The following is a 144,179-nucleotide window of genomic DNA, read 5'->3' on the forward strand; positions in this document are numbered from 1 at the left end:
GAAATCAGTATGGAGATTCCTCAGGAAAGTGGGAATCAGTCTACCACTAGATTCAGCAATTCCACTCTTAGGCATATACCCAAAAGAAGAACATTCATACAATGAGGACATTTGTTCAACTATGTTCCTAGCAGCATTATTTGTAATAGCCAGAACCTAGAAGTAACACAGATGCCCCTCATCTGAAGAATAAATCAAGAAAATGTGGTATATTTATACAATGGAGTATTACACAGCTGTTAAAAACATTGACATCATGAAATTTGCTGACAAATTGATGGAGTAAGAAAAGATCATTCCAAGTGAGGTAATCCAGACCCAGAAAGACAAACATGGTATGTACTCCCTTAGAAGTTCTAAAGCAAAGGATAACCATGCTACAGTCCACAGACTCAGAGAAGCTAAGTAAAAAGGAGGGCTCAAAGGGGGAACCTGAATCTCACTATGAAGGGAAAATAGAATAGACATCACTGGTGGGTGGTGGGAGTGGTCTGGATTTGAAGTTAGGATGGGAACAGGAGGGATCAAGTGAGGCAGGATGGATGAAGAGTGAGACAACTGCAATCAGGGGACCTTTCGGAGATGATCTAGAAACCTTGAGAAAGGGATAACATAGCTAAGACTCCCAGAAATGAGGAAATACAGAGCCTGATTCAGCCATTTCCTATAATCAGACAAGATTTCCAGTGGAGGGACTGGGACACCAAACCAGCCAGAAAACCATCGACCTACAATTTTTTTCTGCCTACAAGATTCACTGGGATAAAGGCAGTGGGAGTGACCTACCAATGACTGGTCCAGGTTAAGACCTATACCATGATAGGGAGCTTACTTTGACACTGACTGGAGGTCTAAGACCTATGGATGGGACCTAGGTTAGAAGGGGACTATCAAAAAAAAGTCAGTGAAGTGATTCCCAATTATATTCTACTCTGGTCATGGATTTGGTATCTGGATCAATCATCATTAGAGAGGCTTTATCCAGAAATTGATAGAAACAGATGCATAGACCTACAACAAAACATTAGGCAAGCTTGGGCAATCCTGCCTAAGAGGAGGAGGAAGGCTTATAGCATCAAGAGGGTGAAGGACACAAGAAAAAACACAGAATCACCTGTCCTGGGCTCATAGTGGCTCACAGAGACTTATTTGACCACCAGAGAGCCTGTATGGGATTGATGTATGCCCTTTACACATATGTCACAGTTTTGTAGCTTTGTCTTCTTGTGGGACTCCTAACTGTGTTAACAGTGGCTATCTCTAACTCAGTTGGCTGCGTTTGCCAACTTTTTCTCCTACATGAATGTCTGGTGCTGCCTTAAAAGGAGAGGAGGTGCCTAGTTTTATTGCAACCTGGTATGCCATGGCTGGCTAATCTACATGGGAGGCCTGATCTTATCTGAGAAGAAAAAAGGATGAATGGATGTGGGAGAAGAAGGGAAATTGAGGGGAGAATGTCAGGAGAAGAGGAGGGGAACCTGCATTGGGGATGTAAAAACAAAACAAACAAACAAGAAAAGGAGTACATAAAGTTGGAAGGGGGATGTTTTGGGTTGTGCTGAGGGACTTATAATGGGGGTGAGTATGAATAAAATACCATATAAAAATATGAGAAATTTGGGGATTTAAAGAAAAGTAAAAATTTTTAAAATGCATATAATATGAAACAAAGTCATATTATCTCTTAAGTAAAAATCTGCATATATTCTAGACTCTCTCTCTCTCTCTCTCTCTCTCTCTCTCTCTCTCTCTCTCTGTGTGTGTGTGTGTGTGTGTGTGTGTGTGTGTGTGTGTAGCCAGTGGTACATATGGGTATAGTATAACATATAGAAAAGAGATCAAGAAAGGTTAAATATTAGGTTATAACGATGGACACATTCATGTTACAGACACATAATTCATGCAAGAGAATAGAACACTAATTGGTTTTCTACCTTTAAGGCTGTCATGGACTTTTCTTTTTTTTAGTAGATAAATACCTGAGAATATAATTGTTAGTGAAAATGTAAAGTCTAATTTGAAGTTCCACAGAATCAGGACGCCTACTCTGACTGTAGAAATTCTATGAGATGAATAGAAGTTTAATCTGATAATATCATTGTGTGACTTTTTTTCAAGTTTTTCACAATAAACTTTTAATTATTAAAAAGCACTTTGGGGAAATGTTGGTCATAATTACTCACTGTAAGACATATTAATATAGTTTTCTGCAAAAGTATTCAGAGAGCAGTGAGTGCTTTATATTATAACTAGATTTTTAAATCTACTTTTCTTTTCTTTGTCTTTTCCAATGAAGTATTATATATTTATCCAAAGAAGTCATCAAATATTCTAAATATGGTTGTGTTCTTTCCAGACAAATTTGTGCACTGTATTGTAAAAGTAGATTTTCTTTTATTTTTATTATAATAAACTTGTTTATTATAATAAACAAATCAAATTTGATCAGTGTTACCAGAATACAGTTTTCTTCAAAGGGTACCAAATACTCTTTGATCAAATGAAAAATGATCAAAGTCCAAGCCCTTTCTAAATACCATGAAAATACTGGATAAAGTGCTTTTCTTATCCTTTCTTCGTGAGTTGTTTCTTTGATGATCTTGCTATCCATTTTTATTAAAAAGAAAAATGAAGGAAACAGAAACAATGTAGAGGAGAGGCAAGAAACACCATACAGTGATTCACATTGCCGACCTTATTGAGACTAAAAACTCAACATTTGTTTTTACATAAAAGGCATCACCAATCTTAAGGTCTATATTTCCTTCTCTTCAGATGCACAGTTCTTTTTTTTCCATTTAAAAAGTGTTATTTATTTTTTTCTTATAGCCGAATGTCCTGTGTTTTGGTCCTTCCTTGAGCTGAGATCATCTTAAATGGAAATGAATTTTTGAACTTATAAATGCTAATGCTCAGAAAAAGTTCAGTTTTTGCCCAGGTGTATTATAAAATTATCATGCCAGAGTGCAAACCCCAGCTCTCAGAAACCCGCACCCCATCTCAGCATTCTCCCTCATGTGATCCTGAATGTCTTTGCTATTATACCATGTTTTCATCAAGCTAAATTTGGTTAGAAAAGTTCACTAAGACTCTCTTACAAAGCTAGTTCATGTTAGATTTAAGAAATACTTCATCTAGTACATAGTTTTCTACCTATCAAAAAATCACTTCATTCTCTTGCCTAAAGAGACATGTGAATCTTCAATGGGACAGTTTATATTAAAAAGTGATGAGCAATCATCCTGACTATGATTGATAGAAGAGGACTGTTTGTACCATTTTAAAAGATGCATGTCCAAATATAGATGCTGAACCTGACTTACATTCTTCTAAATGATAAAGGCCCTGTATTTGGATTAGTGTTTGGAGAATGAGATAAAAATCTTACATGTCCAGTTTCTATAACTAATGGGAAAGTTTTAATTACTTATGAGGTGTATACTTCTATGAAATACTGGTGTCTTCTGACCTCCTGCTTGCCCTTTTCTTCTTCTTTTGTACCCTATAACATAATATAGTGTCCTCATAATTCAAATGAACCTGAACAATGTTGATTCCAGGAGTTTTTTCCTCTCCCAGAATTTGGACATTTTCCAACTCATTTTGTGATTCAAAAGTAGTGTCTGGACAGTTAGAACATTCTTTATTGTGTGTTGTCAAGACAAATTGTTTCATGAAACATGGGAATGAACTTATGGGAGCCCAGCCAGATATTTCAGTTCACATACAGGCTAACAGCAAGCCCCACATGCTTACTTCACATACAGTTAACTGTGAGTCTCATATGTACACTTCCTACACAGGCTAAAAGTAAGCACCCATGTAGGGGAAACTGTAGCCACGCCTCCTTAAGGGCTGGCTACAGGTTTGCCTGACCATGCCTGTGAGGGCGTGGTCAGGGTGATGTAGAGTGAGAGGGTCAGGGCTGCCTTTCACTTTCGTTTTCCCCTTTTGGCTTGTGTACAGACTGCTGTCACGCTGGCTGGCTAGGTTGCTCTGTAAGTAAGGCTTTTCCCTATTAAATACCCTTATATTTCTACTTGGCTCCGTATTGGTAATTTCCCACTTTACACCCATGTGATCATTTCTTACACATCATTAAGGTGATGTAATTCTTGCATGTAATTAAGATGCATGTTTAATTTCTAAAACAAACTTCAAAAATTATTTGAATATTTAAATTTACTGGATATTTTCAAACTTCCAACTAAGTATTCTCATGTATACCACATTTGGATTTCCCTGGTATAAACATGGTACATTTTTTAGCTACCATTCTCTTGCTGTGAAAATATGCTATGCGCCACCACTGCCCAGCGATCATGAAAACTCTTATAAAGGGTGTTTGTTTACAGTTTCAGATGCTTAGTCCATTATCAGCATGGTAGGGAATATTGTGGCAGGCATACTAGCATTGTGTTAGTAATAAATAAGAGCTACATCCTGATCCACAGGAACAGAGACAGAGACTGGGTGTGGCATGGGCTTTTGAATCTTAAAAGCCCATGTGAGTCACTTCCTCAGTGAGTCTCTTCCTTCAACAAGGCTATACCTCCTAATCATTCTAAGCGTTTCAAACAATTCTTCTCCATGGTGACCATGCAGTCGAATATATGAGCTTTTGGCAGTTGTTCTTATGCAAACCACTAAACTTTATTAGCCATAAATAATGAACCAATCCTGACACATTCTTATAACTAATGGCCATATTTAAATTTTGTTTCCTTGATGTCAAGTTTCTATGTAGAATGCAAAATAATTCTTAGTAGCTGTCCTTTCTGAATTGAGTCTTGATCCTTAGAGTTTATCAGACTCCCTATTTTTAATGACCTTCAAATTTTTTAGAAGTGTTTCTCAGGTATTTTGTTGAAATTAACTCTCACACGAATTTGGTAGAATTTCTTCATTCATTGTCACTTTCCCCAGAAACTCACACAAGTGCATAGAATAAAAGCCCACGGCATGCTCACACAAATAGGACATTTGTATCACACTCTATACAAGCAAGGCTCAGGGACCATTGTCCACATGCAGCAGAAAGACTGGAGGAGCCAGAGGACAGAGAGCACTGAAGCAAAATCATTCCATTCTGGATATAACAGAATCACTGCTCTCTTAAGTTCACAGCAACTATGGTAACCTGCATGAGGCCTACACCAAATCAAGTCAACAACATTTTATCGTGGAGGCAAGAGGAGCTTATGAATTCCTACTACTAACTGAGGACCAAGTGACAGCATTCTTGGGGCAAGATAGTCACTTTTCTTAAAGAATATGGCCCCTGGTAGACTGACCACATTCCAGTGTCTGACCCTACACTCAAGCAGCACATGATGAGCACATTTGTTATTTTTAAACAATGGGAAATAATTTAGGAGGGACTATGGATGTAGTGAGTGAATTGGACAAAAGCATTAGGAATGAATGTGTTCAAAATACAATAATGCATATATGAAATTCTCCAGAAAGTAATAAAATATATTAAAGAGAAATGAATCAGCTAGGAGGTGGTGGTGCATGTTTTTAATTCCAGCACCCAGGAAGCCAAGGCAGGCAGATTCCTGTGAGACTGAGGCCAGCCTGGTCTGAAGAGCAAATTTGAGGAGAGGCGCCAAAGTTACACAGAGAAATGTAGTCTCCAAAAACAAGGATAACAACAAAAAACATTAATCATTATCTAATGCATACTTTTTACATATTATTTATTTTCTAAATTTCATTTTCAAGCTTCTTAAACCAGAGCTACTCTCTAAAAGCATCATTTTAAATATTAAAAAGTAGTTTTCTGCTGAGTGTTCAGCCCTAACTATGGACATTTCTATATGTCTATCCAAGATTAGGCAAGCACCATGGGACTGGGGGTAGAAATGTAAGATCTGGATGATAGGGGGAAAGGCTGTGAAATGCTATTTTCTTGGGTGTGACACAATCATAGAATTCATGCTCTCAGAGCAGCTGTAGCTATCTACAATGGGTTTACACAAGACTGGACCAACACAATCTATCATAGATCAGGAAAGGGCTTAGGAGTCCTCTTTGTCCTCATTGAAGTCTTGACTATGGGTGTTTGCTGGATGTGGAACAGATATTGTCTGCAGTTATTTACTCAACTGACAAGTGTCCCAGGATACATCAGATAGTTCTATTCTCAAGGGTATAGAGATGACACCAGTTAAACAAAACAGAAAAACACAAGGAAGTCACAACAAAACAGAAAAACATAGGTTGTTGGGGGACAGGGGAGGAGGGAAGGGAGAGGGAACTGGGATTGACAAAAACAAGCTTGTTTCTAATTTAAATAATAAAACGCCACAAATGTTGGAAGAATTCAGATTGTGTGTTTGGAGATGCATGGAAATAATCTAAATGCATAACATACACGTTAGAAGCTGTAAAAACAATGTTATAAAAAATTTAAAAAGTCACTGAGGTGAAATGCCTCATAGTGATAGAAATTACTACCTACACATATGAGGGTTGATATACTAGCTTACTTGAAGAAGAAATAAGCTCCACTTCACCTTACTTCAGCTGTAAATTTAAGTAAAAATATCCCCATTGGCAGTATTTACACAAAGAGAGATCCTTTTTTGCAAGGAAAGCATTGATTCAAAGTATTCTAATTATCATCACAATCTATATTTGACTGTTAGATGGGTGTAACAATAGCTCTTTACTTCATCTGCCAGAGCCCTGCTGCTATATAGGCACTTTCTACCAGGCCACCCAAGTTCTGCCCACCACCACATTAAGGTCCCAAGTAACACACAAAGACTTATATTAGGTACAGATGCTGCTTGGCCAATGACTAGGATTTCTCTTCTGCTAGCTCAGTCTTAATTATCAGCCATAAAGACTTATCAGATGCCAGCTTCAGGTCTCCTCTCTTGCCAGGATCACGTGGTGACTCCAGAGCAGAAAGCAGGAGGAAGAGCAAGAAAAAAGGAATGGCTTCCTTCTTGCCCTTGCTTATATATGAAACTGCCTGCTATGTCACTTCCTGCCTGTATCACAAGACTTCCTTTTACTACATTTCCCAGAATTCTCCTCGACTCCTAGTCCCATCTAACTTGCTCCCCTATTGGCCAACTGTGCTTTATTCAACAACCAGTAAGATAAATATATACACAGAAGGACATTGCCCATCAGATGGGTTGGTTGTATCTGTGTAGACATATTGCTATGCATTTTGTATGACAATATTCCTTTTATTTTGTTTTTTGTGCATATTCTTCTAGCTTTTTCCATTGGAAGCTCTTTATCTTATTGCTGTATACCTCTAACACATCCCCATCAATTCATGTACATCTTTCCATTTACACCTTTATATACTGTCTAAATGCTTATCTTTAGTATTCTATGCTACAAATATAGTAACACGCTTCTCTGTCTCTTTGCTCTCAAGCTTGGCTAAGTACTTCTTATTTTAAGTTGTCACCGTTTACATACCTAGCAATTATTTAACACTCATCTTGGAGAATAGATTCAATTGGACTATATTTTTCCATTCATCCAGCAACATAAGCCAGCCATTGTCACATGACAGTTATAATTTCAGTGCACTTCAAGCAGTGTAGAAAACCATAGAAGATGACAGTGAATTAGAATGGAAACAGAATGACGGTGTTGTTATCAAGGAGGAAATCATGAAACTCAGAAAACAGTTGCTGTACCCAAAACATTCAGATTGTGTTGACTGACACAGTAAGACATGATTTGAGAACTGATCATGGAACTTTAAAGGAGGAAAGCAATACTACATACATCAATAGAGACAAACTCTCTCAGCCTAGACACATGGGTGAGGGTCTAGGCCCTGCTCCCAAATGATGTGACAGACTTTGATGATTACCCATGGAACACCTTACCCTTTCTATGTATCGGAAGAGGAATGGGATGAGGGTATGTGGGGGAGCATGGGAGGATGGAAGGGAGAGGGAACTGGGACTGATATATAAAATAAGAATGTTTCTAATTTAAATTTTAAAAAAGGACTATGGCCTGCCTCAATCATTAAAATCAGAGCAAGAGCTAAATAGTTGAATATTTATCATCCTGACATATTTACCAAATTTCTTCAGTATTATTTTTACTTCAATTTGTTACCAATTTTGAGAATGAATGAACCTATCCCTAGAAAACTCAAATATATTTTGGTATAGCAACTGAATGACCCACTCACCTCTATAGGATGAATATTTTTTTGGTATGAGTCCATAGCATGGCATGCTTAGAGTTGCATGATGGTAGAATGTTAATGCTTGTGTTAGTCATTTTTCTTTTGATATGATAAAATATCATGACCAAAGGCAAGCTACACAAAAAGTAACTATTTTCATAGGGCCAGAGTCCATCATGAATGGGAATGTATGGCATGGAAACAGAGGCAAGGAGCTGGCTGACCACATATTTTTTTTCATCAATACAGAAGAAACAGAGAGAGAAAGATGAATGTCCAAGAAGCAGAAGTATGATAAGGCATTAAGATCTCACAAGCCCACTTTCAGGGATGACTTCCTCCTGCAAGATTTTACCTCCTAAATGTGCCATTACCTCCCCAAACCGCATCACCCACAGGCTACTAAATGTTCATGTAGGGAGAAGGTTATTATTCAAAGCATTTCAATTTTAAATTTTCTTTTCCTTTGTCTCCAATTCCTTGAACAAAAGCATTAAATAGGACTAAGGATATAGAGATACATTGTACACTTTAAAGATGAAAAATTATAGAGTAAGAGAGGAAAGGAATGAAACAAAGAGTGAAGGGCCAGTTGATCTAAGTAAGTGGTAGATGTAATATCATCAAGGGGTCATGTTGTTAGTTGTGTCTATGTCACAATCATTTCTGGATGTATAGAAATAGTTGACTTTATTGAGCCTAAGATTATTACAAGTGATTATTGTGAAGTTAGGAATGAGGAGGGAAGTGGAAAGACAGAAAATCAGTGACATAATAAAAGATGGAGAATCTAACACAAGCAATTGGGAAATAATGATTTGCAGTGGGTAGAGGCAGACAAGTGAGAAAAGAGCAGATAAGTTAACACAGAAATGGAGTTAAAGACTTGTCAGAATTCTGGGAGTAAGTTGGAAATTTAGGCAGGAGCTATGAAATAATGGAGAAGATTAATGCAGGAATTTCCAGTTGGGAGTAGGTGAGGTAGGCTAACACAGGTCATTGGAGGGCAGACAGCAAAAGCGTTCTATATCAGAGTAACAATCATGACTTACACTGAAATTCAAATAATCACTTAAATGATATGAAAGTAGGGCTAAATAATAATACTGTGACAGCTCTTAAGATACTAAAGAACAATACTGACCTCTTTGAACTAGATGATACCAAAGAAAAGCAAAGCATGCCTTCTTATGAGGGAATTAACTCCAAAGATTTGAAATGTAATGAGAATTATCTAGATACAGAAATAAGAAAAATGGAGGTTGTGAACCAACACACAGCAAGGCTAAGAGGAAAACAGTGTTCATAAGAGGAACAGAATCCAGTCTGAAGAATGCAGTGAAAGAACAAGAAAAGGTGACTTTGTTCCTGGTGTGCTGTGACCCACATGTGCACAACTGTGTTCTAGTCTATACAGAGGTACAGAAGATGGAGTGGATTAGCAGGGTTTAAGAATGGGAATCTAAGGAATAATCAGCATCCTAGGAATCCTGGGCTGTGAAGAGTTATTGTTGAAAACAAGGCTAAGAAGCACAAGAGGGCCAGTCCTGATTACATAGGGAACTAAGTGGTGACGGAGGTAAGTAGGAGATAAACAGAGGGCTTCTCTATTCCAATTACACTTACACTTTCTAAAACCATATTAATAGAAATTGTTATGTGAAATTGTCCTTCTCATCATGCCAGCCATGATTAATGGTTCCTTTTATATCTACTCAGAAATTTGTTCACATGCACAAATATGAACTAGACCATCTGATCCAATTTGTGGGTACCGGCAAGTCTTTCTGCAGCGACACATATATTCGCCATATCATCTATAAAATTCCCTCTGTTCTTTGTATCTTTGTCTCATTTATCGTGGAATTTATTATCCAAGAGTGTATACAGATGTGCCTTGTTATTTTTGTTCCTGAATTATATACCATTGCAGATTTATTTATCCTGCATTTTACTGATGAATACCCAGTTTGCTATAGCTTTATTGGTACATACTTCATTTTACAATGTTTATGAGTGTAGCATATGGTACAAAACAACAAAAATCAAACTTATTGCACAAAATAATGCTTTCATTCTCAATGGTAAGTTGAAATTCGGAAAAAAAAAACTACAGATGCCTGTGTCCAGAATTTCTGAAAAATGCTATGAAGTCAGAATGCCAATTTTCTAAAACTTTCCCATCTTTCAACTTGAAATAAACAAATGTCTTCCTTTATTCTAAAGGTTTTCAACTGAAAATGGACATTTGAGCAAACATAAACACAAAGACACATAAAAACCCTGAGAAATGTATCTAAGCTAGTCCTGGTGTAGGTAGTTCAGGCCTATAATTCCAGATGCTCAAGAAAGCAAGGCAGGATCACAAGATCAGGGTTTGCCAGTTCTACAAACCCAGATCAAGGTCATTTTGAGCATATTAGCTAGATCCACTCTCAAAAATCAGGAATAAAAATAACAAACATTTTTCAGTAAAGTGTCAGGGGTTTATCTCAGAAATAAAATATGTGCCTTGCACATGAAGGTTTTAGACTCAGTACATAGCAACACACACACACACACACATTTTATTTTTTTAAATGAGTAAAATAAGGCCAGCTGTTTGATCCCAGGAAATTCTTGACATGCACTAAGATTCTCCAACTGAACAGTTTTCTCCATCTTTCCCCAGCATTGGCTGAGCCCTGAAGAACAGTCTCAATCCTCTGTGAAGGAAAACCACCGTTTTGCTTGATGACTATTCTGCAGATCCACACACCAATAACAGAGCAGCTGACCTGTAGGTTAATGAACATCTTGTCTCCTCCTCTCTTAGGCATGTAATGTTTTTATCAAAAAGTATTTTACATGGTGATTTTACTGGGTCCTTTAAGGAAAGATCAGCCTGGAAAACCATTCCTGACACTAAAACACTGCTCCCACTGCATCATCTTCTATGTTTGTGAGACATGTGGAAAGCCTTAACTGCATTTTAACAACATAAAGTTCCCTGATAACATATTCTAGATCTGCTTGATCATCACTTTCTGAAAACTCACAGCAGGACTCCTTTGTCACAAACACCCCCACAGTTTGCTGAATGTAGAGAAATCAAGCTGATGTCTTCAAAGACCTTTGTCCCTAAGTTCTAGTCCCTATGTTGCAAGAAGGTACTCTGCAGGCTGCTTAAAGAGAAACCAGGACACCAACCCAGCTACAAAACCCTAGGCCTACAAACTGTCCTGCTCAAAAGATGTTCTGGGACAATGGTGGCATAAAATTTGTGGGAGTGGCCAACCAATCTTGTGTTAACTTGAGGCATAAGCCAAGAGAGGGAGACCATGCACTATACTGCCTGCATGGCCAAGAACTGGAGACTAGATAGCCCAGAGACCTAGGGCATAACCAAGTATGAACAGCAAAAACCAACCAAACAAACAAACAAACAAACAAAAACCCATTGAAATGATTCCTAGTGAGATTCTGCTATACTCATAGGTTTGTACCTTGTCCAGTCTTCCTCAGAGAGACTTTCTCTGGCAGCATATGGGTACAGAGACACTCAGCCAGATGTTTTGCTGAGAGAGAGTGTGAATTGGAAGTCCCCATCTTTTTCCTCCCCTTAGATATTGGGAAACCCTGAGAATGAGGAGGCAGAAAGACTATAGGAATCAAGGGGAATGGAGGACACCAGAAGATTGTGACCCACCAAAACAACTAAGCAGGGCTCATATAGACTCACAGAGACTGGAGGTAAACGTGAGAACTACACCAGGTCCTCTGCATAATCTTATGGCTGTTAGCTCTTGGTGCTTTTGTGTGATGGTGCATGTGTATCTTGCACATGCTTGCCTGCACTTGGAACTCTTACTGTCCTTTTGTATTTCCTTATCCATCCAGGATGGGAGAGTGTTTGTCTTTTTTGTATATTATTTTTGTTTTGTTTGGCTCTGTCTCTTAGAGTCCTGCTCTTTTCTGAAGAGGAAACAGAAGAGGAGTGAATCTCAGGGAGAGGAAACCTGAGAGGAGTATAGGGAGAGGAAACTGTAGTCAGGCTGTAATGTATGGGAGAAAAATCTATTTTCAATTTAAAAAATTCTCCTCCCTGTTTTGACTTCTTTTATTATTTTTTCTCATTTATATGAGATAAGTAGTTAAAATAAAGAAGGGCTACCTAAAAGCATATTCGCTTAAGCAAGAAGAAAGTCTCCAACATTAAAAATATCATGTGGCAATCCCATATTTTAAAAGGTTCCTATCTCAGTCTAATTTTATGTAAACATAATGTTTTCCTCCACATACTTGAGGTAGAGTCAAAGATTTCACCTTGAATTATCTTGGAGTTAAGGATAGAGTAGCCAGGTGTCAGTGTCATGTTGTCCCAGGAAGCAGTGAAAGCAGGAGAGTCACTCTTGCCTTCGAACTCTCCTGTCTTTCAATTCATAATGGCTCTTGGCTGATTCACAACTGTGTTATGAATAAAATTCAACTTCAGATTCATTAGTCTATGGGAGAAACTCCTTAGAGTAAAAGGACTCAAATATGCCAACATAAAATCACAAGCATTCTTAATGATGACCTCAGACTCCAACAGCAGATTTCTGGTATAATTTCCTTGGCTTGCCCTATACGTGACTTAGTACATTTGGAAAACAAAATTAGTATGGCCAGCCTTTTTCTTTACCTCAATAATGATAATAAACAAAAACACATCAGACTGCATCTGAGGACTTTAGCAGAGGTTTCTCCACTTGGCTGTAACCTGTCTAACTGATGCATCTACCATTATTTCTGAAAGAGGTTTATTGCATTATTTGTTCTGTTACTATAACATGTTGTGAAATTGTTAGCATGCCTGAATATTGTATATGGGGCAACTGGTTTCAATGTTTTTTGGGCATGGTTATTTGTTTTGACTCCAGAATAAACTATCTCCTTTTCTGTTTGAGAGCTGTTTTCTGTGACTTGGCCATGCTGGACTTTTAGTCACTGGTGTTTTCTTTTTAACCCTTTGGATTGGCTTTAACGAATACAAGTTGAATTGATTACATAGTCTGTAACATATACCTTTCAGTTTTCTTAAAAATCTAAAATTGTCTTTTCTAGGTATTGTAAGATTTTTCAATTATTCCAAATTTTACCTCACTTTCATTATTCTTTTCCAAGAACTGACTGAATGTTAATATTCTCTCTTTCTGCAAATGACCTCTTCATCTCAAACTTGGATTTCTGTCTCTATAACTGTCTCGCTGTCTCTTTTTCTTTCTGTTACTCCCTGTCTCTTTCTTTCTCTCTTTGTCTAGCTATCATTTGTCCTCCTTATATATGTGAAACATATATTGAGTAGAATGACAACAGAACTTTCAACCTTAATATTAGAGTGTATTTGGATTTAGAGAAAGACTCAAAAACAGACAGGAAAAGAGATATGACTGGAGAAAGCAAGATACACTGAAAGACCAAAATAGGGAGAGATTAAGGGATGAAAAATATAATAGGCCGAAGAGAACACAATTCTGCAGTTTCTTTTGTTACACTTATTTGTTACAGAAAGTGAAACACTGACTTTGTATAGATGTTAACTGTATTTCCTAAGTGGTGATATTTACCTAGCTGTTTTCAATCATTCATAATAATTCATAAATACCTGTAATGCCTTAACAGACAAAGTTAATCCAAATATTTAACCAGAATGTTAAAACTAAATAGCAGTGCTTATTCAGATGAATTTTACATTCTTTCTCCTGACAGGATGCTTCTTTATTATACAACTCTGAATACTGACAGTGATATTGTTCATGTTCTAGATGAGGTGATGGCTAATCTTAAAAAGACGGTGTACACGGAGCTTTTAGTTTCAGAACTGAAGCTGTGGCAACTGCAGAAAGTAAAACTGGGCCTCCTGTGCTCAACTTAACAATTCAGGAAACAGTATCAAAATAGAGGTGATCAAGACTTATTAGATGTGGCCACATTGGAAAGGGGAATAAATAAAGAAGTCCAGTGACTCCAAGCCTTTGGGTATCTAGGATCATGACATGAACAATAAGTTTAGTGGTAGGGTGAAATAGCTGTATAACTAAGCTGTCCTGGTCAACTTGTAGTGCTGCACATCACTGATCCATCCTTGTCTCTGACAGAGTCTGTACTGCAGGATGATTCAGAAAACTGTCCCTTCCTGGGCTGGCACAAGTACGTCAGCCTTTAAGATCCTAAGCATTACATTCCTGGAGAAATTCATTTTTTAAAATTTTTTCTCCATTTTTTATTTATATTAGAAACAAGATTGTTTTATATGTCAATCCCAGTTCACTCTCCCTCTGCTCCTCCCCTGTCCCCCACTAACACCCTACCTATCCCATACCATTTCTGCTCTCCAGGGAGGGTGAGGCCTTCCATAGGGGGTCTTCAGAGTCTGTCATATCCTTTGGGATAGGGCTTGGCTCTCCCCCATGTGTCTAGGTTGAGGGAATATCCTTCTATGTGGAATGGGCTCCTAAGTCAATTCCTATGCTAGATATAAGTACTGATCAACTACAAGAGGCCTTGTCATAAATTTCTGAGACCTCTTCACTGACACTCAATTCATGGTGTCTGGATGAATTCCATCCTGGTTTCCCAGTGATCAGTCTGGGGTCCAAGAGCTCCCCCCCTTGTTCAGGTCAGCTGTTTCTGTGGGTTTCACCAGCCTGGTCTTGACTGCTTTGCTCATCACCCCTCCTTCTCTGCAACTGATTCCAGTTCAGTTCAGTGTTTAGCTGTAGGTGTCTGCTTCTACAGCCATCATCTGCTGGATGAAGGCTCTAGAATGGCATATAAGATAGTTATCAATCTCATTATCAGGGGAGAACATTTAAGGTAGCATCTCCATTGTTGCTTGGATTGTTAGTTGTAGATCTCTGGTCTCAATAGTGGAATCTAGAATGGCTGAAAGACACATAAGAAAGTGCTCAACTTCCTTAGCCGGCAGGAAAGTGAAAATCAAAACAACTCTGAGATACCACCTTACTCCTGTCAGAATGGCTAAAATAAAAAACACCAATGATAGCTTATGCTGGAGAGGATGTGGAGAAAGGGGAACACTCCTCCAATGCTGGTGGGAATGCCAACTTGTACAGCCACTTTGGAAATTAGTGTGGTGATTCCTTAAGAAAATGGGAATCAGTCTAGCACAAGATCCAGCAATTCCACTTTTAGGCATATACCCAAAAGAAGCACATTCATACAACAAAGACATCTGCTCAACTATGTTCCTAGAAGCATTATTTGTAATAACCAGAACCTGGAAGCAACCTAGATGCCCCTTAACTGAAGAATGGATAGAGAAAATGTAGAACATTTACACAATGGAGCACTATTCAGTGGTGGGGGCAGGGGGCAGGCAGTGGAATCTTGAAATTTGCAGACAAATGGATGGAACTAGAAGAAACCATTCTGAGCGAGGTAACCCAGTCACAAAAAGACAAACATGGTATGTATTCACTCATATATGGATTTGAGACATAGATTAAAGGTTTACTGGCCTACAATCCACACCTCCAGAGAAGCTTGGAAACAATGAGGACTCTAAGAGAGATATGCATGGTCCCCTGGAGAAGGGGAAAGGGACAAGATCTCCTGAGCAAATTGGGAACATGGGGGGAGGAGAGAGGGAGCTGGGAGAATGAGAAGGGGAGAAGTGGAGTGATGGGGAATGTACTTCTTTGTATGTTTATCTTATTGATTGTTGACTAAAATACTGTTTGGCCAATGGCAAACAAGGACTAGTATCAAAGAGGATTCTGGGAAATGTAGTAGAGAAGTGATGATCCAGGCAGGAAGTGACATAGCAAGGAGACTCATATTTCAAGAAGGAGAAACAGGAAGTATGCCTCTTTTCCCCTCTGCTCTTGTTCCAGCTGCACGATGTGATCCACTAGCAAGGAAGGACACCAATAAGGCATCCTATAAGATAAGTCTTATAAAATATATAGGTTTATGATAGTTAAGACCAAGCTAATAGATGAGAATCCTAGTCATTGGCCAAGCAGCATTGTACCTAATACAAGTTTCTGTGCATTCATTTGGGCCTAACTCGGGTGGGTGGCTGGCATGCTCACACGTGGCGGTGGGGCTTGGCGGCTTTTGGTGGAAAGATTTATCATAACAGTGGAGAGGTGAGGAGAATATAAGGGAGCAGGAAGTTTGTGTAGGAGGAAGAATAGAGGAGAGCAAAATAAGAGTTACCATGAGAAAGGGAGCCATTATAGGTTTGAAGAGACATCAGACACTAGGGAAATGTCCTAGAAAAATTCTAATTATTTGTAATCTGTTGTTTTAATAGCCCTATAGCTGAAGGAAGAGCATGGTGTCTCTTCTCTGCTGAGAATATGATAATAATAGTTGTTGAAAAAAGTGTATATATTAGTAATTTGTCATAGCATGCAACTACCCCCCCCACACACACACAGCATAGGAGAAAATATAATGAAAGAAGAAAAGCTCATCCAGACATGTGAGCTACAGATTTTATTATGTGTTTGTGCAGTAGAAATTAATTATACTATATCTGTATACTAGGCCAGTAGAGGTCCCGGGCCATATGATGTCTGGTGCCTTGGTATTAGTATCAGACCAAGCAGAGAGTGCCAGTAAATTTTAGAGCAATGGTACAGCTTGATGAGCAAATTTGGTACATTTTCAACAAAGACAAGGAAGGCAATCATGTAAATCTGAACCCTTTGAATTGCAAACTAAAAACTTAAGGTAGGAGAAAAGAGTGTGCTATGGTTCATCTCAGTGCACAGAGCTTGTTAAGAAAATAGCACGTAAAGTTCATGCATCTCTTGAATATGAGCTTAAAGGCTTGCAGGGAATTATAAAACAGAGGACCTAGGAAAGAGAGGGGGAAAGGAAAGGGAGGGAGGGAGAGAGAGAAAGTTGTTTAAAGTTGAAATAAAAGTACACTATTAATGAAGAGAACAAGATTTTCTTTAGTTTTTGGAAATGTGCCCTCACTCTGTTGCCCATGTTCCCCCTAACCTGGGCAGAAATGATGTCCCTGCCTCAGCTGTCTGCCAAATTGGACAGGTGCTCTACTCTACCCTGGCTATCTTTTATGTTTCTTAGGAATTTACAGGCTAAAACAACCAAAAAATTCAGTAAGATATAAGCACCAATTCCTAGAATAACATATGCTCCCAAATGACTTTTTTTAATACATTATTTAAATTCACCTTCATTTTCATTGCTTGAGTAAAGAGAAATAAGCTCTTGCTATTAATGTAAGAAGTCTGAAACTATTGCATGCTTAATGTTTTAATAATATAGTTGAGGTTAATAAGAATGCTAATAAAAACCCTTTTCTGTTAATCCTATCATCAGGGCAACAATGATTTAAAAGAATATCATCATCTTGCATTTACAAACATCATTTACTGTCATCCTTTGTAGCTTATTGGCCATGCTTTAATATATATACTCCCTTCAATAATTGGCATCTTAAAGACATTTGTAGCAGCCTTTCCCAGTTCAGCTGTTGTCTGCTATGAGTTTGTAGTCAGGATGCTTGCTGCAGCTGAAGCTGTATTAGAGCTTAAGTGGGAGTTCATTAATTTGACTATTGGCAGAAGGCCTCAATTTCTTCTGACCCTGTGGGCTGAGGGCCTCAGTCCCTCCCAGAAGGAGGGATCAGAGAGAGAACACCAAATAGGTCACAAGTTCTTAGAAGCAACAGGCCATCACTAATCAATGATACCATGCATTTCTTGATTCTTTTATAGTATCCACTGGGACAAGTTTAGAGGTTGGCTACCACAGGCTATTAGTGTTTTTAAGTGTGTTTTAAACTTGGCAGGGAAAAAAGAGGGGGCATCTAATTATATAGAGGGAGGAAAATAAGAAGTTGCTATTTCTGCTTTGTTTCAGGACAAAAGTAAATCAATACTGAGGAAGACCATCACATTCATAAGACCATGAATAAGTGTATGTCACTCATTATAGAAGGTCCCTCGACAAATTTAGAGCATTCTGTTTTTTTTTTTTCTTTATTGGTGTTTTGCCTTCATATAACTCTAAGCATTAGGAAATGTTCCTGTTGATTATAGAGAGGCAAAGAGATAGAATCCTCTGTCATTAAAGTTATAGATGGTTGTGAAGAGTCACATGGGTGATGTCAATTAGACCTAGGACCTCATGAAGAACTGCCCATGATTTTACGTGCTTACCTATCTCTCCAGTTCCCTTTTCAGAATTCTGAAATGAGATGCTGCAAAGACCAGAGACTAAAACTCTGACAACTATGTCTTGAACTCATTGCAATCATTTTCTCTAGGGGCTGTTGGTGAAGCTTGGCCAGAGATCCTAGAAGTGGCTGGAAACCAGAAATCACTGCCTTTGGTGGGGTGTAAACCAGTTGCTGAGCTCACAAGTGAAGACACAGGAAACCACTAAGAACAAGCATTCTTTTGTCTCTGCCTCTGCTCTCCCAGTTTCCTTACTGAACCCTCTATAGATATAACTAATTGGTAGAGTGCAGTGAGACTTTCTCTGTCCCACCAACCAGCTCCCAAATCACAACAAGGAGACTTATTATTAACTATGAAAGCTCAGCTGATAGCTTGGGCTTGTTTCTAACCAGCCCTTATAAGTCAAATGAACCCATTTCTATTAATTTTCATGATTCTTCATAGTTCATGGCTTGTTATCTCATCTCCTACATACCATGCTTCCTCCTCGTCTCCTCATGACTCCTTTTTCTTCCCATGATCCTCTCTGGTCCAAAAATTTTGTCTACTATTGGCAATTCAACTTTTTATTAGACCAATCCAAGTGACATATCTTCACATTGTACAAAAAGTTTATTTGATAGCAGTCAAGAAATGATACATGAAGCTTAACAGGATGTCCATACTGAGTTAGTTACATAAGCTCTATGCTTGTTGGCTTCTATTCAACAGCATAAACATTCCATATATTTACTTTTTATTCTTTCTGTAATATGGATAGTTTTAATATGTGTGCCTGAGAAATTTATGATATAGAAACTTGTTTTGCTGCATGGTTATTTGAAATAGTAACAAAGAATAGGCTGAGTGCAAGGTGATTTTAACATGAAAGTTTTCACTAGTCATTGATTAATACAGATCTTATAGTGTGAGTTGTCTTGAATGAGGTTGCTATAATGTGAATTGCATCTATGAATTGCATCCCTTTACATCATCATGCCACATCGTAGAGAGACATTGTTGTGTATCAAATAAGTGGAGGTTGGAGACCAATTTTGAACAGTTTCCAAAACTGTGAGCAAAATAGCATGCTTTCCTTCCAAAATGGATGCCCTCAGAGACTACAATAAGAAAAGTCCATTCTCCTTAACAAGGAACCACAGTGTTTCAGTATTGATGCTACTCAATTTGAAGTTAAAGTTTATTACTGTTAAATTTGAATTACAGTTTCATTGTGATTTTATTTGGTGCAATGATTAATTTATAAAGTTAACCATCAATAATAATATTTATACCAAAAATTATGGCACATAAGAAGAAAGGAAAAAGAGGATGCAGAAAGACATGACTAATAAGGGAGGCAGATTTTGTAATTTAACAATTCTCACATTATTTTATGCTCCCTAGTAATTGTAGATTTTTTTTACTTATTAGAGTGAACCAAGGTTCAGTTCCTGATAATCAGATGCCAATGTGGGGTTGACTTTGTATGTTTGTTGTAATTTGTCTTTAATAATTTTTATCAGAAAAAGTACAAAAAAGCACACAGATTCTTTTGTGTACATGAAATGCTCCATGACACAATAGGAACTTGAAAAAAAATATATATATATATATATATATATATATATATATATATATTATCTTGATGTTTTCCCAGAGAAACAATGGCAGAAAAGCAGAAAAGGCTAAAGAAGATAAACATTTCATTGACTGCTTCCCAAGACTCATGAAACAAAAAAGTCTGAGCTGTGATGTGACTGAAGAATAGAAATGCGATTTCCAACAAAAAAGCCCCAGATGAGATTCTGTAGCATGAATTCTAATTTGTCTTAATAATAAAAACCCAGACTCAGCTATTAGGGAGCGAATGCTGAAGGAACAGAGAAGTAGATCAGTGAGCCACTAGAGTTCTTACCTCTGTCAATGCTCAGACCAAAGGGGCAATCCTGTCCTCAGACTGCATCCTCAGACTGACTGCTCCTCAGACTTCTTCAAAGTGCTTCAGACTGACTGCTACTCAGATTACTGCTGTGTCTACAAATGCTCATACTGCCTTAAGCTCCAACTTCTTCCTGCCTTATTTTCCTCTTTCCACTTAGCCATATAACTCATGTCTCTACCTCCTTAGTGCTAGGATTAAAGGTATGTGATCCCAGGTCCTGGGATCACCTTTGTGTGAACTCTGTTTCTCTTTTACAAAGATTCAATCTTGTGTATCAAAGGGTGGATTTGATCTCACAGAGAGCTCTGTCTGCCTCTGTTTCCTGAGTGTTGGGATTAAAGGTGTGTGCCGCCACTATTTGGCCTCTATATTTAACTGGTTGCTTATCTCTGCACTCTGATTTTCAGGCAACCTTTATTTATTATAGCATACACAAAATATCACCACATTTCCCTTTTGTCTAAAATAAAATAATGAAGGTTATAATCAATATAAGAAAAATGGTATACATTAAGTACAATAACTGTAGGCGATATATACAGGCAAAAATATATCAACAATGCCTAGTTCATTAACAATTGACAAATTCAGAGAAAATACACCATGACTATCCTATCCTGATGAGTCCAAAGGGTTGTACCTCATTCACTTTCTATTGTAACTTGCATTACCAAAATTATCTTTTAATGTCTCTCAACCATACATACTTTATACCTCTTTAGTGAATTTCATTTATGAATCTGGTAACAAGGAAAACTATAACTATAAAGTAATTCCATCAGAAATTCTAGAAGAAATAATATAACCTGAATAAACAGGAATTGTAAGCCAGCAAGATTTAAATGTGAGAATGACAGAAATAGCTGGCTATTTGGACAGTCACCCAATTTTCCTCTGCAATGTTTGGGCATTCACTTTCACCCTAAAGGCTTAGAATGTTCTACAGACTTTTCTATGAAGCAGGATTTTTGAAGGACTGTACTACCTTGTCTTGACAAGGTGTGGCAGTCAATCCCTTTTGTGTCCTGTTTGTCCAATTAAGTCAGCATACTGTCAGCATTCAAGGCATGTGCACTTTCTTTACCAGTGGTTTATTTTTGCCACACAGAAAGTAAACTCCATGTGGAGTTTCTTTGAAGACCATTATCTTCTCCATAGTAGATTGTTGCTGCCAGTAGCAGACATGTCTCATTGTCATAAAAAATATATAACCTATGTTTAAAACATCTTAAATGACATATTCTGTAAATATCTGAAGTGTTTGAACATGACCTGTCTCTCTAAAGTATATCTCTGTTTGACCTTGAAGACATACCTAGTATGACTAAATGTTCGCCTGTAATAGGTGACTAATTAGTAACCTACATTTCTTTATTATCCTACATACTTGGTAATTCAAGTACTTGAAATTTGCATTACATAGTCAAATGAGCTGTATAGGTACAATACCTTGAACAAGAGTAGAAATGTATGTGCAGTATGTTCTAACAAATTAATCTCAAATTTGTATCAATATGCAAAATTTGCATACAATATACAAAAGTCCATCCAATGTAAAATATTAAAATCTACTTTTTAAAATTAGATTAAAAAATCTATCTTGGTATCTTATCCTCACATTTTTCTTTTCATAGTAGATTCAATAATCTATCCTTTATCTTCAAATCTGTATCCTCCATTTTTCTGTTCAAAACAAGAACCTTGAATATAATCTACCTTGTTTAGCTTTCTACCTGACCTATACCAATAACAGCTTGTAACCAATTCCCCCTAGATAATGACAAATATCTATAACCCAAGGAATAACCAAACCACTAAGTACACCTGTTGAGAAAGTGGACATCCTATTCTTAAATTAACTTCGTGCTGTCTGGGAGTGATAGCATCTTTAGGAGATCCTAATGAAAAAGATTGGGTTAATTTTCAAGTCCTGGGATCAGTAGCTGTATCATCTGTTGTTCAGTCTCTGCATAATGGGAAAGTGTAGGGCTTGTCTCATGTCTTAGCTAGAGTAGTCTGTGAGGCTGAATTATCTCCACTAGCCACCTCCAAATTGTCCTGAGCAGTTTGTAGTCCAAAGCTGATCTTTGGTTGATATTCTTCAGTTTAGAGGTGTTTTTATAGTCCTGATGGAATTGTCATTGTGAGACTCCATTATGAGTTTGTAGACTTTAAAGTTCATTCATAGCCATGGTCATGGTGAACTGAAGAAAAATGATAGAGACTCAAACCCCAAATCGTGTACAGGAAGCTAAATGTACCCTTTTTTTCTAGAATTACCTAGTACTCTATATGACCACTAATATGACAAAATTTATTTATATACATATATACATATATATTACATTTATATACATATATACATATATTAATCTTATAAGTTTTGAGATAATATTTATACCTTAAGAACACTTTAAAGAGTCATAAAAAACAAATTATTGAGATTTGTGACAATAAATAGTCCCAATTTTTTTTTTGTTTTTCTTATGTTCCATACCGGTGGCTTTTCTGACATGAGACAGAGATTTTGGATTTTTCTTTAACAAGAATTATGGTGTTGAAAGGAGAGAGTCACACTCCAACTGCCTGGCCAGACATAATTTCCAATTATATTGGGACTACAAACAATTGTATGAAATATCTGTAGAAAAAAAAAACAAACATTTGGGAAAATTTATGAATTTTTTTTCCATTCATTTATTTAGCTCATAAATAAAGTCATGCACAATTATGATACAGAATATAGTATGTTCACAATGGCATGGCTAAATTAAACCAATTAACATGTTATATCACACATATTCATCATTTTTGTTTTGAGAACACTTAGTATACTATCTCACAACTTTTAAAATATAACATATTGTTATCAACCATATTTATCATGCTCTCAGTAGACCTCAAGACTTCACAGAGCCCATGCCTCTTGTCCAACTGCAATTTTAGATCCTTAAACCAATTGTTTCCCCATTGTTAAAAGACCCACATTGAGGCCTAATAGCCATAATTCTGCTCTCTGTTCCCATAAGTTCATCATTTCTAGGTTACATATAAAATTGAAATTGTGTGACATTTGTCTTCCAGTGTGTCACTTTTTTTTGGAAAGCATATAACTTTACTACTTACTAAAGATGAAATCAAATTTGCATGCACAGGTGAGCACTCACTGAAACACCTTGGATTCATCACATATTTGAGTTTCAATTAGCATATATATATATATATATATATATATATAGAGAGAGAGAGAGAGAGAGAGAGAGCAATAATGGCAATATGTTATGCATCAATAGCAGCAACAGCTTTTCCAGGTTCTGCAGTCATTTGAACAAAATTGTAGAGACATCCAGTACACTCCATTTAAAAAAATCAAACAAAAAAACAAAAAAACAAACAAACAACAACAACAACAACAAAAAGTAAAAAACAAAATCCCAGAAAACAGCACAGTTCTGTTACTCTTGTGATACTTGGCACCATTTTTTTTAAATTAGCTTCTCAGTCATCATCTGGGAGGAAACCATTCTGAGGAACATCATTAAAAAATTAAAAACAGCTCTGATAAAGCATGGTCACTACTATGTATCATAAAGCAGGTCCACATATGAGTACATATCATGTTTGTCTTTTACGATTGGGTTACCTCGCTCAGAATGGTTTCTTCAAGTTCCATGCATTTTCCTGCAAATTTCAAGATTTCATTGTTTTTTTTCTGCTGAGTAGTACTCCATTGTGCTACATTTCTTTGCTAAAATTTATGAAATTTTATACTGTTATAGATGTTATATACTAAAGCGCAGATTTACTCTTTTTCTTGGGGCATTTGTTTTCTGGATGTTTTGTCTTGTTTTTTCACATGTCTTATTTGTCCCGTGGTCTTCAAATTCCTTAGCTAAAGGCCTTTATTCTCCAGAAAAGACAAAACCAAAACCTTTCCCCAAATTTATATTTGGGCAGTTCCTTTTTGACAAATTTATATCTGATCAAATGAAAAATATTTGTTAGTCATGTAGGTTAGTTTAAATTGGACGGTCTTGTTGATGAACTATCACATCTTCTAATTGAGATCTCTTTCTTGTTCAAATCTAATCTTTTAGTTGCTCTGGGGCAGAGTTTCTCCCACAGTGAAAAAAAAGGATTGAACTGAATTTGGCATGCTGGCCTTAAAGAGGCACTTCAAGTCATTGCCCAACAGCAAAGGGTTACCTTCAATGTCCCTTGTTGTTCTACATTCATTAGTGCAATGCCTGCCCTTGCCACACCTTCTGCATAATCCAGAAAGGAGGGGAATTTTGCTAAGTAAAGACATTGTTTGTATGAATGCTCCCTGTACAATCCCTTTTTAGGTGAACTTGTCACAATGGAAACACTTGACATTTCAATTTTTCTTCAAATCTCTGGAAATTATCTCTCCTAATTACCCTTTTGCATTGTGCAACAGCATTTTTAAAGTCAGAGACTCAATTATTATTTATCTAGCTTCTGAATTTGGTATCATTCTATTTACTGCTTTAGTCACTCTTTGAAAGAAATCCATGAAAGTTTCCTTTGGTCCCTGTATAACTTTAGTGAATGATTAAATTTTCTTTCTATTTCTCCAATTCTATTCTAAGCATTCAAAGCTAGTGGATGGCATAAAGCCAGGACTTGGTCATCATTTAGACATTGCCTTTGTACATCAGCATAATATCCCTCTCAAAGAAGTTGTTCTTTGGAAATTTCCATAGCTCTATCCTTAATTCATTGTTCCATGGTCTTAGCTTCATCATTCCAGCAGGTCCATTGCAATTGAGGACCAGACTCCAAGACAACTATAACTAAGTCTCTCCAGTTTACAAGTAACTTGAGTTTAACATTTGCTTCACAGAAGTTGAATGCAAACCATATGAGTTTATCACTTCTTTGAGTCCCCTTAAATCAAATATTTCCACAGGAGTCCAGTGAGTTCTTAAACAACCTTGGTGGTATCATTTGGAAATTCATATAAGTTGACTAGATATATTAAGTTTGGTTGTTTCAAAACCTTAGGCCATATCTCTCTCACCTTATAATGCAACACTGAAATTGGTTCTCTATTAAATTCCTCTTCTGGATCTGAATATCTCTATGATCAGTTTTATTACATTTTTCTAAAACTTGTATTTAGCACTCATATTAAACAATGTTTTAAGAGATAAACCAAGAATTATCAAAACAAAAACAATGACTCTCAAAATGACAATTAATGTTATGTCAATCCTTGTTGGTTATCTCTTCATTTAATTGTTCCTTTCTTATATCATGCATTTCATAGCTGTACAGAGACCTAACTTTATCATAATTGTGTTTCCCATTTTTAATGTGGGAAAAACTCTCTTTTAACTAATTTCTCCCATTAAGAGTTCCCATTTTCTTATTAAATCTGCCAACGATGACCATGAAGATGTGAGACTGACTGCTGCTGCTTATAACAGTAAAATTCTGAATGGATTTGAAGGTAGCTAATTAGTTTTGCAACAGCCTGAGAAGGGGGTCCAGGGTGAGAAGAATGGAAAACCTAGCCTTATGGGATGAGTCTGGACTCTTGTAGATGATGACTCTGGCCCATGCTGATGATTGCAAAGTCACAGGCAATAGCATTTTCATGAATTTGTACCCCAAGAGTTTGGCACCATATGTAGTATGAATTCTAATTGGTCTTAATCATAAAAACTCAAAGTCAGCTATCAGGGGGTGAATGATGAAGGTTCAGAGAAGCAGAACAGTCACCTACTAGAGTTCCAATTCTCAGACTGAAGGTGTAATCCTATCCCTATGAATCCTTAGACTGCATCCCAGACTGAATTCTCAGAGAGCATATGTCAATACGAATCCTCAGGCTGCCATATCTCTATGAATCCTCAGATTGCCCTGGTCTCCTGAATCTTCCTGCTTTATATGTCTCTCTCTCTCCTTAGCCATATCACTCCTGTCTCCACCTCCCTAGTGCTGGGATTAAAGGCATATGATCCCAAGTGCTGGCATCACCTTTGTATAAACTCTGTTTCTCTTTTAGACAGACTAAATCCCATTTGGCCCAGGGGGAACTTGATCTCACAGAGCTCTCTCTGTCTAGCTCTGTCTCCCCAGTGCTGGGATTAAAGGTGTGCCACCACTGCTAGGCTTCTAAGGCTAATTAATGGCTTCACTCTGGCTCTAATTTTCAGGCAAGCTTTGTTTGTTATAGCAATAACACTATATCGCCACTAGTTTGCATGTACTGGAAATGAAGTTGTTTCCTTTATGGCAACAAGGTGATTTTTAGCAGATTGTCTGGTTTAATTTAAGGACAAAATTGCAAATAAATAATTGTAAGAGATTGCACAGGTTAGATTTTTTTGAAAGCATGCATGTCTGGTGCCCATTATGAAATGTATTGCCTTGTCAGTGATGATTAAGTCTTGACCTTAATTTCACCTCTCAAGGATCATGCCATTCTGATTAACTTGGTGAAGCCATCTTAGCAGGAGAATATCATATATTCACATCCAGCCTATAGGTAACAGATGCCACAGACATATATTAGCACACAGGCTATAGTAGATATTCACTACAGACACATTCTTGTACTCTGGCCACCCCTTCACTAGTGAATTTGTCAATGTCTTGGTAGATGGATTGTCTTGTTAGCCCTATTAGGAATGCAATGGAGTGGGTTATACAGGTCACACATGATAAATACACTAATGTTTCAACCCCAACATTTCTTTCTTTGGAAATTCTATTAGTTTCTTGTAGTATTTAAATCATTTTAAAATCCAAATTTAAGTTAATTAAACAAAAACAAAAATGATATAGGTATTTCCAAGTGATTTGGTTCCCCATTACACCCAGCAGCCAAGGGAAATAAAGCTTTGTCAGGGGCAGGAAACTCAGTCCCAGAACTACTCAGATAAATTCAATCACTACAACAGATCAAGATCAGAAGACTCAAAGAACACTTACATCCTCACTCCATGAACTCTGAATCTTGCATTTAATTTTGGAAGAAAACAAAAGTCAGCTAACCAAGGAGAATTGTATCTATGAAATCATAGTATTTCATCACACACACATACACACAAAAAAGACATAAAGGACAGAATTAGAAATGAGGCAGCTTAGTTTAGTTAATGATGCACATCCCTGACATGATTTTAAAACACTGTACTATTATACACATTATTACACTGACTTTTTATGTGTTCATATTGGTATGTTAAATTGCCATAGTTTTGTGCTATAATGATTTGAAAGTTTAAAGTATCTTCCATACTAGGCATCCTATGACTGAATTTTAATGCCACCTCTTGTAACATTTTTAATTCAAAATACTCAATATCAGCCACTAAATAAATAGAGGCTTGTTATTTAGGATGTGGACAATTTTTATAGTTTTAAAAATTACAAAAGTTATTTTAAAAGCTTATGTAGAAAAAGTATATGTAGAAATTAACATTTCAGAAAATATTTCATAAATAGATGGACACTCTTAGCTCTTATGAAATTTGATCAGGCATGAAGAAAATAATATTGTTTTGAAGAATATTTGGGAGTTCCACATAAACTAAAAGACAAAAAGCTCTTAGGTGAGTCTCACCCTCACATAAGAGAAGGCTAGATTACCCTAATAAGCACTAGTCAACTTAACCTTTCAGGTTAGATTTAGTTAAGTATATATCTTAAAAATTAAAAATTAAACCAAGGTATCAGTCATAGAAACACTATGGGATTAGCAACTATTGACCAACAGAAAATTACAGAAAACGGCAGGTGTTTGGAGAAAACAGTGGCTCAATGATGGCCATAACATTCTTAAACTTGAGGACCTTTATTCAAGTAAGGCCTTAATATTCTAAAGCAAATGAAAATTCTTTATTTTTTTCTTATTCAAAGAGTTTCTTTTTTTCTTTTATTGATTTTGGGGGGATTTCATGTCATGCATTCTGATCCTACTTATCTTCCCCATCTCTTCACATCTGCCCTCTGCCCTCATAACCCCGCAAATAAAAATCAAATTTCAAGAAAAACAAAATCCCTGACAAAACAAACAAAAGCCAAATAGAAGGAGGATTAGCAGCAGCAGTAGCAGGAAGAGGGGGAGGAAGAGGAGGAGGAGGAGGAGGAGTAGGAGGAGGAGGAGGATCTTGTCATCGAAGCTGCAGTGTAGCCCATTGAGACACACTGTTCACCCATCATTTTGCCCATCTTCACCTGCAAGTGTTTATTACCATGATTCATTGGTCTGACTTGAGGCCTCTGGCTTTTGCTATGCCATCAGTATGGTTTCTTTCTGGAGCTCCTCTTGGATATCCGATTGTACTCCTATGTCATGAAGATGCTGCTGTTTTGGATCTGTGGGTACCTCCTTTTCACATGCTCCAACAGTTATTGGTGAAGTCTGGGTGGGCCAACTTGTAGCCTTGACTCTAGGACTGGGTGGTAGGTGGGTTGACTTTCATGCCAACTTTCACTAATCATCACTACCTAGGCAGGCTCTCCAGCACTGTCTTTGCTAGGTCACCCAATGCAGCCTACAGCACGGCGCAAAGCCAGTTTTCCTGCTCTCAGGTCCTCAGATCTGGGTCCACCACACTCACATCACCAGGGCCAACTCTGTTGTTCTGACTAGGCAAGGTGCATGGATCTGATTGCTGTAGGAGGCATATGGGGGTGACAGCCCAGTCACCTCTTCTGCTCTCATACTTTCACCTGCATCCTAAGACAAAATGGTCAGCTCTAGTGCGCTACCCAGGTAGGGTTCAGGGCCCCCTCTCCTGTGTGTCGCAGATGGTTTTGAAATCTTTGTTTTATTATAACGGGTTAATAAAGCCATTTGCATCCAAATCTTTAATGTACTTTGTACATATTTTGTGTATCTCAATACTGTCATTTTTCTTGTCACTCTCTTCCATTATTGTCCTTTGTTCCTCTAGACAATTTTATTTTTACTTTCATGCCATGCATTCATATAGAGTTTTGTCTAGGTATATGAAATCTAAGCCCCTAAAATTCAGAAAAGAGTCGTGCAATATTTGTCTTTCTGAGACTGATTTAATTCACTTTATATTATTATCTCTAGTCCATCCACATTCCTGAAAATGACATATCTTTATTTTCCTTTAATTACCATTGTGCATATAAACCAGATTTTCCTTATTCCTTCTCCTGTTAACAGACACCTCAGATGGTTCTACAACACAGATATTGTGGAAAATATTACAATAAATATTGATGTGGAAGAATCTCTGGAATATACTGACTTGGAGTTTTTGAAGAGGTTGTAGACCTTAAGATATGGATCTTTGCTGGAGCAAGTACATCACTTCTGACTGCTTGATTATTTCTAACCTTGCTCTGCTTCTAGTTGATCTCTACTTCTGTGTACAATTGAAATGAGGTCTCCAAGCTTCCTATGCCAGCAACTTGCCGCCATGCTTACCCTGCTCTTATGATTTTCCCTATAGGACTATAAGTCAAAATGAACTTCCTCTTACAAGCTAGCTTTGTTTGTATTTATCACAGCAATAATACTGTAAATATGCACCATTCTTATCGTTTTGTTTGGAAATCATGAATAACCAACTCCATTTGTCTCTAGATATGAAAGACCCCATGATAAATTTGCCACAAAGCATTTAGAAACCAATGTGCATTTTCCATATTTGTCTTTCAAATTTCAGATCAAGGTCATGTTCTGAAGGTTTTGTCCTTTATGTATTAGTATGATAGAAAGTGCTGAAGAAGGCTGTCAGGAGTTGATAGGCAGAAAGGATGACTGTCTGCTTAAAGTCTTTGTTGCATCTCAATGTCTTATAATTAGACAGGTGTCAGATCCTTTGTAAGGAGATCTATCAAAATATGTTATAGTTTTTTTTCTTCTCAGTTTGACAGAATTGACTGAAGGGAAAATTGAATAAAGGGACATGCTTTGTTTTGTACTTCAGCTACTACTAAAATAGGAAAGCACAGTGAAAAGTGTAGACAGACCACATGATGCATTGTATTTACCTGTAACAAACCCTGATGTGACAACAGTCTTTTCAGGTAAACATAAAGTATATTAGAGTGAGTGTTTGGGAGTTGAATTTGGTGGTTTGTTAAGACCAGTCACCTCAACTTAAGGAGTCACAAATCTTTTGTGGAACAAATGTGTATTTCTTATCACTAATGAAAATAAATATGTGAGAAGTAATCAGAGGTTTTTGTATTTTACTTTTCTCAGAATTGTTTTGAGCCATCCATCAGATTCCAACCAAGTCTAGAGTGAAGAATTGTTTGTGAATATTTGTAGTAAACTAGTTCATAGTCCATGCTTAGGAAGGGCAAATTTTATTACTGAGAAATAGTCATGAGAATAATTGTCTTTCTTAGAGCTTCTTTTATGTTTCAGTAATGTCTTCATGCAATAGAAGTAATCCCACTGATTGGAGTAACAAGTGTTAAAATGCTAGCATATTTGCATATTTTGTAGGGGAGCAATGATGCACAAACACATATGGACTCCCATGTGTAGTTTATCTGTAAAATGCAAGAGTATTTTTAGCAGGAAAAATAAAAGACCCAGACTGATATTGGGGTTGAAGCTTCAAGCTGAAGATCAGAAGAGCAAAGCAGCCAGCCATTAGCTCTCACCTTTAAGTGTGCTCAGACCAAAGTAGTGATCCTCACACTGCTCCCAACTTCAGTGCTCCTCAGATTCCCTCAGACTGCTATGTTCTCCGCAATGTGGCTAGAGACTATTTCTTAGACTGAATGTCAATACCTTTTATACCTCTCAAATCCTGGTATTAAAGGTGTGAACTCTGATTCACCTATTAGACAATTTCAATCTATTGTAGCCCTTGGTAGTCTTGAAGTAATAGTGATCTGTCTGCCACTTAATTCTGAGTCCTGGGATTAAATGTGTTCCACCACTGTATAGTTTCTATAGCTAACTATTGTGATTGACTTTGCAAAGTGACTTTATTAGGTCATAAACAATATATCACCACAGTATTTATCTTTCTTATTTTGTTCTTATTCTAGGAATAGTTCAATTCTCTTTGCTGTTAGTCCATGATCTGAAAATGAATGGAAGCCTTAATAGTCTATCTCTTCTGTATCTACCTCTTTTCCCATAGAGGTGACACTTAGATATTTTTGCTAAAAATTTCTGGCTCATCATGAGAGTCAACCAACTTACTAAACCTAGGTTGAAACCCTGTAATCTCTGACTTAATTGTCTGTTTCCTTTTCATTAAGTCAGATTCTGAGTTCTCTGAAAACATGAAAAAAGAAAAAAGAAAAAACAAGGAGGGCCTATCAAAAGCCAAGGATAACTAAAATACCTTATTCATATTCAAGGCTAAAGATATGAAAATAAGTGTAATTGTCCTAATTCTGGTGTTCCTTTGGAACATGGCATACCATCTCTAAAAGGTGAGGAGGCTGTTGTGAGTTCTTCAGAGTAGAAGAGCCTTTCTGGGCTCTTAGTGAGCTGAATGTAAGCAGCTAGGATGCTAGAAGAGCAACATTCATCAAAGCATCATGACCTTACATTGGCTTCCAAGTTTGTTATATTGTACTTGAGAAGAATAATGAATGAGAAGAGTGATTGCTGTGTTTTGCTTTGGTTTAGGCAGAATCAGAATAAGTCTCAGAGAATAGCAGGAGTTCCCATAGGGTTACCACCATACTGTTTAATTTAGGGACCTTCATGACCTTTCTGGAAAGAAATGTCTCTTAGTTAGGGTTATAAGTTGCTGTGATGAAATGCCATTACCAAAAACAAATAGAGGAGGAAAGAAGTTATTTGACTTAAAATTTCACATCAAAATCCACTATGTAAAGATGTCAGGGCAGGCACCTGGAGACAGCAGCTGTAGAAATATTAGAACAACACTGCTCCCTAACTTGATTCCCATGGCTTGCTTAGCCTGCTTTCTTATAGAAATCAAGACCACTAGCCCAGGAACAGCACTAGCCACAATAGGTCCTTCATTTCCTACAGGAAAATCTGACAAAGACAATTTCTCTGTAGAAGTTCCCTGCTCTCCCATGACTCTAGCACGTGTCAAATTAACAAAAAACTAGCCAGCACAAACGGATAGACATTGAGGGTGATCTTTGTTGGCATTAATCATTCTCGAAGCATTTGATGGGATGTAGCTGTATGTAGACCGTGTCGCTTGGCCCATTGGCCTAACCTAAAAGAACTGCTCATGTTCTAATCCAATAGTGGAGTGGTTACACAGAGTGGTCTCTTTCACCTATTCTCTCACAGCTGTTTTCAGTCATTTGGTAAGCTATTTTTTTTTCTGAATAGACTATGATCTACTGACAGGGTCTGCCATTAATGCTGGCAGCTAACTTCCTTTTCAAGCCTACACTCTGCAGCACCAGTGCTCATATTAAAACAACTGGATTTCTCCCCTTTTATGATAACAGTCATAACAGTTCATTGGACTACCCTTTCAGAACCAGAACTCAGAGAGCTATAACCCAGTCTATACCTTGAACAGGAGGATTACATAATTATATATACTTCTTGTCCTCTGCTCCAATTCTTTTTGTATTTAAAGCTATAGTGCACGTCTTGACCCTTTTATATCTTCTTCTTTCCAATATGTCACATTGAGTAATATTTTACCCTGCATTTCACCACTAATCATTTCTTTAATTGTCACATTGCTATGTTAGCAAAAGTATAATTTGTCAGGGCATTAAGAGCTAAGCCTTTGCCCTAAAAATCAATTTCTGTGAACTGAGTTGTATCACATGAGATGGTCTTGCTGGAATGATCATTTTGTTGTCCTGCAGATTACCTTGGTGAGCAGTGCAGTGGCACAGCTAAAGCTTCCACCTATCAAGTGAAGAATCTCAAGAGTAAAGTCTTATTAAGAGCAGTAATAAGATGCCTCAGTTGTGATTATCTTTGCCTTTAGCCTCAAAGGAGGATGAGATAGGCTAAGAATCTGTGCTTTTCAGCAAGACCCTCCTTGAACAATGGACATACCTGGATGCAGAGCTAAGGAGGCCATCCAACTTAAACTGCAGAATGGAGGCAGCAACTGCCACCTGTCACTCTGCTTCTGTCTACTTGTGAGCCTAAGTAAGGAGCTCATGCTCTTCTCAAGATGCAGTTTCTTAGTGTCTGTTTTGACTTGAGTGCAGCTGCAGAACAGAATTTAACACTAAGGAGGGTGAGAGTACAGCTGAACCTGCCAAAGAACAAATTACACTCCACAAATTAAAACAGAGAGTGGAAACTGTATTTAAACCAATTACAAGAGGAAAAACTCAATGCATTTTTAATTAAATTCTTTTAGAGTAAACAGTTATTATTCTTTTTACACAAGTTCATTGTGAAAGTTTACAAGGCTTCAATACTAATTACATGGTAACACTGAACAGTCATCAACCCAGAACCATGGTCATCGTCAATGTATTAAATGTGTATCGTCTCTTTGTTGTTGGTATGTTCAAAACATTGCCTTAGCTATTTTGAAATATATAATGTGTTGCTGTTGACCACACCCTTTGAAGTTTGCTGAGAACATCAGAACTTATTTGGTAACTGCCAAGATGGTTTTAGGATCTGGAGTTGGGAGGGTCATCAAACACAGTGTTGCTACTTGACCTTGCCAAAGGGAATAGCAAACTTTCTCACCATTTCTGGACAGGAGCCAATTACAAAAGTACTAAAAGGGCAGCCACAAAAGCAGCACACTGCTCTCTGTGAGGTTGGGAGACAGGGGTGCTGATTCCTATATGCTTCTATTTCAAAGAGCTGACTTCCAAGTCCTTGAAAAAGACAGTGTTGGGTTGTAAAACTGACAAGAGGCCGTGAACAAGATTTACATCTCAAAGTAGCAGAGAAAGAATTTGCAATTACAAGTTTGCTAAAATAAATGCTCCTTCAGAAATGGGATGTCAGGGACACAGGCAAGAAGAAAACTGACTATAAAGTAGATACAAGCAGAATTAGGGCAGTCAGCACTGGGGCCACCCTGAGAAAGGAGCAACCTGATTCAAGAGCTCATATCTTGAATCTTAGTTCAAAGGGCACTGACCAACATGCACATGTGTCTTAGTGTTGAGGTGCTTACAAGATGCAAGATCTGAACTATATATTGGCAGTTTATAACATTGTCATTGAAGTCAACAACACCAGCAGTATCATTTGCAGTATAAATTTATCAGTAGACTTAAAACTACATTTTAGTATACACAAGGAATTGTGTAATTGAGAAAAAAGACACAGTCTCCACTAAACAGCTTACAAGTTTCAAACAGTAACATATCTACTGACCATTCTTACTAAGTTTACTTCTGCTTAGCTAAAGTTAACCAGAAAATCAGCTTGGGGACTAAATAGCTCACAAGTATAAAGCATCAGCTAATGATTCTAAACACAAGGAGGCAGCTTTCTGACTCCAAACTATGTGATTATAGTTATTTTAACAAACTGATGTGAGTGAAAATGCATGAAGAAAAGTTTTACCTATAAAGGCTGGCTGACAGATTAAAACTGCAGTGACTACAAAGTTTGCAGTGTTGAACTTATAGAGTCTAATTACAAAATATCATGGGCTATCCTTAGCTAACTAACCAGTGCTTGCTCAGTTCAAATTCTGTGTCAGAACATCCTGACCACAGATCAAAACCATTTGGAGTGTATTTATTTAATAAATCCATAGTTCTCCACTGACCAAAATGCTAAGGGTTGTCAGAAAGCATCTACAGCCTAGACAGGAGATTCCTTCACTTTGCTATGACCACCCTTTTTACATTTCTCCCAATGTATTTTTTGTCTTTATTTTTATTATTTAAATTAGAAACAAGCTTGTTTTACTTGTCAATCCCAGTTTTCCCTCCCTCCCCTCCTCCCTTACCCCAGACTAAACTCCCTATCTCATTCCTTTTCTACTTTCCAGGGAGGGTGAGGCTGTCCATGGGGGATCTTAAGTCTGTCATATCATTTGGAGCAGGGCCTAGACCTTCACCTGTGTGTCTATGTTGAGAGAGAAACCCTCTATGTGGAGAGGGCTCCCAAAGTCCATTTGTGTACTAGGGATAAATACTGATCCACTGCCAGAGGCCCCATAGATTGCCCAGACCTCCAAACTGACATCCATGTTCAGGGCTTCTGGAACAGTCCTATGCTGGTTTCCCAGCAATCAGTCCCAGTATATTTTTAAAGAGTTTCAGTGTATGGCTTTCTTTGTTCTGTTACTATAAAATTTTCATGAAATTGCTTCCACATTGGAACATGAAATTTAGGATAACCTAAATCTATCTTTCTGTGTCATGGTCATTCAGGTTATACTCCAGAATAAACCGGTATTGCCTTGAGGTGAGGATTGTGTTTGTGCATCAACACTATAAAGTGAGGTCAATAATTTGTGTGTTTGTGTCTTTGTAGATTAGTCTGAGATGGTGGATCACAGTTTTCACGCACAAGGATCATGTCATCTCAACTTTCATGTAACCCCTGCTAAAGAAAAGGCTCAGAGGTCAAGGACTCTTTGTGGCTTGTCCTTTTCTTATTTCACCTACCTTGTCTTCTGCAAGCACTTGTAGCTCTTGCTCTTCCCTCCTTTTAAATTGACAATTTCATCTTTTCTGTTTTCCTTTTGATTCTTTGTTTCAAAAGGCCAGCCTTTGTAAATTTCTCTAGTCTTGGACATCTCACCTAAGGCCTCAGCTGAATTTTTTTTAGTACCCTATTCCAATTCCCTATTTCCAGTCACCAGGTTTCTTGCTGTGACTAGGATGTCATATTGCTATTGGTGACTTAGCCACACAATGATATGAAATATGATGATCTCATCTACTCTATGGATCAACCCTCAGCCTTTTCCTCTCCTCCAATTCCAACTGCCCACACTTAAATCTGCAAGGTGCACAGATCCCATGAGATCTCATGTCCTGTACATGTTACCATGGAGATACCCTCACCATTAGACTTTGTTCCCATTTTGGCCCCTGTTGTCACTAAGATACTGTTGATAACATGAAGCAAAACTGTGAAAATGATGCCACCAAGATGTTACCAATCAGAATACTAGTCAAAATAGCAGTGCCCACATAACTGACCAGAACTGCTGATTCTCCATAGGATTAGCATACCCCTAAAGATTGCCACACCCTTTAGTAACACACGCCAAATGTTATCTCCCATTTCTTTTTTTTTTTTTCCTTTTACTTTCCTGAATGCTTAACAGAGTCATGGAACAGGAAAATCAGACAAGACTCTAACATGGGCGCTATGACAGCTCTTTTCTACTCCTTCACAATTTGTGAGACTCCCCAGACTCTCGCCACTGCCTGAAACATCCAAATGTAAAGGAAAAGGAAAGTTTTTAAGTTGAGTATCTTCTCCTTTGCTGGAAGTAACTTACTTCTTTTGCCTTTAAAAGACTTTTGGTGCTGCCTACTTATGTTGATTTTCTCTATATGAGCAATCCCTACTGCAGACAGGGATCTGAAGTCTAGGGTTTGAAGTCCCATTATTCAAAGTTTGTAGAGTGAGATTTCACAGTACAACCAAAAAGGACCAAAACAATAGTAAAACAAGAAACCAACATCAGTAGCAAAGGCAAACACTAGAAGTTCATACTCTGTCAAGCTGAATCTACTCACCTAGCCAAAATCTAGTCAAAACATAAGGTAGTGGTGGCACATGAATTTAACCCAGCATGTGGGAGGCAGAGGCAGGCAGCTTTATGTGAATTTGAGGCCAGCCTGGTCTACAGAGTGAGTTCCAGTACATCCAGTACTGATTCACAGAGAAATTCTGTCTCAAAAACAAAAACAAACAAAAATTGGTTAATTTATCTCAATTAGAAACATTTTCTATTAAAAATAAGGCTAAGTTAGTATTAAAACCTGAAACAGAGCCTACTGGGCCCTTGCCAATCCCCAAGTAACACCTCAATCCTTCCAGCAATTAAGGCCAGGTGGTGCAAGACCTGCTTAGCTTTGCCAAAGAAGAAATAAACCTGCCACATCCTCTAATGGCTAATTTTACCTCTCTGTGTCTGGTCCCTGAAACTATTAAATAGAATGTGGTGCTATATCTAGAAGATGTGGCTTGTGATTTGTTTTTCAGTTCCTTGTACCTGACTCTTGGTATTTGCTTGTCTTCAACTGAACCTTTAAGGATTCAAGTACCACCCTTGACTTGTGACTAGCGTGTAACGTAGAGGTCTTAGGACTCAATTTTGGCAGAAGGACCGTTCTTCCATATATTGAACAAATTTTGATGTGGATCTCTACCAAGTGCAGCTCATACCAAAACAATGTGAGAATCCTAAACCATACTTGGTGTTAGCCTTTGTGTGTTTTGCCTGTGAATATGTAAGGACACTGCATGGCAGGCTTGTACCTGAGGAAGTCTGAAGATGGTGGCGGATCCTCTAGAACTGTAGTTATGGAGTGCTATAAGTCTCCTTGTGAAAACTGGAACTGATTCCAGGTCCTAAGTTAAAAAAAATTAGGTAGTGTTATCTTCTAAGACTTTCCAGAACAAGAATATTTTTATTGCCATATAATCATAGCAGAGGCACCCCAAATGATTTTTCACAATTCAGACTACTCACCTTTATCTACTGGAATGTACCCTGTAAAGCCACCTATGCACAGTGGCAATTCTTCTCCTCTGGGAATGTATAGATTACAATATTTCTGGGAACTCTTCTTTGCTGGGTGGGTGGCAGTGAGCTTAGAAAGCATTGGACCCCTTCTCTTACCTGGAAGCTTTCCATAGCTGTACCTTATAATTATATTGTGTCCAGTGTTCAACTTGTGCTGCAAGCTATCAGCACACTGGGTTTTTCCTCTGTGGAACAAGGGGCTTCTATGTCTTGCACTAGAGATGATGAGGTGGTTTGTCATTCTTGAGCTCATTTAAATATACCCATGTAAATTTTAGAGCTCCTAGGCATATTGCCAACTTGGGACCTTTCCCCAAGACATCCTTGATATACCTTCTTTACAGAAAAAAGATATTTGATTGGGGGACTAATGAACATTCCTGATTTGGGTGTAAGCAAGAGTGAAAGGAAGACACTAAACAAAACCACTCTATTGGTAGAAAAAAAGCTAATTGTGGAATCAGAACTTCCAGGCACTCTCTGTGGGTGGGGGCAGATAAATAGCATAAAGTGGGAAAAGTCGTCTGGCTCCTTTTAAGGAGACAGGTTTCAGTGAGAGCCCGCCTGGAAGTCAGGATAGCCTGGAAGTTAGGAGTAGTGGGAGGAAGCATGTAGGCCAGAGCAGCCTGGCAGATAGCTAGGGACTTTGGTCTGTTCCAGGCTTGTTGAATGGGGAACTAGATGCCACATTGCTGGAGGACATTGGTTATAGGGACAAATAAGGGAGGCAGTGGCATTCCCTAACCATCAGAAACCCATGTCACACGATTTCTGAATCGTGATGACTAACGTTACACGCTAGTCATGCTGAGTTCAGGCTTTTGGTTTTCCTTTGCTATTCCTTCTGTTTACGTGATCATAATTCAGCCTGATCCCAGACTGTCACTTAGGACATACATTGTCAGCATCCCTGATATTTTGGAGGTCTGTTTTGGACCTAAGAATTCCTAAAGGGCCAATCTCAAACCTTGGCACTTATCAGACTGAAGGGCCATTGTTATTGTTATCAAGGCACAAAAAATCCCTGTCTCACACAAATAAATATTCTGATGATCACAGGAACAGAGATGACAAAGACAGGACAGAGAAAAAGAGAGATAATATTTTGCCCAGTTTAGAGCAAGTAAGATTTTCTAACCAACCATAGTAGCAAGCTTCGACTTTGTAAAAAAAAAATAACGCTAAGCCAACAAGTAAGATTAAGGTCTGTCTCTTAGTGTATGTCTTACAGTAGGAGGGTTATACATTTATTACTCATTACACCTATGTGAGCAAGTTGCTTCTCAGTGATGCCAATTACATGAAGGTTATTCTGATAGTTAGCCCTAAGTAAAGCACATTGAACCCACTGATTTGGAGTAAAATTCCTAAATGTTCAAGACACTTCCTGGACATCAGGGACAGGGGAAGACTGAGAAGCAATGACTAATTACCAAAAACATGGCAAATTCCCACCTACAAGGTAAGTTATTAGTCCATTTTACTTTCCTTGTATATGTCAGTGAACCTATAATGAAACATGTGCTACTGTATGAAAGGGGACTTCTTTAATTTCCTATTATGAAAATAGTTTTGCCAACAAACTGATTGTTCTTAAAAAAATCCCAAAGACAATGGCACTCTGTCCAAGAAGGAAAATTCCATACTGACCATTTAGTTTCTAATTCTTTATCTGAGAAGCAAGGGCTAGGTAGGTTAATTTACTCAGACATGGATACTACTAGTTTAGGGCTAGTTCATGCCCTTCCGGTGATTCTTCTACTATTTTGGTGACTGGACCAATAGAAAAGTTTGATGACAAACTAAAGAAGCTTATACTCAGAAAAGGCAAGCAAGTCCTGTGCTTTAAACAGACTTATTCCAATCTGTGATTAACAGTGTTTTTCTTGTGAATTATTCCAGAATGCCCTGGGTTGATATATTCTATTTGCTCAGGAGTTTCTGTCAGATCAGTTTGGCTTTTGTTTTCTTCTAGTTTTGATCACTATGCTTCTCTTGCATAGCTACACTTTACGGGTTTTGTTAACATTAATGCTAGCTTGTCTAAAATCAGTAATCTATATGAATAAGCTGTGACAGGAATTTGAGTCATGAGTTTTATCATGTATTTTAATACTTGTTACTTCAGAAGTCTTGCTTAATTAATGGTATGTATTCTCAATCAAGCCAGAATGTCTGTATACTTTCATGCAATAGGAGTGGAGCATATTAAGTTAACAAGTGGGAATAAATTCTCTTCTTTATGCTTGCATGTACACATGTTTAAACGCAGATCACATGAAGTAGCTTTCTAACAAGTCCCTTATTGTTAGTCGGGGTTTTCTGAAATGTAGGTGTGTAAATGAGGAAGTCTGAATGCATGAGCATTTACCTTGTTCAGTTTCCATTTGCAATGGCCCCTGAAACTGCTGATGGAAGGCTTAGCATTACACACAGAAGATGTCTACTTTAGGAGATTTGATATCCATGCTAAAGGTAGTCAGTGACAGTTTGCCAGAACCTTGTTGTCTCTTGCTCTGAAATATGATCATATTATGTGCAATCTGTTCTGCTTGGCTTCTTTCCCAACAAACCAAAAGACAAAGCAAATACCTTGTTGAGTTACCTAGTCAATATCTCTGGCAGGTACCAGCCCTTCTTCTCCACACAGAGCCTCCAAATTACTACTCAGATCTTTCAGTTTATTACTGCTTTCTATTCTATGGAGCTTTCAGAATAGCGTTGATGGAGTTTCTCCACTGCTAAATGCTCATGTAGGAGCTGTTTTCTCAGCCCTGAGACAAAGTCCCAAGCCTCCTTTTGAATCTTGACATTCTAGACACAATAGCCTTGTGAAATGGAAAGTCTGTACACAACAAACAAAATTGTTGACTACATAGCTCTCCTCCTCATGCCTACTTTAAGAAAATTCTGGTCAAATGGTTGTCACTCACTCAGCCTTTAATTTGATGGACTCAGCTGAAATTGCAATAAACATTTAGAGTAATTGGCTCTGTGACAGGCTATCCATCACGATCAGAACCTATAGTTTCTGTATTTTTTTTTACAAGAAAGTACTTAACTTGTCTTAGTTCTTATACACTGGTTACTTTGCACTGCCCTTGAATACCTTTTAGAGCAGGTAGCTCCAGGCTAAACATAACATCAGACCTTGTCTTTAGCATGCCTTTTCTTCTTTGTCAAATTATATTTTGTAGTTAACAGAATATACATATCTCTTTTTGTTTGCTTTTCTTTCAGTATCCAGTGAATCATAAAATAATCATGGCAAAGTTCCCTATTTTAAAATTTATGTCAAATTAGTCAGTCCTATAAAATTCCAGGGGCATAACAATTTAGTGGCCTACAAAAGGAAAGTCTCTAAATCTCACAAGCATATGTGTCAATTTTCTAGCAATAAAGGAAGTTTTAACATAATATTTTCATTTCCAAATATATGTTTTTCAATACCTTAATTGAAATAGAGAATCTTGGGTTATTTTTTTCTGTTTCCCCCTTGTGGTACTTACTTTTCCTGATGCTATAATAAAATATTCTGACTAAAGCAACTTAAGGGAGAAAATGTTGATTCTGACTCACAGTCCAAGTACAGAGTATAACTTGATATGGCAGAGAAGCCAACAGTCAACGTGACACACTTGAAACAGCATGATAAATTGCTTTCACAATCTGAGAGTACAGAAAGATGAAGGCATGCTGTTGCTCATTTCTCTCTATTCATGCAGTACTGGGTCCCAGTCCCAGTCCCAGTCAAGGACTAATGCAATGCACAGTCATCATCTTAACTAATGCAGTCAGGATAATTCCCCAGAGGTATGCTCAGAGGTCTATATTCCAGGTGATTCTCAATAATGCCTACTTGACAATGCTAACTACTCTATATGTTGACTCTTTTCAGATTTCAAATAAACTTTCAAATCTTGATGACCACTTGTAGAGGAGTCACTATTGAGATTTCAGCTAAAACACATGTCTTGGTAAAAAGAAATATAAAATTCATCTTATTTCATGTGTTTATTTCTTTTCTACCCATTATGAAAATAATATTATATCCCCTCTAGTTGTGAACACAATTTCTAGTATGACTGTATTTTGTATCAGACTATATATACTATTTTTTAGTCTTAAAAGAGCATCATAATGAACATTGGCCATTTAACACTTAAGTTCTATAATTTTGTGTTATTTTGAATACAAATAATTGTATTTTCTTGCTAAAATATTCGTAGAGTATTATTTTTCTCACACATTTCTTTCACTGTGATGCACATACATTTTCTTAAGCTAATTTATGACTGCAGGTAAATATCACTCTGAAAATTACGTTACAGATCTGAGTGTACTTCTTTCTATACATCTAATCAAGTATATTGCATTTCCACTATTTGTTAACATTTATTTAGAGACTGATCATTTAGAATAAGTTGAATCTGAAAGTTGTGTTGTTTTTGCAGAACACTACTCTTCTTCTGAGGACCACATTAAATGAAATAGAGAAAAATAAGAGAAGAGACAAAATTATCCTCTTAGTAAAAAGTTCAGGAATATGAAAACACTGCAATATGTATCCATAATAAAAAGTAACTTCTCTAACTCAAATCATAGGGTGTCAGTAAAATCAAAGACAATATTATTTTACCTTATATGTTTGTATATTAGAATATCAACTCATGTGTAATATAAGAACATGTTTTGTCCTTATTCTCATTCCTGTGACAATAAAAGTATACAACAAGAATTCTGTCCTACTTGGGTGATAGCAGATAAGAGAAATGCACAGGTCTACATATGAGCTTCCTTTGGGCCATGCGGAGAGGGTTTAATCCAAGCATAAGTAGCTGTAGCATGACTTTATACAAAAGGAAAACATGAGCTAATCTATTTGGGTGAATAGACCACTGTAGAACAAGAGTGTGAGACCTGAGGCAACTAGCAAGGTGTCTTAGTCAGGCAGGTGAAAATGACTCCTGTGTGGAGTAGATAAAAGCAATAGAGATTCATAGAAATGCACAAATGTAATGTAAAAGTTATATGTATACCAAACCAAAATGTCTTTTAAGTAGGTCACATAAATAAGGTAAGTTGACTGACCTCATTGAATAAACATAGTAGAATAATGGGAGGAAAGAATGGCTTACATTCCAGATATGCAGTTCCCTGCTCTGTATTAAGTGAACACTATCTGTGCACTTTGCAGGAATTCCTGCTAGACAGAAAATCAGTATGAGAATGGCTGTCACAGATTTCCACTTCACCTTTCACATGACAGAACCCTCCTCGCTTAGAAAGGAACTAAAGCCCCAGCTAGCCCCTCTTAGAGAGAAGCTTATATTGTTTTCCCTGAGATCCTTTTCTGAACCATTCTTCAAATTTCTGAGCTAATCTTGCCCTTTCCCTGCCTGATTATATTTGGGAATCCTTTATGTTTCTTCCTCTTTTCTTGGGAGTCTTGAATCCCAAGAATCTAGTGGAACTATTTGTATTGTATGTTTTCTGTTGTTTCAAAACAGATTTGGACATGAAGAAATGATGAGTTGCATACTGGTGCAGTTACCGAATTCCGAAGGTGTAACCACACTTATCATCTAGCATTTTGATCAGCTCATTTAAAAAGTCTTCACACAGGTAGTAATTACAGTTCTCTTTGAAATGTTGCTAGTGCTATTTTTATGTAACCCCTTCTAAATTTTTGCTGAAAAGATGTTCCATCCTCCCGAAGCAGTATTTTCATAGTTTTTTATATGACTCATGTTAAGCAGAGTTTTGTAAACATTTATGATATTTTAGTTGTCTGTGTCAGGTTTGTATATCTGTGATTTTATTTTTCTACCACTGACTGCGATAAACCAGTTGATCTGTGCAGCACCTTAGGTACAAATTTCTTACTACCTCTCCAGCATCTCAAGATTACATTATATAATGAGTGATGCCACTTAGGAGGCAAGTTGTTAATATGATGAATGTTGGGTAGAAAATAAGTTGGACAATTCATTTACTGATTTAAAAAAAATTGAAGGTAATCTCTCCTAACACCATAAATTAGAAGATGATTATCCATCTCTTTGCAGATGACATTGTTTCATTATGAAATAGCCCTCAGCAATTTACTTTTGATTAATCATTGCCAGAATAATGCTTAGCAGAGGCTGAGATAAAACAAAAACCTTATTTTTTCAAATGTTTTGTAAAGTTTCACTGGTTATCATCACACAGTCTTGCAGAGAGGTCAAATTATTTACGAGTAAATCACTACTCCCTCTTCAGGGCCTGAAATGAGTTTCTATTGGGGTCAAATTGGTCAATTGGTAGCACCTCACCTTTTGTTGTTTATTAACAGATTAGAGTCCCACTATTCAGATCCGATTTCCACAGCTGCAAAGCAGATTTGCTTTTTAACATTTATTGCAGAATTATACTTTGTCTATAAAACTTGCTCATCATTTTATACATCAAAACACTACTAAAACTGACTCTGAAGTCTCAATGTACATATAAAAATCACGATATTAGTATCTCAATACATGAGTAGAGCAGAAGAGTTAGTTATATTGCAGTGGGATTATTATACCTAATAAATTTCACAATCATGTGTTCTGCCTTAAAGCATCCTCTGGTCAGTTTCTACATGCATTTTGTTTAGTCTTATTGCCTCTAAATGAGAACAGATACACATTTGTAAAATTACTATCAAGAGGAAAAAGTGACATCCCTTTATAAGGGACTAGCAGAATGGCTGACATATAATTAGGCTCCATAGGTGGTCACAAAAGTGTCCCCCACACAAATAAAGGATTTCTTTCCCACTGACTCTAGTGTTTTTAGTGACTCCCCAACATCTCATTTCTTCCTTGTGCTCCACTGTTGCCAACCACCACTTTCTAGAATTCTAACCTGCTCTCACTTGGAAGTTTTATTTGACTCTGATTATTAATGTTGACATTCTTGCCTATTGAGTGCTCCTGTTTCATGCATTTGATTTAGAGACTTTCAATGGATTTGTGCAGCAAGCTTTGTCTCTAGGAAAATGTTCTTTCGTTTGTAGAAATTCTGTTTCTGACATTTGGTGACATTTTCCTGTACTGTTGACAGGTTTTTCCCCTTCCTTCAGACAGGCAAGGAGACTGCTGTGGCGTTTCATCCCATCTGTTTTTCTTTTCTTTATCACACCAAGCCTTACAAACTTCTCTTCTCATAGTGTGTTCTCTTTCTGGCTGACATCATCACTACTTTTGCTTTACCTCCAATTATCTTCTTGTTTACTCAGATATAGGAAGTTGATGTTTTCCCCTTAGGCATCAGGAAAAAATACAGTTTGCAGCTTTTTCTGGTATGTATTAGCTATTGACATACAGAAGTCATTATATTGTATGGAGTTATTTTTCTCTGAAGTACAGTAAAATGAGTTCTCTTCACTTGTATAAAACCTAATTTTGTCAGTGCTTCACAACTTGTTGTATATTTACATTGGGCAGACATTAGTCAGTGAAAAATGTTATAGAATCTTCATTTCTCTTTGAAAATTTTCTTTTTATAGACCTTTCAGTAAACATTATTACCCAACTGCCAGAAAAAGAAACCTACATTTCCATGTTTGCTAGAAATGCATTTGTGCCATTGTTTAAATGAGCCTGATTGAAGCAAACTTCCTGGCTAGTGATGGGAATAAGTGACAGTAATTGGGAAGTCTTTAACCAGAATTGATGCTCTGCCTGGAAACTATGCAGGAAAGATGTGACAAAGCAAAGTGATGCTGAGTCCCACAGCACCAGGATCCTAAAATTCTAGATATGTAATATGATTGCAAAATCTCAAAGTTTAAAGGAATTTATTATTCTTCTCTTCTCATGCCAATAATGACCTATTGTTATCTCAAAGTTTAATTTTAGGTAGTCCTGATCTTTTAACCTATAAACTTGTACTTGACTTACTGAGACTTGCCCCTTGCTAGGTGAGTGACACCCACACCTTTAATATGTGTGAATTTTATAATAACTCAACACACACACACACATTCATGTATGCATTTTTCAGTGATTATGTTATCTTTTTTCATATAGTTAATAGCAACTTGATAAATATTAGAGTCATTTGCTTTGTTGGGATGTGAAGATAAATTCCATATAAATTCCATGTAACATACATTTCAAAGATGAACAATAAAAAGGGCTATAAACATTTTTATAGTATAGCCAATTCTCCATAGGACATAATCAAATATAAGATCAGAGATATAAAGGAAAGATTGGCTTAATTAAAGTACTACATTCACAGTTCTCTCTTTGAAGATTTTCCTCAAAGGAAAGGTCACAACATTTTATAGAAGATGAAGTCATAACACCAATATTAACTAGCTACAGGCCTCCTTAAAGAGCAGAGAGATGCTCACTCCATTCTCCTGAGGATGCTTCTAGCTGAATCCCTTCATGCATAGATAATCTTAACAAGATTATCTTTGTCTTTCTCCTGTGGTTTTGAGTTACTCTAGTTTCTAAGTCCTTTTTAAATCATTATAGTCAAAATCTATACTTAGAAAAAAAAACATAAGGAATCTTTTGGATGATCAGACTATCATCCATTATGCATTCCACTTATATAACCATTGATATTCTCTTGCTCAAGGTTAAACTCCATAATAATTCAATTTCACCTGCCCAACATATCCAGTGATGCTATAAACTGAATGTTTTTGTCTTGGCAATTCAACATGCCTGGGCCAGGCCAAGGATTCATATCATCCAGCAGGATTGCTCTAGTGGATATTTAAGCTCACTGGCCACATACATCTCTGTTTTGATCAGCAACTTCATTGTTTCTCTTATCAATTTACTCTGTCATTCCCTTCAGTCTCTACTTTACACCTTACTAATAATCCTTAAACTCAACAGGTTCACAGGGTAGATGTGACTAATCTCATGCAAGGGACCTTGACTTGGCACCATCATGTTAATAAATGCTTATATGCTTACACCTAGTCCCCCTAACTTTAATGAATACAAAGACTCCCAATTTAGCCATCTGAATCCCATTGATTCTGCTTTCATCATATCCCCTTCTTCTTAGTTCCCTGCTTGAATTTTCTCTTATGCCTGCTGTACACACAATGCTCTTTTCCATTGCAGTGCTCTTTCAATATTGTGGTTTGCTAAGTTTCTTTTAAATTTTCTGACTTTTTATATGCATCTGCTGTCTCTATTCCTTATTTCCTTTTCCTGTTGATCTCCTTTGAATACATATATAATTCCAGTGTCACTCCTCCTTATAAAGATCACCATGCCATCTCTGGGACACCTCTTCTTAAAATTCTTGCAAGCCTATCAATTAATATGTCTAATAGAACTTATATTTTTCTTTCTAATACCAGTCTGATCTCTAGAATTCCCAGAACATGCTATAATATATTCAGATTCTCATGAAAGAAAACTAAATGATATATTTTCTTCTTCTGAATTTTATACCTGACTTTTAGACAAACAATGGCCCTTCCAAGTATAGTACTCACAGGAAGCACTCTGTAAATTTTTCATATTGAAAAGAGTAACAACACTCAAGATCACATTTATTTATATAAATAATATATAAATATATATATTTGTGTGTGTGTGTGTGTCTGTGTGCACCATGAGCACTTGTTTTTATAGTCATATATATTCCTGGTATCTGTGGATGTCAGCGGAGGGTGTCAGATCCCCTTGAACTGGAGATGAGTATGGTCATGATCTACAGTTAGTTCTGGGAATGAACTTGAGTCCTCTGCAAGAGAAGTAACTGCTCTTCACTGAGGAGCCATCTCTTGAGACTCAGAGTTTACTTTTTATAAATTTAAGATAATTCCTCAGAGTCGCTGTACCAGTTTGCAATCCCACCAGCAGTGGAAGAGTGTTACCCTTTCTCCACATCCTCTCCAGCATAGACTGACTGTTAAGAACGCAGGTGTCAGTTAGGCCTGGGCAATCTATGGGACATCTGGCAGTGGATCAGTATTTATTCTTAGTATACATATGGATTTTGGGATCCCATGCCACATAGAGGGATACTCTCTCAGCCTAGACACAAAGGGGAGGGCCTAGGCCCTGCTCCAAATTATGACAGACTTTGAAGATCCCCCATGGAAGGCCTCACGCTCTCTGGGGAACAGAAAGGGGATGGGATAGGGAGTTGGTGGGGGGCAGGGGAGGAGGGGAGGAAGCAGGAACTGGGATTGACATGTAAAACAAGATTGTTTCTAATTTAAATTTAAAAAAAGATAATTCCCCAGTAAATTCAAAACAAATTCTGAGTTGTTGAACTATAGGGATACATCCATATAATCTTTCAAGTGAATTTTTGTGAGAAAGTTATCTTCATTTACACTATATTTGCTTACATAGTTCAACCTGATAGATACTCCAGATATTCCAAGCCAACCCCACTACTGAAATACAGGCACTTCTTGATCTATTTGTAGATTTTTTGAGCCCCTCCTCTCGGGAATATATTTAGGATTTACTGGAGAGCAAAACACAGACTGCCCATAAACTCAGGGAAAATTGTTGTCAAACCATTCACACCAATGGCCAGATGATGATGACAGAAGACATTTTGCAGAAGACCTTTTGAGCTTGGAGAAAAGCATGAGCTGCGCTTACAGCCAGCTGACACTGTGATGTCATGTGAGAAGACAGTGCGTCAAGGTCACTGCTGTGTAGTGTTGTTATGGAGCTGGATAGAACACTTTAACAGAGAGAACTCAAGTAGTAAACAGTAGAACACTGAGCAAGAGTCATTACAGTTGGCAGAGGCACCACCAAGTGTAAATGGAAACAAATTCTCTGGTCTCTATGCTCACCATGTGAAAAATATGCATGAGGATGTTTAAAACAAAGGGGTCAAGACCAGGCTGAAGAAACCCACAGAAACAGCTGACCTGAACATGGTGGAGCTTATGGACCCCAGACTGATAGCTGGGAAACCAGCATAGGACTGTTCCAGACCCGCTGAAAGAGGATGTCAGTATGAATGTCTGGGCAAACTATGGGGCCACTGGCAGTGGATCAGTATTTATCCCTAGTACACAAATGGACTTTGGGAGCACATAGAGGGACACTCTCTCAGCCTAGACACACAACGGAGGGCCTAGGCCATGTGGCACATGATATGACAGATTTTAAAGATCCCCCATGGAAGGTCTCACCCACCCTGGGGAGCAGAAAGGGGAAGGGATAGGGTGTTTGTGGGGGGCAGGAGAGGAGGGGAGACAGAAGTAACTCAGATTGCCATGTAAAACAAGCTTGTTTCTAATTTAAATAAAAAATAAAATAACAGACAACTACCAAAAGTAATTTAAGAGGCATTGAAACATAGCAAGAGCAGGAGAAGAAAAGTAATAAAATTACAGCTAATGTCACTTGTATATTTCACTTGGATTTATAAATTAATGAGGCAAAACAACTATAATCATCCATAGACATGTACAAATATAGTCTATAGGCTCTACATAGAAACAAGAGAAGATTTCCAAAATTTAGTATAATCAATTAAAATAGTGCTTAATTCTGTGGTACAATGCTGTCAGCTTAACTTTTAGTTACATATTATTTGCATTTGAGTACTTGGCTATAATATGAACATATATATATATATAATATATGTTTGTAGCACACAAAATGCTGTTTAAAAAGAAGATGAAAGCATATGTTCATTCAGTTTTCTCAGTTTGATCATGACAATTTGTAAAAGTTGCTTATCCTTAAGTCTGAAATATTTCTTTGATAGATTAAAAATATTAAATCCATACTCTATATTATGAATGTATTGAAAACTGGGTGTTTTAAACCATCAATGAAAATATCTATTTATCACTTATTATAGGAAGAGACCCTGATGTATTACTAGCAGTGTTTAAAAAATAAAACTGAGCATAGTGTCATTTCAACCTGAGGGAAAAACAGTAAGATCAAAACAAGGTGAGGTGTGCACTTTCTTCTCAGTCATTCCAGATTTCCTTAGACTTCTAGAGTCTATATTTCAATCTGGAACATCCATTTATGGCACCTATCAGATAGCATGTTGCAATACCAAGTGATCATGAGATTTGTACAAGCTGTCCCCCTGTGTTTGAAGATATGTCTCCTTTATGCTGAATCTAAGAAACAGTTTCTATAAAACATTTTTCCTAGAACCAAGTAATAATATACATTTAACTTCTTTAGCAAAAAGTCAAACTATTTGATGAAGTGAAAGTCTACTATATACTTCTACATTCAGAACTCACTTATGGAAATGAATTTAAAATAAAATTATTTTAACAATAATCCAAGAACATAGAATATGTAAATGCCTATTGTAGATTTCAACAGAAAAATTTCAATAAGAAAATCAGCTCATGGTTGTTGTTTGTAATTTAAACTCTTACCAGTGCTGAATTACTTGAGCTACTAAAGTGAAGATATCTTGTCTTATGAAATGCTACTAAAATTCCAGATATTCACAATAAATGCCTTCTGTGAGCATTTATGTTCCTTCATAAATGTTTCTTAGTAAGATAAATTGTAGATTGTTGGCTGGTAATCCTTTGCTCTATGCATAAAAACCATATATGAGTGAATATGTACCATGTTTATCTTTTTGTGACTGGGTTACCTCACTCAAGATTGTTTCTTTTAGTTCCATCCATTTGCTTGTGAATTTCAAGACTCCATTGTTTTTATTTTCCTTTGAATAGTACTCCAATGTGTAAATGTACCGCATTTTCTCTAACCATTCTTCAGTTTAGGGGTACCTAGGTTGCTTCCAGGTTGTCTCTAATGCAAACAATGCTGCTATGAACATAGTTGAACATTTGTCCTTATTGTATGAATGTGCATTCTTTGGGTATATGCCCAAGAGAGCAATTGCTGAAACTGATTCCCATTTTTCTGAGAAACCATCATACTGATTTCCAAAGTTTTTGTATAAGTTTGCGCTCTCACCAGCAATGGAGGAGTGTTCCTCTTTCTCCACATCCTCTCCAGCATGGACTGTCATTGGTGTTTTTGATTTTAACCATTCTGGCTTTTGTAAGATGGCATCTCAGAGTTGTTCTGAGTACCATTTTTTGATGGCTAAGTATGTTGTAGTCTTTATTAAGTGTCTTTCAGCCATTTTAGATTCCTCTGTTGAGAATTCTCTATTTAGTTCTGCACACCACTTTTTAATTGTTTGGTGATTTGGTGGCTAGCTTCATGAGTTCTTTGTATATTTTGGAAATCAGCCCTCTGTCTGATGTGGGGTTGGTGAAGATCTTTTCCCATTCTGAGGGCTGCTGTTTTGTCTTGCTGACTGTGTGCTTTGCCTTAGCAGGACTGAGGTATTAAGGAGGACAATAAAGGCGATGCCTTGATAGAGGGAATCAGTACAGGCTTATCAGTACAGGCACAGGGGAAATGTTAGAGATACACAAGGATGACCCCAACAAAGAATCTAGGCAGTGTTAGAGAGGCTGCCTTTGATACCCTTCCCCTGTAATGAGATTGATGACTACCTTGGTTACCATTCTTAGAGCCTTCATCCAATAGTAGATTGAAGCAGAAACAGGCACCCACAGCTAAATACTGAGCCATACTCCTGGAATCCAGTTGTGGAGAGGAAGGAGGGATGAGCAAAGGAGCCAAGACGGTGCTGGAGAAACCCACAGAATGGTCATAAAGCTGGGGAACCAGCATTGGACCGAACCAAGTCCTCTGAATGTGGGTGCCAAATAGGATGCCAATACAGTCTATGAGACCTCTAACAGTGGAGCCAGTGTTTATCCCTAGAGCACAAATGGACTTTGGGAGCCCATTCCCTATGGAGGGATACCAGTGAAGCCCAGATACAGGAAAGAGGGCCTGTGCTCTCCCCCAAATGATACTACAGACTTTGATGGTCCCCGTGGAGGGCCTCACCTGGAAATGATGTGGCGGGGTGGGGTTGTGGGGCGTTGGTGGGGAGCATGAGAGGATGGGAAGCTGAGGGAATGGGTTGATTGATATGTAAATATGAATGCTTCTAAAATAAAATAATTAAAAAATATAAATGGTAGAAAATTTTGCCATCTTCAAAAGAAGATTCATTGTTTGGACTACAATATAGCTTAGTGGTAGCATGCTTGTTTATTATGCAGAAATCTAGATTCAATCCTTAATACCACACACAAACACACATACACACACACAAATACACACAAAAGACCAATTTGACAAATAAATTTGAACCACATTTTCTTTAATAAAAATTACTCTTTTAAGAGATGTTATTGAAAAAATAATTAGTTTTTACAGATAAGCCTTTTTCATTTGTGTGCTGTCTTACTTAGTTACATTTATTTGGAAAGATGTACTCTCAATTAAGAAAATGCCTCCATAAGATTTGCCTGTGGGCATGCCTATATTGAATTTTCTTGATTGATGATTAATGTGGGAGGGTCCAGTTGGGAGGCACAGTGACACCTCTAGCAAGGAGTAAACAAAACTCCTTCATGGTCTATGCTTCAGCTCCTACCTCAAAATGCCTGTCCCAGCTTCCTTCAGCAATGGAGTGTGACCTGAAAGTTATAAGTTGAAATAAACTCTTTCTTCTAAAATCTGTTTATGGTCTTAGTGTTTTACCACAAAAATTGAAACCTTAATTAATAATATGCTGAAATGTTCAGGGAAATTCTTGTAACTCATATATAAGTATAATGTTTAATGTCTTTAATTAAATTTGCCTTGATTGTCAATTGGGGGATTGCATATCCAGTTTTTCAAAATGTAAAAGGTCTTGCAATTAAACTCAACTTGAAATCTTAAAACATAGCATTCTATGTTAATTGCCAAGTAATATAAAAAGAAACTTCTCTGCTGACTTTGAGAGATGAACTAATCAATGTGCATGATAAATGATAGAGTCAATTTAATACAATGCCAGGTTTGCAAAGTAATAGTAGTAATTTCTCACCAAGAACCTATAATATATTCTGTTATTGTCCCATAATAGTTCTATGTATGGAGTTGCATCTTGGGGAGAGGGCCTGATTTCCAATATAAAATGATTCTTTACTTCCATGGTGTTTGTATCACTATTGGATCAGTGGCTATTTCTTGTTACTTGAGTCATTGAAGCTCAGAATTTAATAAGCAAAAATCATAAACAGTATATTTCCATTTACTTTGTCTAGATTACAATGACAGTTGATAAACAAGAGATCAAAGAGGATAGAGCAATCTATATTTGGAGAAGTATAAGAAAACAATGGGAAATATGATTTTTTGTTTGAAGTAACAGGAACTAATTAACTTTTCCAGTCTTGCCTTTGCCCCTTACATTGGGCATAATGAGATATTTTTTCCTTGTGTACTGTCATTGAGCTTTATTTATGTAATCACTGCCTGCACTTCCATCTTAATATAATGAACTTTGTTTCTGATTTGCCATGTCTGCTTTGATGGTATTATTTGTTTAGAACCTGTGATTATAGTGACAACTGTATAAATGGTTAGCTAATGGACTTTTCTTTTTTCTTTTTTCTTTTTTGGCTTTTCAAGACAGAGTTTCTCTGTATTGCTTTGGAGGTTGTCATGCAACTCTCTCTGTAGACCACGATGGCCTCAAACTTAACGAGGTCTACCTGCCTCTTCCTCCTGAATGCTGGGATTAAAGGTGTGAGCCACCAACACCCAGCAGCTAATGCCTTTCTAAGTGTGCTTCGTTTGTGGGTTGGTCCCATTTGGAGAGGTGGTGATGGAGGTCAGCACTGAGGGCAGCTATTCCAAGTAGTTCAGTTTTTCTTACTTTCCTCTTTATGAGGAATTTTCTTCTCAGTCTAGGAACTTAGATTAAGTGTATCCCAAGAAGATGGGGCTATACTTTGTGATAGAGACTTTGCTTAGCAGGTATGAAACCTGAACTCAATTTCCTGCAAAGCAGGGAAAGTAAATAAATGAAAAATGAATGAAATGAATGCCACAAGATAAAATATTCCAACTTTGTCTTAATTTTAGTGTCTATCTCCTTACATTCTTTGATATACATTGAATGCATCTAGTATACAGATTTTAAAGTGTTTAAATCACTTAATTAATTTTTTATGAAATGCATTGGCTGTCTTAAATCCAAAGATTACACAACCTGCTTCTCAGGAAGTTTCATATAGAAACATGATAATCTGGGTAAGAGGAATGGTTCAATGTCAAAGAACCTTTCCTACTCTATCAGAGGATATGAGTTCAGTTCTCAGTACCAAACTTCCAAGGATTACAACTGCCTGGAATTCCAGCTCCAAAGGATGAAGCACATTTTTCTGGCCTTAGTGGAACCTGCCCTCATTTGTGCATACCCACACATACATACATTTGTCTATGCATACATCTAATAATATTTTTAAAAAACAAAGATAATATTCTTTTGGTTTAAATTCTTTCTGAATTTTACTATTATAAGATTTTCAATAGGAATATCTAAGGATGTAATTTAGAAGTCAAGTAAACTGATATGTTGTACTTTCAAATCTATTGTCTATTATAATAGTCAGGGTTATAAAATCTATGTATCTAAGGCAATGTGATTCTATTGTTTGTTGAGGAATCTTTCTCAGACTTTCTGATTGTCTTTTATTTTGATATGGCTTGTTAGAATAGCATGAAGTCTTCTCATCACATGCTGCTAAAGAAGGCAGAATTCATCATCTGTCTTTCTACATTGTTCATATGCATAATGGGAATTCTGATGTAAGATGACAGGTCTGTTATTCCAAATAAGCTTGTGTAACAAGCTCACAACATCTTTTCTGGTGGAGAAATTGAAATCAATGAACTTACATAATTGGATCAACATCATTTATATGCAAGTACTGGTGACATTAGCTCTGTTAAATGATGGTCAATCTCTGATCTAGGGAAAGTACTAACGAGGGAGCACTCTTCAAAGCCAACCTCAGGCTTAAAATATCCACATGAACTGAATCACAGAAAAGATTTATTTCACTGCCTTTACAATTCACATTACACAAATTAATGCTAACCACTCTTTCAAGTGTGTTTCCTATAGTTTTGTGACTTGCATAACAAATCCCTGTGTTTCTTTCTTTCTTTTTTTTTTTTTTTACCTTGCATTTACGTCAGAAAGACCTACTACCTGAGACAACTTTCTTTTACTGTTTGCTTTCTCCTCCTCTTTCTGGCAGCTGACTTTTGTGTCCTCCTCTTTTCCCAAATTACGTATTTACATAAGCTACTACTTTCTCTGCATACCAATATATACCAATACACTTACAAGTGTCTTGATTACTGCCTTTCACATATTACTAAACTTTCAGGCTGTCTGCTGTGGTCTAGCACTTCATACCAGCCATATGTAATGATTTTAGAGAAATGTGATGTGAAGGACAATGTTTCATCATAATTCTTCCTAGGTTTCCTTTTCTTCTGCAGCAGTGTTTTAGTTAGCTTTTCATCACTTTGCCCCTAATATCTGATATCACTGAGGTAAGGAAGAAATTATTTTCTTTTGCTTATTGTATGAGAGTTAGATCTGGCATAGCAGGGAGGATAAAGCAGAGAATATCTGGAAAACTCCTACCATGGCAACCGAAGGAGAGAAAGGGGGAGTACAGGACAAGATGTATTCCCAAAGACACTCCTCTAGTAAACAAGTTCCTTCAGCCAGTCCCCACCTACTAGTGCTCAGCATTCATATAATGCCATCATATGAATCCAACAAAGATAAAAGCATTCATTGGTTCACAGTCCTGATCAAATGGTCTCTGGAAACGCCATCAAAGACAGAGTATACTTCACTAATCTCCTAACCGGTTCTTAATCCCATCCAAGTGTTAAAAATATTAGTTATCAGAAGGAAACATCAACTACCCATTGGGTATCCAAAACATGTGAAACTTCCAAGGTCACCTCCTTTCTCCATATTTGATACATCAGAGCATTTGGGAGCCTGCCTTTCTCTCTCAGTACAGAAGTACTGAAGCAACGTTTTGTACTAACCATAATGGTGAGTCAAATCTCAGAACATGCTGACCTCTTAGTGCTTCCCTTAAGTGGTGTATCTTTTTTTCCCCTTTAGATTCATTGTCTACATTTTTTTTAATTTTCCAACTTTTTTATTTGAATTAGAAACAGGATTGTTTTACATGATAATCCCAGTTCCCTTCTCCCAACTGTACTCCCCTACCGCCCCCACCCCCAACTAAAACCTATCTGTCACATATCCTTTCTGCTCCCCCGTATGGTGAGGCCTTCCTTATGGTGTCATTAGTGTCTATTGTATCCTTTGGGATAGGGCCTAGGCCCATCCCCATGTGTCTTGGCTCAGGGAGTATTCCTCTATGTGGAATGGGCTCCCAAAGTCCACACCTGTGTTAGGGATAAGTACTGACTTCTACAGGAGGTCCCGTAGATTTCTGAGGTTTCCTCACAAAAACCCATGTTTCTTGATTCTGGATCAGTCCCATGCTGGTATTCCAGGTATCAGATTGGGTAGCAAGAGTTCCCTGATGTTCAGGTCAGCTGTTTCTGTGGGTTTCACTACCCTGGTCTGGACATCTGTGCTCTTCACTGGTCCTTCTCTGCATCTGGGTTCCAGTTCAGTTCGGTGATTAGTTGTGGGTGTCTGCTTCTACTTCCACCAGCTGCTGGATGAAGGCTATAGGATAGCATATTAGTCAGCCATCAATCTCATAATCAGGGGAGGGCATTTAAGGTAGCTCTCCTTCAGTGCTGAGATTGTTATCTGGTATCACCTTTGTAGATCTCCAGACATTTCCCTAGTGCCTGATTTATCTGTAAACCTAAAATGTCTCCCTCTATTATGATAGCTCCATTCATGTTATCATCTATTCTTCACCCGACTCAAACTTTCTGCTCCCTCATGTCCTCTACATCATTCTTCTTCTCTCCTTCTAATTCTCCTAGCTCCCTCTCCCCTCTTCCCATGCTTCCAATTTGCTCAGCAGATCTTGAACCTCTCTCCTTCTCCAGGGGACCATGTATGTTTCTCTTAGGGACCTGCTTGTTTATTAGCTTCTTTGGCAGTGTGGATTGTAGGCTGGTAATCCTTACTCTATGTCTAAAATCCGCATATGAGTGAGTACGTACCATGTTTGTCTTTTTGCTATTGGGTTACCTTGCTTAGAATGGTTTCTTCTAGATCCATCCATTTTTCTGCAAATTTCAAGTTTCCATTGTTCTTTTTTTTTCTGCTGAATAGTACTCCATTGTGTAAATGTACCACATTTTCTCTATCCATTCTTTGGTTGAGGGGCATCTAGGCTGCTTCCAATTTCTGGCTATTACAAATAATGCTGCTATGAACATCTTTGAACAAATGTCCTTGTTGTATGAATGTGCTTTTTGAGTATATGCCTAAGAGTAGAATTGCTGGATCTTGTGGTAGACTGATTCCCATTTTTTTGAGGAGTCCCCATACTGATTTCCAAAGTGGCTGTACAAGTTGGCACTCCCACCAGCAGTGGAGAAGTGTTCCCCTTTTTCCACATACTCTCCAATATGAACTGTCATTGGTGTTATTGATTTTGGCCATTCTGACAAGAGGAAAATGGTATCTCAGAGTTGTTTTGATTTGCATTTCCCTGATGGCTAAGGATGTTGAACACTTTCTTATGTGTCTCTCAGTCATTTTAGATTCCTCTATTGAGAATTGTCTATTTAGTTCTGTACCCCACTTTTTAATTGGGTTGTTTGGTGTTTTGGAGCCTAGCTTCTTGAGTTCTTTGTATATTTTGGAGATCAACCCTCTGTCAGATGTGGGGTTGGTGAATATATTTTCCCAGTATGTGGGCTGTCGTTTTGGCTTGCTGACTGTGTCCTTTGCCTTACAGAAGCTTCTCAGTTTTAGGAGGTCCCATTTATCAATTGTTGACCTCAGTGTCTGGGCTGCTGGTGTAATGTTCAGGAAGCAGTCTCCTGTACCAATTGATTCAAGGGTATTTCCCACTTTGTCTTATAATAGGATCAGTGTAGCTGGATTTATGTTGAGGTCTTTGATCCATTTTGACTTAAGTTTTGTGCAAGACGATAGGCTTTGGTCTAACTGCAGTCTTCTACATGTCTGCAACCAGTTATGCCAGCACCATTTGTTGAAGATGTTCTCTTTGTTCCATCGTATGATTTTGGATTTTTTTCAAAAATCAGGTGTTCATAGGTGTGAGGGTTAATATCAGGGTTTTCAATTCTAATCCATTGGTCTACCTGTCTGTTTTTGTGCCAATACAAAGCTGTTTTCAGGACTATAGCTCTGTAATAGAGCTTGAAGTCAGGGATGGTGATGCCTCCAGAAGTTCCTTTATTGTACAGGGATGTTTTGGCTATCCTGGTTCTTTTGTTTCTCCATATAAAGTTGAGAACTGTTCTTTTAAGGTCTGTGATGAATTGTGTTGGGATTTTGATGGGGATTGCATTGAAACTGTAGATTGCTTTTGGCAAGATTGCCAGTTTTACTATGTTGATCCTATCTATCCAAGAGCATGGGAGATCTCTCAATTTTCTGGTATCTTCTTTAATTTCTTTCTTTAGAGACTCAAAATTCTTATGGTATAGGTCTTTCACTTTTTGTTTAGTGTTACCCCAAGGTATTTTATGTTGTTTGTAGCAATTGTAATGGGTGATGTTTCTCAGATTTCTTTCTCCACCAATTTGTCATTTGTATATAGCAGGGCTACAGAATTTTTTGAGTTAATCTTATATCCTGCCACTTTGCTGAAGGTGTTTATCAGCTGTAGGAGTTCCCTGTTAGAGTTTTTCAGGTCACTAATGTAGACTATCATATTGTCTGCAAGTTGTGAGAGTTTGACTTCTTCCTTTCTGATTTGCATTCCCTTGATCTCCTTTTGTTGTCGTATTGCTTTAGCTAGGACTTCAAGGACAAAATTGAAGAGGTATGGAGAGAGTGGACAGACTCCTCTTGTCCTGGATTTTAGAGGAATTGGATCAAGTTTCTTTCCATTTAATTTGATGTTGGCTATTGGTTTGCTGTGTATTGCTTTTATTATGTTGGGGTATATTCCTGTTATCCCTGATTTCTCCAAGACCTTTATCATGAAAGGGTGTTGGATTTTGCTAATGCTTTTTCAGCATCTAGTGAGATGACTGAGTGTTTTTTTTCCCCTCAGTCTGTTTATATGGTGGATTACATTGTTGGATTTTCACATGTTGAATCATCCTTGCATCCCTGTCATGAGGCCTACTTGATCATGGTGGATGATTTCTCTGATATGATCTTTTATTCGATTTGCCAGGATTTTATCAATAATTTTTGCATCAATGTTAATGAGAGATATTGGTTTGTAGTTCTCCTTCTTAGTTGTATCTTTGTGTGGCTTGAGTATCAATTTTATTATAGCCTCGTAAAAGGAATTTGGCAATGTCCCTTCTGCTTCTATTATGTGGAACAATTTGAGGGGTATTGGTGTTAGCACTTCTTTGAATTTCTGGTAGAATTCTGCAATGAATCCATGTGGCCTCGGGCTTATTTTGGTAGGGAGACTTTTGATGACTGCTTCTACTTCCTTAGATGTTATAGGTCTTTTTAAGTTGCTTAGCTGAGCTTGATTCAATTTTGGTAAGTGATAACTGTCCATTTCCTTTAAATTTTCAACTTTTGTGGAGTAGAGGTTTTCAAAGTATGACCTGAAGATTCTCTGGATTTCCTCAGTGTCTGTTGTTATGTCCCCCTTTTCATTTCTGATTTTGTTAATTTGCATCATCTCTGCCTTTTGGTTAGTTTGGATAAAGGTTTGTCTATCTTGTTGATTTTCTCGAAGAACCAACTCTTTGTTATATTGATTCTTTGAATTGTTTTCTTTGTTTCGACTTTATTGATTTCTCCCCTAAGTTTGATTATTTCCTGGCGTCTGCTCCTCCAGGGTGAATTTGCTTCCATTTTTTCTAGAGCTTTCAGCTGTGATGTCAAATCTCTGGTGTGGCTATTTTCTAGTTTCTTCATGTGAGCACTTAGCACTATGAACTTTCCTCTTAGTACAGCTTTCAAAGGGTCCCGTAAGTTTGGGTATGTTGTGTCAACATTTTCATTGAATTCTAGGAAGTCTTAATTTCTGTCTTTATTTCTTTCTTGACCCAGGAATGTTGCAATTGCGTGTTGTTCAATTTCCATTAGGTGGTGGTTTTCCTGCACTTTGATTTGGTTTTTATTTCTAACTTTAAAATATGGTAGTCTGCTAAGACACAGGGGATTATTCCAATTTTTTGTACCTGTTGAGGTTTGCTATGTTGCCTCATAGAATGTGGTTGATTTTTGAGAAGGTTCCATGTAATGCTGAAAAGAAGGTATATTCTTTTGTGTTTGGATAGAAAATTCTATAAATGTCTGTTAATCCCAATTGGGTCATAACTTCTGTTAGTTCCTTTGTCTCTTTGTTAAGTTTCTGTCTGGTGGTCCTGTCCAATGGTGAGAGTGGGGTGTTGAAGTCTCCCACTATAACTGTGTGAGGCCTTATTTGTGATTTGAGTTTTAATAATGTTTCTTTTATGAATGTTAGTGCCTTTGTATTTGGGGCATAGATATTTAGAATTGAGACTTCTTCCTGATGGATTTTTCCTGTGATGAATATGAAATGACCTTTTTCATCTATTTTGATTGATTTTAGTTTGAAGTCTAACTTGTTAGTACTAGGATAGCTACCCCAGCTTGTTTCTTGGGTCCATTTGATTGGAATATCTTATCCCAACCCTTTACTCTGAGGTAATGTCTGTCTTTGAATTTGAGGTGTGTTTCTTGAATGCAGCAGAAGGATGGATTCTGTCTTCCTATCCAATCTGTTAGCCTGTGTCTTTTTATAGGCGAGTTAAGACCATTAATATTGAGGGGAATTAAGTTCCATTCAGTGTTTATTCTTGTTCATTTTTGGTTTGTTGTTGGTACTGGTATTGTATGTGGATTTACCCTGCCTTTTATTTTGTGTTTTTGTACAGTGGGATTATCTATTGCCTATGTTTATGCGAGTGTAGTTAATTTCCTTATGTTAGAGTTTTCCTTCCAGTACTTTCTGTAGGACTGGATTAGTGGTTACACATTGTTTAAATCTGGTTTTGTCAGGGAATATCTTGTTTTCTCCATTTATAGTGATTGAAAGCTTTGCTGGGTATAGTAATCTGGGCTGGCATCCATGTTCTCTCAGAGTTGGTAGAATATCTATCCAGGTCCTTCTAGCTTTCAGAGTTTCCATGGAGAAGTCTGGTGTAATTCTGATATGTTTGCCTTTATATGTTACTTGGCCTTTTCCCTTGCTGCTGCTCTTAATGTTTTTTTTCTTTATTCTGTATGTTTGTTGTTTTAGTTTTTATGTGATGAGGGGACTTTCTTTTCTGGTCCACTCTATTTGGTGTTCTGTAGGCTTCATGTACTTTCATTAGCATGTCTTTTTTTAGGTTGGGTTATTTTTCTTCTATGATTTTGTTGAATATGTTTTCTGCACCTTTGAGTTGGGTTTCTTCTCCTTCTTCTATACCTATTATCCTAGGTTTGGTCTTTTCACGATGTCCCATATTTCCTGGGTATTTTGTGTTATGGATTTGTTAGACTTCAGATTTTCTTTGCTGGACGAGTTTGTTTCCTCTAGTTTGTATTCAGTGTCTGAGATTCTGTCTTCCATCTCTTGTATTCTTTTGGTTATGCTTGCATCTGTGGTTCCTGATTGTTTACTCAGCTTTTCCACTTCCAGCATTCCCTCAATTTGTGTTTTCCTTATTGTCTCTAAATCAGTTTTCAGGTCCTGAACTGTTTCCTTCAGATGTTTAATTGTATTTTCTTGGCTTTCCTTGATTTCTTGCATCTTTTGGGTTGTCTTCCATTTCTCTGAAGGATTTCATGATTTCCTCTCTTAGTTTCTCTATCATCTGCATGAAGTTGTTTTTAAGCTTGCTCTCTTCTGCTTCTTCTGTGTTGGGATGTTCATGTCTTGCTGGTGTAGAGTCCCTAGGCTTTGGTGGCATCTTATTGGTTTTCCTGTTGTTGGATTGTTCTTATATTGTCATCTTCCTATCTGTTCTTCCAGTGGGTAGAGTTCCTTTCCTGGTGTGTATGGGTCCGGTGTTCTCTTCAGGTGTATGCAATTGACTTTGATACTCTCATGGGTTTCAAGTTGGGTGCAGGCAGGACTGAGGCACTACCTCTGCAGGTGGGTGCAAGCAGCACTGGTGTAGAGATGTCAGCAGACTTTGGGTTGCTTGGTCCTCAGGGGTCAAGTCATCCTGTCACAGACCCTTGGGCAGGAGTTCCCAGATTGTGCAGGCAGAACTTGGGCCCAAGGCAGGGGCTGAAGCAGCTCACCTCAGCACTCTCTGTGCTCTGTGGAGGCTGGAATAGCCCAGCGATCTCACCAGAGTAATTTTCTCTTGGAAGTCTACTGTGCACTTTATGGTTTTTGAAACTTTTGATCTATTTAAAACATTGATTCTTTAAGAAGCTATAACTTTATTTTGGCTTTAAACTGTGCTTATCAATTTAAGACAATTTATTTATTTAAATTGGCAATTGTACATATTTATAAACTGGAACACTATATATTGATCACTGAATAAATTATAAAATATTCAACTAATTAAATTATCTATCACTTCAGCAATTTGTCAACTCTGCGCTAAGAGTGTTATATATCCAAGTCAGAAATTTTGACACATATAATACATTACACTTGGTGCCCTACAGTACAGCCATGCTAGTGTTCAATCATCCAGGCTAACTGAATTGTGATCCTCATTCCTCTTTATGAACCTTTGTCATTGTCTTTAACTTGTGGTAAACATTTCATTGTATTTCCTAGATTCCGAATATAGGGAAACTCATATCTGCCATTCCAGGCCTTGACAACTTGAAAAAGATTAATAATCTCTAATATCCATCCATGTGACTACAATAGATTTCTTTTATGAACTTGCATAGTATTCCCCTCTGTACGTGTTTGTGTGTTGCTGTATATGTGTAGGTAGCCCATTCTTATTTATTTATTCATCAACTGATTAACAAATAACTGTTTTCCATACATTATCCCTTCTGAACATTCCTTCAGAGAACATGAAGTAGCAATTGTACTTCTGTGCATGAATACAGAGGAACTGAAATTGATATGGTAAAGAGACTTTTGCTAGATAATAGAGTTGCAATGTTTTGAGGGGTGAGGAACCTCAGCATTTTGTTCCTTTATTTATTTTTATTGACATACAAAGACTTCGATTTCATTATGCTATATATCAAGAAAAATTGATTTGTGTTGCCCCAACATGACCTTCCCTACTCAGAGTTGTCTTGTTTCTATCTCTGTATCACAAGAGCCCTTTGCCATTCCTATAAACCCATTCTCATTACCTCCTGACCACTTTTCATGGTCTACTATCTAGTTTCATAGCCTATATCCAGTCTAATGTTTTCCTGTATGTTTATCAGTTCAGTGTGTTATGTACTATCTTTTTCAGTATATTTTTTATATTTCTAGCAAAAATTACATTGCCATAAGTTTGTGAGTTAATTTTCTGCATCCTTCATTAAATTTTGTTTCATGTCTGTTTCAAGCCTAATTAAATGCTATATTTCTCATTCTGTTTCTATAGAATGATTTGAAGTTTGTGTATTTTCTCCTTGGGATATATTTAATTATATATGGTCTTTTCTTTTCATACAAAGTTTTAGATTGTTTCGTACTTCTGTGAAACATTGGACTTTAGACTGGTATTGCAATGAATATATGCATTGTGCTTTGTAATATAACATTTTGACAAAATATTAGTTTGGACAAAGGTTTTCTAATTCTTCTAAAAGTTTTAATTTTAATGTGTACTTTGCTTGCATGTATGCCTCTGAATCATGTGTGTGCCTGGTGCTCTTGGATATCATAAGTGGACATTAGATCTATAGTTATAGGTAGTTGTAAGTTATCATATAGATCCTGGGAAATTAATGCCGTAGAAAAAGCAGCCTGTGCCTTTAAACACTGAACCATCTCTCTAGCCCAATGTTTGCTAACCTTATTAACCTTTCCTAGGAAATGACTCTGATTGGTTCACTATATTGTTCTTTTAGTCTCTATATATCCCAAACTTCATTATTTCTTGGAATTACTGTGTTGGCTTTTTGGTGCTTATTGTTTTTCTATGTGTTTAGTAAAGAACATTAGGTTCTTCACTTGAGATAACTTTGATTCAAGGTTTTTATAATATTTGAATATGTTTATGACTGAGAATATGCATGTGAAAACAAGGGGTAGTGCTTTGATTCCTTTCCTTAACATGATACCTACAAATTATATGTGATTCTGAACTTATTATTACTATTTACTTTTACCATTAATTTTTTGAGATTATAATACAATTGTATTCCTCTCTTCTCTTTCTTATCTCTAAACCCTCTCATATAACCCTCCTTAGTCTCTTTCAAATGCATGGTCTTTTATTCATTAGTTGTTATTGCACACATATATCTACACAAGTATTCATAAATATAGCCTCCTTATTAAGTATATTATTAGTTGCATGTATATATATTTAGGACTGACCATTTAGCACTGATGATCCAATGGATGTTCTCTTCCTTAATGAAGACTATTTTTCCCATTCTGAGAATTCCTCTAGTTGCCTGTAGTTCATTGTATAGGGTTGAAGCCTAGTTGGCTTCTTCCCTTCAACTTTGGCATGTTTATTGGTATTGTCTTTTTCAGCTCATGTCTGGGCAGTCATTTCAATGAAACATTAAAATAGATGCATTTGGTGCTTTATTGAAAAATCATTAATGTGTTGAATCTTTACAGTATAGATTTTGTTTCAATACTGGAAAAACAATGATTAAGTGACTGATCCTTTTATGATTCATTTAATTTATATATATTGAAAGAAATATAAACTATAGTAGAAGGATAGTTTAAGAAGTTAGAAGTGAAGCTTCTTAGGAAATCATATAAATGATGAAATAAGCATTGTGTTTTTTATGTACTAGCATTCTTTGAATTGTCTTATAAATTAATCAAACAGTATGATGGTTAGCTTGTATTTTGTAATAATTCACACACAATTCAAAAATTCCAAAATTCACTTCCTCCTGCTTTTTACTAAATCTGATATACTTTCTGATTCACTCTATAGAGAATCAAAGGTACCTCGCTCATTGCCAACAAGATGTTCCCCTTCTCCTCTGGGAACATGGGCTATTTAATAAGACAGCTCCTAAAGCTGCTAAGTGTGAGCAAGAATGAATCCAAATTATAAATTAAAATAAAATTACTTGCCTTTATAAATGCTTTTGTCCTAAACAAAAATATTAAATGACATTCATGTCTTCATTCACTTCGTTATTTATCTTTCCTTGCCAATTTATCACGCATAGAAAGAGAACATGAAACAGGAGCCAGACAGAAATTTGTTCCATACTATGGAGGGAAATGTCAACTTGAAAATGAGATTTTCCTTTCAGAAGCATATTCCTCCAGACTGTTTTTCATTTTTAAAAAATGCTCTTGATAAAGCTTTATGGTGACCATTTTGTGCTGATTAAATATTATAATCCTCTTATTTGTGAAGATTTCTCCAGGTCCCTTGTGCTTCTTCCTTGTATTAAACATGGATATAATGAAGCTCACACAGCATTGGGGAGTAATTATTATTACAATCTGAAGTGTATTTCAGTCACAAGCCATTTACATTTATGTGCTGAAACTAAATGATTAATGTGGATTTTACAGATTTTTAATTTTTCTCAGCAATGAAACCATAAGTATTAAGCTCTGAGAATCTTCTTATCTCTCATTTAATTCAGTATGTAATTGAGAACAAGCTTTTAGTATAGATGGGAAGGCTTCCCACACTTAACTGGATTAAGAGTTGAGCCACACTAATACATGTGAAGCCAAGGATCTTACTGGTATTTAGAATATGAAAAAAAAGTAGAGAAAATGGAATTTGGAAATTAACAATATTGTTTTCCTAAAATGACTGACAGTGTTTTACCTTTTTAAGACATCTTACATAGCTACTTTAAAAAAAGGAGCCATGCCCTAAAACATAGCTTTTCTTCTTAAGCTGACAGAGGAAAAGGCAAGAATTTTGACCTTATGCAGAAAAGTCACTTCAGACTATTTATTTCCATATAACTAGATAAAATATAGTCCTCAGTAAATATTTAAGATCCCTTTATCCAACTGCTAAAGCATGTATAATTTAATTATTACATTTTAATGTTATTTAATAAATTAATTATTAATAGAGGAAAGTCTAATTTGCTAAATCATTATACAAGCAAGCACATTACAATTAAAGCCTCTAAAAGCATGAAGTTTTAAATAAACCTTAGTTCTAGAACTGTCTTAAGTCCATAGCAGAATTGTTGGAATAGTACAGAAAGATGTCATGTACTTTCTACCATCACCCACAGCCTTTCCATTGCTGGTGCCTGGCAAGAGACAGTTCCTATGAATGAGAGAGTTCCTATAAATAATGAATTTACACTGTCAGCATAATTCACCTAACTCCCTGGCTTGGATCTGGAGTCACCATTCATGCCATTTCCTTTATGGATTTTGACAATGTGTAATGACTGGCATCCTCCAGTTTGGTAGCATCCATCATAATATCCTTACCAAGGTTCTCAGATACTGTTTTAATGTAAGCTGGTTTAGCACATTTTTTTTTTTACTTATGATGCAGTGATGTGAACATAACTATTATATTATCATATATAAAAATATTTAATTTTATGTGTGTGGGTGTTTTTTCTGCATGTATGTTAGTGTAGAAAAGGCATGCTTTGTGCCCACATAGGACATAAAGAAGGCATTGAAAACCCAGGAATCAGAAGTACAGAAATTTATGAACCACTATGTGGATGTTGGGAGCCAAACTTAGTCATTTTGAAGAGCAGCGAGCTTTCTGAACTACTAAGCCCTCTCTCTATGATGTTTTAATTTGATTATAGTTCATTTGTCCCATATTACATGAGAATGTTTATTATGGCATTCTTTTCTCTTCCCTAAAACATGATTCTGATAGTTACCCTGCATCCTTTCATTTTGATTGTTTTTTTAAAAATCTTATTTTGTTTAACTTTGGGTTCATTTATGCTGTAAAAAGATTCTAGACACCCATGTATTTAGTCTAGTTTCCCCAGTAAAGCACCTTAAAAAATTATAGTCTGATATAGTAAGGGATATGTTGACATTTATGTAATTAGAATATGATTAGGTTATGTAAATATCTTTAAATGATAAGTTGTAGCAACAGAAAACAGATCAATATTCACCATGGACGAGGGACAGGAGCATATAGAAAAAGACAGTAAGTATTAGTAGAAAAGTTCAACCAAACAGAGCCTTTCAGTGACCGAAAAAAACAGGTATTACAAAGAGTCAATAAGTTCCTCTAAAGAGAAGGTCAGTAGATCTGTTATCAGTAAATGTCACAAGCTTCAAAGGATCTCTCTAAGGGCACTGTAGTCTTTCTGTACACAAAATTGGCTTATCAGATATATCCAGATGTTTGAATGTCTTCTATTGTTGAAAGAAAATTACCTATATAGAGTTAAGTGAGCATGGCTTTAATGCTATAGCTTACCATTCTAGTAAGGAAATGCAGGTGGGTAACAATGTTTTCAATACTATATATGGAAAAATTAGCCACCATTTGTTTAGAGAAGACTGTAAACTCATTGAAAGGTCATATGTGAACAGAGTTAATGCCTACTTAGATTTCTTTCTGTACACTAAATTATGGTTCTATTAATTAATTTGGGTATTAAAGATGACATTCACATATGCATATATATCAGAAGAACTTAATATTCATTGCTGAATCATACCAATCACCAAGGAAAAATATTTGAATGAGGCCAAGAGTACAATGAAGTTTCTTCTTGGTAAAAATTTGTTCTATTTTCTTCCTTCCTTCTTTCTTTCATTCTTTCTTTAGATTACTGTTATGAGTTTTGGCTGCACATATAAGTGAGAAACATGTGTGCACTGCCTTCAGAGACAATAACAGAACATTGTGTCCCTTGGTACTGGACAGCTGTGAATTACCATGAGGGGTTTGGGACCTTTCTTTTTCTGCCCCAATTTAAAAAAACAACCTTATCCATTTTTTCATGTTTTTTATCTTTTTAGTTTATACACAAGTTTTGTTCATAAATAACAGTATACATAATTTAAAGCAACAATAGCATAAGCCAAAATATAAATTATTTAGACAATAAAAGTTTTATATGATCATCTTCAATTATTTCACTATCTGTGGAGTTATTTACCACTCCTATAAGTGATTTGTGCCTCAGATTTTCCAAAGAAAAATATGAAACTAATTTTGTCTTATGAGAGGATATTTTTGAAGATTGATGAGATTAACCATTGTAAGTCATTAGAATTATATAAATATATTATATATGTTTAATATTAATATTAATATTAATAATGATAATTATATTCATTAGCTAATATATTAACTTTATATTATAAATGTAGTTTATTTATTTTATTTTATGTATATTTGTGTTTTGCCTTCATCTTTGTTTGTGCAACTCATGTGTTCTTGGTGCTCACAGACGTCAAAAGAGGGCATCATTTCCCTAGAACTGGAGTTACAGATGGTTATGAAGCACTCCGTGGGTGGGAGAACTCAACTTATAAGTGTGTGGGTTAATATCAGGGTTTTCAACTCTATTCCATTGGTCTACCTGTCTATTTTTGTGCTAATACCAAGCTGTTTTCAATACTATAGCTCTGTAATAGTGCTTGAAGTCAGGGATGGTGATGCCTACAGAAGTTCCTTTATTGTGCAGGGTTGTTTTAGTTATCCTGAGTCATTTGTATCTCCATATAAAGTTGAGAATTGTTCTTTCAAGTTCTGTGATGAATTATGTTGGGATTTTGATGGGGATTGCATTGAATCTGTAGATTGCTTTTGGCAAAATTCCCATTTTGACTATGTTGATCCTACCTATCCAAGAGTATGGGAGATCTTTCCACTTTCCATTTTCTGGTATCTTCTTTAATTTCTTTCTTTAGAGACTCACAATTCCTATTGTACAGGTCTTTCAGGTTTTTGGTTAGTGTTACCTCAAGGTATTTTATGTTGTTTGTGTCAATTGTAAAGGGTACTGTTTCTCTGATTTCTTTCTCCACCAATGTGTCATTGGTTTATTGTAGGACTACAGATTTTTTGAGTTAATCTTGTATCCTGCCACTTTGCTGAAGGTGTTTATCAGCTGTAGGAGTTCCCTGTTAGAGTTTTTCGGATAACTATTGTAGACTATCATATCGTCTGCAAATAGTGAGAGTTTGACTTCTTCCTTTGCGATTTGTATTCCCTTGATCTCCTTTTGTTGTCTTATTGCTCTAGCTAGAACTTCAAGGACAATATTGAAGAGGTATGAAGAGAGTGGACAGCCTTGTCTTGTTCCCGATTTTAGAGGAATTGGATTGAGTTTCTCTCCATTTAATTTGATGTTGGCTGGTGGCTGGCTGTATATTGCTTTTATAATGTTGAGGTATGTTCCTGTTATCCCTGATTTCTCCAATACCTTTATCATGAAGAGGTGTTGGATTTTGTCAAAGGCTTTTTTGGCATCTAGTGAGATGATCATGTGGGTTTTTTCCTTCAGTCTATTTATATGGTAGATTACATTGATGGATTTTGGTATGTTGAACCATCCTTGCATCCCTGAGATGAAGCCTGCTTGATCATGGTGGATTATTTCTCTAATGTGTTCTTGGAATCGATTTGCCAGTATTTTATTGAGAATTTCTGCATCAATGTTCATGAGGGATATTGTTCTGTAGTTCTCCTTCTTAGTTGTGTCTTTGTGTGGCCTAGTTATCAAGGTTATTATAGCCTCGTAAAAAGAGTTTGGCAATGTCCCTTCTGCTTCTCTTGTGTGGAACAATTTGAGGAGTATTGGTATTAGCTATTCTTTGAATTTCTGGTAGAATTCTGCATTGAATCCAATTTTTTTAAAGGGTTGTTTTGTGTTTATATTCCTAAATATATGAGCTTAACCAGCTATACACAAATGCTTTCAGGAGGGACCTTTGGATATTGGATAACCAAGTGTTGTGCTCTTCTCTGGGGAATAGCTTACTCTCAGTTCTCAGTTATCTGTAGTTCATCATTACTTTGTATTTCTGCAGGGAAAGTAAGGGTAATAACAATAGCCTATAATGTTTTGGGATTGTATTAGTGGGCTGAGAACAACCACTCAACAGAGGGCTTCTCATGTCTTGTGCTGTAAATTATGCTAGATAATGTATGGCTCTTGTAGGTTACATTGCTAGCCTAGAGGGGAAATTTTCATTTTAAAAGTAGATGTGCAAATTTATACACTGATTAATGTGTATTATGGATAGATAATTAATAGTTCAGTTTCTTATCCTCACTCATTTTGATCTCCTCCCTCCTTATTCTGTACTTATGTACAGCCCCCTTCCTAAATAGAACCTCCCTCCCTGTTTTTCCATTTTCTTCCTTGGATAACTTCTTTTTTGATAATTCCCTTTCTATTGCTTATCATCCAAATATACCCCTAATAATTGCCCCCTTTGACATTCTTGATTCCTTTAGTTACTCCAATTTATGTACTCACACCTGAAAATTTGGAGCTATGAACCCGCGATTTCAGAAAACATGTGATTTGTTTTCCTTTATATTATCCAGGTTTTTATTATTTTTCAAGTTCCTTAAAATATCTACAAATTTTATGATTTCATTTTTTCTTTGCAGATGAAGAGTTTATATGTACCACATTTTCATTATCCATTTTTCAGTTAAAAAGTTTTTAGTTTGGGGCTGGAGAGATGGCTCAGAGGTTAAGAGCACTGCCTGCTCTTCCAATGGTCCTGATTTCAGTTCCCAGCAACCACATAGTGGTTCATGACCATTTTTAATGAGATTTGGTGCCATCTTCTGTCCTGCAGGCATACATTACAGCCTGAACAATACACATAATAAATACATCTTTAAAAAAAGAGACATATTTTAAAAAGTTTTTAGTTTGTTTTTATTTTCTAGCTGTTATGAATAGAGCAGCAATGAATAGGGTTGATTAAGTATCTGTGGAGAAGGAAGTGTAGTACTTTGGACATATGCCAAGGAATAGTATAGCTGAGTCATTTGGTACATTTATTTTTAGAGTTTTTGAAACTTCACACTGATTTCCATGGTGTCTACACCAGTTTTCAATCCTATCCACAGTGAATGAGTTAGAGATTCCTTTCCCAGACATTTACATCATCATTTTATGTCTGTGGTTTTAATAATGTTATCATTGTTAATGGGCTAAATGGATTCCCAAGTTATTTTTACTAGAATTATCTTAATTGATAAGGATGGTGAATATTTTTTCAAGATTTTTTCTTAGCCATATTTTTGTTCTTTAAGGATCTGTCCACATCAAAGGTCCATTTTCAATATTGTTTATTCATTGGTTTGATTATATTATAATTTGTATTTTTTGTATATTATGAAAAACCTCTTTCTGATATGTAGCTGACATAATTCCTACTGTGGTCTTTATCTTCATGTGTTTGATTATTTCTTTAACTGGTTAGAAGCCTTCTTAGTTCACTTGTCAATTGTTGGCCTTTAATCTTAGGCAAATACATACAAATTAAGAAAGGCTTTTTTTCAAGAACTGCCTTTGTCATCTTCTAGAAGCTTTAGTATTTCATGCTTTACTTAAAGTTTTTGATCCCTTCTTAGCTAGTTTCTATACAAGGTGATATATATGTATCTAAACTCAATCTTCTGTACATGGACCTCCTAATATCATTAGTGGAAAATGGACTTCCAGTTTACCTAATATCATTAGTGGAAGATGTCATTTTTTTATCACCAATACCAATATATGGGTGGGTTTTTTGTTTGTTTGTTATTGTTTTTTTCATCATTGTCAAATACTAAATTACTGAATTTGGTATTTGTACTCATTTTTTGGTCTTGATTTTGTTTGAATGGTTTATGTGTCTGCTTTTGTGCCAGTATCATATTGGATTTATTACTATTGTTCTCTGATATATCTTAGATTTGGAAGATTTACACTCAAACATTGTTTTTTTATTTTTTCTGATCAGGCTTTTTTTGTTTTACTAAGCAGAATATTTTATCATTCCACATGAATTTTAGGATACATTTTTATATATGTCTGTAAGGAACAAGATTTGATTTTTGACTAAGGTGCATTGGATCTGTAAATGGCATTTGATTAAATGGTAATTTTCATAATATTGTTTCCACTGATCTGTGGGCATGGGATGTGTAAGACAAATTTCAACATACTGAAAGAACAGAGATGTTAGACATTGGAAATAACATTCAACCTTCTTCAAGGGCAGCATTAACTTTTTCAAAATGGTTGTACTACACAAATCCATATGTGTGTTCCATGCAGTGTCCATCATTTCCATAAAATGAGATCCTTCATATTGTTGGAAAAACAATCCTAAACTCATACAAATCATAAGAGACCACAAGTTGTAAGTGTAATTCTAAGCAGAAAGAATAGAGTCGGAACATCACATCACTTGCATAAAACTACAGAACTAGGGATAAAGACAGCATAATTCTGATTGAGAAACAGACATGTAGACCAATGGAGTTGAATATAAAGCATGTAGATAAACGCACAGAGCTATGATACCTAGTTTTTCATATTTGTATGAAGTGTCTACTGGAAAAATCATTCTTTTTATACTTTTATAGGAAAAATATAAATATCCTCCAACAGAAGAATGAAAGTATATGTGTATTTCTTGCTTTACCTAAAAATAATTTCAAATTAGACCAAAGACTTCAATTTAAGATAAATACTTTAAAATGATGGAATGTAAATATAAGGATAATAATCCATAAAACCAAAATCACAAGAAAGCTCTATATGATGTAATTTTTGAAGCAAAGTCAGGCTGTTCTATCTGAGTATTTTATCGGCAATCAGAAAAGACATGGTGACAGACATCAAATTGACATACGAGTAATCAGCTTGATATAAGATCAAGGGGGATGCTTAAGCTTTTGATAAAGCTTAGCAATATTACCATATTTCTGTTGGGTTCTATGAAGTTTGAGTGGATCAAGAACAGCAACAACCATTAGGGAACAGAAGCAGTCAAAGAGCAAGGCCTTGGAGGAATTAACACTGAATGATGACAGATAGCTATATAACCAACAAAGGAAACTGAGAAATAGCTAATGAGGTACAGTAAAGCCAGAGAAATATTGTTTTGTAAACTAACTTGGTGAAGGCTTCCAGGAAGAGAGTGAAATACATTACTTTAAAGGGCTGACAACCAATTAGGGTAATGAGCTCTGTGATGAAATGTATATTATGAATCAAAATCTCAATAACACATTGGACACAAAGATGTTATCACATTTATTTTGATATCAAGAACTTATTTGTTCCTCTTGAGAGATGAAAAATGCCAAAGAAAATGAGGCATGATTTTGTTAACATTTTAAGTATCACAGATTAGGAAACATATTTCTTGATGTGCATATTTTAATTAATTAACAATAATGACTTCTTTGATAATTTCCTACCATGCATTTTGATCCTTTTCCACATCCTCTAACTCCTTTTCTGATACACCCAAAATTGTGTCCTTTTTATTTTTCCTTTTACCTCACTTAGTCCAAGTCGTGCTTCCTATCTATTTGTGTATTTGGTGCCTTCTTCTGGAGCAAGGTAGACATTTAAGAGAATTTACTCTTATAGAAACCTGATCTTTATTCCCCTAGCAGATGTCAATTGCTTATAGCTTCACAACTAGGAGTGGAACTTTATACACACCCTCACATTATTCATGTTGTGATGTTGTCATACTTGAGCTTGCTCACATCTTATGGATGATGTCATAACCACTATGAGTTCATGTGTGCTTCTGCCATTCCATTTCCAGAAAACAATGTCCTTGTATTCATTTGTCTCAGACTATTATAGTCTTTCTACTGTATATTTTCTGATGATCTCTGAGGAATGAATCTGATATTTATGTCCCATTTGGAGTGGAGTGCTGCACATTCTTGTTCTCTATACTATGAGCAGTATGGGTCTCAGTGTTACTCTTTATCTACTGTCAGTAGAATCTTTTTTGATGAGTATTGGGGAATGAATTAATCAATGATATAACGAAGAATTGGGTGTCAGTTAAATATTATGTTCATTGAGCAGAATAATAATGATATGTTCTTTGGTAGGACCAATGTTCCTCTAGCTACAGGTTCTTGATTTGTCAAAGGTCCCAGCTATGGGCCTAGTCTTGAGCACCACATCTGTATTCCAATCAGAAAGTTGGTGCTAACTCTTAGGATATTCATTGCATTATTGTACTTACAGACATGCCTTATAAGACCAGCAATTATTGCTGCATACAAATTTCATACCTGGGTAAGGGTGAGGATTACATTCTTCTATGGTAGCATGGATCACCCTGGAAGCTAGCCAGTAAACTAGCTTTACTGTACCACCTTTTACCTCCATGCTCTATGACTGACATTTCATTAAGATCTTAGCATCTAGATGCTGTCAGCAGGACACTCACCTATCCAGCAGCTATAGAGGTGGGCTGTGATGCAGAGCACAAATAGCTTACTCATGTTAAATTTGAAGGCATAAGGGTCCCAAGTGGATAATGTCTAGTCATGTGGAATATCTTAAAGAGAGACAAGAGGACTATTAGGCACTTGAGGTGTGATAAGCAGCATGGAGTAACCAGGATGGAAGGGGTTGTAACAAAAACAGGTAAGTTAATCCTGTCTTTGTCCCATGCACCAGACTTCATATTCTAAATTAATGCTTTCATGACAGCTCATTTGGATCCAAGTGTAGAGTGTTAAAAACAACTAACATTAAAATACATCCATATTAAACCAGGCTGTGGTGGTACATGCCTTTAATCCCAGCACTTGGGAGGCAGAGGCAGGTGGATCTCTATGAGTTTGAGAGCAGCCTGGTCTACAAGAGCTAGTTTCAGGACAGCCTCCAAAGCCACAGAGAAACCCTGTCTCAAAGAAACCATTTATATACATACACATACACATACACATACACATACACATACACATATACATATACATATACATATACATATACATATACATATACATATACATCCATATTGCATCAGAAATTTTCAAGAAAATGAAAATAAATCGTGTTAGGCAGAAATTACTGTTAACTATGAACTTTTACAATATGTATAATTTTAAATATAATTGGCATCCAAGAGTTCATAATGCTTTTTCAAATCTTCTTTATTTTCTCCTTAGGTATGTTTTAGAAAAAGCACTAAAGTCATATAGTGAAGAAAAGTAAGTAGAGCACCATCTGTTTTGTGAGTTTTCTGTAATGTGCAAAATTCTGAACATATATATGTATACATACAAAAAGTCTGCTGTGTAAACTAAAAAATAAGAAAATGAATACTATATATATATATATATGTACATATATAGATATTTGTTAGACTAATTTTATCACTTTGTTCCATACACAATTCACAAATCTATTATATAATATTAAAATTTATCAATATTTTTGTATAACAGTGCTGATTATTATTGATACGACTCATCCTCACATCTACTATACAAAAACATTATTTAAGTATAACAGCATAGAATTATATACAGTGTGTTGTGATTTGCATAACAAATGTTCTCTACTGGTTCATGTATTTGAACATGTTATTCTCTAGTTCATGTTGCTGTTTGAAGTTTATAAAACATTTAGGTTGTGGAATCTTGCTGGAGGAATTACATGGCTGGGGGAGGACTTCGAAAATTTATACTTGGTCCTACTTCAAGTTCACTCTATCTGCCTTCCTTTTATAGTTGAGATAGGATTTCTCAGTTTCCTGCTTCTTTACAAATGACTTTCTTATCAGATGGACATCTATCCTCTGGAAACTTAAGTCAAAATAAACTCATTCTTAAGTTAATTTTTGGTCTTGCTATTTTATTGTAGCAAGAGTAAAAAGCAAGTAGTACCCAGTTTTTATAAAAAACATTCTCATTATAGTGTCACTACAGTTTGATGTGTTCAGTTTATTTACTCTGTGATGTGGGTCCTCTGTGTGAGCAAATGCTAATTCCAGTTACTGGGGTATGAAAGGAATATTTCAGTCATCATGGTTTTCTTTGCATATACTAGATCTATAATATGAAATATGTGCTACTGATAAGGTTACGTACAGAGCAGACTATGAATAGTCAAGATTTGGAGGAGTTGGAAGTTATTCAAGATTTTTTTTATCAATTGAGAGTCTAATTGCTTCAATGACAAAGTACACACCTACAACCCCCAAAATATGCATATTTTATATAATAGAAACCTCTAATAGAAAAAATGATATAAAATAAATAAATTTAGGTATTAGAGAATATGTAAAAGTCTGAAGACTAATAAACAAGGGAATACTGCATTGACATGAATTGATACACTTATGTTTCTATATTCTGGACTCCTAATAAACTTACCATATCTGAGATTTTATTCGTTTCATTTCATATCATGTGGCTTGACAGTGTTAACATCCTAGTGATATTAAAAACAACTAAAATGTCAAAACGAAACTACATCAAAACCAACAAATTGAGATATATTTACAGAATTTAGATAAGCTTATAAAGTTTAGATTTTTAGATCCAGAAAATATTTACAGATTTCAGTTAAATTAGGTATTGAACATAAGTGATAAGGTCCATATAAGTTCTAAATAGAAATATAACTTTAAGATTTCATTTGCTGTTTTGTTTATACTCATTATTCCTCTTCTTTCTACTAAAAGAGTAACTCTGCTCATAGAAATTCAGTACATAACTCTGGTTGTTTCAGTCTTGCATTTGTCCAGTTAGCCTTCCCAGGACTGAGAACATAAAGGCATTAGTTCACAGGTGATTATTCTTAAGTTGTCTAGAAAGACTAAACAAAACAGGTTTAATGGCTACTTTTAATTGTCAACTTGACACCACCTAGAATCACCTAAGAAAATCGCCCATTAAGGACTTTTCTGGAGCAGGATGTTCTGTGGCATATCAATGGAGTACTATTTCTATTACATTAATGGACATGAGAAAACCCACCTAGAATGTCTTGAAACCATTGCCTGGTTTGGGACTCAAGGATGCATAAGAGTGGAAAAGCTGGTTAGTTATCAAGCACTCATGCATTCATTTCTTTCTCCTCTTGAACTTTGCATATAATGAACTAGAAACTTCAAATTCCTGACACATTGACTTCCACAAAACAATGGGCTGTAACTTGGAATTTGTGAGCCAAAATAAGCCACATTTCTGGTAAGTTGTTTTTAGCAGGATATTTCTTCCACAACAACAGTTATAAGCCTAGAACAAGAATATATCATGTTGCTGCACCTGATCAAGTAATTGAGCTGGCATGTCATCACTGCATCAATTGTGCCTAAAGAGTACTTGTCGCTCATTACAGTGCCTAATAGAATCAATTCAAATGCCTGGACATAAGTATATTCCTATATAGCAGAGAAGTGATTGGATGAGTGATGTTTTCTTAGCAAACACAAGTACCCTGAATATAGATTGCATTTGATTCTGTGAGAAATGTTTTCATAATTTTTAGTCTCATCCAAGAAACTGAGCTGAAAACAGGATCTTCTGGGAATACATTCAGTCCAAGAATTTCTTCTCCTTGATTGATCTTTTCAAACAAAAGTTCCCTCAAACCCACAATGACACAGTCACATAGAGCAAAATCTTACCTTTGCTCCATCTGTTTGACATGTTTTTATGTTTTACAAAGGGTAAATATTGTATCAGTTTTAGCAAACAGAGTTATAGTGTTTGCTGGTAATTTTCTTCTATTTGATTATGAAAAAGATAGTCTATCCTAGATGACTAACTACAGCAAACTTTACACATTTAAACAAATATAATAGAGAAAATACACCCAATAATTTGTATGTAGATGGATTATATGTGAGATAGTTCAGGTTTTATGAATTATCTCACATAGTTTATGTTTTAGAGAAAGAAGAAAAACAGAAAACATCTGTAGAGAAGGTTAAATATTGGATTTAATACTAGTGGACTTTGACAAATACAAATGTGGTCACATGGTTTGATTTTACCTGTATTTTCAATGACCTAATTTGTAACATGAATTCTAATTGGTCTTAATAATAAAAGCCCAGAATCAGATATAAGAGTAAACCCTGAGATGAGAGAGAAGGAGCAAACCAAAGCCAACTTTACCTCACCAGCTTGCCAGGGGAAAAGACACAGAGTTACTGCTTCCTCCTGTCTATATTATTTTCTCTGCCCAGCAATCTTACTTCCTGCCTGTCTGTACAGACCTCTAGAGCTCTATAGTTAGCAATAGGTAAGGTCCATCTTCTGGTCTTCAGACGTGCTTTATACAAGCAAGATATCACCACACTAATTTATTTGTAATTTCTTATAAAATAATTATGAATATTTATCCCAAAATTTTAATGATAATACAAGCACAGGTATCTTAAAATATTATTAAACCATTGAGACTCCTTCTTGTGGAATAGATTCAGAACAAGTGTTACCTGTGGGACAACTGTCAGCTCCTACCACAATGGTGCCGTGACAATAGGCTCCAAATTCTTTTGAAATCCATTGACACTGGCCGCAGGAGTTTGCCTTGAGAAGGAATCTGCAATGGTGTATACTATGAATTTTCATTGGCTAGCATGACATTGTCAGAACTATTCAACTTCTTTTTGTGGTCCTTCAGAGAAAGTAGATGCAATTCAGAATTTGCCTAAGAAGCATGAATACATTCTCTCAGTTTGAAACAACATATAGTTACATGGATAGATGATATCCCTGAGGAGCTGCTGATGGGAACTGTGACCAATCCAATACCTCTTGACTATATAAACATTTTAATCACCCTAAATACTGGGCTTATGCTGACTACAACTATTTTATTAAAACCATTTGAGAATTTATTTCAAAAGACATATTTTTCAAGGAGCTGATACGATCTAACTGTAGGTTTTCTGGAAGAGACAGATGAGAAAGTAAATTATGGATCAGCTTCCAATTTGTCCATATCCATTGTCACCTGGAGTCCTATGGTAGTAACTCACTATTCCACAGTCACTTATGAAGTGTTTAGCTTACTCAGTGAAATCAATGTCAATCCCAATTTAAAGCATTTCCCCAGGTTTCTAAAAGCTCAAAGATATATGATTATGTTGTGCTCAGGACAGGTTCTGTTTGTTACCAGACAGAGGTGAAATTAAATAGAATCCATTGATTTTGTCACCCTTGTATAAACTCATAGATTGAGCTACAACAAAAGCACCTTGCCTGGGTGAAAAAGGCAATCATTGCAAGTTCTTGTTTGTGCAGAAATCTATAGAGGATTCACACAATACCAGATCTTGGTTTAGAGCCCACTGAAGTTGAAGAAAAAAGTCATAAATTCCATTGATACTACTTAATGGAACTGTTTCTGTCTTTTGGGGTTATTAATAAACATCTAAATATGGAGACATAGAAGCACTGAGAACAACTGGGAAGAACATGACATGGGAATAACTGAATGTGTGCAAACATGTGGAAGTGTGGCAAGCACAAACACAGAGACAAAACTTAATCATGTGAATTTAAAACAGCATAAAACAATCTGTGGGGCTTTTTTCTGGTCCCTAAGACACCAGCATCTGAAGAACTTCATCAAGAGGCTAAGAGATGCCAAAAGTGTCCACAAAGTTGGAGGGAATTATACCAAATTGTACTGTGCCAAAAGGCAACAATTGAGGAATAAGAATAATAATCAGTGGGACAGGTGACTTCAAGTAGTCACCTGTGCTTTGTTCAGAATGTATTTCTGAAGATTACTGGGCTGCTTGGGGAATCTATAGTTAGGCGGTCAGAAGCACACCTTTTAAAAATATGTACTTATTCATTTTCATTTTCTGTGTATGAGTGTTTTGTCTGCATGTGTGTTTTTGCGATGCACATGTTCAGAGCCTGCAGAGACCAGAAGAGTACAACAGTTACCTTGAAACTGGAGTTACAGACTATTGTTAGCTGCCACATGGGTACTGGTAATAGAACCTTGTCTTTGGGAAGATCAAATAGAGTAGCACATTTGATACAAAGAAATAGTTTGTGATTCCCAGATATTGTTTTGTAATAGGCTCATTGGTCCTGGACATTGATAATTATTAATGTTTAATTCATCATTCTGCTAAGCAGAATTTTATGGAAAGATTCTTTACTTTGTTAAGGGGAGCTCTACCTAGGATATCCTTTGTTAAATATTTCTACTGAAAATAAGTCTTAAATTTGGCATTTATATGTCTAAGCAGAATGACCGTAACTCATTTTGTTTTAGCATGAAACTTTACATCAGATAAAGAAGTCCAGACTTCTTGGATATAGGGCAATGCCTTTCATAGATTATAAATGGTACTCAGAATTTTCTTGTCTGCTGAAATTTTATTAATATCACAATCATAAGAAGACAGTGTATGTATAATTGTAATCAAGTGCATATATATGGAGAAAGTTTCTTATTGAAGTATTAAGCAGGCAAAGGTTAGGGAATCAACATCAAACATTCTAAGGATAGCTTACTATAAGCCATGGTAAAAGAAATACATGGTCTAGGAGACAGGATATACATTCCCTTTGGTGATTATCATTAAGTGTACTCATTACTTTGCTTATGAATATAATCAAAGCTGAGAGAAAAAAATCAAGCCATGTAGTAACTAAAAGGGTGACAAAAAGAGGTTGCTCAATTTGAAAATATAGATATCAGTAACTTGTGAAATTCTAAATGATAAAGTCATAAAATGCCACTTTATGTGTACATATTCTTTCTCTTTCTAGAACTGTTAGCAAAAATTTAAATGCTCAAAAGTAAAGTGAATAAACGTTGCTGGTGATGTTTCACAAACAAGCATGTATGACAAAGAAGAATGCTTCCTGTGCAAAACTCAATATACAACAAAGAAACTCACTTTTCTGTGAGTGACATCAGTCACACTGGATAATCTGTCATATTAAGCACTGGTTTAGAATTGCAAAGTGTTACTACAATTATTATATTCAAGCCATTATAATTATAACAAAATTTATTTTTTCAGCATTTGGAACCTCACTACATTGTTACCATTTTCCTTTTCTTTGTGTTTCAATATTCTGATATGTAAATATGCATGTGTGTGTCTGTGCACAGGTGTACATGTGTGTACATGCATGTGTATTTGTATTTTCCTGTGCATGTGTTTGCATGTACATATGTGTAAGTGTATGTGCATTTGTGTGGGAATATGTACATATGTTTGGGCATGTGTGTTTGCAGGTTCATACCTGCGTTCATATCTGCATGTGTGTGCATGCATTTGTGTGTGTGTGTGTGTGTGTGTGTGTGTGTGTGTGTGTGTGTGTGTGTGTGTTTGTGTGCTGGTGCACATGTAGGTGCTGTTGATGAGTGTGTGCTTGCATGCAGATGAGAGATCGATGTTAGATATCTTCCTCCATTACTCTCCACATTATTTTTTTGAGGAAGGAATTCTCATTGAACCAGGAACTCTCTGCTTTGGCTCAGCTGGCTATGCTTTAAATGCCTGTCCTTTCATCCCTAGGCACAAAATTACAGTTACATAAATTCTGGGGATTCACACTTGGGTCCTAATGCTGGCAAAATATAAACTTTATACAATAAGTCACTCCTAGGCCAAAAGCAGTCATTTATGTTATTGCCACAGCTTAGAAAAACAAGTCAACATTTGGGATAATAGTCTCCTCAATATAGAAGTTCATAAGCAGGGTGGACTAGAGAGACCTTTCAAAAGCATACTGTTGCTTAAGGAAGCCTTAACAATATTGCTGTTTTAATTATTTTTAATTTTTCCATTTGCTTCATACAAATAAGTCTTAAATGTTAATGACCAATAGATAAACTTTCAGTTTATACGTTACACTATTTGAAATGGGTTTATAATAGCAATAGACTTCTTTCCTCTAATATTTAATCAAATAGCATATTACTGCTGTCTGTTTTCCTTTAGCATGTAATTGTACATCATGGCTCAATGTTCTTATGTAATTCATTATCCCAATCCTCCACAATCCTCAATTCTTCCCTTTTTACTCAGTCTCTTTTACTATTATTCTACTCTTGGTTTCCACAAGATCAAGTTATTGAATCACTCCTACTTAGATTATACAATGTAATTCCTTTTTTAAAAAAAATGTCAATTGGAAGCTGTAATTACATTTGTATATATGGATCCAAACAAGTACAGTGTTTGATATCTGATTCAGTAATTAGCATCTAGAGAATAGCTAAATTGATAAAATAAGAAAGATATCTTTTTTATGTTTGTTTGTTTGTTTGTTTTCATTGTCAAGTGTGGAAAGATAGTTCATTGCTCAGTTAGTGAAGATTTTCTTGTGCAAAAACAAGGTCCTGATTTGATTCCTCAGCACCTGCATAATGCATTGCTGGTTGTGGTTCAGGTGTTTGTAATACCAAAAGTGGATTGGTGGAGACAGGCAAATTCTTCTTTTTCATATAAAAATTTAATTTAGAAACAATCTTATTTTACATATCAATCCCCCAGTTCCCTCACTTCCCATCCTCCCATGGCCCCACTGACTTCCCCCACACCCACCTCCACCCACTCCCCAAGGATAGTGAGTCCTTCCTCAAATTCTTAAGGTTCTCTGGCAAGCCAATATAGCTCAATACAGCACTCCCCAATTCTTAGTGAGAGATACTTTTTCAAAATCAGTGTGTATGACTCCTGATGAACAATAATCAAGAACAGACCTCTTCCCTCATTTGCATCTGGGCACATGTGCACCTACATCCAGTATAACTGCATACATGTGTATAGGCGTGTACAAATATATGTGCATGCACATGCACATGCACAAACACACAAACTTTGCTTTTTGAATTATACAGAATTTTGATTAGTATCTTCAGGTGGGCCAGTATTTCCTCTTTAAAGAATAATTTGAAGAGGGTAATGTCTCTTTCATTGCTCATCTCTCTGAAACCTACAACATTAGTTCGTGTATATATTTTTAACTTCCAATTTCCCAGAACTCAAGCTTTTCCTCCCCATTCTTTTTCTTTATGTTCTACGTCTCTGAAATCTTATATCCTTATCTAGTTGCACAAATATCAAATGCAAATAGATCAGGGAAGTCAACACAAAACCTCAACCTCTGAAACTGCTAGAAGGGAAACAAAAAATACCCTTGAAGGTAAAGCATAGGCAAGAACCTACTCAATTTTTAAATTGAAAATGAATTATCATCTCATAAAGTACATCCCAAACACAGTTTCCCCTCCCTCCATTACTTGTAGCTCACCCCCTCCTTCTCTCTCCCCCAGACCCACTTCACATCAGTTTCCTGTTCAGAAAGGAAAAGTCCTCCAGAAGGTGACAGCCAAACAAGACAAAACAAGATCCAATAAGACAATAGAAAAGCCCTCATATTGCATATCAAGTCTGGAAAAAAAGCCACCCAATAGGAGGAAAAGAGTCCCAAAAGCAAGTAAAAGAGTCAGATAAAATTGTTCCCACTGTTAGGAATCCCGTGAAAATACCAAGCTAACAGTTGTAACATAAACGCAGAAAACCTAGTACAGACCCATGCAGGCCCTGAGGTTTCTGTTTCAGTCTTCCTGAGTCAATAAAAGCCCTGCTTAATGGAGATAGTAAGACATACTTTCCTGGTGTCTTCTCTCCTCCATGACTCCTATAAACTTTCCTTCTTTTTTTCCATAGACTTCCCCCATCTCAAGGGTGGGGACTCAAAGGAGTTCTCCAGTTTAGACACTCTCTCCATATAATGTTTGCCTGTAGGCCTCTGCATCTGCTCCCATCTGTTGCTGGAGGAATCCTCTCTGATAATGACTAGACAAGGCGTTGATCTATGAGTTTCACAAAATATCACTAGGAATCATTTCCTTGATATTTTTTGCCAGTCTTGTTTGGTTATGCTATCCAGTCTCCAGGTCCACGCAGTGTAAGACATGGCTCCTCTGTTGGAGTGCCATCAAGTTAAACATACATTGACTAGCCACTACCATAATCTCCGCGCTGCCACCACTGCCCCAGCACAAGTTGTTGGCAGGGAAGGTTGTAGATTGATGGTTTTGTGGCTGGGTTTGTATCCTGGTTTCTCTTTACCTAACCTGTCTGGCTCTGTGGATTTTAGCTTGAATATCATTTTCTTAACAGTTAATATACACTTATAAGTGAATATAAACTATGTTTGTCATTCTGGACCTGAGTTACCTTACTCAGCATGATTTTTTTTTTGTATCTGTTTGCCTGCTTATTTCATGATTCCATATTTTTTAACTGCCAAGTAATTCTCCATTATGTAAATTACCACATGATTTATCCATTCTTCAATTGAGGGACACCTAGCTTGTTTCCAGATTCTAGTTATTATGAATAAAGCTGACGTGGACATAGTTGAGCACATGGTAGGATAATTTGTCTTTTGGCTATATTCTCAAGAGTGGTATTCCTGAGTCACAGATTTCTTATTAATTATGAATGTTTGGCCTTAGCTTAAGCTTGTTCCCAATTATTTAGATCTGTGCCTAATTTTTAATTGGATTATTTGTTTCTTTAATGGCCAGTTTCTTGAGTTCTTTCTATATTTTCAATATTAGCCCTCCATCAAATATGTCACTGACAAAATATTTTCTCATTCTGTAGGCTGCCTCTTTGTGTTATTGACAGTGTCCTTAGGTAAGAAATTTCTAAAAAGGACTATAGCCACTCAAAGATTAAGGCCAGCAAGTTGAAAATGGGATTTCATGGAATTAAAGTATTTTGTTTGAGTAAAAGCAATGGTTAACTGAGTAAGGAGTTAGTGTAAAGAACAAGAGTGAATTCATTTTGGCTATTGTTTTAGTTACTTTTCTTTTATTATGATCAGACTATGACAAAGGCAACTTATAAAGAAAGCATTTAATTTTGGACTCATGGTGCAAAAGGTTTAGAGTCCTTGACCATCATGGTGGCAAGCATGGCTGTACACGATGGCAAGACAGGCATGGTGTACAGGCATTAGCTGACAGCTCACATCCTGATCCACAAGCATATGGCAGTGAGAGAGCTAAAAGAGAAAAGCAAGGCTTTTGAAAGTTCAACCCCCATCTCCAGTGACACATCTCCAAAAGACCACATCTTCTCAAGTAGTTTCATCAACTCAGGTTTAAGTATTGAAATATATAACCCTATGGGGGTCTTTTTCATTCAAATCACCACAGCTATACATCTGGAAAAGAATTAGTCTCTAGATACCCAAGAATCAAAACAAACTCAACACCAAGAAAAGAATCAATTCTGTTGCTCTAGATATCATTTAATGCCAACTTGACACAGCCTACTCTCATTTGAGAGTAAAGCTTTAGTTGAGGCATTGCCTTTATCAGATTGGCCTTTAGACAAATCTGGAGTGTATTGCCTTGTTCCTTAATGGATGCTGGAGGGCACATTCCAGTGCTGGTGGTATCATCTCTAGTCAGAAATGATTGGAATACATAAAATAGCTCTATAAGGAGGACACAGTAAGACAAGTAGCAAGCAGCATGTCTCTGTGGCTGCTGTTTCAAGTTTCTGCTTGAATTACTATCTTGACTTCCCCCCAAAGATGGAATGAGACCAGGAAGTCTAAAATGAAATCATCTGTGATTTCCCTCAATTTCTTTTGGTTTGAGTGTTTTATCACACCAACAAAGTGAAACTGTAACACCGATTAAAAAATCGCCTCTGTTTCTGAAGAAATTCTCAAAAGAAAAAATAGTTATGGTTAATAAACATTTGTAAAAGGTGTTTAGCATCCTTAGCCATCAGACAGGTGCACATAAAAATTACTTTGAGATTCCATCTCAGCTTGCTCATTATGCATGTCATCCAGAAATCCAATGAAAAATGAATGTTGATAAGTATATTGGAGAAAGGAATCTATATTCAATGTTGTTTGGAATGTACATCAGTATATCCACTATTGAAATTGCTATGGATGTTTATCCAAAGGCAATAAAATTGAACTACCACGTGACTCAGCTATACCAACCTGGACATAAATCTCAAAACTCTGTATTCTATTACAGAGACACTTGTTCATCCATATTCACCTAGGAGATAGAGCCAGCCGAACTAAGCCTTAAAAATTGTACCCTAGACACAGGCATATATCATTTATGTTTGTGACCTATGTTCATGGCCACAGTCAACAAATAATGTGCAATAATGAAAGAGGCAAACCCAAAATTATGAGAGCAAAGGAGATGGGTTACTGAGAACCTGACACTGCCTTCAGCCACTTTCTCCAGTGTTTAGAATTGACTATCTGCATTGATCTATCAAGGTATGCTTTAGCAATGCCTGAGGCTGCATTTAGAACCCTTGCAATACAGACTATTAAAACACACAAGATAATTTAGTTATATTCTAACCCTTTAAGAAATGTTTGCCTAACACATACTAAACAAACTTGTAGTTCACATGTTTTACTAGATTTTTAATTTATTTATAAATTGTATTCTTTGTACTTTGTAATAAATAGCATATTAGTTTTGCTATAAAGATCCATCCATATTAACATAAGTCATTTCCACTCACTTGTTTGTATTAATATATGATATTCCATTATCTGATTATTATATAATTATTAATAGTACTCTTGTGTACAATAATCAATCATGTCTCAACATTTTAAAAAAGATTTTATTTATTTTTATAGTATGTGCATGGGTGTCCTTCCTGCATGTATGTGTATGAACTGCCTGAATCTGCACACTCTGAGGATAGAGCATGGTTTCCAATCCCACTAAATGGTGGCTGTAACCCTCTCTGCTTACAGAAGACCTGGAAGAGGAACACAAAGGATCTTGGTGGGTGAACGATATCTGCAGTCCTTGTCTCAGATTTTTGTTATGAAAGGTTCTGTAGTTTAAGACATATAGCTATTATCTGGGATTTGAATACATATAGAGAATTTTATTAATAATTCTGTTAGAATTATTAATATCTGTGACACCTTCAAGGAAGACTTGCAATTTATTCTTATGTATAATGATATTCATAGTCCAAAATATTTAAACAATTGTCATGTCATTTAGAAATTGTGTATTTTATTGCAGAACCTTAGGAAAAATTCTCCTCATTTTTAAAAACATAGGATAATACTATTTTTAATTTAATTTAAATTTTATTCATTTTACATACCAACCACACTTCCCCCTTCCTCTCCTATTACCTCTTTATCCACTATCCCTCAACCCACCTCCATCCACCCACCCGAAAGTATAAGGCCTCCCATGTCAATAAAGCCTGGCACATTATGTTGAGGTGGGACCAAGCCCATCCCCTACCTCAGCATCAAGGCTGAACAAGACATCCTACCATATGGAATGGGTTTCAAAATCCCAGCTCATGTATCAGGAATAGACCCTTGTTCCATGGCAGTGTTTTCGGTACTTTCCTTTCTAAGAGAGTTTTCCTGCTACCTGTGGCTGTAGCCATCATAAACCACCAGCATTCCTGTGAGAAATTTCTCTTGTGGTTTTACTCAATTTACTCAATCTTTCCTATGAAAGTATGCCATAATTTGAAGCTTAACTATATATTAAGGATAAATGCTTTATAGCTGTTCAGATATTATAGAAATTTGGAAAATAAAAGATATCTTTTTGAAAGTCAAGTTGATGCAAAAAACAAACTGTTTGATTCACATTAAACACTGCATTTTAGGAATTTGTCATGAACACAATTTGAGCTCCTTTCTGTACTATAGGAGAGCATTTTCTCATAATTGGAAATTTACACAAGCTGTTGAAAACATAAACTTATGTGGCTGTGTAAACAAGATACTGAATTATTATATATTAAATGTTACAAGTCTATATAATCTCCATTGTGTACTTTGTATTATTCATAAAACATAATTAAAAAATAAATTTTTTTACTTAGCATCTGCAATATAGTTTGGGGGTTAATGTAATGACTTGAACTTAATTTCTTGAATATAATGGAACATGCTCTTTGATTGAATTGTTAATGTAAAAATCCCAAGATCTACAGGGGCTATTTCCATCTTGTATACAACAAATCTTTTATAACAATATTCATCATTCTTTTATATGCCAAAAGTGCACTTGATAAGTGCCGGCAATGAACTGCTATGTGATTTTACTTCCATGTGTAATCTAAAGGATTTGATCCTGTGGATGTTGTGAATAGAGGGTGATGACTGGAGGCTGAGCAGAGTAAAATTCAGAAATGAAAAGACAAAAGTAAGTTCATCTATCTGCATTAAGTTTTATAATGAGACAGCAGTAAGAAATTATGATGTATATTCATATAGTACAGAGAAGTTAGATGCCAATTATTTACTATGTGTTTCAAAAACCTAGAAGCAACTATTCTAAATGTTTTCATGTTAAGTGATACATTTCTGAAATGATGAGCTTCATTTTAAAAATAATATTCATTTAAATTAAAAACAATCTTATTTTTCATACCAATCCCAGCTCCCACTCCCTCCCATTCCCCCACCATCTCCCCATTCCATCCCCATCCATTCCTCAGGGAGGACGAGGCCTCCCATGGGGGAAATCATCAAAGTCTGTCATAATGTGGGGCAGGACCTAGGCCCTCCCCTGTGTATCTAGGCTGAGAGAGTATCCCTCTATGGGGAATAGGTTCCTACAGCTCATTGTGCACTAGGGATAAATACGGGTTCCACTGCCAATGGCCCCATAGACTATCCAAGTCCCCCAGCTGACACCCACATTCAAGGAGCCTGGTTCATTCTTATGCAGATACCCCATCTGGCAGTTGGAAGTCCCTGAGCTCCTACTTGCTCCTTCCAGGTTTTGATCCCTTTGCTCATCACTCCTACATCCCTGCAACTGGATTCCAGGAGTTCAGGTAAGTGCTTAGTTGTGAATCTTTGCTTCTGCTTCCATCAGCTACTGGATGAATGCTCTGTGATGGCATTTAAGGAAGTCATTCATCTCAATATAGGGGAAGGTAATTTAATGTTGCCTCTCCACTATTACTTAGATTCTTAGTTGGGGTCATCCTTGTGGATTCCTGGAAATTTCCCTAGTGCAAGGTTTCTTGTTAAGTCCATAGTGGCTCCCTCTATTAAGGTATCTCTTTCCTTGCTCTCCTTCTCTGTTCTTCCCCTAACTCGACTGTCCTGATCCTTATGTTCTCCTCCCCCATATCCTTCTCCCTTCTCTTTCTCTGACTTCCCTCTCAGCACTGTCCTCCCAATTTACTCAGTAGATCTTGTCCCTTTCCTCTTCTCAGGATGTCCATGTATGTCTCTTTTAGAGTACCCCTTCTTTCCTAGCTTCTCTAGAGTTGTGGGTTATAGGCTGGTTATCCTTTGCTCTATGTCTGATATCCACTTAGGAGTGAGTACACATGTTTGTCTTTCTGTGTCTGGTTTACCTCACTCAGGATGGTTTCTTCTAGTTCCATCCATTTGCCTGAGATTTCAATTTTTTTTTCAGCTCAGTAGTAGTCCATTGTGTAAATATGCCACATTTTCTTTATCCATTTGTCAATTGAGGGACATCTATGGTGCTTCCACATCTGGCTATTACAAATAATGCTGCTATGTACATAGTTTTACAAATGTCCTTGTGATAAGAATGTGCATCTTTTGGGTATATGACTAACAGTGGAATTGCTGGATCTTGTAGACTGATTCCCATTTTCCTGAGAAACTGCCATACTGATTTCAAAAGTGTCTGTACAAGTTTGCACTCCCCCCAGCAATAGAGGAATGCTTCCCTTTCTCCACATCCTCTCCAGCATAAACTGCCATTGATGTTTTTTATTTTAGCCATTCTCACAGGTGTAAGATGGTATCACAGAGTTGTTTTGATTTGCATTTTTCTGATGGCTAAAGATCCTCCTTTGAGAATTATCTATTTAGATCTGCAACCCATTTTTAAATTGGATTACTTGGTATTTTGCTGACTAACTTCTTAAGTTCTTTGTATGTTTTGGAGATCAGCTGTATGTCAGATGTTGGTTTGGTGAAGATATTTTCGCATTCTGTAGTATACTGTTTTGTCATGTTGACTGTGTCTTTTGCCTTATAGAAGCATCTCAGTTTCAGGAGGTCCCATTTATCAATTTTTGATCTCAGTGTCTGTGCCACTGTTGTTATGTTCAGGAAGCAGTCTTCTGTACCAATTCATTCAAGGGTACTTCCTACTTTCACTTCTAATAGGTTCAGTGTGGCTGGATTTTTGTTGAGGTCTTTGATCCATTTGGATTTAAATATGACAATAAATATGCATCTATATGCAATCTTCTACTTGTTAGCATCCAGTTATGCCAGCACCATTTGTTGAAGTTGTTTTCTTTTTCCACTGTATAAGTTTAGCTTCTGTTTTAAAAAGCAGGTTAAGGTGATTCCTTAACTGATGCATTACACATTGAACACAAGAATCATGTACTGCATACTATTTCATCAATACATTTGAAGGGCATTCAATTTAAATTAGAAATACTCCTTTTGCTGTTTACTTTCCTAAAAGTCCATCTTTATACCTTTTTCTTCATTATGTAAACACATAAAAATTTATCGAGTTATTATTCTGAAAGCCAGCCTTTCAAATGTCCCGTGGTCTTTGATATGTAAGCACTTTTCTGAACTTTTCTACTGATTTAGACCCACATCTGACATGTAACCTATGACATGGTCACCAGTAATGTCTGCATCAAGGACCTTAAAGGTCTCATTCTGTTCCTTAGAGTCCTATCAGGTATAGTGGTGACTGAAAACATCTGAGAAAGGATAATTATGCTGTAGGGAGACCACATTAGGCTCTCATAAATCCCCAGGACTAGATCAAGCTAGAGTTATCCAAGAGAGGATGGAAATTCTGCTGCCTGCTAAGGGAGCAAGTTATTTTTTCTTCTGTTTTTTTTATTTTTCTTTATTTTTTGTTGTTACTTTTGTTTTTTTGAAACATGGTTTCTCTGTGGAGCCCTGGCTGTCCTAGAATTATCTCAGTAGACCAAGTTGACTTTGAACTCAAAGAAAACCAGCTTCTTTTGCCTCCAGTGCTGAGATTAAAGGCTTGCACTGCCCCCACTGTCTGGAGAGCAAGTTCTTAATGTTGGTTATGTGCAGAGAGAAGAAAGTGAGATTGTCCCCTCCTACCTGGTCTAAATTTAACATCTCTACCTCTGGAATAGACTTGTGGTCCAGGTATAGCCACTAGGTCTGAGCAGTACATTAGGGATGATTCTCTTATGCTCTGGATGAGGTTTTAAATCCAGTCCACTGGAAAGTGGGTTATTCTGGACATTCAACCTTGTTAGCAAGTTTATCACCAGCAAGAGTTTACCCTCTAGGAAGCTTCAATATACCTTTTCTCTGGTGTAATTTTCACATTTTCTTAGATCTCTGGGCAAGCCAGCTCCACTCTCATGATATAACTTATTTGTGATGATAGCTTCATTAAATGATTATCGCATACATTCAGAAAATTACTCATTCTTTTCCCTTCACGGCATTCCAAATTTGATTACTTACATTATCATTTTTTAAAATTTGACTGCAAATACTTTTTTTCTTCATGAAACTCTACATCTGTTTTAAACACTGGGTTTACTTTCCAAATTTGAAGACTTTCCAGTTCTTTCTATGTCACTGGTTTTTAGTTTAATAGCGTAGTGGACTGGGAACCTATACCGCATGTTTTCTGTTCTCTTGATTATTTTGAAAGAGTGTTTTATCTCCCAGAATGTAGCCTTTTTTGATGAATGCTGCTTGGATCTTGATATACATATACTTTGCTACTGAAGAACTACTGTTGAAGAATACCTCTATCTAATAATTAGATAAAGTATATTGAAGAGGCAATTCAGATCAACTCTGTGTGTACTGAGTTCCTGCTGTTTTGATCTATAATTACTGGCAGAAGTTGTTGAGTCTCAATGGTAATAACAGGGCTTGTCTATTTGTTCTTGTAACACTGTCAATTTTCCCTCCCACATGCTGACACTTTGATAGTAGGTACGTACACATTCAGGATTGTGATGTTGTCTTGAAGAACTGACCCTCACTTTTAGTACCACAACCCTTTGTACTTGACCATTTTGTCAGGCTGAAATCTAGTCTCTCTTAAGTTAACAAATCTACTCTAGTTTTCTACTGAGTGACGGTATAGTGTATCTGTCTTACTGCATCATTTTAATCTCATGGTTTCACATTTAAGTATTGTTTGTTATAGAAAATATTAGAATAGTTTAACCTAGTCCTCCAATTTCTGATTCTAAATTCCAATATTTATATCATTTCAATTTTAATTTATTCTTGTTGTGGATAGTACCATACTTTTCATCTTAAATTTAAAAATTTATTACATATATGTAGATGTTTTCTTATGATTTTCTTTCAACTTTTATTGTTTCAGTTGTACATTGAATTTACTTATTCGTTTGTTATTTATTATTCTTTGTTTGGGATCATCCTTGACCATTACAGACTAGAAAACAAACCATTCAACATGTAAATTTTATGTGTCTGTATTTCTATGATGAAAATAATATTTAACCAATATTAATCTGCTAATCAAGACTTAGAAATGTGATCAAGTTGCATCCATCAGAGGTAGTTCCAAAACTATTGAGAATATTGAACAACCATCCCTCTTCTTTCCATCTCTCTTAGTATTAGTGTCATTAACTTAGTGTTAAAATGATGTAATCTCCCAATATATTGCTAATATTATTTGGGATAATTATTGACTAAAATTAGAAAAGGAAATATTACTTGTGATTATATTTATCTCTTTGAGCAATATTTTGATTTTCACAGATAGTCTATCAGTGGAAGGTGGAAAACAGTGTGCCTAGGACACTTTGCCTGCACTTGGGACTCTTTTCCTCCTGTTTAGGTTGTATTGCTGAACATTGAAATAAGAGCTGTTTTCTTGCCTTATTGTATCATATTTTATCCTGTTTGTCTGTTGGCTCTTGGAGGTCTGCTATTTTCTGAAGTAGAACAGGGAGGTTGTATATGTGGAAGAGGGGAAGTTGGGGGGGAGCTGGGAGGAGCAGAGGAAGGGGAAAGTGTTTGGGATGTACCATATGAGAGAAGGACCAATTTTCACTTAAAAAAGAAAATTACAAAGTATAAGCTAGCATTTAATTTTTGGTGCTTGTTAACTGATAGAGTCTATGGCATATTAATTTTCAAAAATAATTTTGCACATCAAATTTTAATTTTGTGGATTTACAACTGTGAACAGGCTTTAAAACTTTTTTGTTTGTTTGTTCTCTGTCTGTAAACACCGAATATTTTGTTCCCTTCAACTGTTTTCTCATTGCAAGACTTTCCAAAAGAAGTTCAATATAATCACTCTTCTTGATTAACTGCACATAAGGCCCATTTTTATATTTTAATTTAAGTAGTTTCTGCCAGTATCTAAGCTTCCAAGCTGACCACTTAGGTTTACAGGCTTGCTTCCTTGGTGTGATATGAGCGAGCAGGCAAAATTTTCTTCAGTTCCCTTCTGTAGTAAGCTGATTTTTCTCCTTTGGAGGCCGTGCAACCCAGCTCACACACACGCACGCACGCACGCATGCAGGCACGCATGCAGGCACGCATGCACGCAAGCACGCATGCACGCTCGCACGAAGAGGCTGGTTATTACTTATGAATGCCTGCCTTTATCTTGGCTTCTTTCTAGCCAGATATTTAACCCATCCACCCTTTTTCTCTGGGCTTTTATCTTTCTTCTGTATACTTTACTTTCCTTTTTACTCTGTGGCTGGCTGGCTGGCTGGCTGGGTAGGTGTCTCCTCACATCCTACTCTCCTTTTTCTGTCTTGCTGTTTTCTTCATTTCTTCTATTTATTTATACTCTCTGCCTGCCATCCACACCTATCCTTGCTACCACCTTGCTGTTAACCATTCAGGTCTTTATTAGGAGTAACGGGGTTTTAGACAGACAAAATAGCATGGCTTCCCAGAGTTAAACAAGTGCAACATAAATAACATTCTACCACACCCTTCTCACCTACAAAGCCCATCTGTTCTTGCACACATGATATTCTTATATTAACTTTGTTATTCTGTCTTCTCAGTTAGATGATTACAATAGCTCTGTCATCTCTGAATCTGTTTTTCATGTGCCAATTGAATTCTCAGAATACATATTTTCATCAGCACATGCTATAAGGTCTTATAAAATTTGGATAACATGTAATGGCAAGGGGTACCATGTGATATAGGCTCTTGCTATTTTTTTTTCGTTTTGGGAGGTCAGTCTTTGATACTTAGATTTTGGAAGATGATATTTTTCTTTTTTTAATGCACTTGTTTTTTTTTCATTGTCATTTTTCCCACTCTTTTAAAAGCAGTTCTTGTTTTGAATGCCCTTTCTGTGGTCACTGTTGATACTCTGAGAACCTCTCTGTAATCCTGTGTGATTATCTGCCTTTTCCACAAGCTTACCTTTTAGATGAACACTTCACAAGGATTGTGTGCTATTTCTTTCTATTGTATGAGAAAACATGGGGCAGCAGTGTTGGAATCTGGGAAAGCTCTTTTGATGTCTGTGTTGTTCAAAATAAAGCTTTGCTATGAAAATAAAGATTGCCTTGCCCCCAAAGAAACTGAGATGCCTGGAGGGGAAACCATGCACCCTTTGGATAGAATATAAAACATAGGACCCTGAAAATTTGAATTCAATATTAGCTCATTTCTGCCTTCAGAAGTTAGTCATAGTTGTAACCATAATCTTATGCAGGAGAAAGGTAACTAAAGAAACACCACTCCTTTGCCTGTACCAGATTATTAAGATAACAAACCTAAAAGAATTAAAACATCTATACGATTCTTATCTTCCAGGGAGGTCATTAGAAGGCTGATAATGCCCTCACGAAGTCACAGGAGTAATTAAACCTTCCAGAAAGAGATCTTACCTAGTTCTAATAACACATTCATAGTTAAATTAATAGCACACAGAAAAACACACAGGCTTTTGTGTCGTTTTTTTCTATGAGATTGTAACAGTGTTGCAGTAAGGATAGAGTTTGAACAAACCTTAGTAAATACATTTCTCTTTAATGAATTTTTTTTGCTAATTTTCTTTTTTTCTCAATTCAAACTTTATTATTTGTTTTTCCCCTTTAAATAACATGTACTTAATTGTTGTGAGGCAGCTATTCGGTTTCAATAAACACATTTAGGGATACATTCATAGGTCAACTCAAATAATCCAAGTGAAATGGTTATAGAAATAGAGGCAGTGTCATCTCAGAAAACTTTTTATATATCAAAATCTATTTGCTCTCTGGAAGTTTACAAAAGTGTTTACAGACCTACCCTGTAAGTTTAAGAGTTCAAGTGCCCCATAACAGCTAAAAACCATTCAAGGCACATCCAAAAATGTTCCTATTTCCTTCAGAATTCTCTTGCCTACTCATATTGAGGATCAAGAAATATTCCAGTATGGCATTTCACATGGCACAGGCAAAACTAGAGACAAAAGCAGCAAATGAATTTATGAAAAGCACAAAATGACAAGGAGAAGATTTACTTAAATACTTGGCAAGACAACAAACAGAAGGTTAGCTCAGAGAGTCGACACCATGAGTAAGAGTAAGTGAGAATGCTTTCCAGAAGCTGAGAGAAAATCAGATGATCTAATATTATGGGACATTTGTGTGGGGTCCATGTCTGGATACAGGTGGAGATTTGCTGGCCTGGAAAGGAGTAGGCTTGGTGTGCATGCTTGTGTGTTGTGACCATCTATTTGCTAGGACGCCATGGAGTTTTATTTCAAATATTTATATGAGACACCATCTGCCAATGGGATCAAGTTGTGACTTATGGCTGAATAGTTAAAATGCAGAAGTTTCCCTTTTTATTTTTGTTCATTTTCTTCTACAAAGGAGAGATTCCTGAAGTTTAGAGGTGGCCTTTGTGTTGTGACTAAGCTAGATAGGAAGCTGTCAGAAAGACTTTTTTCTTTTTTATTGAACCTTCAAAGTATCCTTTCCTTTATTTTCAGCTAAAAGTGTACATGCTCTGCATGAGATGAATAGGCTGAGAGAATGAGTGTCCAGGCTTCCTTGGTTCAAAGAGGGCACTGTAAAAATACTTCCCACATTCTCCTTGCCTGCTACTGGAAAAGAATCTTCCTCCATTTTATGTCTCTTGGTTGTGATGGTTTGGCTTGTACTCCCCACAATGTGCTTCCACTGGATTTAGTTACAGGAGGACCTAAAACAGGATCCCCAAAATCCTATGTTCTGTTATAAGCTGTCTTGTGTCTCTGCTTAGTAAAAATTGTTACAGTATCCCTTCTGGTTTACAGTGAAGGAGCTCCCAGAGGAGCTGAGCTCAGATGTGATTTTCTATATCATTGCAACAGACCCCTGGGTTCTGCTTTGTCTGTGACCAAAATTCTATAATACTTCTTGTATACGTCATTGAATTTTTAATTTAAATATTTGAGACTATAATATCATTATATATTTTCCATTTTCTGTTTCTTTTCTTCAAGCCCTCCTGGACCTCCTTGCACTCTGTCAAATCTTTTTACATTGCTCGTTGTTACATACACAACCATAAATATATAGATACAACCTGCTTAATCTGTAGGTTTTTGGTATCTTCTCAGGGCTTTTCTTTAAAATACTGTATTAAATTTTCATATTCTAAAAACCTGCTTCTCTTTCTTTCCCACCCTTCTGTTTCCACCCTCCTTTCCCCACACTCTCCCTTACCCAAAATAACAATTTGTATGGACAAGTCCCTAGTTATTATATCTCTGCTTACATTAGTTGTTCTGAAAATGTAATGAAAGCAGTTTTTGAAATGTTCCCAAACCCTGAGATGTCTTTATGTGATATAATCTCTCATGATTTTAGGTATGGCCAGTGAGCCCCTGTTCCTAGTCAGTTATCAGATTAGGAATAAAAAGAAAAACATCATTATATAATTATCACTTGCTAAATGGCAAAGTTTGACATGTGAACAGTGTACAATTCATCTTGAATCATTACATTTTCACAGTACAATAGACTGATACAGTTGTTAGTCACATAGTGTCTTTACAGAAAACAACAGATTTCATGTCATATGATGTTATTTTTTAATAACCTATGTATCTTGTTTATGTTCTATATAATTTGGAGATGATTATTATTTTCTCTTTAATTTCACAATCCACATATTTTTCTATAAAGATAGTCCTACTGATTATCTAACTGTCCTTTCCAATGACTTTAGTGGTGAGCATTAGTAGTAATGTAACGTACAATGTTATCACTTGATTTTGCATATTGTTTTGTTAAGGAATAAAATATAAAATATTAAGACTTAATATTGCCTTCATTTATGTCTGCTTTGTGGGAATAGTTATTCTAGAGAAAGAAAATACTGTAAGATGCATCAAAATCTTAAAATTTGAAATAGTAATAAAAGTAAAATTAGTTATAATGAATAACATTTAGTACAATGATTTAATGTTTATTTGGATGTGTTCTCTCATATGGTTGGTCACATTATACACATTGTTTATCTTCATTGTAAAAGAATTTATACACACAGTGTGCCTTGTTATGTGAAGTATAACTTTAAAATAAAATATTAGCTAAAATTTTTAATCGGCTTTTTGTTTTCATTTAAAATAATGAGATATTTGAGGTCAGCTGTGGCTCAAATAATACAGAATAATTGAGTAGAATAGAGATCCATAGACATGACCCAAGAGAATAGTACTCTTGTAACAATCACTCAAGCAAGGTCTAATAAGCTCCAATCTACAGGCCAAGTGACTCTGAGAACACACAAAAATGAAATGACCACGGATCTCATTGCCAGAAATGCTTCATTATCTTCCTGGAGCAGAATTTATAATGATGGCAAAGCCCAGAGCTCTGCATGTTCTTCCTCATCATTAATATGAATGAGACACAAGGAACAGCATTTTTTTCTTGGAAATACTGGGTTCACAAATCATTTCCAAAACAACAAGCAGGTAGATTTTGCATAATTTTTGTGAAGTAAATTGTCAGATTTGTTACTTAACACCTTCTCTTTGGTATTGTTTCACATTACCATTAATTCTGTTTATAATGCGGCATTTTAGAAATCTGGATACTCCAACTATTACAATACTCAGTTTTGTTTCAGTCATTTATTCCTTATTGCTATTTCTATTATATTTAATATTTCATTACTTTATTTTATTTTACATTCTTTATATTTTGTATATTTGTGGTTGCATGTTTTGATTGTAAAGTGTGTGTGTATGTGTGTGTATGTGTGTACACTTATGTGTATTAACTGCACAGGTGTGCATATAGTGGACAATGATTGATATCCTGGATATTCTTAAATCATTCCTCTATGTAGTTTTGAGACAAGGTATCTCATTAAACCGAGAGCTTGCTTAGTAGGCTCCACTGGCTGTCCAGCAAACCCTAAAGACTTTCCTGCCTCTGCCTGTCAACCAGGGTGAATACATACATATGTTGCCTCACCTGGATTTTCATATGTGTACTGATGGCAGAATTCAGGTTTTGTGCTTACTTGGCAAAGCTATTTACAAACTGTCTTAGTTACTATTCTGTTTGTTACTGTGAAGACGTCATGATCAAGACAGATTAGAAAACAAATCATTTAATTAGGGGTTTGCTTATGGTTTCAGAGTGTTAGTTCATGATCATCTGGTAGGAAGAATGGTCTCAAGAAGATAGGCATGGCAATAGGGCAGTAGCTGAGAGTCTACATTCTGACCTTTAGGCAGGAGGGAGAAAAAGAGTGGACTGAGGATAGCATGGGTTTCTGAAACCTCAAAATCCACTCCGAGTGCCACGTCTCCTCCAACAAGACCACACCTCCCCCCAACATGGCCATACCTCAGATTTTTTTCCTAAACAGTTCACCTACTGGATACCAAATGTTCAAGTATATGAGTCTAAGAGGCCCATTCCTATTCAAACCAAACTATTATTCCCCCATTTATTTTCTTAATTTAAAAGCAAAATTAGTTCAAGGGGCAAAAGAGATGCCACCAAGGCTGATAACATGAGGATGATCCTTGGAAGCTCTAGGATGGAAGGAGAGAGAATCAACACCTCTAATTTGTATTCTGACCTTCCCTCTACTGTGTCATATACATGCCAACATACATGTGCATGAGCATGCACACACATGGGCACACAAACACACACACACACACACACACACACACACACACACACACACACAATTAAAAAATAAATGTAAAAGAAAAAATATGTGTGAAACCAAGATAATATCACAACATATCTATTATATTTGTATTCCAAAGTCTTATGATACAATTACCCACCCTCATTTTCTACCTTTGTGCAACCATTTCTTCAAAATGAACATCTAGGTATATTTCTTAAATATCAGTGATATGGGATAATGCTCTTGTACACTGTAAAGATTTGTCACTTGTATTGGTTTAATAAAATGTTGATTGGCCAGTAGCCAGGCAGGAAATATAGATGGTGCTGCCAGACTAAGAGAATTCTGGGAAGAGGAAGGCAGAGAGAGACTCCCCAAGACTTGCCAGCCAGACTCAGAGGAAGCAAGTTGAGAATGACTTACTGAAAAAGGGTACCAAGCCATGTGACTTAACATAGATAAGAATTATGGGAAATTTTATGTTGTAAAAGCTAGCTAGTAATAAGGCTGAGCAATAAGACAAACAGTTTACAATTATTATAAGCCTTTTTGTGATTATTTGGGAGTGAACGGCTGCAGGACCAGGCAGGATCGAAACTTTCATGTACATTTCAGATCCCCAGAAACAAGTTTCCTGGTCACCACATATTTTAATAGAACTTATTACAAGGCAATTATCAAAGTGGTTTTATGTTTCTATTCAAGCTGACACTTGCATATGATTAATACATTTAAACATCAACCAAAACATTTCATTTCATATTTTACTTTAATTTTTAACAATGTTTTCTTGGGTTGTATAAATAATGTCAAAATTATGACAGAGGTTGTTTACTATAGAATCTGTAGTGTTATGTAAATAACAACATGACATATCACTATCAATAACATTTCTGTTTAGATATTTCATTAAATTTATATGTTATCCTTTGGGGGATTCTTGCATAGAAAATTTTGATTCCAGCCACAGTAATGTACTAATGCTGCATTCATCAATACAACAAGAATATTTACATTAGTATACAGGGTTTATTTTATATTTTTGAAACTTACTATTGTACATGGTTTCATGCTATCATATTATTTTTTTTCCTTTTTGAAAGCAGCATTTCAGAGGAAATCGGCAAAAGTATTGGCCACTTTCCTAGCCTCATTCAATGAAGTTCTCTTTCCCAATGACATTAACCACATTTACAAGTAGTTTTTAATAGGAATACATGTGATTTAATAGATGCCTTACAAAGCTAAATTGCTGAAATCCTGATTAACCTTACTTGTAAATCACCAGGAGTGCTTCATATTTTGGATCATCATGTCAGCTTAACCTTATTTTATTTATTTGTTTGTTTATTTATTTATTACTTATTTATTTATGAGACAGAGTCACTCTTCAAAAGCTTGGCTGTTCTGAAACTCACTACAGAGTAAGCTAGCCTTGAACACACAGAAATAGACCTGCCTCTCCCTCCTGAGTGCTGGGTTTAAAGGTATGTGCCACAATACCTAGGTTAACTGTTTTCTTATAATATTTTCTGATCATTATTCCCCCTTTACCAACTCCTACCTAACTTCCCATACTTTCTTTAAAAAATAAACAAACAGACAAACAATAACAAAACATAATTTAAGAAATAAAGAAAATGCACAGGACACACACAACAACAATAAACTGAAAATCCTGATATACAAGCAAAAGATTGAGATAATATGTGCCCAAACAAAGCTATGTAAGGCAAAAATCTATAAAAAATAGTACTTAGCTTTTTGTGTGTTGGATGTCTACTTCTGGTTATGGGGTCTGCCTTTGAGTGTAGTTTTTATACCCAGTGAGACTCCATTGGAGAAACTAATTTTACTTTTGCAAGTAGATGTCAAATGGAGACAGCTTCTGGGTTAGGGGTGGGGACCTCTGCCCACTTCTCCCTCTCAGCTCTGGGACTTTGTGTGTCTTGAAACTGCAGGCCATATGGACCTTAATTTTTATAGTGAGATTCCTTTACTTGTATACCACATTGCTTATGACCATTTGTAAGGGGAAAAAATTCCAAATTGTTCTTCGATGTTGTAAAAGATAAACACAGCCTCATTGTATAAAGACTTATAGACCAATTAGATCAAAGTCAGATTTCTCCCGTTTCTTACCTTCAGAGATGTTTTATCCTCTGTTTGAGTTGTTTAGGAACTTAACTATGTGTGCTGCTCTTCAGTTTCCATTCAAACCAGTTTGACCACATGGCTTGCTATTCAGTTTTCAGTGGAAACTGGACAGATAGCCTGTAGGGTTTACTTTCTGCTGATGAATCAGAAAAGGACAGCACTCAGGTGTTTTCTTGGACTTGGCAGTTGCCAGCTGGCCATCTCCTCATTTCAGATTGAGCTTCCTGTTTTTTCTTTACCTGTCTGGTTTTAAATGTTTGAGTTCTGATGATGTCATCCCTGTGTTCACCTCAACACCTGGATATTTTCCTCCTACACATGGATGTCTGTATCCAAGTCTTTTTGGACTTTTCTTCATCCACTGTGTTTAGTTCAGGTTGGCTCTTGTGGAATGCTCACACCATGGGTTTGGTTTATGGGTATTATTTTCTTAACCAATGGAAAATGGGGCTTTGATTTTAAAGAAGTTCTTGGATAGTATCCTGCATTATTCCTGGGAGAGAGATTTGGTTGCAGTTTCTTAAGAACTGGGCTCCCTCCAATGGGAGGGAGTAGTCCAATGGGGCTATTTTGAAAAATTGCCTGCTTCTTCTTTGAGCAGCTTGTTGGTCACTTCTGGAGTTTTGTGGAGTATTTAATTCACTTCTTATAAACCAAGATATGGATATTCTGATGAGCTGTTCCTATTGACTTAGAAACCCTATGTGAGAGTTAAACCTAATGACAACATATGTATATTATATATTAAACTAGGATATAAATAATTATAGAAAAGGCTCTGTCATCTTATTATTGTGCTTAAGTTTTTGAATATTTTATCCTAATTTACCACTTCATAAAGCCCTTTTAGGATTCCAGATTCACATAATATCTAGAATTATCCTGTGCCATTAGTCTACCTTACTCACTGAGGTATGGTCTTCCAATTCTCAGTCCCAGAGCTCCTGATAGGACTGACCTCAACAGTCTTTTGTTCACAATTTCTGAACTGGGAAATAGAGTGATTGTGCCAAGTGGCATTAACATGGGTTGGGGATCAGATCCCAGGTCCTCATGCTTGTGTCACAAATATTATAATCATGAAGCATTTCTTAATAGTTCATATTAATCATTTAAAGAAAGATTGAAATTGAACTTATTTCTGAACTTTCATTGAAGGGAGATTTTGACTGTCTGGTTAACAGATTGTGATAGCTAGAAGGTTTCTTTGTCTTTGCCTTCTTTACTTCCTTACTTCCTTACTTCTTTCCATCCTTGCTTCCTCTTCCTTTGTCTCTCTCACTTTCTTCTTCCTTTGTTTCTTCTTACCTTTCTCTCTCTATCTCTTTCTGTCTCTCTGTCTCTGTCTCTGTCTCTCTCTGTCTCTCTCTCTCTCTTTTGCTGTATGTATTGCTGTATGTATATCTGTTGATCTGTGTGTTTTGTGTATGTTTATTTTTGTAGTATTAGGAATGAATTCCAGAGCCTTGGCAATTTTTGATAAGTGCAATACCATGAAACCACATACCCCAATTTCCACATTTTATTTAGGTATCATTAAATATTGTACTTTTTCTGTATGGGCTATGTATCAGTATGAGGATTTGCACATGCTTGTGAATGACAAAGGGCAACTTCTTTTATCATTCTTTATGTTCATTTAACTAATTTTTATAATTATGTCTAGGTATTTTGGGGTGTAGTGGGTCTGTGACATGAGGGCAAGGAGAAGTGGAGCTCAGGGAGGATCATATATACCTTTGAGCTAGATTTATAGGTGGTTTTAAGCCATACAATGTGGTTTCTGGAAAAATGTATTGGAGTCCTCTGAAAGTACATTATGTTGGCTATTTTTAAAATAATTTTATTCATACATGTCTGTGTGCATGTACAAATATATAGATTGCTTGCAGAGGCTAGAGGCATTGGTTCCTCTGGATTTGGAATTTCAGGCCATTGTGAGCTCCCCAAAATGTATGTTTTGAACCAAATTTTAGTTTTCTTCAAGAGCAGCAAGTGCTGTTGGACCTTTTTTCCAGCCTCATATCTGGGTTTTTTTAATGTGGTTTGGGGGATCAAATTCAGGTGTTTCAGGCTTGTTCAGCAAATATTTTGTACCCACTCTGATCTTTCTACACCAAAGTCACCACATTTCTTTTTCTCTTGGGGAGAGAGATTTATTTGGCTTATACTTCCACATTATAGTTTATCATTGAAGGAAGTCAGGACAGGACCTTAAACAGGTCAGAAACCTGGAGGCATGTACCAATTCAGAGGCCATGGTGGGCTGCTATTTACTGGCTTTCTCATCACAGCTTGCTCAGTCTTCTTCCTTACAGAACCAAGCACAACCAGCCTCAGAAATGGAACTTCTCACGATGGATTGGGACTTTCCCTGTTAAACACTAAGAAAAAGCTGTACAGCTAGATATTATAAAGTGCTTTCTTAATTGTGTGGCCCCCTTTTCAGATAACTCTAGCGTGTTTCAAGTTGGTATTAAACTAGAGAGCACAATTAATGCCTTATCAACTTGATACGCAAACATATGACTATTAAGCCATAGCCTTGTCTTTCTTGTCTCCCCAAAATTACATATTAAGAGCAACCTTAAAATATAAACATTCCAAATTTTAAAAGTCACACAGTCTTTATAAATTCAAACAATGAAAAAGCCAGTCTCTTTTAAATCCAGTGTTCAATATTCAAAGTCCCTCAACTGTGAGGTCATGTAAAATAAAATAATAAATTAAGTACTTCATCACTTCAAGAGGGATGAATTAGAGCACAGCTATGATCTCAACATAGAAAAAATGAACTCAAGTAGCACTTGTACATCAATTTTCAATGTCTGGTATTCACTCATAGTCTTCTAGGCTTCTCCAGATGGCTTGAGTAACTTCGTTGGTTCTGCCCTCTGCAGCATATACAATATGTCTTCTAGTCTCAAACCAGCTCCACTACGTTCTTTTGCTTCTTCTTGTTCAACTCATGGTATGGCAATCTCCAAAATGCTGGGGTATTCTGCAGTAACTGGGTTGAGTTTTCACCAATCACCTCTCCTTGGCTGTCTTCTGGAACTCCAACCCTGTCATATAGGGCCAAGCCTAAGCTGCTCTCTGTGACTTCTTTACACCTTCATAACCAGTACAATCTGGTTGTCACTTATAGTACCAACTATGGCTACCTGTACAAGGTACATTCTTGAGCATGTAAGGAACAGAGCTTATGTATGCTGATTCTCAGCAAACACTTCAATGCTGCTGCTTTCTTCTTAATTCCCCAATAGTCCAGGCTGCTGCCAAGAAATAGGCTGCTCTACACAAACTGACAGCAAGGGTCATTTGTTGAAGACAATACCCATACAACTCATTGAACATGGACAGAACGAGCTGGTGCCTATATAGAACCATCACCACCATGTTCTAGTGTCTAAGATATGGAAAGATAATGTGGGAAATCACCAATAAGGAGCCAGGTAAAAATACAAGTGAATTTAATAGGGAAAAGTTTTACTTACAGAGTGACCTAGCCAGCCAGCGGGGAAGCAGTAAGTACAGCAAGCCAAAGATGAAAGCAAAAGCAGGCCCACCACATGAGCATCCCTCACTCTTAAACCTTCCCTACATCACCTGACCATGCTCTTGCAGGCATGGTCAGGCACACCTGTAGTCAGCCCCCAAGAAGGCATGGCCACAGCATCCCCTACAATTCCCCTTTTAGTCTAAAAGAGGATTAAATCTTAACAGTGTGAAGTTTCCAAAATTAACAATCATAAAGGTGAAATATAAGAAGTTACAACAATCTGCTTATGTCACATCCTAACTATGTCTATTTTAACTAAAACCTAGAGCCATCTGAAAGAAGTGTCCAAGCCTGAACACCTCCTTCCAATTCCAACTATAAACAATAGGAAGCTATCCCTAACTAGGTATACACTCTCCTAAATGACAACAATGGGGAAAAGGAGGCATGGCATCCTCCAAGTTATTTCCTGCTGAAATGGGATGACGATAGCCTTGTGGGGGTCCTGTAGGAAGAAAATGTTAATATAGTGAAAGTCTTGAATGAATGTTAGATGGGATTCACTTGACTGAAGATCTCACTTGAAATTTCTCAATTTGATTGAAGTCAGTACCCAAGGTTTGGTGGGAGTGTCAGTTGAAATGGAGCAAGTTGGATCCAGTGCAGTTGAGGAGGTGTGGCTCATTTTCTTTCAAGGGTGTCCAGATTGCTGTCAGGCTGGTATTAATTAGCTGTGTGGGACTCAAAACATAAATGTTAGCAAAGAAATGTTTGCATGTGTAAGTATGTATACTAAAAAAGGCAACCATGGGAGCATAACAATTATGAGAGGGTATATACCTTGAAGGAAAGGGCCAAGAAAAGACAAAGAGAGTCCCCAAATTCTTCTCTTATTCTGCATTACATCAATTGGATTCTTGATACAATACAGAAAGTTTGTATCTAAAAGTTTAGTTAAAAAGACCTGCTTGTGTTTTAGAGGAGGAAAGCCAAATTCACCTCTAAATCTAGCATTGGTTTAACTGAATAGGGACTAGGGAATAAAAATAAATAGAGTTCTCTGAGAGACAGCTCTGAAGTTTACTGTATGGCACGTTCCTTTTGTTTGATGGATATAGCTACCTTCTCTTCTTAAGTATCTTTCCATGCAGTGTCCTTTGACCTTTGGAGATGAGTTTTCCTGTGAAGACAAAAGCAAAACACTTCCCTTTCCTTTGGGACATCTCTATTTAGTTTATGAAATATACCTTAGTTGAATACCTGTCATTTGTCCTTGTCGAGAGGTTTTTCTTTTTCAACTCAAATCTTGATCAAATTTGATGGTATCCAAAGTTTTTCTTCTCTTGTGGAAACCAATGCAAAATCCCTACCCCAACTTAAAACATGTCCTGATTTCCATACAGAAGTTAATACTTCTTAGAACTATGCTGGCTGATTCCATTCAGAAGTGTTTTCTGTCGTCCAGTGTTGTTCTGCAGCCATTTTTCCTTTCTCATTGATATTAAGAATGTTTAGTGTTAATGAGGCATTATACAACCTATGTTTTGGGGGTTTAGTCTTCCAAGCTTGTTTGTGGAGCATCTCCTTAAGTGTTCTATTAGATCTCTCAACCTCTGCTTATCCTGAAGGATTGTGTGGGATACCATTGAGATGGTTTAATGTTATAATATTTGAAAAACTGTTACAATTTTTTGGAGAAATATGCTGGAGCACTGTCAGTTTTTATTTGTGCAGGTATTCCCGTAACTGTCATTACCTCTAGCAAACATGAAACAACAGAATCAGCTTTTTCACAGTTAAGAGCAGTAGCCAGTTGGAACCCTGAAAATGTGTCTATAATATGATTCACATATTTCAAATTTCCGAATTCTGCAGAGTAAAAGACATCCATCTGCCAAACCTCATTTCTCCTACTGCCCTTAGGATTACAGCCTGCTGGCAATGGAGTTTGATTATAAAAAGAACAAGTAGGACAGTTTCTCACTATCTCCTTGGCTTGTTGCCAACTGATGGAGAAGTCTTTTTCAAACCTTTGCTATTACATGATGTTTCTTACGAAATTCTGAGGCTTCTAGCACACTTCCAATTAATAAACGATCAATCATATCATTGCCTTGTGATAGTGGGCCTAGCAGACCTGTATGAGATCTGATATGTGTAATGTATATAGGATTACTTCTATTTCTGAATGTTTCCTATAATTGTATAAACAGTCAAGTTAATTCTGTATTATAAAGAACAAATTCTATATTCTCATTGTGTAACATGACTCTCTCTCCATATTGAGAATCAGTAACTATATTAAGATGTTCTGTAAAATTCATAAGTACCATGAGAATTGCATATAATTCTGTCTTCTGTACAGATGAATATACAATTTGAACTACTTTACTTACCTCAACTGATTTATAACCTGCCTTACCTGATTTGTTGGCATCAGTGTAGAAGGTAAGAACTCCAGAAATGGGAGTTTGTCTTACAATATGTGAAAGAATCCAAACTGTCTTTTTTATGAATTTAATTCTGTCAGTTTTGGCATAGTTGTTGCTAATCATTCCTAAAAAATCAGTAAGAGCTATTTTCCAATATTCATTATCCTTCCATAAGGAGGAAATTTCTTCATTAGTTAAAGGTACTATAATTTCTGCTGGATCTTTTCCAGACAGTTGATGAAGTCTTAATTTGCCCTTTAAAATCAAATCAGAAATCTTTTCTATGTCTTTAACTTTTTATTCTGTTTATGTGGCAGAAATATCCAATCCAATATAGTAGTGTCTTTGCTCTGCATCAGAATCCCAGAAGGGTATTCTCTGGATGGCAAGATAACCAGAATAAAGTCTAAATCATAGTTTGTCTGATCTACATGTGCATCCAATATTCTGTTTTCTACTCATTTTAACTCTTTTTCGGGATCAGTGGATAATATTCTCAGACTGTTTAGGACCTTATCATCTTTAAGGGTAATTTTTAAAGGCTTTAAGTCATGACCTTCTACCCCAATAATCTTCTGGAGTTGAGAAATTTCCCCTAATAATTTCTGAAGAGAATTCATAGTTTGATAATGATCTCTCCTAATTTGTACCTTCTGTGGCCAGATTCTTTGTAAGTCTATCTTGTAACCTAAATAGTTAATAGAATCTCCACTTTGTATCTTTTCTGGGGCTATCTGTACCCCCCAATTAGGCAGAACTTCCTTCACCATTTCAAACATACTTTCCAACGTCTCTTTATTAGAATCTGATAAAAGAATATCATACTTGTGATGATAAACAGGAGAGTGTGAAAATTTCTTATGAATTATTTCCAAAGGTTGCTGTACAAAGTGTTGACACAAAGTAGAACTATTTAACATTCCTTGTGGCAAAACCTTCCACTAATATCTCCTAACTGCCTGTGAAATATTAAGAGTTAGTGCAGTAAATGCATATTTTTCTCTATCATTTTCCTGTAAATGTATTGTGAAAAAACAGTCTTTTAGATCAATGACTATGATAGGCCATCCTTTAGGCATCAAGGAATGCAATGGCATCCTAGGCTGCAGAGACCCCATTGGTTGAATGGCTTTCAGGTCTGTCAGCATTCTCCACTTACCTGAATTCTTTTTGATGACAAATACAGGAGCATTCCAAGGGCTGGTAGAGCCCTCCAATAGCTAGAGAACAGACTCTAGCTTTTCCTGTATTAACTATTCTAAAGCCTCTAGCTTCTCAGAGGTCATAGGTCATTTTCCTACCCAAACAGGTTAATCTGTAAGCCACTTCAGTGGCAGGGCCTTTGGCTCCTCTGAGGGTCTGCCATTTGTACCTAATTTCTGTACAGCCTGGGATGGTTGGTAACCGTTTTCCATAGCATCTTACCAGATCTTCTCTACTATGTAAAGATTATACATATTTTGTATGTGACACTGGAGGAATATTAATCTGAGTATTTTATTGGTGTAAAAGATCACAACCCCAGAGATTTATAGCTATATCTGCCACATGTGCTTTCAGTCTCCCTTTCTGTCCTTCCAGTCCAATGTAGACCACCGAGGTAACAATGCGTCGAACTCTATATAGAGTCCTGATTCCTAAAAATTGTACATTTGCCTTTCTAAGAGGCCATTTCTGAGGCCATGGCTTTTGGGTAATAATAGTCACTCCCGCCCCAGTGTCTATTAAAACAGTGATAATTTTATTATTAATTCTCACTTTCAACTGAGTCCTTTTATCATTAATAGAAGTTTACCAAAATATGTGTTTCTCATTTTGTCTAGTGATTCTTCATCACTAGCCAAACTACCATCTAGAGCAGTATTATTTTTCACAATAGGCAAAGATCTATTCATTCTGTGAGAGATTGTCTTCCGCTGCTACTGGGAATGACCAGACCTTTCTCGATGTGGGGGACTTCTTGAGCCCCCCCCTCAGGGTTTCCCAGCCTTAGCGGGTATCCTTGGGTGTCCCTGGTCAATCTACATTCATTGGTCCAGTGCCTGCCCTTACCACATCTTCTACACAATTCAGAAGGCAGTGGCGTTCTGTATGAGGGATTGATAGAATTTCTTTTTCTACAATTTCTCTTGATATGTCCTATTCTACCACAACTGAAACATCTAGGTTCCTGGCGCCTTTGTTGTCTCCTAGGGAAGGCTCTTCCTACCCAAGGTTCTGTTTCATAGTAGTAGTAGCCTCTAGCCTCTCGTACCTATGTTGACCTCTGTAAGGTGCTTCTGCTTCCCAAGCACTTGAGTCCTCACCTCTAGAACTTTTTAATTTCCTGTTGCTTTTTAAACTTTTTGAGATGGCTTCTCTTACCCAAGCTCCAGCATCTTGCTCAATATAGTCAATGTTGGCTGCATGACAAACCCATTCTTCTAGTGGAGCTGATCTGATCTTTAAAGGCAAAAGTCTTCTTTTGCATATTGGGTTTGCATTTTCATAAGCTATTAGATATGCAATTGATTGTCTTGTTTCCAGATCTGTTACCTGTAATTCTACTGCCCTTGTTAACCTTTGTAAGAAGGCCTGGAAGTGTTCAGTGGGTCCCTGGTATAAGCTTCTAGGTGTTCTGGCACATGAACCTTATCCCAGGCGTTTAAAGCTGCTTTCACCCATAGGGACAGTATATGGTTTTTATATTCAGCCTGAGCCTATGGGTTAGCATAAATAATCTCACCAAGAATCTTATATGAGAGGGCTTCAAAACCTCCCTTTTTTGCCCTGATGCTCAAGGAGCTTCTCCGGTTCCCTCACCAATGCCTTCCACTGGATTTGGCATGAATTCTCTTGTACAGCTGCCACCAGTCTTTCCCAGTCTGTGGGTATTACCCTCTTAAAGGTTGCCCATGAATGTAATAGCTGTTTTACATGTGGGCTATATGAAACAACTGATTCTTTAATATTCTTAAGATCCTTCATCTGTATAGGTTGCCATACATTAGCAATCTCTCCCTGAGGGTGTTTCTTACAAGGTGGCTTTTCTACCATGGTAGCTGGGTACACTAATGATGTAGGAGTAAAAATGTTAGAAGAATAATCATGATACCTGGGTGAAGTAGGTCCCTCAGAGTGGAGTGATTCTGTCTCTGAGGCATCCCAATGATCTTTAAGCCTAGTAATGTTATCCTCATGAAAAGTTTCAATTTCTACACGTTTTTCTGGTCTTTAATATGCTTGTCCTTAGACAGCATCTGGATGGTAAGAAAACTGCCTTCTAGGTATTGGAGTCTAGATTTGAGGTCATGATTTGCTGATCTTGAGTCCTCAGCAATTTACTGTATGGACCATTCTAATCTTTCAGCCCTGTTCTGTAAATTATCTTCCAAACATTCTAATCTAGACTCAAATTTGTGATCTTCAATAATTGATTGAATGGCATTGTCTGATTCATCAACCCTATCCTGGGTATTTTGCACTTTTACATCTAGTTTCTGGGACACAGAGCCTATCTGAGTTTCTAGCTGAATGCCTAGGTTTATAATATACAGCTCTGACAACCAGATATTGTGGGAAATTACCAGTATGGAGCCTGGTAAAAATACAAGGGAATTTAATAGGGAAAAGCTTTGCTTACAGAGCTACCTAGCCAGTTGGCAGGCAGCAGTAAGTACAGCAATCTGTAGATGAAAGTGAAAGCAGGCCTGCCATGTGAGCGTCCCTCACTCTTAAAACTTCCCTCCATCATCCTGACCATGCCCTTGAGGTATAGTCAGGCACACCTGTAGCCAACCCCCCAAGCAGGCATGACTGCAGCATCCCCTACAGAAAGATACTCTAGTATTGATAATTACAAAGTGGAGTCAGAGATAGATTAATACCCAGTAGTTTATTAGGGGAAAATACTCATGCAAGGGAACCAGTGACCATGTTTGCATCTGTGCAGGACCGACCCAGAAATGCTTCCCAGTCAGCTCAGCCAAGCAAGAGAGAGCCACGCACTTGGCTCCATCCTTCTTAAACCATTGTTATGCAACTATGACCATGCCCAAATGGGCATGTTCAGCAGTAGCTCTAATCATGGTTTCTCCCTACACTCTTCATGCTACCAAATGAGAAAGGTGAGCACCAACCCAACCAGAAATCCTTTGATCTACAGTCTGTCCTGCCTGCAAAATATTGCTAGGCCAATAATGGTACAAATCTTATGGGAGTAACCACTAATGTATAATTTGAATTAAAGCTCACTTCATGAGATAGAACCCACTCCAGATACTGCTTGGATAACCAAGAAATAGAATCTAGATAGCATGGAGTTCTATGATAAAATAAAAGACTACTGTCCTAAAAAATGTAGTTATAAAATGACTCCTAATGCTATTCTACTATACTCGTAGATGAGTGACATATTCAGCCATCATCAGAGTGGCTCTCTCCTGCAGACAATAGGAACAAATACAAACACCCACAACACAACAAAACATTACACACACACACACACACACACACACACACACACACACACACACAGAGAGAGAGAGAGAGAGAGAGAGAGAGAGAGAGAGAGAGAGAGAGAGAGAGAGAATTGAACACCAAGCTCTAAATGGGATGTCTCCATCAAGTACCTTCCTTCAGAGCTAAATCAACCTCATGGAAGAGGAGGCAGAAAGAGGACACCAGGAGAACAAGGCCTTCTAGAATGGAGCAAAGCTCGTATGATCTCATAGAGACTGAAACAGCACACAGAGGGCATATAAGAGTTTATACCAGGTCTCCTGCATATATACTAGAACTTATACTATAACTTCTAGTTTAGTACATTTATTGAAATATTGGAATGTGGATAAAAGTGGGGCTCTGATTCTTTTGCCTTCTATTTGGTTTCATTCATTAATTTATATTGATCTGTATTGTCAAAAATTGATATATTTTTGTATTATATTTTATTTAGTTACATATTTTATTATTCTTTATTAGCTTGTTCTTTTCAAATGAAATACAGAAAAGTAATAGATGTGGATCAGAGAGGGGTTAGGCAGCAGATGGGAGTAGCAGAAAGGGAAGAAACAATATTCAGATAAATGTAAAAATATTTTTTTAATGCATTGGTGTTTTGCCTGAATGTATGTCTGGTCCCCTGGAATACAAAGCTACTGACAGTTGTGAGATGTCATGAAGGTGTTTGGAATTGAACATAGTTACTCTGGAAGACTAACCAGTGCTCTTAGCTATTGAGCCATTTCCACAGACTCAATAAAATATATTGAAAAAGAAAAAATAAATGAGAGAGAGGAGGAGAGACGGGGGAGAATGGTTGCATGGGGACAATGGTCTATGATTCTGGCTTCTTTGGATTTATTATATGAAATCTATTAATTGCAAGTCTTACAGGACTTTAGAACTTGGCATTCTCCCAGTTACAGATAGATTCTCTAAAACCTAGTCAGACTTTCAGTATACAGTAGTCAGTACACAGGCATCTGAATTTGGAATAAAGTAATTAGGAGAAATAAAAACAAAACAGTAGAAATAATAAAAGCAAAGTGGTTCTGATGAGCCTTTGGAAGGCATTAAACCCTGACGAGTAATTGACTCCAGAGGTGGGGAGGGGAAGTGAGGTAGAAGTGACCTCTAATGCAGAAATTTCCAGGGGTGAGAATCCCCCTAGCTTCTTCCCTAAGAAGACAGCCAGAAGCAACTGAATTAATAAATTAAAAATAGATCAGTATTATGCTTTCTTAACCACTGAACCATCTCATGACCTCCTGAATATTATCTTTGTACATGCATTAAAAATAATGTTTTAAAAATAAAGCCCTATAAGTTTCTCATGACAAAAAATGGGAGTAGACAAGTAAAATCAGAGATCAGTCAGGTTCCCCTCTCTGCTACTGACATGGGCATCACTATTTAATATGGTGACATCCTTGGTGTTAAGTTTCTTGTATTTGGTGCCTTGTATTTCTACAGTTCATGTAAAATCAAGGATGAAAGAAGGAGGAATATTGTATCATTTATCTTCTCTTGCTATTTTCTTTCCTTTAAAAGTCAAATGTCCTTCAATTGCTGGAGGCATTGCTGTCGCCAAGCAGGAGGCAGAACAGAGTGGGATTGCCAGAACTGGCTGGGAGAATGAGGCAGTGGTGTTAAGTAAAGGGCTAGAGGGTAATATTTTAGGCTTTTCAAATGTCATCTCTGTTGCTATTGCTCCCTTTTCGAGTTTTGCATGCAAATAGCCAGATAGTAATTAAATGAAAGACCATGAGTAGATCACAGATGTTACATGGTTTAGTTGGACTGGACATGATTTGTTAATTTAAGAAGAAATACATTTTCTGTCCACTGGAAATACAAAGAGAGGGAGTTTGGAGTGCTGGGGATGGAGGGAAAAACCTGTGCTCTTAAAGAAGATGGAGTGTATGGTCTCAAGTGCAAAACTGACAGATAACTTGCTTATATTTGACACCTATATTCTGAAGACACAAAACATCATACATTTTATTTGCCATTGAATTAGACATTTGCATATATTATTCTTTTTTCATATATTTAAGATATTTGAAAAATCCCTTTTGATATATTGGTGTTAGCTATTTAGTAACAGACTCTTATTTTCATATAGTAAGATTTTGAATTTTATATAATATTTTCAGGTGTAAATAATTTGACTCTTAGATATCCCCAATAATGTGTGAATAAATTGATTTCTAGCTTGAGACTAATGGAAAGAGAAAGAGTGAGAAACTTTAAGAGCTAAAGTTTGACATCACTGACATTCCCTAAGACCACAAGGACACAGGAAAAACTTGGTCCTTTGTTATGTGGTTATGTGGTGGCCAAGTTTTTCCTCTTGTGTGTTTCTACCACTATGTAGTTCAATAGATCTCAAGCAATGATGGCAACACAACATGGGTCAAAACCTCTCCAGCCAAAAACACAAACCAGACTTTCCCTTCTTTGTCTCTTAGCTCAGATATTTGTTACATAGTGGAAAGCTAACTTGACTGAAATGTGTTTTGATGAGATAATATGCCTTGTAAGTGTCAGTTTTGAAAACTTTTTAAATATTTGTCAGTACAAATTGAATATTTAAAACATTTGTAAATGTGCCATGTACTTTCACAAAGAAAACATATTCACTATAATTTGTATGTGTGTACATATCTAAATATATTTGATCAAATTTATTTATTTTTACTGAATAGAAACTCTATAACTCCAACTAAGCATTATATAAGAGAGAGACTTTTAAGGGAATTATTGAAAATGTGTTTCCCTAAAGAGAACTTGTATATGCATAGTAGGAATTTAATTTGATTGCACTCATTCTTATTGTCCTACTCTGTTGGAACGTTGACTGTAAGAATATGCTCCCTTTCTTTTCGTGTAAATTTAAAAAGCCACAAGTGTGAAGCCAATGTTGTCTTGCGTTCTTTTTTTTTCTTTTTTCTTTGAATTAGAAACAAGATTGTTTTACATGTCAATCCCAGTTCCCTCTCCCTCTCCTACTCCCCTGACACCCCACCTCCCAACTAAAACCCTACCTATCACAAACCCTTTCTGCTCCCCAGGGAGGGTGAAGCCTTCCATAGGGGGCCATCAGAGTCTTCATATCCTTTGGGATAGGGCCTAGGCCCACCCCTGTGTGTCTTGGCTCATGGAGTATCCCTGTATGTAGAATGGGCTCCCAACGTCCACACCTATGCTAGGGATAAGTACTGATCTACTACAGGAGGCCCCAAGGATTTTTGAGGTCTCACTGAAACGCAGATTCCTGGTGTCTGGATCAGTCATGTGCTGGTTTTCCAGCTATCAGTCTGGGGACCAAGATCTCCCCATTGTTCAGGTCAGCTGTTGCATGTGTCTCACCAGCCTGATCTGGACCCCTTTGATCATCATTCATTCTTCTCTGCAACTGGATTCTATTTCAGTACAGTGATTAGTTGTGGATGTCTGCTTCTACTTCCACCACCTGATGGATGAAGGCTGCAGGATGGAATATAAGTCAGTCATCAATCTCATTATCACAGGAGGGCATTTAAGGTAGCCTCTCCTCTGTTGCTTAGATTTTTAGTTGGTGTCATCTTTGTAGATCTCCAGACATTTCCCTTGTGCCTGATTTCTCTTTAAACCTAAAATTTTTCCCTCTATCATAGTATTGCCTTTCTTGTTTACTTCTATTCTTCCTCCTACTCAATCTTTCTGCTCCCTCATGGGAGGGAGCTAGGAGAATGACAAAGGAAGAAGAGGAGGAGTGAGCTGTCTTGCATTCTTACCTTATATAGTTGGTATAATGATATCAAAATTATGTCATAAACCTATTTTCGTTTTGTTTATTTTTTGTAATTTGTCTTTCTTTAAATTTTCTAGTCTTTTCATATGTGTCTTAATTGTATGAAGGTGCAGATACTTGCTGTACATATTTTAGGGAATTTTGTGACCGTGATTGGAGGGCTGGTGAGGGAAAATCAAGGAACCCCCACTCACTAAGTCTAAGGTTATCTAGAACCTGGGAAATGTCAATGGCTCCCACTACTACCACTTTACACTAATGATCAGTTTTAGTAAACTACTCTGGAAATGGTGCAGAGACCACAAAAATGTAGTTCATATGAATCCACTTTCCAGAAACCATGGATGTGGGAAAATGGCAATCTCTTCTTAGCTACTGAACCACACACAGCAGCCATGTTGCATCAGGGCCACACTTTGAGAGAGGATGAGACACACATTTTTCACCTTCTGGTCAATGCTATCCCAAGAAGAGGGGACGGTGGATGGGAAAGGAGCAGAAATATGTGACACTTCATAATCAAATTTTTTCCATCATGCTGTTTAATGCATTTGTAGAAATAGTTTAACTGGTTCTGTTTTTTTATCTCAGTCTTGTAAGTTTTACAAATAGTTGTCTTCTCATTTTTTGCATTAATATTTTCTTCCTTGTTAAATGATACAGCAGATATATTAAAGTGTATGTGCTTCCATCTTTGCACTGATACGAGTGTAAGGATGCATTTCTTGTTCTTTTCAGTTTGTGTGTTTCTGCATGTACAAAAAAGACTGTTTCTCTCACTGACACTCAGCACATCTGTTCTCAAGGCACAGCCTCAATAAATGTGACTGTTTCACTCAAATCTGTTATGATAAACTGTGGTGAAATTTGTCAGATTCCATAGCAGTCAAGGAAGACCTAGGCAGAGGGACAAACATGCCAGACAGTCAGAGTTTAGTGAGAAGTTTTATTAGAAAGGGAAGGGATTGGGGGAAAGAGAAAAGACCTAAAGAGGCACAGAGACACAGAGACAGAGAGAGAACAGAAGGGAAACAGGAATAGCCCTGTCTGTCCCAGGGGGATAGCAGGAAAGAGAGCAAGAGAGCAGGAGAGAGAGAGGATCCACAAGCATAAGTAGATGGAGTTCTTTTTTATTTCATGGGGTCCTTTGCACCTGGTCTGACCACAGTACTGTCTAAGTGCATTCTACCAGGTGACAAGGGCAGGCCAGTATAATACCTGGATCCTTGCAATGTCACCCTTCCACAGGCAAATATGGTCTAATTTGAATTCTCATCATTTTCCTCCTCATTCTTGAGTCGACTATTTTTTCTCCTCTTTTCTCTTCCCTACCATTTTGTGACCCATACTTACTTAGCTCTGCTGAGACATTGAAGGTCTTTAACTACAGAATAAGTGGTAGGCATTTGAATTACACATTAACAAAATATCTACTTCTAGTAGTTTGAATGAAACAACAAAGATTCTTCTTTGAGAGTTCTATTTCATTCTGCTTAAGGAGTAAGTCTTTCTATGTGTTGATTTCTTAATGGATGGGTAGATCAACAATGCCAATATTTGGTCCACCACTGCCTAGACTCCATATTAAACTTATGCTATAATTTACAGAATTTCTGAGAATACCTGATCAATAAATTTCTCTATAAGCAAAACATTGATTAGTATCTATTCTTTAGTTGAGAAAAATATTGTCAGTGAACAGAAATTAAAAATATAAGGACAAGAATTTGAAAGGAAAGAATAATCTGTCTAGCAGGAAAAACCCATGTACTGGCATGTATAAATCATGATATATGGGAACATGAAGCCTTAGAACTTAGCCCTGTCAGGTGGTTGCCCTGGTAGTCTGTATATTTAACAAGATGTTTTTAAAGAATATTATTTAGTAAATTATTTTAAGATGTTTTTTACACATTTAAATCATAATCTAATTTGTTGCTTTCTAATTCCTTATTTATTTGTCATTTCCATTTACTTTTCCTAATTACTTTTAATGTTATTAAATTATTTAAACATTGTTGTGCCACAAGTAAATAAATAATAATACATATTTTCATAGATGCCAATATATAATTTGATGCTTTAATATTTACAAAATATGAAGTGCATTTTAAAAATGAAGACCAATAACGTAAGTTTGAGTGTAGAATGTAAGATACAGCATGCATTGTAAATTTCACATAAATTACTGGCAAAAAGCAAATAAAATGTAATAGAAAATGTTCCATCAGTCATAAAATTTAAACTAAATGATTAGCTACTTGTTGTAATTCTAGAATATAAATTTTCTATTCCTACCTCAATTTGACCTATTTTTCCTAATTTTCCAGATGCTCAAAAATTTCTTTCTGACTGTGTATGAGAAATGAATCAGAATTCATTATAATCTGACTTCAAGTGCTGTCCCCTTGACTCCTTAAGTTTCAAACATTCCCAGTTTTTTCATTGATACTTTTGAGATCTCTGGAGTCATTGTGTTTAAATAACTATTTCAAAGTAGAATTAATTAAAATATTTTGGTATTAACATGCAATTTTTTACTAAAGCAAGTCTTTTAACATGAAGAATTATTCCCTATACTTACTAGATATTGTTTTCCTGTTTCTTGCAACATTCTGGAACTACAAGTCAGTGTGAATTTGTTCAGCAAAAATATAAATAGTGAATACCTCTGAAATGACAAATAATCAGTTTTATTTATTTGAATACAAACAATTTAGGAAATAGTTGTTTGTTTAAATTTATACTGAATAACATTGTGAAAGAACAGGAAGGAAGAAACAAAATTTTCACTTAGATAATGGACAAACTTGAAGGATTTAATCTTTACTGTTAACTGTAACACCATTAATAAAAATTTAGACACAGAAAATGGGATTCAACCTGAAGATCAGAGAAACAAAGCAGCTAGCCAGTAGCTCTTACCTCAGACTGAAAGGACTGTCCTGTCTTCAGTGGCTGGAGAATAAATCTGAGACTGACTTGCTTCTTCCCTATATACCTCTCTAGTTCTGGGATTAAAGGTGTGAGCTCTGTTACTCATGTAATTCAGTGCAGTCTTTATTGGTTGGTTGGTTGGTTGGTTGTTTTTTTTGAGACAGGATTTCTCTGTGGCTCTGGAGGCTGTCCTGGAACTAGCTCTTGTAAATCAGGCTGGTCTCAAACTCACAGAGATCCGCCTCCCTGATCCTCCCAAGTGCTGGGTTTGAAGGCTTGAGCCACCAATGCCCCACTAGTCAGTAAAGTCTTGAACTAACAGAGATGAGTCTGCCTCTGTCTCCTTGAGTTCAGGGATGAAAGGTCTGTACCACCACTGTCTGATCTCTATGGCTTGTGACTGGCTTTTTTAAATCATAAAAAATAGCCACAAATAGAGCGGGCATTGGTGGCACACACCTTTAATCCCAGAACTCGGGAGGTGGATCTCTGTGAGTTGAAGGCCAGCCTGGTATCCAGGGCGAGTGCCAGGATAGGCTCTAAAGCTACACAGCGAAACCCTGTCTCAAAAAAAAAAAAAAAAAAACCACCACAAATAACCATCAGTAATCTATTTACCTATCAATCTATCATCTATCTATATCTATCACCTATCAGTCATCTCATATATCTATAATCTATCTCTATCTTTAAATCTATAAATAATAAAATCTTTACCAATTTTACATTGTCTTTCAGCAGTTTTTGAATATTCACCCATTTTCTTCTGGAAAATATATAATGTTGCCCTTTAATCATACCTGACATACATTCATTTATTGCCTATGCTTTGTTAAAACTCTATTTTTACAGACATCTACTGAAAAAGACAAAACATATTACACAAATGCCTGACACGCAAACAGAAAAATATCTATCGATTAGCTGATCTACCCACATTTACTACCCTTCTTTAGGGATGATCATCTGGCAGAACCCTGAGATGTGAATTTTGACTGAACACCACATATCATCTCTTCTCAGATTGTTTTTGGATAAATTAAACTTCCCTGTACTACTAGATGTCTCCTGTGTCACAGATAATATTTACTTTTAATTGAATTCTGTCAACCTTACCCTGAAAAGTGACATTATACATAAAATGACCATGACAGAAACAGTAGGTATGTTGGAGACAAAAAAAATAGTGTGCAGTTAATAACTAAGGGTGGAGGGTAATTGTTGTGAATTGAAATGGAAAGCGAAAAGCCAAAGGCAGCTGTAGTTTTTTGAATTAGGAAAATAAAACCAGTTAAATTTTTTTCTAGAAAGTAAAATCTAGAATAAAAACTGAGGAATAATTTTGAGAAAAAGAAAATGAGTTATGTGTCAAATATGTTAAATTAGTTGAATATGGAGACTCCAGAGAGACATCCAATATGTAATTTGACATATGACTTGAATTTAAGACAAGATTTGCATTAGAACTTTTGATTTAGAATTATAGTAAGTGAAATCATGCATAAAGTTGTACATGTTACTGATAAAGGATGTGAAATAATGTGGAGAGAGACACCAACCCAATAGAATTTTTTTGGATGTAAGGTATTATATGAACCAATGAGGTGATCTCAGAGGTGTGGGCAAAATAGTAAGTATAATGGAAAGGAAGGGAAAAACGGGTTCAGAACAAAAAAATGATGGAGAAAGTGAATAGTCTCCATAGAGAGTAGGGAAGGAGATGTAATTTAGACTCCCAATAATAATCCTTCATGAGAAGAGAGAAGAGACCAAGCTGAAAATCCTGTGACCCAACAATTTGAAGCTAGGGAAGAATGAGGAAAGTAACACAGGCCATAGACACAGATATTGCATGTGAGGTTACAGATGTGACTTCAGCAAATCAGGACCACATGCACTGTTATGCCACCTTTCAATCTAGCTCAGAGACAAGAGTGGGGTGGAACAGACATTCATAGCTTTAGAGAAACCTTTCTAATGAGTTCTTTACAAGAACCTCTACACTGAACTTACCTACCTCCACCAGATTTGTGTCTTTCTATTTTACTTATTTTATCTTCTGTATTCACACTGAGCTTTTCTATACTGTAGCAGACATGTTTATTTTTGGCCTCTCTTTCCTTTTCACACTCATAGATCTGTTTCCATACAATGAACCAATTACTGGAATCAACATCCCACACAGAAATTGTTGATATTTTCTACTAAACTTGAGTAGAATGAGAAACTAATAACTATTGGGAAATATCTGCAACAGCAAGCATTTACCATATTTATGGTGACAATACATTTTAATGGCATACTAACCCTTTTTGGCAATATCATCATTATAAACTTCTTCCAAAACTTAAAGCCAGAAAACATTTCAGCATGTTTTCTTGCATTTTAGATTGTTACATATGCAGTTTTCAACTTCTAGAGGGCACATTTCAATATGCAGAGAAAATTATACTGTCACTGTTCCTGTTTGGGCATGATGAGTGTAAAATATTAGAAATTTCATATTTTTCTATATTGGGTCTTCTATATCCATGCTGTATCTCATGTAGCACAGTGCAATTCAGATAGCAAATGAAGAGCAGCATGGCTATGGCCCATTTGCCTGTAGGATTAGCTTTCATTCAGGTGAAGACTTTGGTGGTTATAAGCATATGTCCACATTTACATGCATGGATTATCCAGTTGCCAAGAAATGTAGACAAATGACAAATAGATAAATAAAATATGGCATATACAGAGGAACCACACATTCTATTCATGTATGTGGAAATAAGGATAACATTTTTTATCATTTCCAAACATGGAAGTTGGGGGTCATGATGTTAGTGAAATCAACCATGCACAGAAACAAGAGTCACGATTTCTTCCTTATCTAGATTCTGAAATTATCAATCTCATCGAGTTTGGGGGGTTCAGAACATGGGCTACCCTTGTTCTATAGTGTTGCGGAGGAAATTAAGAGTAGGGAGCTGAGTCTGAGTGGCAATAAACAATAATATATTGTAAACATTATAAAATATACAGTGAATCATTTTCATCATAAATAATTCAATATTTGAGGAGATTAGGTATAATTGTTTTGTGGTACTCAACTTTTCTTTGTGACAAACAAGACAAAATAAATCAAACAAAAAACTGTGGTAAAATCAACTTACAAAAGGCAAATACCAGTTTTGTGTAATGGTTTCAGTTCATAGTCACTTGGTGATGGTGTTTTGGTCAGGCAGTAGCAAAAGTCATCATTAATGGGACTATAGTAAAGAAGACTACTTACCTCATGGCTGTTGGGAAGTAAATAAAATGATGAAAGTTTAAGGGCCTCAAAATCCCCTTTATACTTGACCACCAGTGATCTAACAACCTACCTGCAGTCTGCATTTCCTAACAGTTCTATACCCTCCCAGTAGAATCACAGAATGCTAGACTTATGAGCAAGCCTCCTATACCAGGCATTCAGAGATCTAAACAGTAGCACTGATGTCAGAATTATAAAATATATGTTCTATCAAAAAAATCATAGTACAATTTGCTTTTAAGGTATTACTTGAAACAAAATTTAAATAATTAAATAATTTTAAATTCATGCACATCAATAACTTCGATGCTAATAAATATATTCTAAGGGGACAGAAAGAGAAATGATAGCAGCTACATAATAAATAGATACCCTGTGGGAAAATGTTCTGTATGAACACAGAATATCAGAAATTAAGTCAAATGAGTGAAACAGCACGTGCTATAGTGTCTTAACCTACCCAAACTATTTCTCATTCAAAAAATCTCTGACAGAAGTCACAGCCTGCTATTATATTCAATAAAGAGACATGTAAAACTAAGAAAGCTTTGAGGAAGCATGAGTGACAACCTAGATTAATATAATATGAAATCTAGGTCAGATAAGTTGATAATGTTTCATATAAATAGTAGATAGTACAGTTCTTATGAATATATTATGTACAGAAACATTCAAAGCCTCTAATACTGACATGCTAATGTACTTAGAAGCTGCCTAGGGAAAACAAAGGTGGATTTTCTTTAACTGCAATAGTTTCTTTTGAGTAAATCATCACTTGAAGTTATTGAAATGAGTCAGCCTTACAACTCTCCATAGAAAACTCAACAAATGTCATTGCGTTATCAAATCCAAAGTTTGTGAACACCTAAGCACATAATATTTAATAAAGATTGAGTGTATTCTGTAAATGATTTAAGTTGTAAGTAAGTACATAGGAAATTAATATTATTTTTATTATTGTGTTATTGTACTTAATGGAAATTCATTGAACAGTTTCTTCCTACGTGACTCTAAGTTTTGTGGAGTCTACAGAAATAGGAAATTCTACATTCAAGGGTCAAAAGCATATATATATATATATATATATATATATATATATATATATGAAAAATAAAAATGAAAGCACTTAAAAAGGCAGCATTCTATAACTTCCAGTGAAAGAACCTATGTCATTCCTCTTTATCTCTGCGTAGCAAACTACAATAAAGGCAAGAGTGGCAAGCCATGGTCTTTGGGACAGTCCATGGCTGCTGCATCTGCTGATGGTTTGGCACTCTAAGCAAGGACCAGGCATCCAAAACTAACATGAAGAATGCTGAGTTTTTTCCCTATTTAATGCTACATCGTTCTTGCATAGACAAGAATAGGCAGGTCAAACATAAACAATTAGCTGTCCCTGGGTGCAGAGCTGACATCAGAAATAATATTCTGCTTAATCTCTGCTACAGGATAGAGTGAAGGACACCTAAATATGATGGAACTGGGGAAAGGAAAACAGTAATAAATGAAGAATTTCAGGCTTGCTCAAAAAGAAATACAAAATACTGAAATGGGAGTCAAAGGGTATCTTATTCACATAATCCAAACTATAATGCACTATAAAGTTTCAAGTTTACATTTGGTGACATTTGTCTTATTTTTTCTCTAAACATTAGAAAATAAAGGACTACTTTCAGCAGATTTATGGAATTTTGAATAGCTTCCTTGGGGATATTTTGCCGAGCATCTTTGCTAATACTGTTTAGAAAACTCTTACTTAAATGTTGTTTGGAGAATGTGAAGCACAGGATCTTTATTGTGCTTCTTTTTATCTCTCTTTAAATAGCCCTCCAGGAGCTTAAAGCATTAGTGGTTTAATAGATGGTCTTTCTTTGAAACCCAGTATTGTGGTACATTTTCTAAATAATTTCAATAAGTCACACTAATTTATAGTTTTGCTCACATAATGATTTCAGCAAGTTCATAGGTATAATTGGATGATCATTGTATGGATCTTTTTAATTAAAATTTTCTCTGTGTTGAGCCAGGCCATGTCTGCTTTGATATACATGTATAATTTTCACTAATACTCATATGCAGAAGTAAAGGTGATGCTTTCCACTTGAAACACCTGGGATTCTATGTGCTCCAGATGCTGTGGAGACTCCTGTCATTGTTACCTTTCTTAAACTGTTGGCTTGTCATGGCAATATAATTCCTCATGAAACCACTTTTATTTATGTACATAGAGGTCCCTCCCATATCATATTAGTTCTGGTCAAAGACATGTTACCCTTTCAGCTATGGAAGCAATATTTGTTAAGTGGAATAAAAATCTTTATCAAGACCATCATGCTTCCAGTTTGATAATTGTAGACAGGATGTTGCTAGTAGGTGGCAGAATGATATAGCATAACCACAGATTAAAATGCAAATTTTATTGATGAAAATAGCAATATGCAGAAAGACAACCGAGGCTTTCAGCTTTCTGACAGCAGCATGCAGAATAAGAAAACAGCATTATAATCTCCCTGGAAGTGTCTCTTCCAGTCTGAAACTCCAGTTGACATCTGCTTACGGTGTGGCCATGCCAGGATCCAGGTTTAAAAATATACACAATTCAACAGTAAATAACCACAAGACTTATCAGGAGAAGACTGAGAATAAATCTAGTTTCAGTTATAAAAGAGAGGCTGTGATAAACCCAATGTGAGATATGATGTTATAGAAAAAGACTTTGGCTTTAGATACAGCAATCTGATTCTATAAAGTCAGTTTGCATTCTGTTTTTAAGACATGATAATACTTTTGTGCCTACAAAAATCTTTACTCCTTTGTTCTTCAACAGAATCATAATATCATGTGGCTTACTCACTTTATTAAATGACTTTTTGGTATCAGCAGGATCCCTTAGATATTGAGAGTATTCAAAAGAATAATGAAAACTTGTGTCCACACATGCCAAGCAGAAAGAATATAGGCTTACAAACAGTTCATTCTAGTCAACTTGAGAATCCACTGTTTGATTAGAAAGTTACATGCTTAAGATTGACTTTTCCCTCAGAATCTCAATATAGAGAAACTATTATGTTGCATTAAAAGGAAGAAATGTGATTTTAAGATTTACATTATCATACACATTCAAAGATAGTGGAAAATAGATAATGATCCAAAGATTTGTTCTATCAACACTTCACACTCGTGTGCATGCTTTAGATTCCAGGTAGAGCAACACCAAGTGAAAGTGTAGTTATAAATGCAAGCCTTTTTGTCCAGCCAATTGCTAGCAGTTCACGAAGCTAGTTGTTTCAGCAGTCCCATTCAGAAACTGAAGGCCTGGGAGATTTCTGAAGTGCCACTGATTTTGTATCCAAGCTAGAAGACAGTGAAAGAGCACAAGTTTTATACATTCATCAACAATGTACAAAGGCAAAAAATTCCTTTTCTCATAGACCTCTTCCCATCTGGGCCTCCATTATTTCCTATGTATTCCAGGGTAGATCTTCTTCTCCCTTCAGTTAATCCTGTCAGAACATACTCACTAAAATGTACATTTTTGATCACAGATAATATTAAGATGTTGTATTAAATGTAACAGTCAAAGTTCTCTAGAGTAGCATAATTAACAGAATGAACCTCTCTCCATTTTGCCGTGTGTGTGTGTGTGTGTGTGTGTGTGTGTGTGTGTGTGTGTGTGTGTGTATTATAAGGGGATTTATTATATGGAATATATGTGTATATACAGGCCATGATCCAACTAATCCATCAATTGCTATATATAAACAGAAAGTCCTAGAAGTTGCTCATTCCAGAAGGCTGATGCCTCAGCTGGTTTTCAGTAGATCCTGTAATCCTGAAGAAATAGGCTCAAATGCTAGTGAAGTAATAGCCTATATGGCCCCATCAAAAAAGTGTGTGTCTCTGACACAAGATCTGAATCAAATATATGTGTCTTCCTACCTCAAAGTCCAGACTAGGAGTGGGTAAACCCACTACAAACCAAGCAAAAACTCTCACAGGTGTGCACCACATTTATATACTATAGTTCTTTCCAGATGTAGTCAAGTTGACAGCCAAGAATAGTAATTACAGATCACGACAAAGAGTAATCACCAAAGACTTAGGCACAATCTTCCCTTTTAAGACGGTAGGATGCAGTGCAAAAGGTAAACAGACTGAATACTACCTGCAATCTCAAGAATATAAATGAAAAGGTAAAATCATCACAGACTGATAATGCTTTATATAGGTTCTCTGTGAGTAAGCACAAATAGTAACTACTAAGAAATGCTATCTTTAATTAAAAACAATAGTAATCAAGATGTTCAAGGAATATTAGTGGATCACAGAGTACTGTTGCTATTTTAGGTGCCTTTACAAATAAAACTAGAATGAAAGAAAAAGACTTCACAATAGAGGCATTTGTATGCCAATAAGAGCAGAGCTTGCTGCTGTCAGTTAGAACTCAAGGCAGAGAAAGGCTGCAAAATCAGTAGCATTTCCCTACATCCTTTTGACAGAAAGCTTCCTGAGCACCAAGAACAAAATTAAGTTAGAGAAATATAACAATGTGTGGATTCACATATGTATTATATTTTACAGTAGTAATATGAAGATAAAGTGTTCCATTTCTGGTGATGGCATGTTCTTATGAAGCCAATGTGCACTGTCAGGTTTGCATGTTGGAGAATATGCCCAGGTACAGGGCCATATCAAATCCCTAAACACTTAAATTCAGGACCTATGGCTTTGGTTTATATTTCCTTCCTAAGTTTCTTTCTTGTGATTTTTAACTCAACCTTGATATTCTTTTTCATCCAACATATCTAATGGGAAAAAGGCCTTATTCCTTCGATACAGTAGAATTAGGGTTCCAGAGTCAAAATTAGAGCATTGATGGCATGTCAGACACTGTAACTATAGTCTCGGTCATTACAAGCCACAGAGGGAGTAACAAGCACACAGCTGACATGTTGTAAGTGATAATTTTTTTTTATTTTTAATAATAGAGTCAGAAGGCTCATTTGCTCACAATGTGCACCTCCCAAAATGCTGAGGTTTTAATGAGTGATGTGAAAACTTCATGTTGTTGTATGTTAGAACCTGAATTCCATACCATATTTCAAAGGACAGTTTTAGTGAGGAGACACCATTACATTATTCTATCATAATGTTTCCTATGCCTCACCTCCTTCCAAGTCCTACCCACCTTCCCACACATCTTTTCTCTCTATTTCTACAAAACAATCAGACAAATAAAGAGTCTTAGTTAGGGTTTTCATAGAAGTTAAAGGATGCTGTGACCATGGAAACTCAAAAAGGAAACATTAAATTGGGGTGGCTCACTTACAGTTTCAGTGGTTGAGTTCAAAATCTTCATGGCAGGGAGCATGGCCATATGAAGGCAGACATGATCCTGGAGTCGAGAGTCCTTAAATCTTGACCCAGAGGCAACAGGAAGTCAATTGACTGCCACACTGAGGAAAATTTGAGCAAAAGAGACCTCAAAACCCGCCCTTACAGTGACACACTTCCTCCAATTTGGGCACACCTCCTAATAGTGTCACTCCCTTTGGGGATCATTTTCTTTCAAACCACTACATTCCATTCACTGGTCCACAAATATTTATAACCTTATCACAATGCAAAAATATGTCTTCAATCTAGCTTTAAAATTCCCAATAGTTTATAACTGTATCAAACTTATTTTCAAAGTCTCAAGTCTCTTCTGAGATGCATGACAATTTCTTAACTGTAATCATCTGTAAAAATCAAAATAAAAAAGGACACCCTATAATTCCAACATATAATGGCACGGAATATACATTACCATTTTAAAATGAAGGGAAGGGAGCACATCAAGGATATACTGGACCAAAGCAAGACCAAAACCCAGCTGAACAAATTCCCAACCCTCCATTCCTGTGTCTGATGTCAAAACACTCTCTACATACACAACTCTGTTTGCTTTTCTTGCCTGAAACACACTTCTTTCTCCTGGGCTGTCTCTCCTCCCTGTTAGTGGCTCTACTGGTCAGGTATCACACAACCCTGGCATCTCTAACATTTGGGTTCCGCAAGGTAATCCAGGTGTCACCTTCACAGCTTCAGACAATGGCCTCTCTGCTAGGCCTGCATTCAGAGACACCCCTGACACATGCCTGGCCTCAGTGGCTATCTTTAGGTGTGAAGGCAACTTCTGTAACTTATTTCAAAATAAACAAACAGAGAAAATACAAAGAAAAAGTAAAGGAAAACATATGAATGCAGAGGCACACAGACACATACAAAGCACACAAACTTGAAATATACAATACATAACCATAACATATAAACAAGAATATATATAATATATATAATACATATATAATATATCATAAAAGTATAATATATGAGCAAAAACAAATAACAACAACAAGAAAAACCAGTAAGGTAAAAAGAAAGCCTAAACAAAGGATTATGAGTCAAAAAAAATCTCCAAAATTACCATTGAGTTATTTTGTTTTGGCCACCTACTGCTGAGATGGAACATGCCCTCAAGTGTGCTCATGTCATTAGAAGGTACTCTTCATGCTACAATAGAATGGTAAACAGCAACTCAGCTACAAAACTTTTGATCTAAATTGGTGTCCTGTTTGTATAATATATTTGTACAATAGGGGTGTAAAACTTTTGGAATTAACAAATTACTACCTGATCAAATCTAAAGTCTAATTAATGGGATGGGTGAGCTGCCTGAAACTGATTAGGAGGCCAAGAACCTGAAAATAGATAAGCCATGAACCTAAGAAAAAGCCAAATACTATTTTTCTCCTATAGTAACATAGCAATAAAATGACTCTTAAGGGCTTTCTGCTATAGTTTTAGATTATTTCATTCTTCTGGAATAATCAGAGAATCTTCATTTTGTAGTAGATGGAAATTAATACAGAGACTCACAATTGGATATTGGATAGAGAGTGAGACATATTGGAACACTCAATACTAAATGAAAAATCTTCATCATTTCCTACCATCAGGATTCAAGGAACTATGTGGAAGAGGAGGCAGAAAGACTGTAAGTGGTAGATGGTATGGAGGACATCAAGAAAACAGACTTTCAGACACATCTGGGATTACATGCATATGAACTCAGAGAGACTTTGGCAATATGCACAAGGCCTACAGAGATTCTATCCAGATGGGGTCCCAGAAATGAGTGGGGCTGTGGATATGGGCACCTATATATAACTCAAAAGCTATCTCCAATTGACAACCATTGCCAAAGGAAATAAAAATACTTTTCTCCAATATAACCTCACTGGGTATATAGACTTACTTTTCTTAAATTTTTAAATACTGTTTTAATTTGCAAAGAAATGTCAGCATAAAAATTTGAAAAATTCCTTCAAAAGGATGGTTCAACTTGATATATTACTAGAATTTCACTTTTGCTTGTAATGGAAATGTTAGAGTCTTTGTTCCTTAGATCATACAGTGAGGAAAAAGATGAGGAAAACCTGATATCTATTTATCTTAAAAATAATAAAGTCAGCAATCACTAATGTCACTTATGCATTATTGTCTCATTATAAAAGGTTCATAAATTAGAAATTCTTCTAAGAATTTGTGCCCTAGTCTACAGAGAAGAAACAAGGTCCATAATTGTCAATAAAGTGTCAATAAAGAAATTCTGAGTTCACTCATGACCTCTTCATCCTTCCTGTTCTTCCCAGAGGTCATGAGGTATCAGAAAGGTTGAGTCAGGGGAAGAATAGAAGAAAGGGTAATAGGTAGGGTTTTAGTTTGGGGGTGTTAGGGGAGGACAGGAGGGAGAATGGAACTGGGATTGTCATGTAAAACAATTTTGTTTCTAATTCAAATAAAAAATGATTAAAAAAATAAAAGACTGACCCCGCCCACTAAGTACTGTCAGGAATGCAAAAAAAAAAAAAAAAAAAAAAATTCTGAGTTCAAGCTTGGATCTAAAATTTACTAATGTGACTCTAAGACTATCTCTTTTAGAATCCACAAGGCTTCAGTTTTAAAATATGAATACCATTAGAGAATGACAATTTCTTTATTTAATGAGATAGTGCATGCTAATGTACATAATCCATAGTTTTATGTGTCACCAAAGGCTTCATTTTTATTGGGCAAGTATAAGTGGAAAATGGGTACTTTCAACAAATACAATATTGTAATACTGAAGACCTTTCTGTAACATGAAGAAAAGTGATCTTTGTATGATGCAGGGCCAATTCATTACTTGATTTAGTAATTACATTGCAGAATGGGGATGGTACTACCTGAGTTAACAGTGAGTTTTAATTTTATGAGAAGCTTGACTTGACCACCTCCATATTTCATTTTACATAAAGACACTTAGAAATAATTAATCCTTTCCTTTCTACAGCTATTGTGGGGAAATAAAAATTGAAAAAGGTGAATGTGTTTGAGATTTTATGTGTGCCTACAGAGTGACTGAATCTGTGTGTTAACCAAAATAAATACATTCTTTCTATATTCTTGTTCTTTAAATCTGGACATCCATTTTCTCTCTAATTAGCTACTACTTTTAATTACATTTTTGCAGCACACATAACTTATACTGAATTGATCTTGAAATCACCATTTGACTATTTCAATATATCTATATGATCTGATGTGTTTTATTTACTGAATAATGTTATTTAGTACTCAAAGCTCTCCAACTGGGAATAAGTATAATTTAAAGTTAATTATAAATGTAGTATTATAATGTCAACATTAATGACCATAAAAACAAAACACTAAGCACGCCAAAATACCATTAGAAAGACGCCCTTGACAAACACATTAGCCAGCAACATCAACTGAATTGCCAAAGGTTAAGACAGACAGTTGCCTCCATTTGCTGTGAAAATGGTGACTATGAATCTTGGCATTTTATCTTATTTCAGTGGAATGGGAGTTTAAGTACTCTGAGTAATTACCTGAAGGATGAACAGATTGGACACTGCATTTTCATGTGAATTTTGCAGCACTGTGAAAGAATGAAGACAAACATAAAAAGGAAAGGAAATAAAAGACCGACATAGGAAAAAATTTTGTACCTATGTTGCTTCTTGATTTACACAAGGAAAAAAGGTAGTTGGTGTGACCAGAAAGTATTGCTTCCTTCATGCACCAGGATGGAACATGATTGGAACTTAATTGCTTTGAAGCTCTTTAGTTGTCTCTCATGTAATCTTAAACAACCAAGCCTGGTAAGGAAAAAATCATATGGAGAGAGAATTGCTGTTACCTATCTGTGAACATTGCCTGTATCTTGTACCCTCTAAAGCAGAGGTCTCTGATGCTAAAGTACCATGACAGAAAAGATGGCCCACACTGCATAACTAAGCTAGCTACAATCATGCAACAAAGCATTATTTCATTTTTTTGTAAAATACTTAAAATAATTTGTCAGGTAATGTCCTTTAAATGCAAAATATCTCTGATCCAGGCAGCTCACATCAAAGGGCACAGATGCTTAGTTTTACATTGACTACGATTTGGATAGCTAATTATTTTACCCATGAATTTGAGAATAAATATGTACTGCAATTTACTTTCTGAGAGTTCTAACTAGTAGAAGGTAAAATGTCCTGCAATTTTTGCTTATAGGAAATTGTTTGTACTTACATGAATTTCAAAAATCTTGTCAATAATTCAGAAAGTTGAATTGGAAATGATTAAGTGCAACAGGACAGAAGAGCTGAAGTTTATGAATGAGTTAAACACATTCATGCATTTTGATTCTGAAACCACTCTTTGCTTTTATGCAAAGTAGAAACAAGTCAAGTGATATGGCATTGTGCTGGCTACTTTATAATGTCAAATTGCCACAGGTCAGAGTCATTTGAGAACAATAAACCTCAGGTGAGAAAACCCCCTGGTCCCCAGAATGATACCTGGGAAACCAGCATGGGACTGATGCAGATGCCCTTGAATGTGGGTGTCAATGAGGAGACCTTGGAAATCTATAGGACCTCTTGTATTGCATCAGTACTTATCCCTAGCATAGGAATGGATGTTGGGAGCCCATCCCACATGGAGGGATATGCCTTGAGCCTAGACACAATGGGGTTGACTTAGGCCCTATGCCAAGAATAAGGCAGACTTTGAAGATGCTCCATATGGAAGGCCTCACCCTCCCTTGGGAGCAGAAAGGGTATGGGATAGGTAGGGTGTTAGTTGTGGGCCAGGGGAGGAGGGGAGGGAAAGTGACCTGGAATTGATGTGCAAAATAATTTTCTTTCTAATTAAGATAAAAAAAAAAAACTAAAAAGAAAAAAAAAGAACACCCCTACACCAGATTAGACTTGAGGCAAGTCTCTGGTGCATTTTCTTGACTGATGATCTGATGTGGACAGTGCCTTGCTTGCTGGTCTTCCATGCTATAAAAAAGCAAGACTGAGAAGGCCATGAAGAACAGGCCAGTAAGCAGTACTCCTCTATTGTTTCTTCATCAACTCCTGTGTCCAGGTTCCTGCTCTAGTTGTGTTCCTAGCTTATGGCTCAGATAAATGCACTGTGACATAAAACTGTAAGCTGCATTTCATCACAGCAATAGAAACCTAACTAAGATTGACATGTTACATTTCCTGGTTATATACTACAAAGTATACAACAGGATGATAGTTACACATTTAGAAATTGTCATATCCTTGATTGTTATGATATTCAAGCTTTCCATTATTGACACAATATTGTGAGACATCTATGTGAAATTGGACAGGTAAATTTTGGCTTCCAGGTTTAGAGGTTCCAAATTACTTCATGTATATATAACATGCATTCATCTGTATAATATGTGTGTACTCTGTGTTTTCAGTGTGTAGTATTAACTTATATGTATTCAGATTACAATAACTCACCAACTAAATGATTATATATATATATATATATATATATATATATGTGTGTGTGTGTGTACATATATATATATAATATATATATATATATATGTATATTATTTGTAAGGTCAGCAGTTGTTAACCCCTGGAAAATAATAAATGGGATATTTAATATGGGAACACACCTAATGTATTCTTTGTGCTTTTTAAAACATAAAGTTTTAGTATGGTTAAATATTGTACTCTTAATTTTACAATGTCTATTCTATTCATACTGATTCTACATTTTGTTCCAAGTCTTTGTGAATTTTCAAGGAACCTATGATATTTTTGAGGAGATATGTGAAAATTCAGTGACTGACTATTCACATTATTTGTAAACAAATGCATAATTTTATAAGAAATGTTCTACATGTAACTCACTTGCTTGGAAAAATTACTTCCAGAGAATTTCTAGTATTAAAATTTATCAAGCATTATTATGGCATACATTCAGTTCATACCTCTTCTAGAAAATATTTATAATGATGTATCAATGATTGCCCTGAAAGCATTTTCAAATTTTTAAATTATTTAGCATAATATTGTTTTAATATAATGACCACCATTATGATGCCCATTGCAGAATGCTGCTATTAAAATGACATAAAGAAAATCATTTGTGTTTTAGATTAAACATTCAATGGAGTGGATGCATAATTAAAATGACCATAGTATAATGCATTGAGATTTCTCCTTGTGGATTAAGGTTATTTTTCATTTTATTCCTGTGATTGTAGACTTTCAAGTATTTAATACTGAGGCAATCATAATTATTGAATTGTTCATATGTCTAAATGTACATTACATCCATGAGATATTTAGCTTGTGAACATTAAGAGTAGTAAAAGTATTCATATTATGAAGCTCATACCAATTCAGTGTTGCGTATATTTCTTTGATTTTTTTTTCATCATGACTAGGAAAACTTCACCAATGTGCTCTACTCCTAAATTCTGTCTAAGCATTAATATTAAACATATCGTGTTAACTCTGTATGGTGTATACACCAATGTTTCATGTACTTAGGAAGACAAAACCAGAGGACCTGTTGGCAAATGAATACAGAGAAAAAGATGTTTGTGGAAAATAATTTTGCTCAAACCATGTTTATTCTCTATGTTCTCTTTTTAAGAAACACTTGTGAAGTTCTTAGAACAGCAACATATATCTAGTTATACCATGGAAATGTTTGCTAAATATTTATGTTGTCTTAGGTAGCTCTCAGATATCTTTTTTATTTTTTTATTAGTTCAAATTAGGAACAATCATGTTTCACATGTCAATCCCTTCCCCACCCCTAACCTACACCCCATGCCATCTACCTTCCACTACCTAGGCACAGTAGGGCCCTCAACAGGAGCTCTGAAAAGTCCACCACATCATCCTAGGCTGGGCTTGGGCCCTTCCCCATGTGTCCAGGGCAAGAGTGCATCCCTTCACGTGGAATGGGCTCTCAAAGTCCCTTCTTACACCAGGGAAAAATACTAATCCACTACCAGGGGCCCCTTGGAGTGCAGAGGCCTCCTCATTGACATCCATGTTCAGCAGTCTAGATCAGTCATGTACTGGCCTCCCAGACAGCATCTGGGGTTGATGTGTTCTCCCTTGTTCAGGCCAGCTGTTTCTGTGGGTTTCGCCAACCTTGTACTGACCCCTTCGATCTCCATTCCTCCTTCTCCCCAACTAGGTTCCAGAGTTCAATTCAGTGTATATCTGTGGCTGTCTATCTCTGCTTCTATCAGCCACTGGATGAGGCCTCTAGGATGGCATAAAAATTAGTTATCAATCTCATTTTAAGGGAAGGGTGTTTAGGTTATCCTCTCCACCATTGCCTAGATTGTCAGTTCGTGTCATCCTTATAGGTCTCTGGAAATCTCCTTAGTGCCAGATCTCTCCTCGTACCTATAATGGTTCCCTCTAATATGGTATCTCTCATCCTGTTCTCATCTATTCTTCCCCCAACTCAATATTTCTGCTCCTCCATTTCCTCCCCTCCACTCCTCTTCTCCTGCTCTCATTCTGGCAGCTCCCTCTCCTCTACCCTCATGCTGCCAATTAGCTCAGGAGTTCCTGCCCCTTCCCAATCCTGGGGCCCATTCATTTATCCCATAGAGTCCTTCATGTTTCCTAGTTTCTTTGGTGAAGAGGATTGTAGGCTGATAATCCTTTGCTCTATGTCTAAAATTAATATATGAGTGAGTACAGATCATGTTTGTCATTTTGTGACTGGGTTACTTCACTCCGGATGGTTTTTTCTAGTTCCATTCTAGAGAATTCTCAACAGATTAATCTGAAATGGCTGAAAGACACGTAAGAAAGTGTTCAAAATCTTTGGCCATCAGAGAAATGGAACTCAAAACTACTCTGAGATACTACCTCACACCTGTCAGAATGGCTAAACTCAAAAATACCAATGACAATCTATGCTGGAGAGGATGTGGAAAAAAAGGAACACTCCTCCATTGCTGGTGGAAGTGCCAACTTGTAAGACCACTCTGGAAATCAGTATGGCGGTTGCTCAGAAAAATGGGAATCAGATCATACATCAAGATCCAGCCATTCCTCTCTTGGGTATATACCCAAATAATGCATGTTCACACAATAAGGACATGTGTTCAACTGATGGGGAATGTACTGTGTATGTCTATCTTATTGATTGTTGAATAAAATACTGTTTGGCCAATGAGACAGCAAGTTAGACAGGACTAGGAGTCAAACTGGATTCTGGAAAATGTAGTAGAGAAGTGGTGATCCAGGCAGGAAGTGACATAGCAAGGAGACTCATATTTAAGGGAAAGAGAAACAGGAAGGGTTCCTTTTCTCCCTTTGCCTCCTCCAGCAGCAAGATGTGATCCACCGGCAAGGGAGGACACCAACAATGTGTCCAAAAAGTCTTATAAAATATATAGGTTTATGATAATTAAGACTGAGCTAGCAGATGAGAATCCTAGTCATTGGTTATGCAGCATTGTACCTAATACAAGTTTCTGTGCATTCATTTGGGCCCTAACTCAGGCAGGCAGCTGGTGAAAACTCACATATGGCCACGGGGCTCAGGCAGAAAGATTTATCATCACATTCAACCGTGTTCATTGTTTGTAATAGCCAGAAGCTGGAAGCAACCTAGATGCCCCTCAACTGAAGAATGGATAGAGAAAATATTGTACATTTATACAATGGAGTACTACTCAGCCGAAAAAACAATGGAATCTTGAGATATCAGATATCTTTGATGCTAAACATTATAATTAGTAAGATTTCAGCTGACTGAGTTCTAAAATCTAGAACCATGAAACTATATGCTTCACTCAAAGGGATTTCATATATAAGATAGAAAAACTGTGTATTATGGAGATGCAGAATTTAGGTATACAAAGAGAATTTAATAGTTAATATTTAAGTGACACATAACTGAGTGATTATATACAGTGATGGTAGTTTTATTAGTTGAATTAGTAAAAAGGTAATTAATGAGAGGGACCCAAGACCTGAAGGTAGTTGTATAAAAACTAGAAAAATTCATATTTGTTGTTACTATCGACAAGGGTCTTTTGAGCATGACTGACATCATTTGATCCCACTGCAGAACACTTGCTTAGTGTGGGGGACAAATGAGGGAGTCAATGATCTGTTCTCAGCTATCCATAAGAATTATATTATGGTATTTTCTGTAATTAAAATGCCATTATGTCCTTGGTTAACACTAAGGTAGTCAAAGGAAATCCGACAGTTCTTAATCTTTGTATCTAACTCAGAGATTTAGAATCAATAATCAGCAAACTGTGATGCAAAAGTAGATGTTTCAATTCTCTTTCTATTAAAGCAATGAACCCTAAAGTTATTTATGAAGAAAAGACAATTTGGCTTATAATTTGGGGAGCTGGCATTTCAAGCAGAATAGTATTGACTAGTGGTAAGAATTTGTGCTGGAGGAAGAGATCACATGATAGGCAATTGGTTTTTTGAATGCAATCCTGAAAAGGAGTTTGATCTTTCATTTGTTTTTGTTTTTTGAGATAAGGTTTCTCTGTGTAGCCTGGCTGTTCTGGAACTCCCTCTATAGACCAGGCTGGCCACAAAATCAAAGGCATGTTTCTGGCAACTGCAGGAACTTAAGACATATGCCATCAAGCCATCAAGGGTTGATCTTCTAACAGCTCACTAGGAAGAAATTCAGTATTTCCAGGGAATTTACTTTGGTCCCCTTTCAGGCCTTTTGCTCAAATGAATAAAGAACCTCCATTAGAGAACTTATCTCTTATAGGTTCATTTGCCTCTCAGAAAAATGGAACTCTGGGAAATACCCCCCAAAAAATCCCAGCAACAACAACATGTTAAAGAAGTTGAGATTCTAACTCCAGATCACAATGATTTGCAGTATAGAGACTGAAAAATTCCAAGTTGGATGCTTCGCCAATGCTGCTTGTATGGAAAAGTTATTTGGTGGGGGGGGGGCATTGACAATACTTTTGTCAGTTTATTTTTCTGGTTTTAGTTATCAACCCTTGTGTTTATGAGAAAATATTTGGAATGCTATAAAACATTTCAAGATATTTTGGGTGCACAAAGCCTGCTCACTGTTTAAAGGTAGTCAACATTCCTTATACAGCTATGAAACTCATGGTGAACATAACTCACATAGAAAAGAGGGAAACAATAAATTCTAGCTTGTTCATGATAAAAAACAAATATAAATCTCTTCTCCAGCCTTGTGGTAGACCACTTGAGGTAGTCTGTCCTCCCATAATAACTCCATTCCATGGGAACTTCACCAAGAATCTTTTGGAAGAATCATCTTTCCTTTTACCTGTGGACACTCTCAGCCTTACCTTTTAGTCAAGTCCCATTTTCTTGTGTCTGCCTCTACCACCTATAAACACATTCTCTCTGGGATGTCCAGTGGCCATTTAGGATCTGCACTCAGAAGCATTCTGTACCAGGAAACTCACAATCATCACAATTTCTTAAGATACAGAGATGGTAACAGAAAGCAAATAGTGGAACACCCACTTAATAAAGAACAAATATCAATACCAATACATAGAAACCAATGCAAAAACAGAATCATTAACAGCCAAGGCAATATGTGTACATCACAACAGTAACCCTACAATGGAGAATCTAAGATATTGAAGACATGGTAGAAGAAATGTATACTCCTGTTACAGACAATATTATATCACCCCCCAAAAAACCAGCATGGAACTGATCCAGAACCCAGGAACATGGGTTTCTGTGAGGAAACCTCAGAAATCTATGGGACCTCCTGTAGAAGCCCACTATTTATTCCTAGTATAGGTGTGGACTTTGGGAGTCTATTCCATATAGAGGAATACTCCCTGAGCCAAGACACACGGGGGTGGGCCTAGGCCCTATCCCAAAGGATACGAAAGACTCTGATGACACCCTATGGAAGGCCTCATCATCCAGGGGAGCAGAAAAGATATGTGACAGATAAGGTTTTACTTGGGGGGGGTAGGGGTGGACAGGTGGGAGAAGGAAACCGGGATTGTCATGTAAAACAATCCTGTTTCTAATTCAAATAAAAAAGTTGGGGAAAAAATCCCAGCACAAAACATCCAGGTAGTCTGTAACAGTATGAAAAGAAACAATTGAAAATAAATAATAGGAAAAGAGGAAGAAGAACAAGCCTAGATAAAAGTCACATAAAATATTATCAGCAAATCCATAATAGAAAATTTCCCTAACCTAAAGAAAGAGGTGCCTATCAATGTGTAAGAAGCATACAGAACATCCAATAAACAGCAGATAAAAGAAAATTCACATAACATATAAAAATCAAAATATTATGCATGCATAACAAATAAAGAATATTAAAATCTATAAGGTAAAAAGATAAAGTAACCTGTAATGAGAGATTCATTAGAATAACTTGACATCTTAATTGAGAGTCTAAAACCCAGAAGTGCCCAAATGAATATTCTCTAAAGTTTTAGAGACCCAAGCTGCCAATTGCGGCTACTATGCCAAGCAATGTGATCAATCTCAATAGAGAAAGAGAAAGCAGTATCTGTCTACAAATACAGCTCTATTGAAGGCACTAGAAGGAGAACATGAATCTGAAGATGTCAACCATGCCCATGAAAACACAATTAATAAGTAATTTCAGATCATCAAATGCAAAGGGAAAGAAAACTCCCACACAGTAGCAATTAAATTACAGGAATCTACAAACACTGCTAAGAGATAACTCTCAACATTAATGGCCTCAATTCCCCAATGAAAAGACATGACTAACAGATGAAATTAGAAAACAGAATTACTGGTTTTGCTGCATCCAATAAACATACCTTAATGTTTATAGTGATGTCAAGAGTAGACATCACTATAGTGTGATGAAAAAAATATATATTCCAAGCCAATGCCCCAAGAAGCAAGCTAGTGTAGCTAGCCATTTTAATATCTGACAAAATGGACTTCAAACTAAACATAGTCAGCATGGAAAGGAAAGTACACTGCATACACATCCAAGAAAAATCCCACTAAGAGGATATTGCAATTCTAGACAGGTATTTACTAAATAAGAGGGCACCCAAGGTCACAATAGACACACCATTATAGCTATAATCACATATTGACCCTCAGACAGTAATTGTGGATGATTTAAATACCTGACTCTTGCCAACAGAGTGGTCATCCAGACAAAACTGGAACAGAGAAATGCTGGAATAAAATGATATCTCAAATTAAATAGTCTTAGCCATTATTTGCAGAACATTTCAACCAAATGAACAAAAAAGTAATATACATTCTTCTCTACACTTCATGGAACATTCTACAAAATTGGCCACATATTTAGATATGAAGCAAGTCTCAAAAGATAGAAAAATGTTAAAATAAGACAGTGTATTCATCTGACCACCATATAGTAAGCCTGGATATATATATATATATATATATATATATTATATATATATATATATGTATGTATGTATGTATGTATACAAACTCATGGTAGCTAATAAAACACTACCAAATGAAAAAAAAATGGTTCAAGACAGAAATCAAAAACTTTTATAATTGAAAGACAGTGAAAAGTCAACATACTGAAATATGTGGGATATAATGAAGGTGGTTCTTAAGAGCAAAGAATTTAACTAATGAAATAGAAATAAAAATAATAATTCAAGGAATCAATGAAACAGAGACTTCCTTGTTTGAGAAAATCAATAAGATAGATAACCCCTAAGCCAAATTAACAAATAGACAGACATAAAAGATACAAATTATATAATTTAAAAACAAAATGAGGGATATTTCACAGACACTATGGAATCTAGAGAATCATAAGTACATACTTTAAAAACTGAAACCCACAAAACTGGAAAATCTTAAGGAAATGAAAAATTTTTCTTGATAGATACCATTTATCAAGGTTAAATCAATATCAGACAAGCAATTAAAATAGACTTACAACTCTTAGTGAAATAGATGTAGTCATTAAATTCTCTCAATGCAGTATAAAACAAACACAAACATTGCCTAATAGCTTGAGTGAAGAATTCTACCAGACATTTACATACTATGAATTTGTTAGAAGACAAAGGGAAGAGTTTTAATCACATTTGTATAAAATACAGCAAAGACACTAAGAACAATTAAAAAATGGGACTCTATAAAAATGAAAAGCGCTGAATGACACCAAAGTGTCGGAGTACAGGACAAAGTGTCAAGGTATAGAATGAGAAAAGATCTTTACTATCTATATACTCTATCTTCATGATTTGCTAATGCAATAAGGGTACCAATGATGGGGCAGCAAACAAAACTGTGTGATTGGCTTTAAGACCCAGTCTATGAGATGGAACTTATGCTTAAAACTGTTTAGGTGGCCTGAGTCTAGACACAATAGAAAAAAATAAAATAAATACTTTTGTTCTTCCAAATAAAGATACCAATAAAATGACTCCTCACAATATTTACTATACCTATGGTCAGTATTTAGCTCTATTATCATCTGAGAAGCTTTCTTCTGCATAGATGGAAACTAATACAGAATCCCACAACTTGAACATATATAGAAAGGATAAGACCTTGGAATACTCAGTTCTAAGTAGGGTGTTTTCACGAAGCACTTGCCATCAAGAATCAGGGAACTATGAGGAAGAGGAGGCAGAAAGATTCTAAGAGGCAGAGGTGATGGGTGCCACTGAAAAACTGTCTTAACAACACAGCAGGAGTGACACACATATGAAAACAGAGAACACAGCATGCACAAAGAATGAACAAATCCAAACCAGATCGGTTTCCAGAACTGAGGGGAAAGTGAAGAAGAGCTCCTATCCATAACCAAGAAACTATCTACAAAATCTTGTTTGCTCCATGGGAGTCTTAGTGGCTATGTAAACCACATTAAATGGGCAGGCTCCATGCCTAGCATTAGTTGGCCAACAAATGGAGTCAATGTTATTTTTTGAGGTTTTACTTTCTGTCTTTGTTTGGTCATTATTTTCCTCACCGGGTTTTTGCTTACATACTATGGTCTCCAATTTGTGTTTGTATGGTGTGTGTGTGTGTGTGTGTGTGTGTGTGTGTGTGTGTGTGTGTGTGCGTGTGCGTGCGTGCGTGCGTGCGTGTGTGTATGTATGTGTGTAGTGATTTTTCTTAGGTTTACTTTTGTCTTTTTTTGCTTGTTTCTTTTTTTGAAAGAGATATATACAATATTTTCAATAAATAAAGGAAGAGTAGTGCCATTTACATGAACGTATTGGAGAAAAGATTGAAGAGTTGAGTATCTTCTTCATATCCACTGACAGCTTGTTTTAAAAGTACCATAGTGTGGCATAAATAAATCTGTAATTAATTGGAAAATTAACAGTAAAAGTAATGGACACTTCATGGAAGGTGCAAATATAATTCCTGGGTGAGTCCTTGACAGATCATAGTGTGTCATACATCTTTCATATTTTAAAGCATTTTAAAACCTTGGTCTTTCTCTAGTAGATTATTTAATAGTAAAAATGGACATCAACCTCTCTGCAGCTCTGAACACAAAATGGGAAATCTGTGTGAGACAGCTGCAGCCGGGCTTGCAAAAGGAAGAGGCAGTGATGCTGTAACAGATGCTCGGCATCTCCCTTAGTGACAGAGCATATTGGAGATTTCAAATAGGGCTGGCATCTCAGAGAAAGCAATTAGGTTCTTCCTGAGTGATGATAGTGTAGAAAACAAAGTAATTAGGTCAGATTAGAGCAAAGAAAGATAAATATCTTCCCCAAACAAAGGTCAAAGTTACATGACCATAATTACTTTGGCAGAAGACAAAACAGTGCCTATAGCATGGGCTGCTCTGTTTTAGTATCCTAACTGTTTATTTCTCTTATGATGGTTATCTGAAGCATTTAACATAGGGTGGCATTATCAAGTCCACATAAAAGGAGTATTTTGATGAAAGCATTTGTTTTGTTTGAGAATTTCATACACAGATAAACACATTTTGTTCAAATCTACACCAATAGCCCCTCCAATTTCTCCTTTATCCATCCCAACCATAATTTCTAGCCTTTTTTATAAGCCCATTGAGTACTCTTATTGTTGCCTATATGTAGCTGAATGTGTGAAAATCTATTGAAACCTGTGTCTCATGCACTGAGGCAAGCTGAACCATGCCCTGTGGGGCAGCGTCTCTGAAGAAAACTGATTAGTTCTCCCTTGTCATTACGATGTTCATTTAGCAGAATAATAGTAGTAAGTTCTCCTGTAGGACCAATGATCTATGTAAACATAGGTTCTTGTCCTGATAATGCTACAAGGTGTTGGTTTTACCTTGTTGAGTGAGACTTAAATACAATTATGAATGCAGCTGGCTAATCTGATAACATTGATGCCACCAGAACACAAGTGACCCTATCTTATATTCCCAGTTTTTATCGAAGCACCATATAACTGGTGATAATTTTGCCCACCTAGTAGCATGCATAGAAATATATAGGACTATGAAAGGTAGACAGAAGGAATAAAGACTGCAAGTTGAGTTTGATATCCCTGAGGTAAAGAAACTAGTTCAGGGTCGAGAGTGAGTGTGGAGTGGCAAACTAAGACAAAAGATCTTTGAAAGAGCAATATGAAACTGAAATACGTACAGATAAAGAATGATTAAATTTAGCTACTCTATAATGGAGAGGCAATCACTCCTCTAGAAAGCATATCCTATCAAATAATAAACTCAGTGTCAGTATTGTCTTCTTTTAAGTTGTTCTTCAGTGGAGGCGATTGGCCACTTAAAATGTTACAGATTATTGCTATTGTTTTTGGATCCTCTCTAGAATTTGGTATTAAGATGTTATGCTTAAGGCGCCACATACATGAATCAAAGGTCACAGAGAAATCTTCCTGTTGGCCTCTTAAAGAGTACATTGTATTAGGTGATATTTAATATTTTTTGCTGTGCAAACACACAACAGAACTTGTAAGATAATTTAGGAATTAAAATCTATTTAACAAAGTTATTAATATGTGGTTGGAAATTGTTTAATTGCATTGTTGAGCTGGTGCCCTGAATAGTACTTACAGGTAACTATCCAAAAAGAAGCTTTAATTTGTAGAATTCTATCACTCCAAAATGACATCAGGATATATAACTGAAAGGACAACTTTGCCATTGAGTTTTCTCTGTGTTCATAAAGAAAACAAAATTAAAGTGACTGATCATGTATTTCTAAGGCTAGAAAATTGAGTCATTAAATTACAAACTTATTAACTATTGTGAATTGAATAGATTAGGAAGTTAACAGACAAAGAAACAAAAAAAGAGAGAAAGTAAAGAGCTAATATCAATGTATCTGAAGTGCAGGATTTTTTAAAGCTAGAAGTGACATATAAAATTTAACATGTAACAAAGACAAAAATAATTCAAGAAAAGGATTTTTTAAATTTCCTTTAATTTCCATATATATATATATATATATATATATATATATATATATTATTTATAAAAAGAACATCTTCACAACTTAAAGAAAACAATGATTCTTTCAAACAAATGAATTTAGATATAACAACTTTAAAAAGTTTAATTTCAGAAATTTTAGTTATAATTATTTCCTTTTTAATCTAACTAAAATCCTTACTGTTTTTAGACTCTGCCTGTGATTTAAGAAAATGATATGTGTTTTAGCATGTTGTGAGTCAGTCTCCAGAGAGAAACACTGAATATTTATTTCAATATAAATATATACAACATTGAAGATTAGAAAACAAACTTGTTTAAGTAAAGTAATATGAAACTTACATCTGGACAAGGCTATAGATAGATTTCACTTGATAAATATTAGTGTAAGACTTGAGTATTGACTAAACTTGCAACAGACAGCACTGAATCAATGTTTAGTTTTCATGGACACAAGGGAAAAGTGAAGCTGGTTCATTTTTTTCACATACCAAATGTGAGGAAGGCACATGCCAAGTTGGTGGGAAGAGTGGGTAATTTGGAAGATGTTAGAAGGATAGAAGCATTACACTTCGTACACAGCTTATTTCCTAATTATTTGAATGTAGAGAAAGTAAATGATATCTGACCCACGGAATAC

The 144,179-nt window shown here is 36.3% G+C and overlaps 1 long non-coding RNA gene across 1 annotated transcript; it reads left to right on the forward strand.

Annotated features, from left to right (window-relative positions):
- The first annotated feature begins 23,959 nt into the window (after positions 1-23,959).
- LOC100760024 lies at positions 23,960-97,522 on the forward strand. The gene is made up of 6 exons (XR_003480395.2): positions 23,960-29,585; positions 43,455-43,569; positions 75,198-75,239; positions 86,682-86,832; positions 88,762-88,870; positions 95,995-97,522. It is a non-coding gene; the product is annotated as an uncharacterized LOC100760024 (long non-coding RNA).
- Positions 97,523-144,179: the final 46,657 nt, after the last annotated feature.

Source organism: Cricetulus griseus (assembly GCF_003668045.3).
Source record: "Cricetulus griseus strain 17A/GY chromosome 1 unlocalized genomic scaffold, alternate assembly CriGri-PICRH-1.0 chr1_0, whole genome shotgun sequence".
Lineage (NCBI taxonomy): Eukaryota > Metazoa > Chordata > Mammalia > Rodentia > Cricetidae > Cricetulus > Cricetulus griseus.